We start from the raw sequence: 143,492 nt of genomic DNA, 5'->3' as shown, positions 1-143,492 counted from the left end.
AGATGGAGCACTTTTAGTATTGGTCATGCATATAAAGCTGCAAGAACATATTTTAGAAAGTCATTTCAGAAAATGCTTGCACCACATAAAATTAAGCTCAGTATATTGATATTTATGCCCGTGTAATTCTGTGAACTATTTTGTAGAAAACCATGTATCAGGGTAATTACTTTTGAGAATTTAATTCTAAGAGACACAATGGAGTACATTTTAAAAGGTAAAACAAAAATGAAAGTCTGTTCTTCCTTCATTTCTCATGGTTTTGTTTAAGAAAGCCAGCCAAAGTTAAAAGTTGCTCATGCGTGAAATGCGGGTATATTTTTCTTCTATTTTGGAGAAATACCATTAAAAGAGAAACCACAAATATGTAGGGCTTTATTGGGGGGGGGGGGGGGGGGGGGAGAGATAAAACTCACTTTAGAAAGTGCATTCTTATTAAGATTTTTTTTTCTATTTTATTGACTGCTTTTTCCATTTCATAGCAATAATCACAAATCTGTCAAATGCCAGAGTTTTATTTACAAAGCATTATGGATAGATGTTAGTAAAATGCTTCTCATTTTCTACATCTATTCTTTCCTCAGTGGCAAAGCAGCTTGATGTTTCATGAGACAGAATTGTAACAATTTTTCAGTATTTTGATATAAAGTGAAACAAGGTGCATCACAAACTAAATTTCCTTAAACCATTTAGAAAAGGAGGTGGAAAGCTGGGCAATGTTTCAACTTCAGATTAAAAAAAAACCAGTATTTTCCTCATTTGGAAAGTAACAGTAAAAATGTATGACCGCCATTAGTTCCCAGCATCAGCGCTGACTGTGGGTCAGCTTTTGGTTATGTTTCTTAATGTCCTTACTCTGTATCAAATTGCCTCATTTGAATATTTAGCTCTCCTTCTTTGACTCCCTTCCTCTATTCAGCTCATGTATCTGTCTGCACTTCCTAATGCTGACACGTAACAAGGAATTCTTTACAGAGAACAGGATCTCTTTCAGTTCTTTAGCCACTGTAAGCCTGTTATATAGCGTACAAGTGTCAATAAACTACAACATTGTGATTTATTTCAGTGCATCTAAAGCCATCTTCACAAAATGGAATTTACTTACAAAACTACATTGGTCTATTTTGTAGAATTGCTCGTCTTGGGTACTGCTCTTGTTTTGACAAGTTTGAAGAACAAAACCAAAGCTTAACAAAGTAGTTGTAGCAGTCCCTCCACGTGTTACTATCCTTGTAAAAAAACAGTGGTTCATTTTCTTGCTGTTGTGATTTATCTCCTCCATAGATGTTTCTTCTTGATGCATACCTGCCTCTAAACTCCTCTGATTCTCCATTTTCTCATCACATTCATAGAATCATAGAACCATAGAATCATAGAATAGTTAGGGTTGGAAAGGACCTTAAGATCATCTAGTTCCAACCCCCCTGCCGTGGGCAGGGACACCTCACACTAAACTGTATCACCCAAGGCCTCGTCCAACCTGGCCTTGAACACCACCAGGGATGGAGCATTCACAACCTCCCTGGGCAACCCATTCCAGTGCCTCACCACCCCAACAGTAAAAAATTTCCTTCTTATATCCAATCTAAACTTCCCCTGTTTAAGTTTTAACCCATTACACCTTGTCCTATCACTACAGTCTCTAATGAAGAGTCCCTCCCCAGCATCCCTATAGCCCCCCTTCAGATACTGGAAGGCTGCTATGAGGTCTCCACGCAGCCTTCTCTTCTCCAGGCTGAACAGCCCCAACTTCCTCAGCCTGTCTTCATATGGGAGGTGCTCCAGTCCCCTGATCATCCTCATGGCCCTCCTCTGGACTTGTTCCAACAGCTCCATGTCCTTTGTATGTTGAGGACACTGCACACAATACACTCCAAGTGAGGTCTCATGAGAGCAGAGAGGCAGGATCACCTCCTTTGACCTGCTGGTCACGCTCCTTTTGATGCAGCCCAGGATATGGGGCTTTTTTACAGAATACATTTTTAGATGCTATTTACAATATGCTTAGTGCATTTTAAGATGCAAGATTGTGCCCCTAATCTGTGGGCAGTAAAATGGGATAAACTCATTGCAGATTTGAAAGGTGCCTTGCGGACTAACTCGGTATGGCTGGGGCACGTACAAAGCACACATGCAAGAATGTGATGAGTTGTACAGAAAACCAAATGGAGCAGAAATTAATTTTGGTGTCTTGCTTATTTTCCCTAAGCATGCTGACATCTATCCTTATAATAATGTTGACCCCACCTACAATGGATTGTTGCTAACTATTACTGTCATACAGTGAGCCTTGTATAGCTTATCACAGCTGTTGGATTTCTGAAGTTTCTTGGCATACAGCAAGCTGACAGCTTCATATGGAGCCAGTCACTTCTCAAGCAGCTGCAACCCCGTATTCATAACGTACCTTGAATCAGTCTGAAGGCTACTTGCCTAAAGGGACACTCAGGAAGTCCTTAAATACTCAGCTTTTATCTAGCAAGGAGGTTTTGCTGTTCTTACATAGTACCTTGGCATGTGTATTTCAGGGCCTTTAAGAGGCAAAGACCTTCCTTCCTTTTCTAACACATTTCAAGTTTGCAGCAAAATCTGTATTTCACCAGGCATGCATACACAGTGCACATTCAATCTTTGTCCGACTGTGTGGATGCTGGTAACATTATTTATACATTACCAGACATGGGCTGGAAGCAACAAGATAAAAGCTGTATTTTCTGAGTGCTCCCAGAAGCACTACCCTCAGTTGCATAATCACCTGTGGCAACTGCTGGGGGATGTGTTATGAAACGGTGTGAGCTATTAATCTGCATACACCTATTATTCTGTTTTTCCTCTTTTGTCAACAGGCCATGGCATGCTAGACAGTCTCTTCCTCATCTAGGGGAGGATGTTTACCCTGCTTTCTTCTGAATCGGAGGATCCAATAAGTAGTGTATCTGTTGCAAAAGACAGGAAGCAGATGGAGGGACCCCATGGGTTATAGCTATCTGTGTCTATGAGTGCAAGAGGATGTATATGCATAAGAGAGAGCCTGTGCAGCTACGCTTGCTATGTGTCTGTACGTGAGAGAGAAAGGGAGAAACTGTTTGGCTGTATGCTGCAGGACTCCTGCAGTACTGGGAAGAATTGTACCTATTCAATCAAGCATAGAACTCTAATTAATATCAAGGAAGGGCACCCTGCCTAATTAGGGTTTCCCTGCTGACTCTGCAGGATGTTACTTATGCTCCTCATCAAATCCGCATTCGTTTACTCTACAAAACATCACTCACGCATAACTTTTTTTTTTCTTTTCCTCATGCTTCAGCTGCATTCCTTTATTTTTCCAATACTGCCTTTTCTTGCCTCTCCATAAATATAATGTCAGCCAATACCTATTCCTTCCAATCTTCTAAGGAACGTGTTAGTCCAAACTGGGCACACTTAGTACATACACCCTCATTTTTGCAGTGGACAGAACAAGATTCAGATTAGGAAATGCTTTCTGACAGTGAGGATCCTGAGACAGACTCCTCTGGGTAAGTGGTCTCATTAGGACTGAAGAGCTTTAAGAACAGTTTAGATTATTTTTCACCAAAAATGATATCAGGAGTAGCTGAGCCTGTTTGGGGGCAGAAATGTAAACCTGGTGACCTTTCAGGATGTTTTGCATCATTGGTATTCTTTAATTCTAACACTGTAAATACTTCAGGTTCTGTCACTGCCTGCCACTGTCTCCAGTTAGGAGCTTTTTGTTGTTTCTTTTTTTTTTTTGGGGGGGGGGGGGGGGAAGCATATATATATATTATATATAAAACAGGAATTAACATAGATGGTGAACTTTGTAGTGACACCTGTTGGTACCTCCAGGCAGCAGATAAGGAGCAGCTGTACCTTAGCTCAAGAACCTATCTACCTCTAGAAGCCCTTCAGTGATCAGGGTCCTCCATGTCTGAGATTTTCATGACTTCTGTTAAAGAGCTGTTTCACTAGTGACTTTGCAATGGGATCACCAGAAAGCAGACCACCCTCATACCATCTCATCTGCCATTTAGGTAAAGGACTGAGGTTCCTAGTGCTCCTCCCATGCCCTTCAAATAATTAAGGATTTCAAGTGTGCTAAGTTGTGTTAATTACAAACCAGCCTTCCTGCTGCAGGAATATCTTCACGACAGATAGTACCATCTTCAGGCTCCAGCACCTTAGACTGCTTGCTGTATATGCTGTGTGCAGAAGGCCACTCAGAGCAGATGAACGTTATCATACAGTAAGAAAGTGTGATACACTCCCCATGTCAAATTGCAACTCAGATAATTAAATTCTTTCTACCTACCTTCCCAATCCCATTTCAACTGAGAGTTATATTTCATTACTGTTCTAAAGATTTATGCAGGCTTAAAGGGGAACTATTAAATGTTTCTTGCAGTCCATTCCTTAGCTGACTACAGCTGAGCAGGGAGAGTGTGAGCCATCTGTATCACTTCATTTGAATGGTAAAGTGCTTAGAGATCTTTGGGAGATGAAAAGCATTTCATATCAAATCACACTCTCAAAGTGTTTCATTAACTTCTTTTAAGATAACGTCTGCTCTTAATCTCAGTGAAAGAACTTGGAAATCTCTATTACACACTATAGATCTGAAGCAAGAGAAGATACAGGTAACAAAAAATGAGCCTGGGCCATCAAGCCCAGCACCTGATCAAACACTTGTAGAATACCTGTGCCTCTCCAGGTTCACATTTTTACTTTTCTTTGTTGATGATTAATTTTAATTGGAGTTTTTTTCCTGAGTTTCTTCCAACTCATTTCTAAAACCACTGCACTTATGAGTGAGCATAAAATACTTTTGGCACGTACTTTTCTTTCTCTGTTTCTCTTTTTTTTTTCCTAAGGGCCCAAATATATATAAACGCAGCAGCAGTCAAAATTAAACCTCACATCCAAACAAATTGCAAAGGAGAAAATCTGTAGTATTTTAGTATAAAATAAGGCCTTCAAAATGGTGGTGTGTCATTTGTAAAGCCTTGCTTTATAAAGAAATAAAGCACGTAGTTAAGGGAAGTATATAAGCAGATCTGATTTAGCGGAGAGCAGTTAGCTGGGATGGCAGTAGCTCTGCCCACAGAGACTGCAACAGTTCTGACCTGCCTATGCCTGCAGCCCTTCTGTGCCACTGGCTGTTCTGTGGTTTGGTGTCTGCTTAAAACTCTGCTCAATGCTTCAGTGGTTCCCCAGCTGGTGAGTCTCAGGGCAAGTGCTGGAGCATTTCTGGAGTTGAATCGATAGCTGCTATTGCTGCTTTCTGCCAAGACTTTAACCTTTTTTTCAGCAGTTGTGCACCATGTTAGTGATTCTCTGCAAACAGAGAATCTGTATTAAATTGGCACTGGAGTTTGTGCCCTGGAGTTTGTTCAGACACTAAAAGCAGCTGAAGGGAAATTGAGTTTCATTCTAAAATGTAAAGTTCCTAGAGTTTCCTCTCTTCTTCAGCAGGTGTCACAGCAAGTCATACCTCCTAAATGACCCTGTTAGTTTGAGTTAGAGGCAGTTAGGGTTATGGCTCAGCCTTTACAAGCTGTATCTTGGTAATTCCTACCACACCTTCCCTTGCATTCTGACACCAGCTGATGGACAAAGCGATGGGGATGAATGAAATGTTTAAAGCAGCTATAAGTTCGACAGGAGCTAACCTTTTATCTACCAGGATTGTACAGCTAAACTAGCAGGTCATGTATGCATTCACTGTATTGTACACATGCCTCGCATATATAAACTTGTTATGTTCAGTGTTCTAATCTTTGTGGTATTTGTGAGAACAGGCTCAAGTTACCAAGCAACGTGCTTACTATGATGCTTTCCCTTGAGCATTTTTCATACAAAAGGTTTGTTGTTTAATAAGCACTTACACCTTAATCTTGAATAACATTTCAACTCTTTCTTGCCATGTCATCTGATTATAACTGTTTACTTCACAGCTAGAATATGCAAATACCCACAACATGCCTTTACAATGCAACGATAAGTTACCAGAATTTTATTGCTGTTTTTCTCCTCTGCTCCACCTTAGACAAAATCCACCCTCAAATCATTTCTCTCATCTGATTGGTATCAGCTGAGCTGACAAAGTAAAATCATCGACATCAGCAATAATTCTGAAAGCTTAAGGGAAATCTGAAATGTGCATGCTCTCCGTAAGAAAGACAAAGCACATCTTCCAGATCACTGACACAAGTGAACATATTCCATATAGGTTTTGTTAAAAGATATATTTAAGAAAAAGGACCCTTAATCTTGTCATTTGATGGAAGAATCAGAAGGATTCAAGTCTGAAAGTGGAGCATGAGACAGGGCTGTGGATTATTAAATGCAAACCAATTTAAAAGACTTTGCAGGATGGAAAAACAAAATGTGACAGGCCTGATCCTCTGTTGCCCTCTGCCTTTGAAGACAGTTGTGTGGAAAGGGGAGAACTGGAGTGTGGTAAATTTTTCCAAGAGCAAGGAAGAGGGAGGCATGATTCTTCCAGCCTTGGAGTGGAGGTGGAAGGATCTGCTTCTGTTTCCATGGACCTGTGAGACTTGTTTGGTACTGCCTCTGTGCACACAAGGGTCTGTCTCCTGGGAAGGTGCCAGCTCTTGGCTTTTCCCACCTTTTCTAGCAAGATGAGGGGGAAGGAATGTGATAAACCCGAGAGTAGAGGTGCTGGGAGAGTAGAGACTCCATTGTCAGTGGGGACCAGGACTGCTGAAAACAGAGCCAGCATGCTGGCCAACAACCTTGAGACTTCTTGGGCTACATGCCTGGGACCCATCTAGCAGATGGTTTTCCTCAGCAACTGGCACTTATAGCACACCTTGTAGAGAAGGCAGCAGCCTGGGACAGGGGGCTGGAGAGCCACATCGACCTGCTGATGACTGATATCTGACTGCAGAGGGGACTGCTGGAATGAGCCAGAGCTGTGAGTTCAGCTCCAGGTTCTGTTTGCCATGCTGAGCCTGAGCCGAGTAGCAGCCCTGTCCCGTGTCTTTAGTGAAAGTCCGCATGTGTACCCGCATGGAGGGGTCAGCAGCCTTGCAGTGACACTCTAGCAGGTTTGAGTATTTGCTGAATGTTGTCCACGTCACTGGCTTGGTGAAGAACAAATATTGCTTTATCTCTTCTAAGGACATGGGAGACTTTTGAGTTTGTGGAAACACAGGATCATAAAGCCATCAGTGTAAAACAGGACAGTCTAGTTTTCTGAAATGCAGCTAGATAGGTGGAGAGATTAAACTGTGGTCCATTTATTCTCTCACCACCTAAGCCCTAGTATTTTAAAATACCTGGAAGTGACATAAAAGTGGGCTTAGACTTTCACTGAAATATTAATTTTTTAATTTCATGATGTTTTAAGATATCCAGATCAACAGGTTGGGTTGTGGTTTTATTTGTAGTATACACAGATAAAGTAGAGATTGGATTTGTTACCTAAGACTTGGTCCAAGTAAGAGGATTTGGCAGCGGTCTGTGTCTGAACTTACTTACTTTTCAAAGTGTTTTTTTACTTTGCACTTCCTCTGAGGTTAAGCTGCCAAATAGCACAGCCCAGGCTCTTCCACTGCTTCTGGAGCGCCAGTAAAAACCTTCCACTGAAGAGACCCTTAGAGGTTAGATCTCTTCCCCCGGGTTTTGATTTGCTGAATTCCACTTGTACAGAAAGCAGGTGTTTTACCACACTTGGCAGAAAATGGTATTGCTATTAACAGCTCAAAATAAGCAGTTATCTGATAACACTGATAAACGACTGCCTTCTGGGAAGGGAGCGTGTATTATTTAAGAGGCATTGTCTGAACTGAATTATAAGGTGGGTAGGAACACCCCCTCCTTTTGTGTGAGAGGAACTGAAGGGCACACTGCATTTCAAGTTTGCTGTCTGGGATTTATAGTGCAAAGGACTTCATTATAGTGTGTTCTAATAATCGCAAGAATATTTCCACGCTTCTTGCAAATTGTTGTAAGGGGTACACATTAGAAAGGGGAAAAATGATGCTAATGTTTCTATCACAGGTTTATTGTCTTGTATTCTTAGAAGTATTTTTTAGAAGATCAATAAGAAGGCTGTTTCAAAAGAAATCACAAACAGAACTGCATTTTGGTAATTTCTCAAAACAATCACTATACCAATCCCAGGTTAAGTTTTACTTTGGTGTGATGTTAGCATAGGCTCACATCCAAGTCCAAATGCAGCTTTGGAGCTTCCCCAAATTTTAGAGACAGTTAGATCTGAAATTTCCTTTTCATTGCTCCTCACTATTTACATTGGAGCTACGCTGCCAAGAGACCATGGCTAGTAGAAAGTCAGGACGAACCACTGGTCTGACTCTATACCGTAGCTGAACATAAAGAGCACAGATTTTTGAAGTTAACTCTGAAATTTGTCCTCTCCTGCTGAGAGCAGATGCTGACCAAAACCAAAATTTTAGACTGGTGAAATCCAGATCTCAACCACATGATGGGACAGGCTATGCTATCAGGTTTATACTGCTCTCATATTTGCAGCACATTCTAGAAACATACTTTTGATATGATCATGATTTGGTAACCAGTGCTGACACTCTATATGAGAATGGGATCCAAAGCTTTCTTATTATTTATATGTTTACAAGTTATTCTTCTTCAATAAGATGAAAGGTTCTACATTGCTTCAGGCTTCTCCTATACAGCCATTGAGACCCAGCAGGTTAGTAAAACGGATTATTTAATCTCACGATGACACGTTACATAGTTTTGTGTCTCTGAAGTTGCTGGAGATGATGTATATAATTGGGGTCTGTCAGAACATCAGGCGCTCGCTCTTTTTCCCACTCTAATTCCTTATTTGTATTGCGGGGGTTCTTTTCTGGCTTTGCTAAAGAATTAGTCATCCAGTTGAGAAAGTTCATTTAAAAGCTCAGACCTTCCCAGCAGAGTATTCAGTTTTTCAGATGCACAAAATCCTGCTTATCTTCTGTCATTAAATATCTTGGAGCGTCATCAGCCAGAGTATGATGATGGTCTTTGTGGTCTGGACAAAACCCAGATCTGACATCCAAAATTCCTCACGGAATTCAAACAGCAGAGTTTCTTTTTGTATTCTGCCCTACAGAGTTTTGTTATCAGCAGAGACAAACACAATTCTTGTGCAGTGCTAGACCCTGATTCTGAGAGGGCTTAAGCATATTATTAGATTTCAGTAGAGTGGCTTGTGTATAAATTTAAGCAAGAATTTGTTACAGGACTGGAACTATTGTGAATAAGATGCATGGTACTCCTGAGACCTTTTGATGAAAGGTATTGTTATCTGTATCACTCGTATCAGATATGTTGCTTTTACATGAATGCTGTGGTTGTCAATTCGTTTTCTAACGTTTGGAAAAAAACAGGTAAGAACCCTGGATAGCCGGAAAGAGGATCAACATATCACAGGCACTGCATGTGGATTCTTCCATAGCACAACTGGCTGACAGGTATTTTATGGAGTTAAAGGTCATACACTTTCGTATGTCAAGCTACAGTTTGCACACAGATTACATATCTTTGACATTTGTATTCACACATGCCGCTTAAAAGCGCTGACTGTTGCAGAGCTCAGAATTAGCTGGCTAGCGAGCCCACCACCAATGGCAACTATTAGCTTCTGACAGAATTGTCCAAATGTTGATAAGCAGTGACTGATTTGTGGCCAGGGGAAGAACACTGTGAAGTGGACAGGCTTGAGCAAAGTAGTCTGAATACAAAAGTGTCTGCTGCTTTCCTTGGGATACAGTGCAAAAATAATGATTTGCTCTCTCTTTGTGCATTACAGAGGCGGGAGGGAGAACTGCTTGCAGTGTTTTTCTCTCTGGAACCTTCACATTCATCATCCTTCTAAGAGCCCAAGACTTAGTCCAGTCCTGGGACAACTCATTTGCCTCAGCCTGTGATCCTTTTTACATTCTTTGGTCTGAACATCACAACCAGTAAGCTCATCAAGATGGGCTTAAGCTTCTTAACATTCCTTGAAAATCAACCCAGAGTTCTTTCCTTTATGATAGTTGTTTTAGAAACATGCCATTTCTTTAGCCAAAGGCTGAAGGCCCAGGTCTGCTCAGGATTGCATTTGATTTCAGTTTAATTAAGATTTCACTCAAACTGGTCTCTTTGTACATCATCTTCCCTGCAAATTAACTGAAGTACCCACCACCTGAGTGATGTAAGGTGTGTCTTATTTTTTGGAGCATGTGTTGCATTTGGTACAGATTTGTCTGTTCTCCTCCTCATTCATACTCAGATACCACTTAGTCTCCTTCATACTCGATAGTTTTATATAGGCGTAAAGAGAAACTGTATTGAGCATGAGCTAGAAAGAGCAATGGCTGGCTGCCAACAACCGCTAGGTGATGAAGAACTCAGCTAGAGACTGAGGGTCGGATGCATCTCAGACCTCATGTTCTATGCTCTCGCATAGTCAAGGGATAAAAGTAGTGATTTCTGCAGCATAACATGTCTGTGCTTGTTCAATTTCTACATTAGGAGGGGGTAAATCTAAAAACATTTATTTCTCCCTTGACTAAAAAAGGAGCCATAGTGGCAAACAGGATAAGCAGTGCAAAATCTCATTACCCTACAAACTTACACAATTTTATGGACAGAGGATATATGTAATTGTGTATAAGTAGTTATTACTATACATGTTAATGACCTAGTTTAACTTACCCTCTGTAATATATATATATATAACTGCATATATATAACTGAAACAGTAAATGCTAGGAGCTTCACCTGTGGTTATCGTACAGGTATATTAGAATTTGGTGCTATGAACTTGTTGTAGATCTCAATAAAAGCCAATAAAATATCTGTTGGATCTAAGTATCTCTGTAGTGCAGTGAGCTCTGTCTGTACAAGTGTGCTGGGATAACTTTGACTACAACAATGGGATTTTAAAAACATTTGGAAGTAAAAAGCAACTTCCTACCCCCATGCACTGTATTTTAGGGTCAAATGTGAACTGTGAGAGCAGCAGAAGTCTGCCTTTGTGCTGCACTGCAATTGGTATGTGTCCTCATTAGAAGGAAAAGTGATCCACTCAAAGTAGGATTTCAACTGAACAACCTTCCTCTTCCCCACATACTCTTCTTTGAACAGAGAAGGGTTTTTTTATTGTCAAAAGTCCCTCAGGATCACAGTTTATTTGAAACTTCATGCAAGTTTAAAACCTCTGAGACTTTTCTTGCTGCTGACACTTACACAAGGCAGGTTTCTTCAATTATTTAACCTCCACTTTCTACAGCAATGACTGGCTTTGGCAGGGGCCAGGGGAGGGGGGTAGGCATTCAGCTAGTTGGTTTTGCTGCCCCACTATAAACCCCTGGTAGTGCAGAGTTTTGTTGGGTTTTGGTTACTTTCTGGCTGTCAGCAATTTTAAAAAACAACCTAATTATCAGCTTATCTTCCCCCTCAGACACTGAATGAATAAAAGCAAACTGATCAAGACATTTAATTCTGATACCTAATGGCATGCCAGGACCAGACATACACTATGTATCTGGTAAAGCAACAGCCACAATAGGGTGAAGGGGATGGGTCTCAAGGAATTAAGGCTCTTTTAATGTTTTTGTTGCAGAACATCACAAAACAGTAATAGAGACCAGTAAAGAAACAGTCTCATTTTTATCAGGAAAATTAAAATTGAGGGTTTTTTTAAAAAAGACAGTAAGGTCTAGCCTACTTTTCAATCAAGATGATGAAGAGCCTCAGAAGGACTGATTTACACACCCTCACCAACTGATGCTCTGTAACACAATCCCTCCCCCCCATCTAAAAGCATAAAAAAACTGGAAAAACTCATGACAGTGATGCTCAACTAACTGACTTCAGTCCTGAGCAGCCGTGTCTATGTAAGAAGGGCTTCATGCCAATGAAAAATTATGTTCGAGTCAAGCCTTTTGCTTTTCTGGATTAATAGTGTCTAGCATAGATGTCTCCTAGATGCTTTTACTTCCAGATACAGCATTTTCTAGAAGTATTCAGTATGCACTGAGAGAAGCGTGGGCAATAGCACATTTAGCATCTGCCCTGGAGCTCTAGCTAGTCAGTCTCCTTGCCACAAGCATAAACCAAACAGCTCTGCCATGACCACTGCCACTGCCCCTCTCAAACCATTTCAAGAAGGACTTGGACTTTCCCCTCTCCATGTGATGCAGAAGCAGACTGGTTCTCCTGGTTCCAGGAGGCTTTCTGGGCATCTGTCAGGCTTTCTTACAGGCTCTTTAGCCAACAAAACTTTTGTGTATAAATGTTCTCATCAGGAGCTGCCCAAAGCAACGTATAGCACTGTCTGATCCCTGCTGCTCTGAGGCCACTCAAGCAAAGGACTGTAGCTCCTGAGCCATTGGCTCTTGTCAATGTTAATGGGAGCTGCAGGTCCAATTCTCTTGTGTTCACAGCAGAGGTTGCATTATGCTGCTTGTTATGAGGAGCTCTTTCAGCTCCCTCCTCTTCCAGGATTCCTACCAAATCAGCCCAACCTACCTGTTATATCCTAATAGCAGTTACTCCTCTCAGTGCCGCTCCTGCATCTTCTCAGAATCACAATACTAAATGGCAACATAGAATCATAGAATCATAACATGTTGAATTTAGGTACACTTAAGACCATCGGGAAGGTCACTTTGTAAACTGAAATGCAGAAATGCCCTGGCATTAACTTCATTTCTAGCCTCATACACAGCCTGTCTGAATTTGTCTGTTGGTTGGGTAGCCCTGTGTGTATTAGATGAACACTGAGGGCTGAGCAGGAGTGAGCTCATGACCCCATTCAACTGCCCTTGGGAGGAGAAACCGACCCTCCAAAAGGGATGAGACACGCAACTGGGACAGGCTAACTCTGTCCCAACATTCTTCTGCAGTCCATGGCTAAATAGCATATGTTCTTGTAGAGGAAGGCTGCTTGTAGCAGCTTATGTTCTTGAACAGAGGATAAAACTACTTTTCTTGCCAAAAAAGTTCTCCCAGGTATAAGCCGTGTGACCTCCTGAGGAGGGACAGTGTTCCCTACAGCTGCTGTTTTCATTTGGGAAGTTAAATTCCAAATGAAAGTCAACTACTGAAGGGGAGCAGAGAAGCTGGAGTTTGTCCAGGTAAATACTGGTGTGTAGTAATTGCAAGTGAGCTTGTGTTTCCTTCTCTGGGAATGGTTCACAGATTTCATGTGAAGGCTTCGCCTTACCCACAGCTTAACTGCAGCTGTCCCAGGGGAAATATGGAGGTTATTTAATAGTGCCCAGCAATGACACAAAACAACTTAGGCCAGGAAGAGAAGAAGAGCACCATATTAAATTAAAACTGCACAAAGCAAAATTTAGGGGGACAGAATGTAATTACCCAGCTTGGACTGTGGCCAAGGCACTGCTGCTAACACCTTTATTATTAAAAAACACAGAGGGGGAGAAATGCCAGAAGAGCCTTCACAATCACACATATAAGGAGACCTTGCTTTCAGCCTCTCCTGAAAGATGGCACCTCAGGTAGCACAGTGTCCATTAGCACTATGCCAGGGTACTGATTCAGGGCCTACTAAGAAGGCAGAAGGCCACCTACTACAGAATATGCATAATTAAAGCTAAAAAATGAGCTGCTTTCATTGTGAAATGTGGAGTTCTCATGGCAGTGTTTCCCCATGAATACATCATCAAAAAAAATAATAGTTTGTGCTTCACCTCAAAGGAATTTTGCAAAGGTCAACCACTAGAGCCAGCTGAAAGCATTATTTAGTGACTTGACCATTTTACTACTGAATATTTCATTGCATTTGTTTTTATAATCAGCTATTTCTGTTCATGAAGAATCACCAAATCCACAATTTTCCTGTAGTAGACAGTGAGACAGAGGCAACCATAGGAAGCACGTGTAACTAGTTGTCCTTGATTTTTATCAGCTTGCAGTTTCTTTGGGTTCCTTTGGTAACTTCTGTCCTTGTTTTAGCACAAAGCAAAGCACAGCAGGTTCTGCCAAAGATCTCCAGAGGGGATCGATCAAGCTTTGAACCATCGTCATCCACTCATGCTAGTACGTGCAGTGGCCCCTGCACTACTGAAGCAATACTTTTATGAAGCTCTCATATGAAAAGATGGTGATCTAAACCTGATCTAAAATTGGTATGTAGATTTTTCACATTTGGATTATTTTTTTTTTTACATCAACTTCTGTCACAAAAGTACTCAATGCAAAAATGCGACATTTTATTCAACAGGTACATTATGGAAAAGAAAAGAAATGATGGTTCAGGTATTTTCATACTAAGACTGATTGGGTTGGTTTTAAATGTAATTTTAGCAGCTAATTTTGTGATTCATCTCAAAATATTTTTTCCTATGTATCAAGCTATGCAACAGAAATATTTTAGAATTTATAATTTTTAAATTAGAGATCATCTAGCCTCAATGCCCTTTTTTCTTAGTATGTCTGGGTCTGAAATACCTTTGAACAAAAGCAAAAACCCAGGCTGAAGGATGAGAATGAAGGCAAGAAGTGTTTTATACCGATGATCTTTGAGAAGAGATCAGACAAATCATCTCCCAGTTTCTTGATGAAACATGCCAAAGTCTAACCCTTGGACAACACCTCTGCATCAGAAAACGGGCTACAGTACCATCTCTTTACTATTTACTTATCCTTACCGTTCTCATCACCACTCAGGATTAACAAGGTTACTCCCTACCCAAAAGTCAGCTGAAATCCTCATCCCATAGAGGCAAACACTAGCTTTTATCTGAGGCTTCAGATTTTGCTATTACTATTATTTAATAAATCACATTTTCAGACACTGTGGTGATGATAAAAAAAGTATCAAAAAGTCCAAATGTGATGCAGTATTCAGAGCAGTATTTGATTTTTTTTCAGTTTCTTGTAAGAGAGAGACAGTAAGATAACAGTGCTGACTTCAGCTCAACCTACTGTAATGGGGTGGAGAACTGGACCCAAGTAGCCTTCTCATGGAAGCTGTATCAACTATAGTAAGTACTGCAATATTCACCATAAGAAGAAATCCCCAAATTTGCCCCAAATGAATGATTCTAAAGAAAAACATCGATTTGCTGCTTACTCTTTAACTGGATGCTATTCCCAAGTGCTGTGTAATCATTAAGTGAGCTTTAATTTAACAAGTGTTCTGCTCTTAGCACATTTTTACTTATGTAGTAATAAATTAACTATAACAGATTATTACTGTTCTCCATCATCTAGTAATAAGTGAGACTTCCTATGAATTTAAACTAAACTAAGGTGGTTGCTCACCCCTCATTTATGACCACAGGTGAAACAACACCCATTTCAAAGACAACAAAATTATTTTCCATGCTGAGATTCAAAATTCCAGTTCATTTGCTTTCCCATTACTGGGAAGAAAACTGCACCACCTGAGCTAGGTCTCGCCTGGCCACCTCTGGTAGATGCGCAATGCTTTGATGATGGGGATGGGAACGCTTCAGTGGCCTAAGTGAATTTGCTGGATCAATAAGGCCTTGCTGCATTTTCAAAGTGATTTCCTTCAGTGTCTCACAGTTTCACACATTTCTGTCACAGACTTTGCTTTAGTAGTAATCAGCAGCTGGTTTCTGAATGACTATAATGCTAAGGGCGAAATCACAGAAACGGAGTAACCAAACCCAGAGCCTGGTATTTAGAGGAACTGGTTTTAGCTGCAGCCTGATGAGTTACTCTGTTAACTCAGGCCTCTACGTGTGTGTCTAAAAGAGAGAAACTCCTTCTCAAAGGAGTTACGTGACACTTCTGTCAATATAAATATGGAATGATCATGATTAATTAGAACAGCTACTAAAGTAATTTCTCGAAAACAAGGATGCTATTTACTATTGTTTTCTCCAGAGCTTTACCCCTGATCCTTTAAGACTCTGCACTTCACAAAGATTAAAAAAAAAAACAAAAAAAAACCAAACAAAAAAAAAGGATCTGGCACTCACATTTATGATAGGCTGACATTGCTGGTTTGCTGCCAAAGACACGTATAACAGCAGCAACAGCTGAGGGATCTCAGCCACTGAACCTTGGTGCTAACCTTGTAAGAAATCACTTCAATGGTGACAGAGTACCTCTGTTCATTTTGTCCTTGAAGTTACAGAAATGCCATCCCAAGTTGAGCTGAATCAGAGCTTTCTCATATAGGCAGGTGACCCTCTGGAATCAACTTGATGCCATCAGTTTCATGTTTAAAAGCCTGAAACAAGCTCTTATAGAATTAAAATTTTTGCTATAAAATGCCTGTTCTGGCCTCACCCTCTTATTGCCCACAGAATATCCCAGACCTTTTAATGTAGCCTATCCTTCCTCTGAAGTTTTCTTTTGTTAATTTGGGTGGGCAGATTAAAGGCAAAAATAAACCTGACATGAAAAATAACTGTTATTCTCCTTCCCTCAGTAAAAAGAACTTATGCTTGCATTTTCACATAGTTAAATTTGCATTATTTAACTCTAATGGCCCTTTGTCAGTATTCTCACTCAGAAATGTTCATCTGATTCCTTGGCATCTCTTTCTCACCAAATCGTGACGGTTTGATCTCTAACAGAAACCAGCAGAGAACGAACTACCTAAGACTCCAGTGAAATCTGAGTTGCATAGAAATGTTAATTATGCATAAAGTGTCTACTCCTTTTTTCCAGTAAATCCGTATGTTCTTTTAAATATATAGAATGATGGCATTAGATAGGTAATAACCCTTAATTCCTCTCAGCAGACTCAACTGAACTGTGAGATAAAATTGCTCATCTGGAAGCAAACTGCCTATTTTAGTTTGGCAAAAAGAAATACATTCATCCAGTCAGGCAACTGCAAGAGCAGGACAGAACAGGAATTTGACCAATATTGTCAACAGTACTATTTTTTAAACATTTTGTCAATCCATGTTATTAAGGTTTTTTATTATTTCTGTTCTTACGCTATTTTGAAAACCGAGTGAAGTATTTGTAGTGCACCTCATGTTTTCAAATTTAAAAGTTTTTTTTTATTTGTAAAGAGTTCTCCTTTGAGTCTGCAGAGAAATAGTAAGTCTAACGTGAGTTATCTTATTCCTGAATATCCTTAATCTAATCTTGGTAACAGTTCAGGTGGCATCCCTGTTTATAATCTTGCCCAAGTGTACTAAGCTATGATGAGCCCTTCAGTGTGGAGACCTCAAGGAAAACAGGTACTGGTTGACAGAGACTTAATCCATGTGCATTACATTTATGTGGCTCTGCTTGAAGTTTAAAAATGGCAAGTTCTTTAAGACAGGATAACGTCTATGTTACGGGCAAACTTCCCTCAGTAGTGATGCTTGTTCTACAATATTTTGACAGCGTTTCCTCTCAGTCTTTTTACTGATAGCCACTGATTGTCAAGGAGTGCTGGAAGCAGATAACCAAGAGCAATTACAGGCATCCTGGTGATAGCCTGTGTTATGATTGTAAAAATATCTGAAATTTTCATAGATATGTAACACTAGAAGCATGCCAGGTAAATTACAAAAAGAAAAATAGAAAGTGCTTCTTTAACATCTTAATTGAAAGGAATAAAGTACATGCATCAAAGAAGCCTAAAAAGCAAATGTTTGCTGTTTTTTCATCAAATATTAACTGGATCCTGAGGGGTTTTCATTATCCAGATGAAAATATTTGGCTTATTTATCAGAGTGCAGAGCCTTACATTGAAACGATAGTCTTGTATGCAATCCTCATGGAATGGTATACATCAGAGACACTGAACTGATTGAAGTCTTATGTTTGGCTGAGATCTCTAAAGGCCCTGGTAGCATGCATTCAACCCTTCACACTGTTTCCACAGCACTTCACTGAGAACAGGGCCTTTGACTGTAAACTCATTTTGCCAGCGTCTTTGATTCCTTGTCTGCGCCATATGGCTGCTATCAGTTTACAAATAAAGAAAAATTAAAATTGGTTTATGAACTGTTATTATTATAACTGAGTTCTGCTATTAGCTAGGTCTAAGTGTTTTCATATATTCTACACCTCTGTTGCCCTTTGCAATTTTTGACTGTTTTCTTGTACATTAATAATTAATAATTTCCTTGTGTAATTGTTCCCAAGAGAATGAGCTGAAAGAATTACGAATTAATTTCCATCTTTTAGTGCACTAATAAACTTCCCAAGATGAAAATTTCACTTCATCCAGGTAGAAACCAATCACTTTAAATCAAAGCTCACTGACTATCAGAAGGCTGGTTGTTTTTAGGTTTGTTGTTTTTCTAGGAGTTTCAGGAGAGTAGTGCCCTGCATGTTAAAAATTAATAGAAAGCACAAACAGTGATTTTAGAAAAGCCCCTGGGTCATTTTTTGGTTGCAATATAGAGTTCCTAGGCATTTAGCAAACTTAGCATTTGTTGCATTTAAACAAAATGAATAGCAATTTCTTGGAGTTTGAGAGGTCTCATGGTATAAATGTAGATTTCACCCTTTCCTTGAAAAGTATTTGTAAATTGTTTCAGCTTTATTTTATTGTCTGATGTAGATAAATAATTCATGCGATAGACTCTAAAACGTGGATCAAGAAAAATAAATGTCCTTTTATGTACAGTTTATTCAAATAGAATCTTCAGCAAACAAAATGTGTTCTTTCTTATGTATTCATTTATAACCATACAATGTCAGGTCCTTGTTCACCAAAGCACTCATCCTCATTTATCTCTGAGCGCTTGAGTAACCAAAGCACTACTGCCAAGTAACAAAAGCAACGTTCTGACCACATGCTTTGAGTTAAATACATTAGAGTGCTGTTCCAAGTAGTATCACAGTTACTGACAAGCTTAAGCGATTTACTGAACTGGGCATTTGACATCCAAGTTTATATACCTTCATGTATTTTAACCTTGATTAAATTCAGGAATATAAATGAATACTCTAACCCTCATTTTTCAAATGAGATGTAAAATATGTAATTAATGGAAAATACAAGACTTGATCTCAGACTTTCAGGTTTTGAAGTTTATTTCAGTAGTTGATAGTGTTTTGTATTAACATTTGGAAGGACAAAAAGATTCAATTAAATGGCTACAGACTGCCTTAAGACACAATGAATCTCACAGTAGGTTTTGAAAGAAAATGCTCTTTAGTATCAAAATCCTTCTTAAATATCTGGAAAAAAAAAAAAAGTAAGTGGACTTCTTGTAAAGAAAGTAAAGGGAGGTATTGCAACTGCCTTTAACCAGGAGTTGATCCCATTTTACACCTGGTATGGAGGAGGGAATAGAAGGGGTAAGGGACTGATGAAGGTTAGGGAGAAAGCAAGAATAAAACATAGCAGGCTTGGAAGCAGACCAAAGAGTGTCAGAACTGTGACCACAGGGAAGCCTGGGGCAATATCAGAAGTAGGAAGAAAAGGCCTGGACACTTGCAGTGACCAGGGAAAGACCCAGAGTAAGGAAGGAAATGGCTATGCTAGGTCCAGGAAGGCTATTATGACTGTAGCAAAGGCAGCTCTACCTCCTCCCTAAGGAAGCAGATGCAGATTACACAAGAACTCATCAGGATTACTGGTATGGCCATAGGGAATCCAACCTGCAAAAAAATGTTAAATACAACGTGGGTTGCATTTCCTCTCAGGTAATATAAAAACAAAGTCATTTCTACACAATGGGGCCTAACTATGAGCAATCAGAAAATGGATGCAGGAACTTCTCGGTAGATCTGTCCATTTAGATCCCCCTCCCCTTAACGCCTTCAAAGAATGGAACTTCTTTATCACCACAGCTTGTTAAGATGCTACTTTCTTTAGTATGGAAGGAAGGAAAACGTTTTACTGACTGGAAAATCAAAACAAAAAAACACAACAGAACCTGCTCCTCCCCTAAAGCCACTCAAGATGTGCATTTTTCCATAAGTTCTACTGGAAGACTTTTTCCTTAGTAAATCTGAAGCTTGCAGAGTACACACAGAGCAAACTTCTATGTATACTCACTGAACTATTTTTCATGAAAAGAACTGACGACAAGGCAGAACCCTTCTAGCAAGATGAAAATACATATTTAAAACAAAAGTGTTTTCCAGGCTGTTTCAGAAGTTGCAAACATATATATTTTCTATTCTGAAATTATTTTTTTACACAAATGTATGTATCAATTTGTTTTTAAAAAGGTCTACAGTAACTATACTGGTTTTGCTGTGTTCAAAACACCATTTTTTTAAACACACAAAAATCCAGCCATCTCTTGAACAACCCAGAAGACATTACTAAACCTATGAAATTCCTTATAGCTGATGCTTGTTATGACAGTACACAGGGAATTTCCTTGCAAACACATACAAACTTTTTCTCCAACTCTAGGTGAAATATTACTACATGGAAATTACTTTTGCTCAATGTAAATATACATTCAAGTTCTCAAAATACAGAAGCTGCAGTCCAAATTTAATTACAATGCTTTTTAAAACTAATGAGGTGCGAACTTTGTAACAGAAATGTGTGAAGACACTCACCTCACTGTCAGCACAGTTCAGTATTACTGTAATGAAGCAACTGTCTGAAATGTTTGAGAAGAGGCTGAATAAACCAAGACCCCCAAATTCTCACACCTGTAGAAAATATTGACACTGCTTCACTTCTGGCTTATCCCAGCCTATCACTGCTCAAATTCCTGCATGGAAGGAGCTGTATCTTCCATGGTAAAGTAATATTCTGTTTAACGGCATTCTTTTCTTGACAGGCTTTGAGAAAAACATCAGTACTGTATCCCCAAATTCCCTTTGCGCTGCACTGTTTCATAATACCTAATCTAAAATACAAACATGATGCTTAATGAGTACGTTTGTCACATAAGTAGCAGGAACAGATGAAGTCCAGAAGTTCCCTGTAATCTGCTGGGAGAGATAGCTCAAGTGCTGGAGTCAGCACAGCCAGAAAACCTTCAAAATATTTTTCTTCAACTCTAATTTGCAAAACTGCAATGGCAAAGTTTACTCTAAGGAGAAACTGTGCTAACCACAGATTTATTTATTTTCTGCTGATCAACACAGCTATGTGAACAACTGACAGCGACATCTTTTTCTGCAGGAAGATGCCAGAGCTACGGAGTTAAAGCGAAAGCTTCAAAGTTGACACTGACCATATTTATTAATGCAATAATGAGCTTCTTGTGGTTCATGCAGCTTTCCAGGATTGCACTGGGCTAAACAAGTTTTTTATTGTCCCCTTTCAGGTGGCTGGCAAGGCATAGAGCATGGCTGAAAATACATCACATGGTATCTCCTGGAAGATGACTGCACTGCTCATAATCCTCGCTTTCATGGCAAGACAACAAAATCCCATGAGAAACCATTTATCTCTCAGAACAGACAGACTTTATTGTTTGAAAATGTCTGTTGTTTCTCTCGCAAGACTTGAGGGGGGAGAGCTTAGACTAGCCTCTTTGGGAGTCAGGCAGTCAGATCAGCTTTCTCCCTTGGGCGCAGCTGCCAGAGACCATCATCCCGTATGTACTGGCTGCAGTCGCTTACGGGATATTTCACACCTGGGAACTAGGGAGCCTAGCTTCTGCCCAGCAGACAGACTTGGAGGCCTGCCATGCCAACTTTACACATCCCTCTGGGATACTTATGTCCCTTTGCAATGGTATTTTCTGATACTACAAAATTTCTAATTACACAATAACCCTTTAATATCAAACTGTACTTGATTCTGCCTAGAAAATGATGAATTTCCTGCAAGTGCAAAACACACTGTAGGTTGAAAAATGACCCATTCAAATCGTGGGGAATTTTTGTATCAGTGTAAATTTCCCTGTTTATATTATTTTTTATTTCTGAGAAATTTTTCACCTATTTTCACAAAACAGTATCTCTGTATTTTTTCTTTTTTGGTATTTTTCTTTCTTTGGAAACATCACCGGTTTTTTTACATACCACTTGCAAAAATGTTTATTGTTTTCCAAACAGTTCTTATTGGTGCATATCAGTCCTGAAAAATCACAAGTGCTTCAGATCCGTCAGGAATCATTATGTTAATCCTTCATAGAACTACAGAATAGCTGAAGTCGACTAGGACCTCTGCAGATTATCTAGGCCAATCCCCCTGCACAAGCGGGTTGCTCAGGACGGTGTATGGCTTTTGAAAAAAATTCTTATGTTTAAACAAAATGTCTTCTATTTCAGTTTATGTCTCTTGCCTCTTGTCCTGTCACTGGAAATCACTGAGGAAGAGTCTGGCTCCTACTCCTTTACTCCATGCCATCAGGTATTTATACACATTTGTAAACCCCCCAAGACCTCTTTTCTCTGGATTGAACAGTCCTACTTCTCTCAGACTGTCCTCATGTAAAAGATGTTACCAGTCACTTTGATCACCTCCGTATCCCTTTGCTGGACTCTCTCCAGTCTGCCTGTATCTTTCTTGTACAGAGAAGCCCAACATCGGACACAGTATTCCAGGTGTGGCCTCACCAGCGCTGAGCAGAGCGAAAGGATAGCCTCCTCTGACTTGCTGGCCATGTTCTAACACAGCCCATGATACTGCTGCCTGCCTCTGCCACAAGGGCACGCTGGAGGTTCAACATGCGTCTGCCTTTTCTGCCAGTCTACTTTCACGCTGGTTGGGGCCCCAGTCTATGCTGGTGGATGGGCTGCTCCTCCCCAGGTGCAAGACTTTGAACTCCCTGTTGTTGAACTGCATAAAATTCCTCTTTGCCCAATTCTCAGGCCAACTGATGTCCCTCCCGGTGGAAGCACATCACCCACCCCTCCCAATTTTCTATAATCTGCTGCAAAACTAAGGGCATGCACTCTCCTGTCATCCAGGTCATTAACAAACATGCTAAACAGCACTGGCCTCAGATCCAGTGCATTTGAACACAATTCCATGTAGGAATAGTGCATTGAAGTTAAGAAGCAAATTTTTATGTGTGTATTTGGCAGCCATCTCACCAATGAGCCTGTCACGCTGTTATCCATGTTTCTGTCACCATGAGCATGAACTACTGCAAAAGCATAGCCAGCTGCTTTGAAGCTCTGCAGCAATACCAGGTGGCACAGTGATTGAAGCTATTGCCTTCCCATCTGAGAGAAATAGCCATGTTACACTGGTGCCTGCAGATAGAATCCAACCCTCTGGCTTTAACTGAAAAACTCTTAGATGGTTTGGGACTTGTTTACACAAGAGGCCACTGCTTTCCCACTCATTCACCGATTCGCGAGCTACAGCAGTTACACATGTTGGCCATCCAGCAGAAAAGGAGTATCTTGTAGGCATTGTAGGCAAGTTTCTGTGAAAAAGCTTCAACAGCCGAATTTGCTGCAGTGTGGGCCCTGTGTGGATTTGGGTTGCTTCTGGCAGAACTATCTACTTAAGTAACAATTTGGGGCAGAGATGGATTCAGGATCTTATCTGAGAAGTCCCAGGCAATGTTTTTTTTTACATGATTACATGATGTAGTAAAAGAGATAAGTTTGATTTCTTGCATAAACTATGGCTATTAATAACTGAATTATAAATATTATTGTAATGAACCCTTTAGTACCTAACAGTTACAGAGTGTTACAAACTCTGAAATAAACACTACAAGTCTCAATAAACAACATATTTGTGGCCTGAAATTGGCATTTCTTCTTCCATGTAGGAGACCTCAGGGCAACAGACTTCAAAGTTTTGGGTTTTTCATTCACTCCACAGAAAAGCAAATAACCTTTAGAGTAAGTAAGAATCAGACCCTGAATCCCACTGGATTTGGCCTCATTTGATGGAATTTCCACCTTTCTCTCATCCATTCTTCTGCTTTATTCTTCTCAAATTCTCCTTCAAGATCCTATGTGCTGGTACACTTTCAGACCTCTTCCACATCTAATCTCTCTTCATTTTGCAAACTAGCAGTTCACCATATTTTTCTTATAAATTAAAGCATGCTCCAAGATACACAAAGGCTAATCTCACAATCTCAAAATTGTATCTGAAACTCTCACCTATTTCTGTACCTAATTCTATATTCAACAACTTTTTGTTGTTGTATTTGATTCTGCTCAAAGCTTTCACAGCCTGTTTTTTTTGGCTGTGAGGAACCATGTTCATATATAGCATTCAAGGTGAAAGAAACTACAGAGCCACAGCTAAAGTGGGGCTGGAAAGGGCCTCCCAGAACAAACACAGAGCTGTCAAAAGAGTTTCTTTCTGAAGAATACTCTGTTTCTCAATCATGCTTGACTGGTAGCTCAAACTAGGGTTAGAATTAGCACTAGTATCAAGAGAACAAGGAAGACTAATATGCAGCTGGGATAGGGCTAGAAAAGGGCTGAGAAAAGAGAAGAAGGATTGCCAAAAGTTCTTCTGGTAACGTTGAGGATATAGCCTCAGCCACCTCGTGAGCATTTTAGCCTAGCCTAGGCTTAGGGCTGGTGGAAAGGGAGTTGAGCTGCCAAAGGATACAAAGGGCTGTAAAAGAATATTCCTCTGAGGAATGGGTAGTCCAGGGTGCTGCTGCTCTAGAGTTTACGGTTAAGCTTGGGAAAAAAAATCACCATTTGGAGTGAGGCTGGAGAGAATCTGCCAGTAAAGAGTTAAGTTTACCCAAGGGGGGGGGAAGCTTAGCCCTCTGAGGGTTGAAGGAAGCTGCAAGGTTCAGCAAAGGGCAAGACTGTAAGGTAAGGGCTGGAAAAAAACATTTCTGTAATGGATGTACGCAGTACTGTATTTTGCGCTTATCTGGCATGTGGGCACCTATCTTAAGTTATGCAATATATCCACATGGAAGAAACATGTAACTCCAAGGATAAGTTAATATAGGGGAGATTTATCCCCAAATTTCAGCAGTAGCTTAAGGTGGGCCAGAATGCTGAAGGTCTGCAGCCTGTGTTTCCCTGCCTTCGCCCTGCTTGGGGGCCACTGCAGAGGAGCCACTGTCCCTGCGGCACACCTGGGTGCACTCGCTGCCAAACCTCTCCTCCCTGCCATTTTACAGCCTGCGTCAGCACACCGAGCAGCTGACAAAATGGAGGAGGGGAAAGCGCATAGCACAAGATGGATTGTTATAGTCCTCAGAAGTAAGTTAACTTTGGAGGAGGCCTCGCTCGGGTATTTCCACACAGCTCATGCCACCTGCTGGCAAGCAGAAGCCGCTGCCAGGCAGCCGCAGCCCAGAGGCACGCAGGCCTTGCGGCACAGGCCTGTCGAGCCCCCCTGCCCCGGCCTGCTACGCAGCCAAGCCCGACCCCTCGGGGCCATCTGGACACCACCCTCTCTACATTCGTTAGTATCTCCGGGGAGCTGGGACCTCCAGACCACCCGTCAGCTGCACAGGCCAGGCCAGCCTGCTGCACCCCGCCCCTCGGGAGGGGGAGTGCCGCACTGCGCCTACCCTAGCCTCGCCTCGCCTCCCCTCCCCTCCCCTCCCCTCCCCTCTCCTCTCCTCTCCTCTCCTCTCCTCTCCTCTCCTCTCCTCTCTTCTCTTCGCTGCCGGAGCGAACCCGCCGGCCAGCGACCGACGGAGCCCCGCTCAAAATGGGGTCTCCACGGTGAAACGGCTGCCAGTCAGAGCTGTTCGCCCTTTGCCTCCCGGAGCGCTTGACTGACGGTCTGCAGCAAGCGCGGTTGTGTCAGGCACACACAGCCTGCGGGGCTTCCAGAAACTTCCCTGCCCTCTGCAAAGATGGCTTCTGCGCTAGGCCCGCCGGCCGCACGCGTCACTTCACCCGGCCTCCCCCAGCCAATGGTGCTTGCCTCCTCCGGAGTCACGTGGGGTGAGTGAGCCAGTCGCCGGGAGAGCTTGGCGCAGCCTGGCGTCACCTCCGTTCTCCGGGAGGCGTTGTTGCGGAGCTGTGTGTTCGGTGTCGGGGAAGTGTCGGTCGGGGTGAGAGGGTGAGAAGCGGTCACGTAGGTGAGCAGGGGCGGCGGCGGGGGGGCAGCGGCATGGGGCTCCTTGGGGTGCAGGAGCGGAGCTGCCAGCGGAGGGAACAGGGCCCTGCCGAGAGCCACTGAGGGCCCGCGGCCTGGGCCTGGGCCTAGGCCTAGGCCTAGGCGTGAGGCTGGACGGGTCCCTGTCCCTTTAGTGGAGTCACGCCGCGCTTGCTAGGCGGGAGTGGGTTTCCTTATACTTTGGTGCAGCAGTAGTTTTGCTGGTTTTCCTTACTGCTGTGTTTGCTAGTTAATATGCTGGAATGTGGATGGTGTTTTGTTTTCCTTTTAATTCTGGTGTCGTTCGTCCTTGTTCTTAATTTAATGCTTGAAGTTGTCTTGCATCAGTTACCAGTTTCAAAAAACTATCATCATCACGGAGTTGTCACTGTAAATTCCTGCAAACGCAGTAATCCCCGTGGAAGAGTGGGTTTAGTGGCATAAACTGGATGAGTCTCTGAAACTAATTTCACTTAAAAAAGGAGGATTTCGTAACTGAGTTTAGAAGTGAAGTAATATTTTCTAGCAGCAGGGTAATTTCACCACTTTATCTTGTTTGTCGTTAATGCTAGCTCTCCACTGCTGTGGATGCTCGTTTCTCATGCAGCTTTAAAGTTGCCTTCATTTAGAATACTCTTTATATTTAGGACTGTACATGCAAGCTACAAACAGTTGTGTGAAGGAAAACATATTGGTTGTTGGGGCATCTTGTGAGAGGTGTATAGTCATAATTAAAGTATTTGTACCTACAACAGCTTGGGGACTTTGTGTAATATATGCACTATTTGTGGAAGTAAGCTAGCAGTTTTAATACTGCTGCAGTCTGGAGTCCACTTGCCCAAGAGTGATGTCACCGTTTTCTGGTCACAACTTCACAAGTTGCCCTGGATTTGTGTTCTGGGCTGTGACCTTGACTCAGTACTGTTTCTGTAAAGCTAATTAGCTCTTCAAAGGATAGCTTAATACCTGTCTAAAACTTGTTCTAGCTTATCTATTGTGCTGTTTGCTTATTTGGGTTTATACTTCGCTGAAATTCAAATAGATTCGGATTACTTTTATGAATAGTTTCTGGAGGACAGAGCACTCATGAAGTGTTATGTCTCAAAGTTAGTTGGTAAAGTAACTCATAACTACATGAAGGGTTTTGATGTAATTTATATGCATGACAAATGGTATGTTCTCCTGTTTTCAGGCCAGTTGTGAGAGAAGTCTCTGGAAATGGAAGACAAATAGCGATAGAATTGAACTGTGTATTTAAGAAGGTTCTAGCTTTTATTACATAACTCTAGTCATAATACCATTTCTATTACAGTCTATAGAGTAGTTGAGAGCAAGTAGTAAGTGTACCTTGTTTTCTGAAAACCATGTAACTAAATAGTAAAGCATGTTTTTCTTATGCCTTTGCAGGAACACAGTGTATTAAATTACCTAAGCAACCATGCTGGCTGCAAGGCTAGTATGCCTGAGGGCATTATCATGCCAGACTATCCGCCCCACCATTACTCAGACTTCCCCAGCTTTGAGGAACTCCAGTATAAAAGCATACAGGCTCTGGCAGCCTAACCAGGTAAGGCAGTTCTCTTTCTGATGATTCTGACTGCTGATACCTTAAAGGGTTGAGTGTTTTGCCAAAAGAATTGCTTTACATGGAGTACCTGTTTTGAATGATCATGAGCCTTGTGTTTCTTTGAGGTACACACTCTGATTTACAGAATAACGTTACTCAGTCAAAAACCAGGGTTTTAAGAACAATTGAACTAGTAACTTCTATTTCAATTAAGATTTGCCCATGGAAATTGGAAAAGAAGAATTTAAATGAGGTAATTTAACAACGGACAAGTCTTGTTATGTAAGACCCTTGAGCAAGATCAGCAGAAAGTCTTGTCTGACTTCTTGTCATAGCTCCCTGCTTCCAAGTAAGACTCTTGAACATAATATTAAATATATATACCTTGAGTATAATATTAAAGTAGAAGCTTTCTTTTCAAGGACTTTAGTGTGTTTAAAGCTATAGTCCAGGTTACAGCAACTTCTGAATTACGGCAGGACTATCGTTGGCCTAACCAACAATTTTGAAAACTGGACTGTCGTCATCCTAAGACACTGTTTATTCCTCATTTAGGGAAGATATTTCAGACATGCTTTCTGCTCAGGTGACAACTATTGAAATGCTAGATTTTTATAGATGCAAAACACAACAAAACTGAAATGCTGTGATAAACTTCCTGATTTTTATTGTTCTAATGGCTTTTAGATTTCAGGTTTTAGTGTTAAAACAAACTCACAGTTTTGAGTGAGCTCAGGTGCATGTATAGTAATTTAGAAATTCCTGGGACAGTGGTAAGGAAACTTCAAATGTTGTTCCTGAACTGAAATATGAGTTTATTGTTTGTTGCTCTTGCAGATTGCTAAGACTTTGAGCAGCATGTTTTGTTTATTTGAAGCTTGTCAGCCTTAAAAATCGTTTATAAGCCTTCATTCAGCGTGTGTTCTCTAAATCAAGGCTAGAGTTCAAAGCAGAATTTGTGATGGCTTTCCAAATTTAGTGTCTGTAAAGTGTAAGTATTGTGCAAGAAGAGTGTTTATGTAGAGTGTTTTCGCACAGAAAGTAACATAATTTTTTAATGTAAATAGTATGTTTTTATATTTACAAAAATAAATAAAAATCCTTGTGACCTTGTGGGACCAAAGTAAAAGAAATGCAGACTGGAAATCAGCTTCTGAAATTCTCTGCATTGGTGCTGTACTACTAGAATGTGTGAATGTTACTCACAACAGTTCCTAAACTTTAATGTGCAGTTGTTTTCCTTGAGCAAAATTACTTCATGTGTTTAGGAGGTAAGTAGGAATAATTAAGAGACTATTTTAAATGCAGCATGTAAATTGATAATAAGTATCTTCTATCTTGTTTAATTTAGTCTTTTTTTTATGTTATCTCTGAATCTAACAGTGTTACGCCACGAGAGTAAGAACAGGTGTAAGGCGTGGAAAAATTGGCCAGGAAATTAAAGAAGCAGCATTTGAGCCATCTGCGGAAACTGCACTTAAAGGTAAGGTAGCTGTGCTTTAAATACTGAGAATCTTAGAAGCTTAATTTAAAATTTCCTTGAAGGAATCAAGTTTCCTTTGAATGGTTAAGGAAACTGAGAATATTGTTTCATGTGTAAGTTTGCTTAGGAATCTCTGTCAAACAGCTGGAGACAGTTTCTCTGCTTGTCTTTCTTTGTAGAGTTTAAAACTACAAATGTGTCACAATATAGAGAAATTCCATGTTTCCTCTTTAAGCTGCTGTTGAGAACTGTTCAGTCAAAATGGTTGCCTCTTAATGGAGATTTGGTTGTGGGTATTAAAAAGTATGCAGGCTTGCTTTGTTATATCTACTTTGTACAATGTTTAAAGGAAGGATTTCTGTACAGCATGTAGAGTTTGTAAAAAAGTTTCTGGTGTTACGTGGGCATTGTCTTACAGTGCTTGTTAGTACAGCTAGTGTGTAAGGGATTTTTTTAGGTAGCAGTATCTGACAGAACAGGCTTGTAAATATCCTATAATAGCACTGAGTTGACAAACTATATCTAGATTGGCTAGTGTCTTGATTATAACACATTAGGAAAATGCCTAGACTTGGGGTTACACAACTGAAAGTCTTCAGTCTCAGCAGCTCTTCTACTATAACAGTATTTTATGATTGGTATTTGTGTTAGTAGCAGTAATCTGATACCTAGCACTCAGGCAGTATGCCTAAAAGTCAGACAGCAGAAACTGATGGTAAATCATGTGGTGTTGTTCATGAGCTTTGGAAATCCTTTTATAAACTTATTTGGATCCAATGGCTGCCAAAGAGCCCTGGATGGAGCAAGTATTTAAGGGCAGATGAATGAGAGGAACGAATGCAACATGTAATTTTTCTCCTGTTTTATAGTGAGTTGGATAGTGAAATGGTATATTAAATCAGCTGACAGGTGAACTCTTCTGCTGGAGAGCCTGTTAACTGGTTTTATGTTGGAATTGCTGTCACTAATGAAGGTCGGTAAACCTGGCATGTTGCTAGTTGGTCTCTTATTTCTTACACTATTTTATGAAGTTACATTGTGTTGATAGGATGAATCTAGTTTTTCACGTATAGCTCATTGAGACCTGGTAACTTAAGTGGAACTTTAAGAAGGAAGTCTAACATGGATCAACTATTGCTGATACAACAAAACTCGTGAGGATGTTACTATTCGAGAAAAAGCATTCATAACAGTGTGGATATTTTTTCTTCTTCATACAGCTGATCGCCTGGGGAAATTTATTATTGCTGGAGGGGCTGCTGTTGGCCTGGGGGCCCTTGCTTACTATGGAATGGGCATGTCCAGTGAGATTGGAGCTATTGAAAAAGCTGCGTAAGTAAGATTCACTTTTAAGTGAATCTCCCTCCTCATTGTATGTCTCTTCTTTTGCTGATAACACCCAGCGTACACATAGCTTACGGGTTTTTTTAAGCTCTGAACAGAAAACCCTCACTGCTTTCTGTACAGGATTTTAAAGAATGTAACTGAAAGCAAAATTTAAATTATCCAGGTTTAAGCAGATATTGACTTAAGCGACTTGTTTTGCTAAATTTGAAATTTATTTGTGCAGAGTATATAAATGTGCCTTATGAGGTGTGCCCCTGATAATTTATGAAGTGTAGTCTTTTGTAAAACTTGTTACGACCACTTTGCCTGGTGTTCCTGTGAGACTGTTCATTAAACTTCAATACCGCATGTTGGAAAGAGAGTCTCCTTGGAACACGCTACTTATCTTGGCATAACCTATGCTCTAATAAATACGTTTTACTTAAAACTTTGGCATCTGAGAAACTTTTCATTGATACATATGTCTGTGTTTGGCTTTTTTCTCCAAAAGCTTTGAAGTAATGAGTCAAAAAAGTGAAATGGGAGAAAATGCGTGCATTATGTTTAAGTTTGGTGTTAGCAGGGAAAGCTTCCTGTCCATAGTGTGACCAAATCATACTGCAAGAACTCATTCATAATGTCTAAGTCTGTTGCTATTGTTAGAGCTCTCAAAATGACATTCATGCCTGTGATGTCAGATAATCATGTGGACTGTGACTCAGCAGTCTGTGAGCTGCTTAGCAAGCTGCTTAGCGCTCAGTTCGCATTCTGTAGGCATTTTCCTTAAACCAGTTTGTTATACATACACCATTCTCTGTTTTTCCATAGTTAAAACGTATTTGTTATTCTGTTTCCTCTGTATGCTTTCTTCTTAGAATTGAACTGCAATTATCATTATTTGCAAGTTGCACTGTTTGTAGAGAGTTCTGTTACATTAGACCAGCAAGATTTAAAAGTTCAACTCCTGTTACAAGATGAACTCACGGCAGAAGTTGTTAGATCACACCACTTTTATGAAACCTTATTTGTATCAATAGCTATGAATATATTTAACAGCTTGATTATGTTTCCAGTTAGTCTTTATTCTGATATTGGTAATCATACAGCTGTGCATGACTTAGAAGTTATATGCTTATTTTTCAGTATTTGGCCACAGTATGTGAAAGACAGAATTCAAACTACTTACATGTACTTTGCGGGAAGCATTGGCTTGACAGCACTGTCTGCTGTAGCAGTAAGCAGATCTCCAGCTCTCATGAGTCTTATGACAAAAGGCTCCTGGCTGGTAAGCTTATGTTATAAAAAAAAAAACATTTACTGGGAAATGACCCTAAATGTGATGGTTGATGCAAAAGAATACTAAATGTGGATTACTTGGTGAAAAGTATGTCAAAACTTCACTTACATTGATCTCCTTATCCATTAAGATTATGTAAGTATGCTAATGATATTCTGTGGTTTAAGATTTGATGATTCTAACTACATGCTGGTGTGCACCTTCTGTACTACTTTGTAGTTTGTTAGAGACAAATTATGTAAGAAAAAAGTCCATGCTGTGCTATCCTTACCACCTATATGCAAGAAGAATCTGTTGTAAATAGTCATCTGAGGCTAATGAAGCTGTTTCTGTCACTTTCTAAAATGGAAACCGATGTCCCTGTGCATTCCTGTTCCTCCCTGTGCTTTTTTGTATAGCTCTTTGAGATCTCTCTCCTGTTTGCCAAGACTGAAATGATGCTAGTAGGCAAATCATTGAAGAGTGCTGCTAACAAAATGTGACTGCTTAGTACATACTCTGTGTGTTGAGTGCAGTGATAATAGTTAAATGCCAACATTTACATAATTTATGGAGATTAATTTAATAATGCATCCTTGTTGATAAATCAAAAGTGTACGTTTTTGACCTATGTGCTAGCTGCTGGATAATTCTGCTTGGAACCAGGGGAGGCATTGGGGTTTAAAAATCATTGGTGGCAAAAGTGTGTGAACTGAGTACTAGCTTTGTGTAGAGAAATGTACAAGACAAAAACTAAGGCTAACATTTCAGGTACTGTAATGAGGATTAGAGTAAGGGGCATAACTGTATGTTTTCTTGCTCTTACAATACACAATTAAGAGATTGTTGCCATTTTACCACTAAACTTGGGCTCCTAGAAGCCTAAATAAAATGGGAACTTACTGCAAACTAGGATGAAGAAACCTTTTACTGTGACCTTACAAGAGAAAAATTGACAAACACCCCAGTTATGAATTAGGTTGCTCTTTTCAGATTTACGCTACTGACTTCAGGAAGTGAGAACAGAGACTATGTCCTAATGATAACTTGAGCTCTGTAATGCTTTTTTTACAGGCAATAGGTGCAACTTTTGCAGCTATGATCGGTGCTGGAATGTTGGTCAGGTCCATATCCTATGAAAATAGTCCAGCTGCTAAACATTTGGCTTGGATGATGCATTCAGGTATATGATTTTAATTTTCATTGTAGAGATGTCTGTGCTTCAGTGTGACCAGATTCTTAATTTAAGGGAACTTTGACTTTAAGGCAGATTTCTCTATACTGCTGTGGGAGAGTTAGGGTTTTTTTCAGAGACTTGAATGTCAGGAAGATTCCTTAAGTGCCCATATTTTTTCATAATCTTCTAAAAGTCATGCTCAAGTTAAAATTGAGATATGTGTATGCCACATTGGATAGAATTAGTTGATCTCATAGCTGCTTTGGGTTTGTGATTGCTTTCTGGGACCATAGCTTCTATAAGCACTATACTTCCTGTTCTCCAGCTCTGCAGGGTAAGAAAGTATTTGAAAACTTGGACTAGAAAAACAATTTTTTTTTAGTATTAAACTGCTTTAATACATGTGCCCATCAGGTATGCAAGATGTGACTACAGATCGTTTTCTCACTAATGATGACTACTTCAAATAACAGTGGCTATTACTTTTCAAAACTGTTTTTCCAGAAATAATTCATGGTTCATGAAAAACACATGTATGTTAAGCACTGGAGTTGTATTTTCCTCTCTAGAGCTAACATTTTGACAAAGTTGTGTTTATTTTGGTGATTGCTAAGTTAAAACCTAATGTGATATTAGTAGACTAGATAAGAGGTTTCATACATGATTCTAGCAAAGTGTGTTTGTCTTTTGTCATGTAAGTGGATTAGTTTGAGCCATGTTACCTGGCTGTAAAACAAAATTTTTTGGCACGTGGTGTTTTTACCAGATCTGTTCCGAATATAATGGGTGGTGTTTTGTTTTCCTTTGCTAGGTGTCATGGGTGCAGTGGTGGCTCCTCTAGCCTTCTTGGGTGGTCCCTTGCTCATCAGAGCTGCCTGGTACACTGCTGGAATTGTTGGAGGGCTCTCCACTGTCGCCATGTGTGCTCCAAGTGAAAAATTCCTGAACATGGGAGGACCCCTGGGAATAGGCCTAGGCTTTGTTCTTGCCTCTTCAATTGGTAAAATACTGTTTTAATACTATCAGATAAAGTAGGTTATAAAATTAAACTGCTAGGATGCAACTCCTGTTTAATTGCAGACTGATCTGTCCGATTAAGTTTTGCTGTAAATAGCCCTTGCAGGCCTACCTAGCACAGCAGAAAATACTCTGTTAAATGTGTTCTTGACAGTAAATGTGAAGTTACAGTTCTGGCACGTTAATCTGAAAAATGGCCAGTAGTGGTGGCTTGTATTTTTAGTTACTGCCAGTTGGGTAGGGAAGACAGTAAATGTGACCTTAGTTCTTGGTCTATTTGTTCTTCTCCCTTGTTTCTAGGCATAGTTGTAGTCCTAGGGTCAGAAGCACTTTCACATGAAATACCTGTAATTCCCTAGGTGTTCAGAATTACTAGATCAGGGTGTATATGTGACATCTTCAGCTTGTGTATTAAAGCTCTTGCTATCAAAAAAGCACCACAAATTGAGAATTGAATACTCACTGAAAAAAGTGTGCTACAGTAAGCACCATTTGACCCAGCTCAGAGTAGCAGATACGTATAGTAGCAGTCTTTAATACTGTTGTACATTGTGCATTCCTTTCCAGGGTCCATGTTCTTGCCTCCCACTTCTGCTTTTGGTGCCGGCTTGTATTCGGTAGCTGTTTATGGTGGATTAGTACTCTTTGGCATGTTCCTGCTCTATGATACGCAGCATGTTATTAAGCGTGCAGAAACTATTCCATATTATGGAGTAACAAAATACGACCCAATCAATGCGTAAGTATTACGTGTTAATGCAGCTGATCTCAATGACTGTGTAAGCATTTGCTTCAGGCTATATCAAACTACGCTTTTAAACTATGCCAGACCTTTTATTTACTGTTCAGAAGTGTATTGCTATTAAGTGTGAAGGATCACAGGCTTTAAAGATGTGGTGTGAAAATAGCTAGTGCAGTTAAAATTGAAAGCATCTGCCTGAAATGAGAGAAACGGGTGAATGTGGTGTCACATGCCTTCAGCAGTACTTCCAAAAAGCAGTTTTATTTTCTAAAGCATTGCTTGGAGAATTTATAGCTGTTTTCTACAAATATCTGTCAGTATCATCTGAGACAAAAAATGCTAACTCTTTCATAGTCATTTAATATTCGCTAGCCTTTGTCACTAAATAAAAATCTTCAACAGTGTGACAGATAGGGAAAGATGGATTAATTGATTCTCAGTACATATAACTTCCCTGTAAATGTTGTCTGTCTTATCTTGAGTTGTTTATCTCCTTGATTCTGGTTTTCTATAATTAAAATAGAATAATACTGACCTTCTTCAAAATTCTTGGAGCTAAACAGATCAAAGTACAGCATAAAAGCAGAGAGCTCCTGTACGAGAACAGCATACTACCTGTTAAGGCAGAGATAGTAGAACAAAAATACAGGGGTTTTTTGACATACCAAGCACTGGAGACAATCATAGTTGGGTTTTGTTAGAGATGCTTCGTGAAGGCTTTTAAAAATTAAGTGTAATGGTGCGAAATACAAATAATATTATTTGTATCTGCTCAACAGTAATTCACTTTGATTTCCTGTTTTCTAGGTGTATGGGTATCTACACAGATACACTGAACATCTTCATTCGGGTGGCCACCATGCTTGCAGGTGGTGGAGGTAGCAGGAGGAAGTAAACCCAGACTGTGTGTCTGACAGCCTACCTTAATGCACATACTAAATAAAAAATTATGGTTACAAGAAGTTTTGCTGCAAGTCAGGAATATAAAGCATTTCATCATATTGTTTCAGTGCAGTGTGATTCAGGCTTACTAGTTTTTCTTCAAACATTTTCCAGCTCATTGTTAAAATAGTGTGAACTGCTTCTAATTGTACATTATTTTGAGAAAGTAAATTATTTTTAATATATGAGTAAAATTGTCTGCTTTTTAATGGGTTTGACAGCAATTCAGCTTTTTTTTCTTTTTTTTTTTTTTTTACCTGTTACTGCATAGTAAAGGCCATCATTTCTAAACAGTATCTCTTACACAAGTAGGGACACAAGCTACTTTATGAAATGCTGTTGAGATAATGGCATTTTTTTCAGTGAAGATTGCATAAATGATATTTCAGTGACACCTTATGAACAAATTATGGCACTAAATGCAGTAATGACTTCTGCCTGGGCAGATATTCAGCAAGGTTTAAGCAGCTGTCAGAAACGCATTGGATTTGACCAGTGAGGTGACCAAAAAGTGTAAATGAGGCAAGATGGGGAAACCATGCGGCATTTGTCCCATGGGAACTTCAGTCTTTTTCTGGAGTGCAAATGAGAACTCGGTGCTTTAATGTTGAGTGGGTATAATAGCTATGTTTTTTTGATACTAGATTTACCAAATTACTGAATAGCAATAGGCATGTATCTGTCTTCCAGTGACTAAATCTCAGTATTGTGGATGAAGCTCTGTCTCTTACTGCTTACCTTTGACAAGCTTGTACAGTTGGCACAGAAAGAGGGAATTGAGAATAGACTGCTATAAGCCCAAGTATCGTAAATTTACCGTACTGTTGTGTGCCTGTAACTTTACCCCCAGTTGGTATGTTTAGCTTGGTTTAAAAGGAATGTTCCCTATCAGTGAAATTGATTTAATATTAAGAAACAAATACTTACCAAACTCAGTTCTTTTATGTTGGAATAAAAGGTGAGTTCTGGGGCACAAGAAAGTTTAGAGGTAACGTCAACAACTCTGACTTTGAATTTCTGGTAGATATGCTGTGCTTATGTATTGACTATGAACAATAAAATTCTAGTCTCACAAGCTGACAACTCTCACTGTCCCTGTGTTAATAGAAATTTTAGTGCCTCTGCGCTAATAACTTGAAGAGTATTACAGATACTTTTTTTTTGCTACAGTTTCATTTATAAGAGAGTATGTATTCCTCTGTTCAAGAAATAACAAATTATATCCAGTTTCACTGGTTAGAATCTTTTTGGGGATGTTTCCCAGATGGAAGATGCTGATCTACACTTGGTTCAAGTGGTTCTGTTAGTGCAACCTGTTGGCTACTGACTGCAGCAGCCCTGCTTTCATGTCTGTCATATACCATAGTATTTTTAGACTTGTCAAGCATAAGAAGGAAGCTGGATTGTGAAGAACCTTGTTGCAAATCCTTTGTGCCCAAAGATGATATGGCACAACCTAGTTCCTGGCACTGTTAACAGCTGAAGAAGAATGCTTAGTACTTGAAGAAATCTCTGATCATGCAAAGTGTAAGTAGCCTATTTAGAGGGGTATATCTTTTTAAGCAGTTTTATATGCTTGATCAATTTATTCATACTGTTGCTGTAGGTGAAGAGAACAGTGTGCTTGTCCTCAAATTCTGAAATGTACAGAATGCTGTCTTACAATGAAATCATAAAATTTGTACCTGTAATAAAAAAAGCTGTCAAAACACCTTTTGGATAGACTCTGTGGACAAGGTTTTAGAGGTTGACTGAGCCAAGAGAGGGATTCTGGACTGTTTGAAACAGTAAGGTGGAAAACACAGCACCCTACCTAGGGAAAATTTCTGCAATGATAGTGAGATCACCAGGAAGATCCAGTAACCTTTTAAAAAAAAAAACAGGCCAAATAGTGCTTGAGGAAGCATGAGCACTCTTCTGTGCTCAGTCTTCAGAGGAGATGCAGCTTGACTCATGGTGAGATGATACCTGTAGGAAACACTCAGTGCCTCCCAGTGTGGGTGTCCAAAAGGAAAAACAAGATCAAGAGTTGTTCCTTTACATTTGAAGTCCTAAGTGAAAAATAAAGATTTATCTCAATTAAGACAGCTTTGCTTTGGGGGCAGTTGCAAATCTAAATTGTGATAGTTTGACAGGCACAAAACCAGGTGCCTGCTATTTCAGGGAAAGCATCTGTCTGGCAGTTGGTGCTGGCTTACTGGCAGGCTGCTTTTGGAACGGAAACTGAAAACCTGGAAACTTTCTAGAACTAAAAAGTTGTTTAGATTTATCAGTTGAACGTACCAGGGTGATGTTACTGGAGGCAATCTATTTTGGATTGGGTTTGTTCAGTTTTTTTACCCTCAATTGAAAGGTCTAATTGTAATACTTGTGTCGGGGTTCGTTAAGTGTATCTTGCTCAGCAGCTTTCAGAGCAAATACAGCTGAGGAAGAACTTTTTTTGTCTCCTCATAAACACTGAATACTTTCAGAAGGAAATTAGATGCTTTATATCCTTAAGTTTCAGATCTGTAAAAGCTGATCAGCACTGTGGTTAGACCATCTAATTAATGCCCTGTTTCATGTGCTGTAAACTAAGAAGGGAAAATAGTTATTATAAGAAGGGTATAAACTTGGAAATGAAAAACCAGCTGAGGAATAAAGCATTTTTAATTATTTTTTTGTCTTGAATAATGAATATTACCAGAAGAAGGAAAAGCCTTTAACAAATAAGGTCAAAGAATATCAAAAATAATGAAACAGATGCGTGTCAAGGTTGTGGTTGGACACAGGAGGTTCAATGGAAACAGTGATGCTAACGTGTGACTAGAGTCTGTCAGCTGGAACTGTGAGGCATTTGCATGATGGTCTTCCTTAAGGCACTGATTTTATGAAAGGAGCAGCAACTGCTGTATTGTGTCTTTCAGTTGAAAAAAAGGCTGTAGCTGTTGCCGGGGCGAGTTGGGGGCTGGAAGGGAAATTGAGTGCAGAAGTACATATTTCTGAATAATCCTGGGAAATAAGGGATGTATCCTTAGATTCATGTTACTGATACGTCAAAAATGACAAAGGATGTGTCTGAAAATCTTGGAGGGGGGGGAACCTAGTTTGAGTTCTTATAAAATTAAGGCATGCTCCAGAGTGTCGCATTGCACTGGCCAAAAAGAAGCTAAATAAACTCTTAAAATTGCATCTTCATAGAGTCATTGCTCTTGGGGGTGATATCCCAATATATTATTCATTAATATTTTATTAAAAGCTCATGCCATTCTAAGAAGAATTGATATTTTGTGTGAAAGAATTTGTTCTAACCAGGCTGAAGCAACTGTTTCATAACATAAGGAAATATAAGGAAAATGCATTTTTATGGGATAAACAGAAAATAAAAACATAAGAAAAATAAAATTTTGAGTAAATGGTCTTGTTTAATTTAGGGATAAATGAAACTAACATTTGAGCCATGAGAATGTAGGGAGCATTAACCATGTTCAGGATACAAAGTTAATTTAATTCAATCTGGACTAATGGTCAACCAGCCTAGTTGTCTGGGAGTATGTGCTGGCCTCCGTTATCAAAGGGAAAGTATATGTAGCATATACTGCATAAACTGCAGACTGTAGTTGTATTCACTCCTAGAGACAGTAATGAGCATGTGGGATAGAGTAACTATCAAAGACGACAATGAAGAGCAAGACCTAGCAGTTTATATGAAGTTGATAATCACTTAGGAGACTGTCCTCAAGCAGCGTTTAAAACATCTTTGATAGTTTTTTCAGCAGGTGCCCTGCAAATGAAGCCCCTGCAGAGCTGCCAGCCAGCATGCCTGTGAGTTCTGTGTGTGGTGGTTGTGGTCTCTAAGCTCTGTGTTGACTTGCCTCTTCACAGGTCATTCTTCTGGATAGCCTTGCTCTGTTAAGGTGGAGCTTGTAGCTGTATTTGTTTTATTTGGTTTTAACCTCCTTCCTGCAGGCACTGTGGTGAAAATGGAATAACAGATACATCCCATTTCCCCCTGCTTTGTTAGGTGATTTCTGTTCTCTCCAGCCTTGGAAGACTAGAGATATGATGAGGGCTGTTTTACGTGGTAGCTGTAGACTTCTGAAGAGAGAGCATACCAAAACGAGGCAAAGCTTCAGTCCAGAAGTGTTGACACTGGATGCAGTGCGAAGTGCTCTGTGGGGGGAAACATTTTCTTCTTGTGGCAGTCCAGTCCTCTAGTTCAAGCAAGATGCGATTAAGGAAACTGTTCTTGACAGCTAATCTGCCAGAGCTCACACCTTCATGACAGGGTGATGAGAGGAACTGTGTAACCTTGTTACGGAAGCAGAGCTATTCCCTCTGCATGTCACTTCTTCCCCCCAAAGGAGATTAAAACACAGATGCCTGAACAGGGAGGATTATCTTTCCTGCTGTTTACCGTGGCTCTGAAAGAGTTGTCCTTTCAGCTGCTGCTTGAGAAAGCACTTTTTCTTTGCTTTTCCTTCTTTCAGAAAGGTGATAGAAGAATACATGACATTATGGGTCTTTTGTACAAAATAACTAGTCTGGCTGTCCAATGCTTAGTTCCAGAAAACTTACTATGAGGAAATGAAGTTGTGCAATGATAAATGTCTGGGAAGGCATCTTGCTTCTTTTTCCTGAGTAGATAAGGCATTTAATGAAGCTGGCAAGCCTCCAAAGCAGAAAATACTGTGCAGCTGTCAGCCTTTGGGGCTTTCTGGAAAGGTTTTGTAATTGATCTGCATATTGATCTCTTTCTTAAAAACAGATAAATCCTCTCACTACTGATCTGACAGGAGGTGCTAGCAGGGATAGCAGAGGGAGGTTGTCCTTCTGGGTGGGTATAAATGCCTTTTTTGGCCGCTGTGGCCTCTTCCTTATTCTTCTGTACGTTGTAGACATGCTGATCATTGCACACAAGCGAAGTTCGTAATATGGAGTCCAGAATGTGAACTAACACATCTACACTTCTATAGCAGTATGTTTCAACATTTTCCTGCCAGCTCCAACAGAGGCGCATCTGTCTGAAGAGAATATTCCATCATTTGATTTAGTGTCAGCTACTTGTGTAAGCTTGCATGAGCTAAAATCCCATGATCCAGTTCACTGGGCAAAATTTCAATGCAGCGAGCACAGTCTGTCCCCCAAAGCATTTATGATCACCGCAGTTGTATTTATGTGACTAGGAAGGAGTGGAAGAAAAAACCTGTACTTCATCAACAGTGGTTTTACTTGTAGCTAGAAACTGATGGGACAGGAGAACGCTAATGAAGCTTTTATTAAGAGCCCGAGTTTTGTCTGAATTTGTCTCAAGAGACATAAATGAAAAGAGAGTGAGATTTTTGCATTTCAGTTCAGATTGTATTCTCATTTCCTTGGGGACAAATGTAATTTGCAAAAGTCTGTAATTTTGTTTCCTTACATTGTCTTTGGCGGGGGGAGGAATCTTATCATTTACTCTTGCTCTTACGCATTCTTCAGAAATCCTGAAAGGATGTATTGCTTTCAGAAATTTGTGTCATCATTTACTTATTTATTTATTTATTTATATGTATATTTATTTATTTATTTTTAAAGATGGCAATGGATAAGGATGTATTGTACTGCTTCAGAGGAAAAAGTGAGCTTCATCTCTCAATGGACCATCTCTGCCATTGAGATTAAGGTGAATTGATAGTGATGGTAACATCTGTAACATCCTGCGTCCAGTCTGGGTGGTCATGCTATTCCGCTAAATGAAACTGTGGCAATTAAAAAACAGATTTCCAGTAATTCTTTTTGGTGTTAGGACCACTATGAAGAAGTGGAATACGAGCTTCAGAGCAGCCCTGTGGAGCAGGACCTGGGGGCGTTCGTTGATAAGAAAATGAACATGGGCCAGCAGTGTGTGCTTGCAGCCCAGAAAGCCAACTGTATCCTGGGCTGCATCAAAAGGAGCGTGACCAGCAGGTCGAAGGAGGTGATCCTGCCCCTCTACTCTGTTCTTGTGAGACCTCGCCTGGAGTATTGTGTGCAGTTCTGGTGTCCTCAGCATAAAAAGGACATGGAACTTTTGGAACAAGTGCAGAGAAGGGCCACGAGGACGATCAGGGGACTGGAGCACCTCTGGTATGAAGAAAGGCTGAGGAAGTTGGGGCTGTTCAGCCTGGAGAAGAGAAGGCTGCATGGAGACCTCATAGCAGCCTTCCAGTACCTGAAGGGAGCCTATAGGGATGCTGGGGAGGGACTCTTCATTAGAGACTGTAGTGATAGGACAAGGCGTAACGGGTTAAAACTTAAACGGGGGAAGTTTAGATTGGATATAAAAAGGAAATTCTTTCCTGTTAGGGTGGTGAGGCACTGGAATAGGTTGCCTAGGGAGGTTGTGAATGCTCCATCCCTGGCAGTGTTCAAGATCAGGTTGGACGAGGCCTTGGGTGATATGGTTTAGTGTGACGTGTCCCTGCCCACGGCAGGGGGTTGGAACTAGATGATCTTAAGGTCCTTTCCAGCCCTAACTATTCTATGATTCTATGATTCATACAAAAAAAAAAAGCAAACCCAAAACACCAGAACAAGCAAAAAACCCCAACAGAAAAAAAAAACAAAACAATGCTGTCGGTTTAATCTTAGCTACTGTGTACAAGTTAGTAAAAAGAAATGCCTTCTGTTAGTGCTGAAGATTTGTTCAGAGTCATTAATGATGATGTCTGTAAGAGCTGAACAAACTGTGTCAGAATAGAGCAAAGGAATTAAGAATGATAGCATGTATTTCTGAACCTATTCCCATTCATCACTGGCAAAGGAGAGGTGGTTAGATCTAAAATTAGTTAGTCTGAGACATTTTGCGTATGTGTGAATGAGACCTTTGTGTTTCTAGATTGTCAGTTCTCTGTTAGACTTGTGTTCAGAGGCTATTCTTGCATGGTTAAGTGGGGTGAATTCCGGGTTAATGAGTTGTGCCAGCAGCTTACTTGCTTTTGTAGCAGCTGGCTTTCCAGTGCCAGATTACAGGTCTGAACAGCCATCTCCATTGAGGGCTGCCACAGATTGGTGTACTCTGCTTCCTGTGTTGTAAGAGCCTGTCTCCAGAAAGGTCACAGAGATGGCTGAATGCTGTAATAAAAATCCAGTCCATACTTAAATACTGCATAGAAGAGTTATTTAAATGGATTTTTCTTTTTCTCAAAATGCGTCCATTTCAAAATTTGAGGTAAGCTTATGGCAACTATTTATAAATTCTAAGTTAGCTATAAAATGAAGATATTTATCAAAGAAAATATAAGCTGCCTTACCATTAATTTTCAAATATTGGAGAGTTTAAAAAAATTGTCCTGCTCTTTAATGTCAGCAGAAATAGGGAGAAATCATCTTTGTCTTTTGGAGAGCAATTCAAGCTGTATAAAGACACCAGGCACACAAGTGTTATTGTTTTATAGGTGTACTACTGGAGGTTTCACAAAGGCCAGTACATTCTACCTCATTGCATCCAGCAGTGTTAGAGGTGAGGCAAGTCAGATGAAAATTGCAAATCTACAGTTACATTGAATATTTCCATAAGGTGAGATCTAAATTTCATTTGTATTCTATTGAGGAAACTGAAAATACGTGAATGAGTCAGGTCTGCTTGTACCAGCTGACTGGTAAAGTCTGTAAAGAACTCTTTCTCAGGAAAATAACCTATTTGTATGGTTGTGATAAAAAGTTGAAGTAAATTATTAAACATGCAGCCATTTAGATCATAGTTTAAAGTGCAATTACTTGAAACATTGTAGAAATCCTTAGCAACATTAGCTGTAGTCAATATTTAGGGTCAGATTTTAATTTAATTGCAGGATAAACATATGCCCTGCCTTTAATGTTCTTTGACACATTTAAAAATATAAGGAATTTTTATAAAAGATATTCTTAGCCAAATTCTGTTTATGTATCACTGAGTCATGCCTGGACCTGCAAAAAATCCCATGGAGCTTTATGCCATAATTCAGTGTGCCGGTTGTCCTTTTTATTTACATGTAAGTAACAGCACAGAAGCACTGGCTGTAGCGCTGAAAAGGAAGGAAATAGAAAATTTGCAGGCTTGAGAAATGAGCTGGATGTGCTTTCAGGAACAGCAGTTCTAAGATTAGGTAGTGCGTGTTTGCTAGCCAACTGAGTGTGTGCCCTTTGGGAAAGAAAGGAACAGTCAAGGGCAGAAGGCAGGGGAAAAGCTCTGTCAAAAATGGAGTCAAGAACCCCTCTGCTACCACTATTCTGTCACTTAAGAAGGAGCAGCATGGATAAATACTGGAAGGAAGAAAAATCAGCTCGTAAAGTCAGGCATTTATCCTAGTCTAGGTAATGAATAACCAATACATGCATAGTATCTTAGCAATGGAAGGAGAAAGGAAGGGTAGAGCTGGCGACATCAAAGAATAACTCATCCTGCCACAACAGCAAGGAATTCATGAATGCCAGGGAAATAGGGAGACTATCAGCTGTACAGGCAGGAGCTAAGTGAGCAGAACCTTGCAAAAATCACTAATTAAAACCTTACCTAACTCTCTAGTAGCTGAATTTTTTGTATTAAAATTATGAACACTGAAAGCAGAATGAGCATATACTGAGCTCTGTGGATGTGAAAAGTGTTTGCACTTTCTCCAGGTATGCAAAGGTAGTAGTGCCTTGTAGGTAAAGGCCATATTTTGTAAAAATTGATGTGATGATTACACCACCAACTGTGATGAATCTTTCCTTAGGGAAATAATGAACGTGAAACAGGCTTAAGAGTGGATATTAAAATCTGCTTTTGAAATTCATAATTTTAAACAGATTATTTGAAGCACTTTACGTCAATATCTTCCATAGTGTATGGGAGCATAATACAGTCCATTGTAGCACTAGTCTTTAAGATGCTAATCTAATTATAGGCTTAACTTTTGCCATAGCTGTAATGTTCCTCATATTTGTCATGCTACAGGTTTTAACAGACACCTGCATACCTAGAAAGGTTTTTAAAAAACAATCAACAGAAGCCCCCAACAAACAAGCCAACAAATAAATCAAAACCCATATTAATTTGAGCCACTTTTGGCCTTCCAGCCATAACTAGGCATGTCACTCTGAAGTACATGTATGTATTTGATGGTATATGCAGAACACGAGGCTTTTTGTATAACAAAAAGGGAAGGGAATGGAAAACCAATCATGAGGAGGGACAAGAAAGTAGACTTGACATATATGTATTTTGGGAAGGCATTCTTGGGAATTAGCATGGCTACAGCAAGCTGAATGCTTTGAAGAGTAGGACAGGTAGTAAGGGTGTGCTGCGAACGTGAAAAGAGGGCTGCTGTTGTCAGGGAGGGTGTGGGCTTCCTGGCAGCAGGTGAGAGTGACTTTGGCTTGGTGGGACAGCTGGTGATGGTGAGACAAACTTTGCTGTCTCTCAGCGGAGAGCTCCAACTCCTCACGAGATTTCAAAAGCTAACTCGTCTCAGCTTGGTACGTGCATTAGTGGGTTTCTAGCCCCAGCATATTATGAGAGATTATCCTGAGTGAAAATTTAGCCTAGGTGATGAGCAGAAAATCTTATGCTTGAACTTTCTCTTCCACAAGGAATGCTGGTAGAGCGTAAGCATGTAGATATGATTTGTGACTGGTTAAAAAAAGAGCACTTAGGTTTTCATGCACTTCTGTTTTCTTGAATAGTCAAAATATTTCTGCCAAAAAATAAAGTAGGCTCATGCCTTAGAAAGAAATAGCTGGAATCAGTTAAACAGTTGTAACAAAAAGTGGTGTTCACCTCTTACCGGGTCATAATAAAGGGAAAACGATACTGGGGAAGAACTGCTTGAGAGAAAGGCACGGGGGTGGCAGAAGGGGAGAAAGAAGTATGAAAAGAGAACAGACTCAAGGGCAAAAATGGAGGTGACTGTGAACACCAGGTAAGGGGATATTTTAAAAGCTGACCTGAATGAGTATAATTACTGGCAAATTCATGCTGAGTAGAGGACATAGGCAGCTGGCAACAGCAAAGCAGATTGTGTGAAATAAAGGCTGCGAATCAGAGAGCGTAAGACTAAGGATGGTTTTTCTTATACAAGGTGATGTGTCTTCAGCAGAACAGATGAGAGTATCAAGGCTGCAGATACTGTACACATTGGAGAAGAAGAAAATACAGAAATTGACCATTCTACCACACTCAAGTAGCAGTCACTGATCCTCTCTGGCCTGAGGACCAAAATGACTTTGCAGGTAAGATCTTCAAATTTGCTTAACCAAAGATGTAGAGATACTGGCAGCCTCCTTTGGTAGCAAGCAGACTTGTAGGTTTGTGGGCAATACTTCAGACTCATCTGGCAAAGTCCTTTGTGCTCCTTTTGGCACAATAGCTTTTAACTAAGTTGTTGTTTTGGCTTCTCCAGACTCAGAAATACAAAAGCAGGCTGAAAGGCAGGAGCATAAACCATTTAAAATTTTCCCCTGGGCAGACAAAAGAGCTTCCCACCACCTGCTTAATTGCCCCTCTGTGGGGTATTTGTTCGTGCAGTGATATGTGTGCAGGTTTGCTTCATTTCCCATCACAGTAGCTGGAGGGCTTGGATTGTTGTAACAGAGCAGACTGAGTAGCAGCCTGTCTCTTTCCAGCAGAAAACAAATGGAGCATCGAAGTAGCACATGCTGCTTTCTTGCTTGGGGTGGATGCTATGATCATAATGCAGTTATCTATATTTAAAAAAGAAGTCTTTTGTAAACATGCCTGTTGCCAGTATTCTGTTGTAAATATTTCAGAAGAAAAACGTTTGGTTTTGGTTTTTTGTTTTTTTTTTTTTTGAAGTAGGTGTTGGCAGCAGCTGTAGTGCATGTAACATTCCAACATTTTTTCAGTTTATTTAAATTAACATAGCTGGAAATGTCAGTAGCCTTCATGAGATAAGGTTCTCTTATGCAACTCATCTCCCATCTTACCTGGTTACCTTCCTCTTCTGTATTCACTTTTATTTCTTACTGTGCACACTGAAAGAGAAGGGAATGGTTCTAGTCAATGCTAAAAGGACATGAAAAATTCTTTGGGTATTGTGGGTTACTCCCAGTCAGCAACTGAGCACTAACCAGTCTCTTACTCACTTACCCTCCTGTCTGGACAGGGGAAGAGAACTGGAAGAGCAAAAGGGAGAAAACTCATGGGTTCAGATAAGGCAGTTTAATGGGTAAAGCAGAAGCCACATGCACAAGCAAAGCCAAACAAGGAATTAATTCACTACTTCCCATTGGCAGGCAGGTGTTCAGCCATTCCCAGGACAGCAGGGCTCCATCACACATAACGGCTACTCAGAAGACAAATGTCATCACTCCAAACGTCCCCTCATTAGTCCTTATCCCCCCAGCTTTACATGCTGAGCATGACAGCATGTGGTCTGGGGTACCACTTGGATCAGTTGGGGTCAGCTGTCCCAGCTAAGAATCTAGAAATAAGTTTTTTTGGTGAAAATTGGTAGATAAAGAGATAAACTGATTTGGAAGGCTGCTGATCCAGTGCAAGAAACAAGCCAAATCCACAACTTAAAATACTGTAACTTTGAAATTTGGGGAGGGACAGAAGGGCAATGTTTGCGCACTAGAGTGAAGCCACCTGTCCTGCTGCAGTTCCAAGTCTGAATGGCTTGCAGGTACCACTCCCAGCTTTTAAGGCTAAATAGCTCAGAGCATATTCTGTTTGTTGAACCTTGATACTGTGTTGAATTTGATGGACTTCTTAAAATTGATTGTTAACTGGAATCTCTGTAACAGACTTAATTATCTGATATAAAAGATACTGAGAAGTTAATAATAAACTCAGAAATCTGCTGCTTATCCAGCTGTCCTGTTAATTATGCTAACAACACATTGGCAGTTGCTTTGATTTAAACACTATGGGTTTGGTTTGCCTTTCAGTTCCGGTTCACTTTCCGCACACCTTTATTTCAGGTGTACTTGCTGCCGTTCCAAGTATACAAAGGAGCACACAAGGTCACCTAAGGAGGCTGCTGTGAACCACACACAAACTCTCCCCATCGGAGCATCCCTGAATACTCTAATACTGAAAGCCAGGTGCTCCTTTGTAACTGGAGCCAGCTGTTGCCTAATTTTGAGTAAACTGCTTCTCATAATAGCAATGGCTGTTTCATTTCATCCATTGAAGTGCAATTCAAAGGCCAAATCTCCACCCATTCTGAACACAGCATTCCTTTTGTCGCCCTTATATAAAGGTAAGGTTGCACTGGAGGCAGACTGGAATGCTTGTTCAGCCTCAGTAAAGACGTCTGGTCTCATGATAGTTGGAAAGATGAAGCTTCTGGTACTCTGTGAATTTTTGGTTGTCCTTCTTTTGTTTCTCAATGCCTTTACCGCAGAAGGTACAGTATATCCTTATAACACAATTGTCTCCTATCTTATTCTTTCCTTTTGTGATATAAAAACACTTTAATTAAAAGAAAACAGCTTGACAACTGGAAAGGAGAAAATGAATTTAGGAAAGGAATTAGACTGCAGAATGTGTTTGCATATCAATGCTTTGTTTTGTATGGACAGTAGTGTTTCCTATCTGTTACTTCCTCTTGCATTCCTCAGCATGATTAACTTTTACCTTAATCTGTGTTCTGAAACCTGCTCCTCTGAAAAAAAGTCTATTACTTTTCCAGTAGATAACCATCTGCCAATCTAAAAATTATATATTTTTTCTGAATTGTGAAAAATGCATTAATGGAAAAGGTTTCTACCCTTATGGAACAAGGGAATAGGTAGCATTCAGGTCACCAGAACTGGAGTAAATGAGAAATTCTTTACAGAACAGTGAAACAGGTGGGAGTGGCTCTTCTGACCTTCTATCAGTCTTGACTCATTTTTTAACCACTGGTATTTCACTTTAATTGCAGTATTCCCTTGCGGCACTGAGTTACCATTTTGCAGTATTCCAAATTGTGCAAATTCATTGAGCAGTTTAAATCTTAAAAACAGGGGGTTTTGCATCTATCTGTAGCCACATCTCTAGAGATGTCATTCTGGGTTTGCAGGGGGACAGTTTAGTAGGATTTTTAAATTGAAAGTTGCAACTTTTACAGTTACCTGTTCAGATTTGATGTTTGATGTTGTAAATCTTGGAGAGCTACCATGATTGCTCCATGCGTTTATTTTACACAAGATGTAAAGAATGAATATGAGATAAGGAAAACCAAATAAGCTAAATGTTCAAAGGTCAGGAGCAGCAGATTTGCCATGCTTTGTATTTTCTAGACACCTCATTAGAATCACTTTATTTGTAAATGAGTGTGGAGAGACATGGAAGACAACATGTGATTGTCTTTCAAACTGATCAAGTAAGCTGCCCAGTTTTCTCATTTACTGGAGTCTGTTCTGAGTGGTAGAGCTGTTTGCCAGAGCGGTGATACCTGAAGTTCTTCTGCTCCCTTTGCATTTTCCACTTCTCTATTTATTCAGGGTTCCCAAACCTGTTGATGAAAACGTAAGGAAGAGTGCAAAGGGAGTTGGAGAATTTCTAGATTTGTCTTCAGGAGCATAGTATAAGTCTGTCCAGAAAGGGCAGGAGACAGGAGTACCCTGTAAACCTAAACGAATACACTCAGCATCCTGTAATAATGCTCTCTTTTTATTACTGTGCATCCTAGGAGTTTGGTCCTTCAACGAGTCAGAAGGTGGAGAGAAAGTGTGCAAAGGACATTGTTCCTTATCCATAAACACACTGATGGGAAGGTAGAAGTGCCTGGGTGTGCAAGATGAATGTAAAACCTGTTACAACAGAATGAAACGATGGTGACAAGATACTTCAGACCTCTTAGATGCTACAGCAGCCACAACCACTAGCCTTGGCTGTAGAACTGTGCCACAGGGATTTCCAGAAACATTGAGCACATACGAGATTTTGTTTCTGAGAAATCACCTACCTCTGTCCTTTCTGACCTACCTCAGCTCCAGTGTCAAACTTTCTTCCCCCTTTAACGTGTCCAGCACATAACTTGTCAAGTGCAATCAACAGCACACTTATTTAGGTCTAGTAGGGAGGGAATAGCTAAATGGCTTTGCTCACCCAAAGAAATTTATTCTACGCTCCTGTTCATATGGACACAGAGATATGCTTTCTCCCACTTGGTAATCTTTTATGTTTTCATTAAGTGATGTAACTATAAAAAGAGCGCAGAGTTTTTCTTAGGTTAAAACATCTAGATTTGCTGCTTGTATTGCCAATATGTGACATTTCAAAGGGTAAAAAGTCTTCATGTATCCAGTGTATGTACTCGTAATGATGGAAAAGAACAAATTAATTTCCATTCCATGCTAGGAATGGGAATAAATAAATAAATAAAGCTGTGCACAGGTGTAAACATGAGTCATGATGATGTTTTGTTTCACAGATCTCTCTGTTCAAGGATTTCAATGATAAATATGGTAATTAAAATGTCTGTGGACTGTAATCTATTTAGAATACATATGTAGAGCTATTTGCATTATCTGTCTCCACTGGTAATGTATTCTTCTTCACCCTTAGGTAGGAAGGTTAAAGAAGTCAGTCGCTCAAAACTACCCAAATTCAACAAAAAAGTGCCTAAAGGTAATAAGATTTACAGTTTCATTGCATTAATTAGGTAATCATTATAGATAAATCACAGTATGTAGAGGTTTTTCTGTTTGAAAACTTTGCAGAATTTTCCGTGAAGGTATTATCTTCATCGCACTACTGAAATTGTTCTCTTTTCTCAATTAACTTACTGAATGCTTGGATTAGGAAGAAATAAGAGCAGAAGAGAATCTGTTTAGTGCTCACAGTGTAAAACAATCAAGAGAAATATGATATAGTCTGATCAATGCATAAAGTATTCATATCACTTCCTGCTTCCTAGAAGGTTTTATTCTTGTTTTGAGGACAGAAAGCCATAGCATAGTCCCTCATTAATAAGAATAGTCTACAAAAGTCTTTTCATGCCTTTGCCTTGGTGTATTCCATCATTGCCTATTTGTGGCTGCATCCATCTCCATGTTTTGAGAGATCAACCAAAGTGTAATTCTGTAAATTCCTAAAAATACAGTTTTTGAACCCGCAGCCCCACCAGGAACAAGAATTACCTGAGATGGAATTTGTCCTAAATATGCGTGTCTAAAGACTGCACAAGTAGAAATCCACTTGCATTGAAGTACACGGTAGATTTTTCCAAGCTAAATATGTTCCCTGCTCAGAGCAAGTGGAAGGGGAAGACCACCCTGTGGTTATTTTGAGACCATTTATTCCAAGGGGAAATAGAGAACAGCCACAGCCTTCAAAGCGAAGGCAAAGCACTTTGCTGCTTTTTAAAGTATCCACATTCTAGATGGGAGTTTAAAATGGTAGCTTCCCTTTCAGAAAACCAATCTTCACTGTTTGAGTTTTAGGTTTTGGTTTTGTTTTTTTTTCCTTGTTTTCTGAGTGGCTGGTGTCTCACTCTGAACTGGAGTTCCGATGCAAATACTTCCAGCTACAAGCTCAGTATTCCCTGCCTAGGTACCTCTTTGTTTACTTAAAATGCTCTGTGTACCTGCACAAGGCTGAAACCAGCCTCCTTTGCCTGGCTCTGGAACAAGGTAATGCCAGAATGAGTGAGGCAGCTCAGAGTTACCTTAGCTTCTTGCTCATGTGAGCAATCGGAGAACTAAATCTGAAATTAAATTTCCCATTCTAGTTAGAGCTACTTTTGATAGCAAAATGCAGATTTCCTGTGGAGTCAGTGTTTGCTAAAGTGGTGATTGGAATTTCTGCCATCAAATCAGTGCTTTCACTGTATAAATATGGCAGTTTTATCTCTTAGCAACCTTGTCCACTTTCATATATCCTTATTATGGTGATTTGACACTGTCACTAGTCCAAAAAAGCTCAGTTTACTTCTTTCTGTATGTCCGTTGTATCCCTGGTTTCAGTAAGACCCCAGTAAAAAAGCCTAAACCATGAACAAGTTTAGGATAAAATGATTAGGTATGCTCTTTAGGATAACAGTTTCTAAAGTCATTAAAATGGCTAGGTGATAACTTACATTAAACTCTAAAGATACAGAATTTGATTTAAAATAGTCTATTTCCTATTTACTTATTTACCTTCTAATCTTTTCATCCTAAAATGACTAATTTGGAACTAGATGATCTTAAGGTCCTTTCCAACCTTAACTATTCTATTAGTCTATGATTCTATGACTAATTTGAACTTCCCAGCAAATTCATTCCAGCTGATAAAATACTTTAAATGCTTTGTTCCTTTTTGTATTTAGATAAACCTAGGTTTCCCTTTAGCTGGTGTCTTTCCCTCCAGTCTCCCAGTGCTGAATCATGGGTTTTGTTTTATAGGCAGTGTCTAATTGATACCAGAAACAGTGAACCCATTTCAGAGTTATGCTTGTGGGTCATGATTTTATATCTGTTTGGGGTCTTATTTAATTAGTAAGTGCAGTAGCAACAGAGGATTTCAGCTCTAAATGATCTGCAGCAACAACAGTGGGTTCACAGCTCATCTAAGAGGACTGCAGCATGCAGCTGAATGCACAGATGTGGCTTTTGTTGCTCTTGGCCTGAAAGGGATGCCATGTCTTACCTCGTGAGGCCTATAACCTTTCCAAAGTACTGAGACTTCTTACAATGAGCATGGTTATTACTTCTCATTCTGAGGTATGTTCTGCTATCTGACAAAGTAGGATGTGTTTTAGGGTTTTTTTATGCAACAGGCATGAAAACTCTCTGATAAAATGTGCTTCCAAAGCAAATGTTCCTTTGAAACTGCTCCCTGTGGGTAAAATACAGTAATACTGGTCTCGCAGAGCAATGGAAAGTACTATGTTGAGGGGGAGAAAGAAGTACAAAGGAAGCGCTCCATAAAACCCTGTAAATTCACCACAAGGATCTCTTACAAAAGGAATCTGAAATGTCTTTCTCTGTTGCAGACCTAGCAATACTTGATGATTTTTGCTTGTCCCCATTAGACTCTGCCCTTGCTCTCTTGAGCACTTGGACATGCTTACAGGGACCATCTCCTGCCCCCAGCTGCAGTCAAACCTGGTTTAGGTCAGGGATTGCTGTTTGCTTTCATGCATCGTGCTCCTGTCTGTTGCACATGCCTTCTTGTCTCTGTTACAAACCTGCTTATATGAAAATGCTTGATCTGAATCTGTTTCAACTCTTATTGAGAGGCAGGTGTAAAAGCTTAAGTGTAATGCAGCAACTGCCCAAAGCTAAACACAGTGGATTGCTTCATACACAGTTATGGACTGGAATTGTACAACGTTAGCTTTGTTTTGTGTTGTTCTGAGAGTTCTGGGTGACTTGTGAGTCTGTGGTGCTGTCTGTTCTAGAAGAATGCTACTTGCTTTACACAGTGCTTTTATGAGGGTTACTCTGCACCATTCTTTGTGCTGGGCATGTGCTTAGAGGAAGCTGCAAAGCCACTCAGAGGCTAACTCAGTGTGGCTGAAGGAGGCAGGTAATTTAACCATACTACTTTTAAAGCAAAACCACTGATTTTCTATAACTCTGTTCTTTCATCAGAAACAATTACTGTCCCAGAAAGAGAATATTTCAAGGCAATGTCAGCCTGTGGCTTCTGTCCAGGAAAGATGGTGAATGTGATGATAGTAAGGGGATGATACTGTTGATTGTGGGACTTGAGCTCTGGAGAGACAGTAGCACTGCCCCTGTAACTATGAAGACCTTCATCTGACTGTAGAAACTTCCAGCAGCAGCAATCATGTTTTCAGTGATTATGCACCCTTGGTACCGGGAGAAAAAGCTGCTGTGAATGATTGATCTCCAGGAACCTAATGACAAGGGAAATAAAAAGAAAACTACCATCACATCCATTTTCATTATCCACCCTGATAATTTAAGCCTGCCCATACAAACACAGCTTAGCTTCAGGTATTAAAGTTTTGTGCCATGCTCCACACTCCCAATTAAACAACTCTTTCCATTTTCTCTCCTTTCCATCTTTGTTTTACAGATATGAATTTCAAAATGAGTCTGATGGAAATAAGGAAATACTGCAAGAATTGTCCTCAGAAAGCCCTTAAAAAAGTTCCTGGACCCCTTCCACAGTTAAAATGAGCAGAGTGAGAACAGGATGAAAAACATCTGCCTGCTGGCACATCTCACAGTGCTTTACTTGGTGGAGGGCCCTGCTTGCACAGACAGGACATGAGTGTATCTTATTTTTTTCATTTGGGAAAGGCTTCATTACTGTTTATTCATTCACTCGGGCTCCATCATCTTGATAACATTAGCCTGGCAGCTAAAGAGTCAGGAAAAGCTGTCTGGCTGCCACCAGACTTCATGTCACTTGTATATTCCTCTGCACCAAACAGGGATTTAGGTCCTCAAGTGAGAGGAGAAGGAGAGCTGGTTAAAGACCTAGCTGAATCAGTATATTTAGTGTTTATGGATTGCCTGACAGGTGGTGAAGGACTGATGTTATTGTTTCTAGTTGTTGGTATATGTGCATATTTAACCTTTTCTATGAATTATTAATTTTGTATTGACAAAATGATCGTGTTTGTAGCTAGGCACATGATGATTTTTACTGCAGCCTTTGCTCTCAGTGCTTGAAATTCACTTGAAATTACATTTCTAGCAAGTGAGATAGAGTTCATCATTTAGAAACAGCTGAGAAACTAGATAAGCAGATTGTTAAAAAAGTGGTAAAGGACCAGATTTGAGTACAGTGGTAAGCTTTTGAGTATCATCTCCTCTGAGGGTTTAAATCTGACTTTAAAAGCAAAGAGACCTGTTTAACTTCCTAGAAGAATGTCATCAAGTGGTTATTAAACAGCATAGTGAAAAGTGTTAAAGCTAATCAGATTAAATATCTTCCTCCTGAAGCCAGAAGGCATCTGTTCTTTCAAGACACCTGAGTTGTGTGATCACCCAATAAACAAAAATTGCTGGAACATGAAATTAATGCAAAGAATAATACCAAAGGGCTGAACAACAGAGAAACTGGAGCACACTCTGCTGGTATCATTAGCAGTGATTGGTGTCTTTACTCACGTATCTTTTGTCCTTTCCTCATTGTCCTCTGCATATGTTATTTCTCTGCCTGGAAGCAAGTCCTTAAAACAGAATTATTTGCTTGTTCATAAATTCATTTTTCCTTCTAGTGAATATGAGGAGGAGGAAGATTTCCTGCTCTTGGGGAAATTGCAGATTGGAAATAATATTTTTTCCCTCAGTACTCATAGTACCACTGCTTCTCTTAAAATAATTTTCAGTACAATAGGAATAGTCTCAGTGCCCTTCAGAATTTGGAGGAGTTGAATGGGGGCAGTCAGAGGCCTGTTGTAGCCCACACAGGCAAATGCAATTCCCAAGGGTCACAGATACGGGCAGTTCCATGAAGCCATGCCCTCACTGTCAGTGTTTCTATTGTAATGAGCAATTGAACCTATTTCTGAGTCTCCTGTGTGCTTGTTATCGTTTTATTTTCTTATTAGTTTTGAGATTAGATAGATCTGACTCTTAGCTTCCTATTTTTGAAGAGCTGACCATGTATAGCATTTTTATATTGAGGATGAAGGAGCTGCCAGTTCTCCTCGCAAGATCTTTGAGTCAGGAGGATGGCAAAGCAGTTATGTTTGATTGTTCTGTTGCTGATCACTGGGCCAGCGTATTTTATTTCTATTTTGTCTTTTGTAGAAGGAATCCATAGAATACAAATGACAAATAAATGTGAAGAGAATTTTTGGTATTAAATGTTTGCAGCAGGTTTTTACTCTGTAAGATATAACCATGTGTGTTTTCAGCTCTATATAAAGCATTGTGAACAAGCATGAAGTTTTCTTTTACATCTGAAAAAATGCTGTACGATTTTTCTCTTCACCCCACACTCTCCAGTCCTCTTCAGGCAAAATGTTTTCTCTGATAGCAAAAACATAAGCATCAAAGACCATTAGCACAATTAAAAGAATACTATGGGTCTCTGGAGGGATCCTGGGACACCACTTAATGCGCTCCAGTATTTTTACTCTCTGAGTTTCCCTAACTGGCCTCAACCTAAGGTTAAGGGCTGTTCAAGTTAAAGATGCTACTTGTGTGAGGTCCTAGTCTTTGCTGAACAAAATAAAACAGATATTTTCAAATTATTTCAGCATAGATTGTGACTGCTGCCCAAACATGCTTTTTTGCTTCATCTAGAGGTATCAGGACGTCATATGTCAGCCCTTGAAGGTGATTCCTCAACAGAGTTTGATTTTTATGTACCAGGCTGTTTTCCTCATGTGGTAAAACAGAGCTACCATCTGATGCTGGGTTCACTTACAGGCATCTGTTCTTCCTTTTGTTTTCCTTTCACTTCTACATATATTTGTTTGGTATTACCTGAGGAGTAACATATATTTGCTCTGTGGGTTTTCAAAATGCACAAGCTGTATGCAGAAATAAAGTAGTAAATTTAGCTTGTCCAATCTGACAAATGTTTTGGGTTTGTGTTTTGCTGGTTTTTTTTTTGTATCTTGTGTTTTTGTGTGCATTTGGCTGTCAAACAAGAAAATTGCACAATAGGAACAATAGTTCCTTCAAGTTCCAGGTTCCAGTAAAGGTGTTTTTGAAGTATCTCTATGCCTGTCAGAACAGATTAGATCATGGTCTGACCTTGTGAACTAAATGAGCCAGGTAGCCCCTCACTTTGTTTAGAACTTAATACCACCAGAAAACCTCAAATCAGTCTGTCTTATTTGGCACTATGACTGTGAATTGTCAGGAGCAATGGAGAAATGATCCCTGCTGTCAGGGAGTGTTGGTTGGTGCAGAGGCAGGTTTGGGAATCTCTCCTTTCAAAGTGAGTAATAAAAGAAATTAAATTATGTGGGCTTTATACAGAATGGGATCCCAAAAGGTCTAACGGGTGCTTCTGCTATTGGCCTTTCAGCCCTCTAAACTGTAGCAAACAACTGAGGCAAAGGCCTAGGTATAGTTGAAGACTTTAGGATTTTAGCTCTGGAGAAGTTCTGTTTATCCAAAGTATGGACTAATGGCAACTTCTTGGAATTGTGTTTGCTAAGGAAAACTAAAATTCTGCATGGACATTGTCATCTCAAATAATAAACTCAGGTGAAACATAAGAAAAGAGGGATAAATACTTCCTGTTGTAGATATACATGATACATAAGATATATAAAATAACTCTTGCCAAAACTAAGTGGAAGACTCCTGGTGACTTCAGTATTCATTGGATCAAGTCTGGAGATCTGTTGCCTGATTCTATTTAGTCTGATATTGTAGCTGCACACACACACACGCACACACACCCTGCCATGAATAGCTTTAGGAAAGTATTGTCAGACGGTGAATGCAGATCAGATGTGTATACCCTTTTACTAAAGTTTTTTCTGGGAAGAATTTGGCCAAAGCTTAGGACTGACTTTCTCCTCTTGTAGGTGGAAGGTGAGGAGAAAACTCCCTTACACATCAATCTTCTTTTTGCCTCAGATCAAGCAGTTCTTATTAGATGTGAGCAGTTGTCTTCACCGCGGCTAATTTCTCTGCAAGATTAAGTATTCTTTCAATTGGTGGTGGGAAGCAAGAGAGCTCCTTAGTCCGACATGAAATTGCATGAACTAAGATATTGACTCCAACCTGTTTATGTCTGTTCTTCCTAGTAGCCCTTCAGTATTACAAGACTTAGGGCAGCCACTGGATAACCTATGTTGGTTTTGAACGCTAAAAGGTCTTGTCATGCTTTGCCTTTTAAGCTCAGAGGAGGGGTATTGGCAGAGGAAGCATTCCCAAAAATTGCTTTGGTTTTCAATATTTCAGTGGTGGTGATATCTGCCAGAAAAGTTCAGTGTCTGGACATGGATTTGTTCAAGTTGTCATTCAACCTTTGTGCCAGCATTGGTTAGTGTGTTTCAGATGCACTGACTGTGAGTATCTTCAGATGTAGGGGATTAAATTCCACATTTTCAGGCTGATGCTCTGCAAGGGAGTGGCTAAGGCCAGAGATTTGCTGTAGGATAAGCACCTTATATTCACAATGCCATCTGGTCAGCCTCTTTCAGAGGCTTTCAGCATTATCAGAGAAATCAGGTCACTATGTGCCTGTGAGAGATCCTAAACTGAACATGACTTGTCTGTCTCCTTCAGCCTGACACTATCACAAAAATCTCTGTAGTCACAAGAAGCTGTCATTCCAAGCCCAGTTTCTGTCAGAAACTCAAAACTGCATCAAGAATGATGCATAATGATCCAGTTCAAGAGCTGATTAGTCCCAGCTGGCAGTACAGCACAGATATTCACAGGTGATGATTTAAACCTTATATAGGAGGCATTCAAAAGTTCAGTGCACACAAAAATGCCCGGTCAGTGGATGATTGTGATTAACTGCCCACTAGGCACCTGTACAATCTCTTAACTGTATTAATGTTCACATGCATTTCTGGTAAGTGTAGTGCAGTCAAAGCAACTTCTAGATCCTGGCTAATAGGATCTCCAAGTCCAAAAGATAAAGAGCAGCAGTGTTTCCCTCGTTTGACTGGCAAGATGGCACTTTAGGGCTTAAGTCAGTGAAGAAAAGTGGTTATCTGCTGGGTTCTGTGATTGTTGTTTTGTCATCAGCAATGATCCTAACCTCGGGGGGGGAAAAGACATTCTTGAGGCACTGTTCAGTTAGACTGTAGTCCATACAGTTTGCCTGGTCTATGAAAATCAAATCTCTCTATCCTGCTCTTAAAATCAGCTCCCAAAACTGAAGTGTACTGGAAAATGCTGTCTTTGCAAAGTGAGTTCTAAAGACAAGACTTCCTGTTTGCACTGTTGCAGAGCCCTGTCACACAGTCAGTGCCAGGTGTGTGGTTTTACACACAGCTTTGTGCCAGCAAGGCTAAAACCTGTTTCTACCCTGGAATTTTCCCCAAGAGGTCAGTGTGCCTGGGAAGAAAGATGTTGTCCTACAAAGAGAAGTTTGAAGAAAAAAAGAGAGCATTTACAAATGCTATCAGAGAAGCAGCCAGATGGTTGAAAACAAGATTCTGAATGAGATGAGATAATGCAGCAGTGTTCGCAAGTCCTTCTTTAAAGTGTTCTTTTCAACTCACTGGCTTTCCAGTTGTTAACTTTTCATTATTTGGGAAACAGTAAACGATGACAATTGTCACTGGGCTCTTATCTTGAAATCGTTTGAATGTACCAAGGTTAAACAATTCATCATTATCCTTTACCTTAGTTAAATATCTATCAGTATTGCTGCTTTCTTCTGCAAAAATCTTCAGGTGAGTGGCTGATGAAAAGAGAGATTAAAAAAAAATCTGACCTGAAGTTACGTCTAGCAAAGCACTGTGTGCATGGTTGGCCTTAACCTCATAAGCTCCACCTTCGATGATCTCTGAAAAGAACTCCCCTAGATTTCCATCAATTTAAGTCAAGACTCAAGAGATTTTAAAAGAGATCCTTAAGTCTGAGAAGGGAAGCCAATCTTCTCTTTGTGATGTTATTATAAATGTGCTTTGCACCTTTCCCTGTCTATTGAAAAAAATTTCTCTCTGCTTCCTTCCCCAACTTTTTTTCCATGCTTTCTTCTGTTCCTACACATGTTTTTACAGTTTTTGATGCCAAGCTTTCCTTACTGGCTGTTCTGACTAGAAAAGTCATCTTTTGTCTCAAGCAAGATGGTCCCCCACCCATTCTTTGTCAGATCTATGTGAGATCTTATCTCAGAGATATTATTCTGCTGTCTAAATTTCCTCAAGTTGTTCTCCTTGTGCTGAACTACTTTAACTCCATGAATTTCTGTTCATGAGACTGACTGGAGCGCACATTGTCAAAAAGATGTGGCATAAAATATTTCTGCATTGCATTTGTTGTTTCCAGACATAATTTTTTTTTCAAGGACAGTTTCAGTTACAAGATTTGAGCATCTCTGTTTCAAGGCATCATCTAATCATGTTAAAGTCACAGTGAGTAGGGATTTTTCTGTCACTTCGTTTGTGTTTCAGCCTTCACTGTAGTAATTTTGGATCATGTAATCCCAGTTACCAGATGTGGAAGTCTGTTCCCAGCTAATTTCATTAATTTCTCAAATTAAAATTTGTTTTTGAGATTCTTCTTATATAGTTCTATTGATTAGCTTTATTGAATATTATCATTAAAAAAAACCAACAACCCAAATAAGCACAGTACTTGAAGGCGTGGGAGGAAATGGTAAGAGCAGAGGTAGACATAGGAGACACAGGCAGAGCTGGTAGGTATGAAGAGCTGACATCTGGAGAGGTTAAACTATTTATTTTGAGAACCAACATATGTACAGGACTATTGGCTGTAGAAGTCTCTCCAGGCAAAAGCTAGACAGCTGCTAGAAAAGTGTATGTGGGAATAGAGATAGTCCCACATATTTTTGAGGTAAGGTAAATTGCCTCAAAGTGGAGTATTTAGGCCTTTTGTTATAACTAGAAAACTTGCTGAAATACATCTTGCTTTCTAGGTTAAGGATAAGCACTATTTTTGTCTAAGGCTGCCTAAATGCTCAGGTTTCTCTCTGTTACAGCAATCGAAGGCTGAGATATGCTGTGGGCTGGTTGGACCTCCCAGATCCTAACAAGGTAAGTACCTCAGTACTTAACCCAATTTGAGAATTGCTGAGTTCTGGGATTCCCTTCTGAGAACGTTAAGGCTCACATCTACATTCCAAAGAGGCGTCATAGGAAGACCCATCTGCAGCCAGGGTGTCACACGTATATCTGAGTAAAATCCAGGTAATTCTCCACACCAGCCCCTGTGGCTGAAGTGCTGGTGTTGTCTAGAGTGGATTTCTAGCAAGGGTTCATCTAATGGTATTCATGCCATTCCTGTACTGAACAGCTGAGTTTGGTTATACGTGGCAGTGAAAAGAACATGTTTAGTTTTCATACATCCCCTGGTTCAACAGATCATATTAATGCCATGTAAGCAGGGCATCTTTACGGTGATGCCCATGGTATGCATGCCAGCCAGAAGATTTATGAGAAGAACACAGGCATTTCTTTGCTCTGCCTTGACAAGTCTTGTTATTTTTCTCAGACACACTAAGTAAACTGTAAAACCTTGATTCATTTGTTATTCACACCCCACCTCTGAGTTATATGTACAACTTTTACAGGCAAAACAATGAACAGTACTAGTTCTTCCATAAATAACTTAGACTGTCTGTTGTTAAATGTCATATTTCCGATCTGTGTCATGCTCTGTGGCACCACATCCATCAGAGATTATGCTGCTGGAATGAATGTGGGCCACCTAAATATACCTGGATATTCTACGGACTATTTGTTCTTCTTCTGTCCCTGTCAAAACAAAATGAGGAGAGTGATATGTAGCTTCCAAAGAGGCAAAGTTACTGAATCGTAAACAGATTTTGCAGAGGCCTTTAAAAGCCTCTAAGCTAGTTAAATGGCATAGCAGGAACCTTAATTACCTAGCAGCTGTGGCAAATATTCTCCTTTCCCCAGTTACCTACAGCAGCCTTTTTGCAAACGCTATAAAACGCTCTTGGCAGACTACAACCAGGATGAGCTGTACCTGAGATGAAACAGTGGGAGTGTTACTTCTTTTTCTTAGGTGTTCCTAAACCTTCTCTGCTGCCACCCAGAGTCAAGGACAACAACTCATGATGAATCATGCAGGCAAGTGCCCCGAGGTGTTTGTTTTGCAGACTGTAGTTTCTTTTCTGAGGGGAGGACAGCATTGCCCCTTTACCTATAGGGAAAAAACCCTCACTACAGTTTGGTGGGAAGCACTCTGACATCCTATTAAAAGTCACCGTGGAAATGCTAAAATTGCTAGATGCTTAGCGTCTGCTGTCTCTCTGTTTTCTTCCCATTGTCATTTCTTAATTCCTTTGTAGATAAGGGCATCACATCTGCGGTTCTCTCATGATATTGTTGTACAAAGCTGTAGTATGTCATTAAATATATTGTGGTATGTGAAATAACAGGACTGTCTGACCTCACAGGATAGTGTTATTCATTTTTTAAGACCACTTTGTCTAAAGGAGCCCTGGGTACATCCTGTTCATAGACCATTATCTTACCCTGTTTGCTCTGCTACTTGTGTAACTTTTTTTGGTTCCTGATGTGCTGCAGTGAGTCATTTCTCACAGTTTGTGCCAAGCAGAAACACTATCAGAGGTCCAGTAAACTGGGGTCCACAGAGAATTAAAATTGTATTTATTTAGATTATATATGTGGAGTTTGGCCTTTAAAAATACTCCCCCAGCAAGAGAAGATTCTAGACTGACTCCACTATATAAGACCATTTAAGAAGTTAGGGACAGGAAAATCTGACATTATTCTGTGCCCTATGAAATATTGACCATACATACCTCCATAATTTGGTCTCTGTCTGTGCGTGCTGAAACAATGAAGTATTTCCTCCTTCAAGGTTTGTCTTGTAACCTTACAATAACACTTCACTAGCAGTTACTGGAACAAAACTGCTGACTTCCTTCTAGCTTTTCACGGCAGTGGGAGTGAACACAAGTGAGTGGTTTTAGTGCAGGTAGACCGAGTTTTGGTTCATTTTCTTTAAAAAGCTCTCACCCTCAGCTTTGGTCATGGTTGTAAAGTTCATTTTCACAGGTATGAGATTCTGTATGGATATAATTGTATACCTGCTCTTTTAGAGAGTCTTGCCGTCTATTTGGAAGAGAAGCTTCTTGCTGTACTTACTGCTTTGTATGTCAAGTGTATAGCGGATACACATATGGGACAGCCCAGCTGTGATTACAGCTCTGTTAAACTCAGGGTTGTTAGGGTATCTGTCTTACCTGTGCTGTATGTTGCAGACACGCCCTGCTTGCCTGCCTTTGCTCTTTCAAAGCTAAATAAGAAGTTTCCTATCACATTCAAATTTGCAAGAGTAAGGAGAGTTTTAAGTCAGAAGCAGGCATAAAATCTGAAGACTCCATAGTTAATATAAAGCAAAGCAGGGCAGTGCAAAATAATTTAGTCTCTGTTAGCCTCTAATTTTATTTTTCTTTCTATTCTTAATTGTTAAATTGCAAATACATGTAACCATCTGAAAGCTGATTGAAATGCAGCTCATGGAAACCTCACATTTATATGCCAAACAGTCTTCCTCCAGGTAGGCAGCTCTAATGTGATTGCCCTGAGGTGGAAGGGCCACCCACAATGCGGAAAGAGTAATTTATCTCTGTGCCAGCTCAGACTTTGCCCTCTCTGCTCAGACTGCCAATTCGGGTAGCAGTGAGTGTCTGCAGGGATGATAGTGGCCAAATAGAGGCACCTGCTCGTTGCCAGCTGTAAGCAGGCCTCCTGGGGAGCCCTAAGCTCAGACTGGTGTTGCTGCAGGGGTGAGGGGTTGGGGTCTTGTTGTATTTTATGTGTTCTTTAATGCTGGCATCTGTTGCTAGTTCTAGTTTGGCCTACATTTTCTGTGTGGTATTGAGATTGGGCTCAAGAACAGCTGTCTTGGTGAGGCCCATTATTCCCATATTCAGGGATGTAGAAATAGAAGAAGTGTAGCTCTCAGTACTTGTGGAAGCCCATTTCTTCTCAGCCATACTTGGCTAAGGAAGACTAGTAGTCTCAAACTGGGGTTTAGGGCTAAGAAAAGTAAACATCTTGGTTCCTGGGTTTTTCCAAGATTCTTGAAGGCTCAGAGCAATAAGAGGGAAGAAGCTGGTAGGGACTTGTGTGTGGTCAGTTTTTTGTCTGGCCCCTGTGCCCTGTAAGGATCTGGTTTTGGTTTGGGGTATGGATTTCTTCTGGGGGAAGAGAAGCCTTCAATGGCTCAGGGTATCTCAGTGGGCTTAACAGTGCCCAAACCAGCAGTTGCAACAATGCTGTCCTGGTGCCAGTACACACAAGCTGCAGTCAGAAGGGGTGAAGTCTGCAAAAGTATTCATTGCATTGTTGTAGCATCCTTCAACATTAAAACTTTTATTTTATAAAAATTCAGGTTGTCCAGCAGTCTGCAGTAGATCTTGCTAGTCAGTGACCCAAACCCAGAACTTTTTTCCTGAAACTATTGGATCTTTCCAGATATGTTTTCATACTGAACAGTATATATTATATTTCACAGTAAATATCAATATATTATATGTCATAGCAAACAGAACATCCTGGGAAAACAAATGGTTCAGTTCAAATGTGTATGTTTTGTTCTTCTTTATGGTTCTTGCTACTTGATACACTAAAAATATATGAAACCAAAAGTTTCTTCTACATAGACAGAGCAATCTTTCTATTGCTAAAACTCTTGGGACAGAATATACTGCTCTCCAGAAACCCCCTCCTTCACCTTTTTTTTCACAAAGTGAAAATGTATCAAAATCAGCCTGGATCCATGGACTGTATTAGCTTTGATGAAAGCACATTTTCTGAGAGAAACAAAGTACTGTCAGAGTATTGCTGTGCTAAGTACGTATCTGAGTGTGCATAGACACATACTAGCTAGGTTTTCAAATTCTAAGGGGATTAAGAGCTCAAATTCATTGAAATTCAGAAGTGAGACATTTTGCTTCCTTGGAGATGCAGGCCCTAGAGATTTAGATTCCTGGGGGATGCAACCAGGGGAACAGGCAGCTATTAACTTGAACAAAAACTAGGAAAATAGTATGTAGAAAAAAAGCTTGTTGTTAGTTCTGGACTGAAGAGGCAGGTGAAAGGACATCTGGGTGCTATTTATGTTTCCTTTTGGGCACCATGCAGGTGCATTTCTGTGATTTTATCAGTGGTTTAATATTACTTTTGACAGTGGTGGAATGGTTAAATCTGTAACAGGGACTACATTTGTATCCATCTTCTATATGTGTATCCCCTCCCACACAGTTTTCAGCTTTAGATACCCATATCATGAATTTAAATGTACTAAAAATACATTTGTTTTTCTTGGTTGCCTGCTGCAGGCTCCCCTGAGCTTTGCAGTCACACATTGATTCGACACAGAGCCTTTACAAACACTGCTCTACAAGAATAGTCATACAGTCACACCTAAAGTCTGATCTTTCAGGAGAGGGTTAGAAAAAGATCAAGATGACAAAGAGCCTTCCCTTAGTTTAACTTTCTTGCTTCTGGCAGATGGTGATTTAGTGCCTTACTGAGCCAGGGTTTGCATCCGTATCGCATTTGCTAGTCACCGATGAACCTAATCTTCAATAATTTGTCTAATCAAACAAATTGGAGCCTTTTTAGGCTTTTGCTCTGTGTACCATTCTCTGGCAAGTTCCACAATGGATGATGGATTTTGGCAATATTTTGTCCAAGAGTTCTACCTTTCTGGGAGCCTTATGGTTGATTTGTTCTGCAGGCAGAGGTGTCTTCCCAGCAGCACTGTAGGTCCAGGGAAATCTGAAGGTGCAGAAATGCTCTGTCCACAGCATGGGAGTATCACAGCGCTGTACCTGCAGCAAAGACTTCTCTCCCATGGCCTCCTCCATCAGTCATTCACCCTGCAACTTCAGCAACTGGTGAGTAAGGTACGCTATAAATATGCAGCAGGACCTAACTGGCAGCTCCCTCTGTAGGAAAAATAACATAGAAACTGCCCAAGCCATCCCTCTCCTGTGCATGTGAGGAAAGCTAGCCCAGGAGCGCTGCCCACCTTTAGCAGGCAGGTGTTGACAAGGAAGACGCTGTCTGCAGGGTTAGGTGTAGGAAACACTTGTCTCTCCCAAAATCTTAGCAGGTAATGATAAAACACATGGATGAATGAGGGAGCCAAAAATCTCCACTGTTGGCCAGTCTGGAGCTGCTTCCTGGCTCTGCACTTGCTTTCCGTGTCTCCAGCCTGTTCTGGAGCTAGCAGTGGTTTGCCTGCCCACAGCCTAGCTGGATGCTGCAGGACATGCAGCGTCCCACCGAGTTACATGGGACCCATGCACTGATAACGGCCACGAGGTCCTGCTGTAGCAGGAATGCTCCCCAGCCCTGAGAAGGCCCCGAGGGGCTGACAGCACCGTCAGGTCATCCTGTAGCAAGCTCTGCAGCAGCAGCAACTCTGTGGGAGACCTGAGTGTACCAGATGGGGTACCAGGGCTCTCCTTGCCAGCACCAGCGCCAAGGGGCTCTGCCTGGAAGAAAGTGTAGCTTCTGTCACATTTTAAAGTATTGCAATGAAAAACTCTGTGATTAATTTCTTAGACATTTCTTTCAGGCAGGCTGTTAATTAAACCCCAGAAAACTCCATTAACACATCCTTACAGGGTAAGTGCTTTGCCTTACTCAGGTCAACTTTAAACAGCTAAGCCACTACATAAACATCTCCTTGACTGGAAGCTAAGTAGTACCACTGATGAGGTTTCTTTTAAGCAGCCGAAAGCTTTGTATGTGAATAACTTCCCAGGGTGACTGGTTTTTAACTCTATAATTATTGGATGATATATATTTTACAGCAGCGCAAACACCTTTTATGTGCAGAAAATCAAAGCAAGCAATGAAAAAAAGCTACTTTATTAACTTGGTGGCTAAACACACTTTTTAGTATGTTGGTCAAAAATTACCTCTGAATGTAAAAGGCACTTTCAGAAATTCATGCAGTTTAAGAATTAAATGATCAGGCCAGCTCTTGAAAACAGCATTTTGATTTCTGCATTTTTAGTATGCAATTTTGTGTACTTTTTGCTATCATAAATGTGATTGTTTCCTTTAAATGAGGAACAATCACATTTATTGTTTGTTGCTAATGCTGGATTTTCTTCCTTTGTAGTTTCTTAAGATTATCAAAGCTAAAATAAAGAGGAAACTCTTTTAGTTCTCAAAAATAGAGGACTGGCTTAGAGAGTTAAAGACAGAGTTTAGAATGAAAATGGTTTTTTACTTTACCTTCTCTCTGACTTGTGTGCTTGGACAACACAAATACAGTACTAAAAGCAGAACCTATGAGAGTTCACTGATTCCTCCAAATCTTGTCTCAGAAATGAGTCCCACAGCTCCCTGCAAAGTAATTGGTCTAATTAGGTAGTAGGAAGGAGCTTCTTTAAATTCCTCAGAAATTAAGACTTGTCATCCGCTTAACATCTTAGCATCTGCTACTGCCTCTTGCACATTTCTCTACTACATCAGTCTGAAGGACACTTTCCTGGACCTTTCAGAGAGAAAAACAAAACAAAAAAAACATAAGTTGAAACAGAGAAGAAATTGGCACTTTCTTCAGTGAGATGAAGCATGTAAGGCATTTCACTCCCTCCTTATTTCTCAGTTTGGTGCACGTTTGTCTGGGTGAGTACAATAATCAATTTGTTAAATAAAAATGCAGGAGGATACAAGCAGAACCTTAAATCTTGTATTAATCCTTACTGATGTGGTAATGTTGTCCTGAAATATTTTCCTTGGCAACTGATCCCCGTGCAAATGTTACCCACTGTGTTTATAATTCAGAGTTTGGTTTCAAAGGGGCTGTTTGAAGCTCTAACAGTCAGTCAGTAGAATGACAACTAATTTGTTGTTTCTTTTTTTTTTTTCGTTTTAACTTTGCTGTTGTCTGGCAGGAAGTAAGTAACTATTTAATTCTGGGTAATTGCTCTTGCTGTGGGCATAATTTTAAGACACAATGTGGTTAGAATATTGGGTAAGGTACTGAGGCACTGGGAAAGTTTCAGACTTACATGTGTAGAGTATGTGAGAGGTGTACAGTCGCTGGAAGCTGAAAAGGTTAATTTTGCAATGAAGTTATCTGTGACAGATGTTTTAAAGAAACCCTGCTACTTGGTTTGTTTGGTTTTGGTTCGGGTTTTTTTTCCATATACTCTTCCTCTATTTGATGCTGTGTGAACACTGGCACAGCAACAGGTAGATGTAATATTATTTAAAATACCTGTACCGATATAGTTCTGAAAGTCCATTGCAGCAAATGTGTAAGTTACACACTCATAGTATTTCCCAAACAGCTCATGTTTACTGAAAGTCAGGTAACAAAGCCAAATAACTGCCACCTACAAAATGCTTTTATTTGGCTTCTGTTTTGTTTTAATTGCAGTTCAGGCAAATTATGCCCCCTATTTCTTTGATAACGGAGCCAGAAGCACAAATGGGAACATGGCACTTCTCAGCCTTTCGGAGGACACACCTGTTGGTCAGTATTAAAATTAGTATGTTTAAATTGTGACACTGGACCTTCTTGCTCTTTTGATTAGCAACATGTATTTTGTTGTCGGTTGTTGTTGTCTACTGTGGTCTTATGTGCTTTTCTCTCAAGCTTTTAGTTGGCCCAAATTTAAAATGACATGTTTGAGTTGTGGCTGCAATTTAAAACACAAATTTTAGCTCCCCTTTTCTTGGTCCACCATTTTTTTCACAGCATTAGAGCACAGATATTGCTGGGATCAGAAATAATGGGGGTGAGGGGCTTCTTACCAATCTGTAGATGCTTATGAGAAGAAAGCCTAGTTGTTAGTGATTTTATCAGCCTTGGTAAAAGCAACCTGTACATTGAAAAGTAATAGAGGCATGATTTTCTTTGAACAGTTATCGCATTTTTCATGTTTATGGTACAAATGTTATGGTAGAAAATGTTTCTACTCAGAGTGAAAATTGCTTTGTCCAAATAACTGATGTTTTCCAAAAAGGGTTTGTTTTATTGAAAATTCAAAAGTTGGTACATTTTTCAGCTTTCAGCATTTTGAGGCAGGTCTGTTTATGCTTCTTTTAACTGTAGTTGCATTAAGAAAAATTCAACAGGAACAAAAAGGCCATTTATAATCAATATTTTTCATGGAGAAAGAATAATTTCTGAACACTAAAGAAAAATTTATGCAAAATCTATTACAGTGATGAACACTGCCTTTTCTTCAAACATTGTACTGAGGCTTGGTCTAGGATTTTTTTCCTGTTTGTCTGTAGCTTTTACAGTCTAAATCAGGAGAGTGCTTAGCTATTGCAAACAGTACTATCTGTTACCTGCCTCATGCATAGAGGAGGAAGATGGCTGTGCAGAGGTTGCACAGCAGGGGGGGGGGAAGAAGGATCCAGAGGGCACAGCGCCATCTGGAAGACCAACACTGCTGGCCTTGCCTTCCTAAACATGACCGGGGTCACTCATTGCTTTGGGAAGCAGCAGCTACCTGGCGTTTGCTCAGTCTCCATTCCTGGCCCAGTGGTGTCAGTGTCAGCCAAGATCCACACTGGGCATGCTAAACGATGAGGATAAGGTAACTGGGAAGCAGTGACTTCTTTGCCTGCTCAACCAGAGAAGAGGGGAAGGTGGGACATAGCATAGAGGTGACGCATCTAGCCAAAGAACTTAAAAAGAGCTTGCTTATGATGCAGAAGGGATTTGCTAAAAGCTTGGTCAAGCTTAAGGTGGAAACCTCAGCTGAAGGCCAACAGTAATGTAGTGGCACTTGCAAAAGCCAGAAACAGATCAAGGAGCTGCAGTTTTTGCTGTGCTTCTGTCTGGATTCATGCAGAAACCACACTTGCTCAGCCTTGGTGATCCAGACAGCTCTGCTGCCTGTTGGAGTAAGATTAGCCACTGGAATCACTCACCTACTGGTGTACATAAGGCTTGTAATGCCAGATAGCCACAGAATGGGACCCCGACTCAGTTTGTTTGGGGTGGTGTTTGCCAACTCCACCACTCAAACCGCATGCAGTACAAGTTGCTTATTATCAAACTCCCATCCCCTGGTGTGGTGCTAGACTGCAGACATTTACAGAGCATCAGCCTCTCCCTGCCACTGCTGGGAGCCTCCAGCCACCTGCATGAGGTTGGGGAGCTAAAGATGGCACAGAGCTGCAACATAGTCAGAAATGTCCTTCCTATCAAGAGCACAGCACCACGTGTACTCTTGGATGACAGCCCTCCCTGCAGCAGCAAAGTGCAGTAATTTGCCAGCACTGAGACACAGTGCATCTGCTGTGGGGCTCCAGGTAGAGAAAAATGGACAGCATGCATGCTTCAACAGATAAACAGGAGTGTGAGGGATCAGAGCCCAGGTTACTGTTCTAACTAGCCCAAGGAAGGATTATGACAAATACATGGTGGCTTTTGCATGTGCTTTTGTAACATTAGCAGCCAGATTAGGTACATAGGGGTCCCTGGGGAGTTTATAATTTGGTTGCAGCAGTGAAAAAGCTCAAGCTGCTCCGTCTGCAGTGCTGTTGTGCCTCATGCTTGCTGGCTTCATCCAGAGTGTGTTTACATTGCCTGGCTTGAAATTCTAATTTGCTATATAAATGTGCTTTAAAAGACATGAGAAGAAGCTTCTGAGTTAAAATTCCAAAGGTGCCACCAAAAGCATTTCTCTGAGGTGAAATCTTAGAGAGTGTTGAGCTTAGGCTTTTCCAAAGGGCCTAGAGAAACTCTTGGGAAAGGGAGATAACACCTTACTTTTGAGAACTGCAAATGTGGTAGCTTTGCCATGCAGCTGCCAGTGCTTCTTTGGGCTAATTCCTGGAAGACTGACTAAAATTCTTAAGTATTGCAGGGTCCTCTCTCGTGAAAGCACTTTAGGAAATTCCACTGGAATATGGCTGCTTGCGGTTCGTTCATTGAAAATTGCTGTGGCTACCCCCAACCCGCGTTAGCACACTCACCCCTTGAAGATGCTTTGGCTTTGCTCTCTCAAGGGGAGGGCACAAACACTTCAGTGCTGCAGTGCTGGGTGTTCATTCAGCTTTATGCAGGGTGAAGGGACCAGTGTTCACATCAGACCACAGTCAGAGTTTCGTGCCAGAGCTTAGTGAGGGCTCACACACCGCCTGTGCTAAATGGCTACCAGGCTCACCATTTTCTGTGGCCCCAGTGATGGGTCTCACACCACAGAGGAGGTTGTTACTCTTCATCACTCTGCACCGATCTTCTCCAGAAGGAGGAGGAGACATCTGGTCCCCCAAATCCATGTGCAGTCTCAAGCATCCACACTCCAGCAGTCATCTTTCAGTTTGAGGACGATGATCAGTGGCAAAACGGGGATTAAAACTTACATATGTTTGATTCTGGATGGCTTCACTCAGGTTTAGGTGCTGCAAATTAGGCAGGTTGCCATTAGGTCCTCACTGTGCTTACATAAAATATGGAGTTGTAGGCAGGATGCTTTTCTTGGCAGCAGCAATGCCATGGACAGCAGCTTTAATAAAACTCCAGGAATTTTACAGTCTTTGGCCTCGCTGAGATTACAAGCAGTTGGCAAAATGGTGTGTGCTAGTTATATTCCCAGGCATCTGTAGGCAAGGGACATGGAGCATTCTGAGCACTGAAAGGAGATGATGGATTCTCTTTGTGACTATAGAAAGAGAAATTGCAGGGCTGAGGCTGCATGAATGCATCAAATTCAAGAAAATCACATTATCTTGCTTATATCATTCTTAACTTGACCTTCTTTTCCCTTATGCAATTTTGCTTACTTGCAGATAGTTGTAATCTACCAAGTTACATACACTGTGACAGAAGCTATCACAAAAAGAGCAAATACTATTTCTGTATGAAAGCTTTAAAGTGTCTGCAGATTCCCAGATCCCATTTATTGCTGCAGAGCATGAGACCCCCTGAGGTAAGAAAGGCCAGAACAGCAGTCTTTTCCAGTGCCAGATTTAAGAAGAATGGGAAAAGTTATGAACTGAAGTAGCAGTTGCAGTTTGTGTGGCTGTTAACAGGGTAGGTGGGCGATTAGCACTTTGCAAAGAGTTGCCTGTGTACATACAGAAAGTACATGTGCTTGTCCTAATCAAGGTCTTAAGGCACGTGTGAGATGCTATTTCGGGTTGTTTCTTTCATCTTGCCTCATTAATCCCTGTAAGCCTTCATAGTGAGGACAGAGTGGGACTGAGAAGAGCTGCAAAGCCAAGGGATTGAAGCATACTGTGAGAAGGCCTAAGTTCATTACTCTCTCAAAGCCCAGCCATCATCGATGCCCTGAAGATCTTTGCAATCTCATCCTTGTGGTTTTCCTGTCTTTTTTCCCCATGTGCCCAAGTGTGCTCTCCCCACCATGAAAAGCCAGTTTGCAGTGGTAGTTCTTTGATCAAAGCTACAGCTGCCAGCTACCTACCACGGCCTGAGCATTTCAGGTCACGTCACCCTTCAAGCTTCAGCTGCTGTTCCTACACACTCCTGGTCTCATTCCTTCCCATCGTTCTTAGCTGGCTGTGGAGAGCCCTCTTGTCCCCTCTGGTACCCATCATTTCTATCACCCTGATCCAGCTGATTCTCCCCATACTGGTGAGAATCCCTGTTAAAGTGTTTCCTGGTCCTTCCTTCAGCTCTCAGCAATCCCATCCTGGCACTCAGCCATCTCTCTGTATGTGGTTCTGTATTTCATCCTTCACAGACATAATAGCTGAACCTGTAAGGATTTTTTTTTCTACCCACCGTTTCCAGCCCTCCTTGTCACCAAGAGAATCTGAGTGAAAGAATTGACACACATTTTTTTTATCCTCAAAAATGATAATTCCTTTCTGACTAGAAAGGACACAGACCTGGACGATCTATCCCAAGCTGTGCCTTGAAACCTAGAGACCCACCGACACGTCACATTCAGATGGTTCCAGAAAGGCCAAAATTCTGAAGGTGCGAAAATATTCAGCTTTTTGCAGAAACTAAAGTCTTCCTCCTAGGAAAACTAGAAGCTTCCAGAATAAAACTGTAAACCACAGCCTGCCTTCTGCACCACTGCAGCAGAGCTGATGCTGCACAAAATAGAGCTGCGCTGCAAAGCAGAGCACTACACAGACATGTGCAGGTGACTCACGTGTTACAGCAATCACTTTTGTATTTATTCTTCTAACAGAAACTGCAGATACATCTGAAAATTACCCCCAGATGGGTTGTTCCCAGTTGGTTGCTGTGGGTGCCATGGGGACACGTTGCTGTTGTGGTGGTTTGGGCCTCATGCTGAGCACTTGGTGCCATACTCTCTTGCAGCTGTAGGGCCTGTTTCGCAGCAGGCCCAAAAGCCGTGGCTTTTGGGGTGCCGATCCTGGCTGTGTCTCTGCTTTGAAGGCAGCACAGTGCGCTGGGGTGCAGAACTCGCCTGACTGTGTGCAGGAAGCAGCAGTAGCTGGTAGTGAATGGGAAAGGAGATGTTCTTGGTGTGTGGTCCATGTCCTCCAAGAGCCTGAGCTCCTTTTTCCTGGGGTGAGCTTGGAGTGTAAACCAGCTGTATGTAGGTTTTGTGTTAACTGTCCATCACCTTTCCTGGTGGGGAAATGGGTCTTTGGCTGAGACAGGTGCAGAGCAGGCATAGAGACCTAGGCAAGATGGTATTTGCTGTGACACTGGCAACAGAGGTGCCCTGTCCTGGGAGCACAGCCATGGATGTCCCTCTCAGCCTCTTGTTAACAGATGCAGCTGTAGTGACAAAAGACAGTGGGGAACTTAGCATGAGTCCAAAATGTGCTTGGCTTGTTTGGCTTGGCAGGGAGGGGATTTGATTGCTGAGATGAGATGAGCAGAGATGAGAGCATGTCTTCAGTGAGAGGACAAAACCAGCCCCCAGAGAAAAACGGAGCAAAACCAGCCTGGCTGTGAATAAATATAAGTCAGAAATGAAGTAAAATGGAGCAATGGCATCATGGAACAGCCATTCATCTTCAGTGGCAGGAGCAAAGAGCAAATGATTTTTAAGATGGAATAGGAAAACAGAGTGAAAGCCTGGAATGTCTCCTGGGAAGCAGCTGTAGCAGGGAGCAGCATGCAGCGTGCAGCAACCTGGGGCTTTTCTATCCTAGCCTGCTGTGCCATCCCTCAGATCCTCAGAGCATCCAGCTCTTCTGACCAGGGCCCTTACGCAGCATTTGCTAACTCCTTGGGTAAAGATTCTTCAATTCCCTTATCTTTCTGACAGGGAGAAGCTGTTTACTTGGTCCTCACTGATAAGATTTTAGCTGGTTTTCTCATTTATTTTCTTTTCAGCAAATAGAGACAGCACGCTGAGAGGAGGTTTTTAATTGGCATTAACACTGTGCTGAGAAGTGTTCTCAGGGGTGTTAATGATACAGAGAGTACTGCGCAATTCAGAGAAGAAAAAAAGAATTATAATGAGCTAGAGAAAGAAATTTTGATCCACAATCCAATTTAAAGTGCACACAAATGTTCTGTGTTATGAAAAATGAAGAAGTATCAGTTTTAGCTAGGAAGCAGACAGTCCAGTGTAAATGGATCAATGACATCCTTCATTACTTCCTCAGAAACCTCAGCAATCTGAGTCTGTACTGATATCAATGTTTCTTCTCACATTCAGCAGCAAGAAAATTCCTGTTTTCCTTAATAAGAAAATTCCTAAAAAATGTGGGAGAGAAAATTGTGAGATTGGAAGAAGCAGCCCAGGTTCAAACATACTCACCTAAACTTTCATAGTCTATTCTTCTTTAGCACATGTTCTGTCCATAATACCAGTGTGGGTACTTCAGAGCAGCCCCAGTCACAGCACTAGAGTTTGTGCCTGGTTGTTTCCTGCAGGCTCCAATAGACTCCAGATGTAGGTCGTGATGACCACCCTGTTTCTCCACTGCACATGAGCTAGAAACAGGCAGAACAGCCTGAGGTGTATAAAGTGGAAGGGACAGGAAAAGTGAAGAAAATAAAGGACATAAAAACAGCTAGTAATAAAAACTTCTAGTGGCCAAAAAAAAGCTGAAGAAAAGCACTGTATTGATAATGATGCCAGTGAAGTGCTGGCAGTCAACACCTGAATTCTCCATTTGGCCCCAGTTGTGATATTAAGACAAAACTTTTGAAAAACAAGAATAAATGCAGTCAGTGCTGGTGCTGCAGAACCTTCAACAGGCTTGAAATTGCTGTCTGTTATGTAGACAGCTATATCAGGATGCAGGTGTCCTTTCAGGACACTATATTAGCCTAGCTTATTCTTCTCCTAGCATTTCTTTGTACTTACACAGGTCAGTTCCAATGAGAGGAGTGTCTCATCATACCACCCATTGTCTTTCCCTAATAATCTCAGCGGATCTCAGTTACAGATGAGTTGTTGTTTTCTACTCTGTTTTGGAGGAAAGATTCCAAGAAAAATGTGGAAAGTGTTTTGTAGTTTTGTGAACCTGTTCTGCAGATCTTGGACAGTTGTTGGATGGCTGAGCCAGCTTATAACAGGGTCTGTGATTTGAGCTCCTGTGAGCCCACTGGATTTTGCAATGTGAACATGTTTCTGTACAAAGTCACCCAAATATTGCCCTGGTAATTATCATAAGAAAGGTTACTCATAAGCGAGCACAGATCCCACATGGCTTGCCATAATCTGCTGTTACGCAAAGACGACAACCATGTTTTCTAACTATCACCTCTGAAGCCTGGGTGTTGCACATCTGTTAAGCCCACTGATCTGTTTGCTTCACATTTTGCATGCCAAGGAATAAGGAGATGAGGAATGAAAGGCTGCATTGCAAAACTGAGGAAACATTCAAAAATCTGACCTGTTAGTGCTGTGTGCAGGACCTTAACCAAAGCTTCACAGAATCTTATGGACCAGGTCAGTGAAAAACTCCACTGCTACTGCAGAGAGCAAGAGAAAAAGGTTATGACTTTTGAGTACAAAATTAAAAATCTTGCAAACTCAGGGCCAGAGTAGACTGGAGTCAAAACGGGAGTCCTCTGGGTTCCCTTTAACAGTGTTCTTCCTTCACTTTTTGCTATCTTTCTTATCAGGGATCCTTCCATCATATCTTTGAGTCCCATGCACAAGCAAAACTCACTACTAACCACTGAGTCACTTGGCTACAGTATTTCCAGTGCAGAGAACTTGGATGTAAAACAGAGTTTCTGTTCCAAACCTCTGCAACTTGAATATCTCAGGTAACATACACAAGGCACAGTGCATTGGAAGGAAACAACAACATTGGTTTATAGTTCAGGCTTATTTAACTGATATTTGTAAGGTGCTTGAAGTTCTATTTAGATGAAGATATTCATGCACAGTAAAATGACAGGCATGTAAGTTTAAAAAATATAATACTGATAAACCCTTCCTGTGTTTTGAAACCGTGGGTGTTATAACTCCCCCAGGAAGCAGCGCTTGTGACAAACAAAGTCAGTTTGCTGGAAAAACTGGCACCAACTTCTCAAATGTCAAAAAATAGCAACAGCAATCTCTCTTTCCTCAGCCTGTGAAAGAAATACATTGATGAGTTTGGAGAATTTATTCATTGGCATGAGCATGAGTGGGTGTGTCAAGTAGAGAATTTAATGAGAGGGAGCTAATGAGGGGGAGTGAAGCAGGAAAGAAGTCTCTTGCCTTAATGAGTTCTGAAAGTGGAGAAGTCTTCAAATGTCCTTGCATCTCCTGGGCTTCAGAGCCTAGGTCCACTCCTGTGGGAGTGCTGCTTTCCATTGCCAGATCCTTTGCCTGCTACTTCACTATTTCATTGTTTCCATAGAAAATGGGAATGGGAGGGAGGGCCTCTGGTACTGCTGAAATTGTCACCCAGTCCTATAACAGCACCACTTCTGACTCATCTGGGCTGAGAGTTAGTCAAGAGCTTGTAATCTGTGTAAACACAATGATGTGAACAGTGTTGATCTAGGCACAGAAAGGCCCTGAAGTGAAGGCAACCAGCACAGATAAACTTGGTTTAACCAGTAGCCTAAAAACTGTCAATCAGGAGTATTGAACTGTCTTCTTATCCACATATCCTATCATATATATCATATATATATCCATATATATGAGTAAGTGGGTTTGTTTCAGAAAAGCTTTGCCTGCTGCAATGTAGCTAAGTTCCTAAAGAACAGACCTATGAAATACTGAGTGAAGTAACCACAGCAAAACACTGTTAAATGCAAATTTTTCAGGTACCCATGTGTACACTCTTAATGGAACTGATCCAGAAGGAGATCCCGTGACATACAGCCTGGCCTATGAAGCTGGATCAAGACGCTACTTTTCTGTTGACAAGAACCTTGGAAATGTTACACTGATTGAGGAGCTTGACAGAGAGGTAGAGTGAAATGGCACCACTCCCTGTGTTCATGGAATGTCCTTCGTCTGCAGCAGATGTCCTTGATCTGCAGCTTTGAGGGACACCACCAACTTATTTTTCTCAAAACATGTAATATGCTTGGTAGTTCTGAGACATTATGCTTCACTCATTAAAGTTTTTTTCAGTTGGCTTGTGCCACTGACACTGCTATCAAAATTTTCAGCAGCTGTCTGTCCAGCTTTTTCTGAAAGGGAAGTTTACTGTTTATTCCTATCTTCTCCCAGCTGCCCTCCGTCAAGCACTTAAGGGTGGTTAGAGTCCTCTCATCCTCAGACAGGGCCTCTCCCATCATTAGTGCTCTGCGATACTTCTCTAGTTATACCATAGCCCTTCAGCCCATGTAACCATGTAGGGTAAAGATGATCCCAGCAACAGTGGACTAAAGGCAGCCTTATTCTGGGAACACAGACGGTGAACCCTTCACTTTTCCTTCACAAGGAAGGGTACACAGTTCTTATTATACCCTTCAAAATTCTGTGTACTGAAACAAAATAATTTTGAGCCAGTTGTACCTTTTTATGGAGTATTTCTTGAAAAAGATGACCGATTTTCCCTAGCACTTTATAGGACAACAGGGATTCCCAGCCCAACCAATTCCTGACAGTAGCCACAGAAAGTCCAAGGAGCCTCACAGCTGAAGCCTTTGAGGGGTCTTCCTAGCCTCTGCTGTGATTGCTTTGTGATATTAATTGTTACTTCCACCTGCCTGCTGAGAAACCCTTAAATCTGCAGTCCCTTTTTCAATCATGGCAAACACTATCTCTCTAACAAAGGAATTTTCTTGGATTACAGAAGGAAGATGAGATTGAAGTTATTGTCAGTATTTCAGATGGCCTGAGTACAGTGAGTATTTAATTATGCTGTAGCTTGTAAAACTGTCTGTCTCCATATGCCTCCTCCTATTAAATTGCCTTACAGGGACTATCTCATTTTATCAGAAAACATAATCTCATTAGAGTCTTACCTTCTCTTTCAAGAGCCACTGAACTCCCAATAACTCAAGTCTCACTCCAGCTTCTTGCTCGGATATTTGAGGATAATTACAATGTAGTGTGAGCTGAAAGCATGACTTACTTAGTGTCCTGCAGAATTACAGCAGTTTCCTCTGAAGTTTCACTTTCAGATCAGCAGTATTCGTACCTAAGAAAGATCTTGCAGGCTCTTTGGAGAAATGCATGTCATTATAGGAACTAGCATTGGACACCCAAGAACTGACTGTCCCTTCATCTCCTCAATGTTTCTCTAGCATGACATGAAGAAGATTTGCTTAGACAAAGGTGTGAGGGGGGGTTTCTTGTCTGCTGCTGAATAAAGCTTCGATCACATCTAATCTGAGGATTTATCTGAGGCATTGCACAAACATCCAATCCTATTTCTACTTGGCATTTTCAGTTTATGGACAGATGCTGTTACAGCCAGGATATTAGACCTGATCTTCATCACTAGATGTGCCACAAAAGTAGGATGCTTTTACTATAGATAAGACTGGGTAACTCTAGAGCCCTTCCTCATCTCACACAAAGTAACTGAGATTATTGCAACAAATTTTTGGGATGTGCTGGTGTCCTACAGCCACAACTGCCCTGGCAACCTCTGTAATTAGGAAATAGTGGGATCAAATAGTGGGAAACTAAATGGGATTTCCTGTATCTTTTTTTGTGTACTCAGTTTTGGTAGTGTAGTGCAAAGATATTCTATTACAACATAATTTTTCATTGATTTTGACTTAGTAGGCATATGAACAGGTACATGTTGAAAATCAGCTTGAGTCCTAATATGCTCTTCATATTCTACTCCAGGTATCTGAAAAAGTCAGGATCCTTGTAATGGATGCTAATGATGAGAGCCCAGAGTTCATCAATGCACCTTACATAGTCCAGGTCCCAGAGGTTGGTGAAGTTACTTTGCAAAATGGAAGTATATATCAATATGATGTAAAGAGGAGTTAGTATTTTTTCAGTAAAATAACAAGGTGTGCAGGACTAACTTGCATTCTTTTGGTATAGGGTCTGGGTAGATATTTAATATTCACTTCAAACTTAGGGAATAAGTCTGTATGTACTTGAAAGTGTGCTATTCTGTGGGTAAGCTCTGAGTTGCTGGGAGCTTTTAGACGACTTCAGAGGGAATAAGATGTGTCCTGTCTTAGCTGAAATTTTTTGTCATTTTTATTCCAAAAAGTGTTTCTTCCTTCTTGTTCTTCTCCAGAATCCTCCATTTTTAATCTCTTGCCTCTTTTCCTACTGCTTTTTGGTTCCCTCAATGCATTTATACTTTTCCTACCCAACACTCTCTTTTTCTGCTTCCTTGCATGTTCATTTTTTGCTTCTTCTAACTTACCTTGTTTTCCACTCTTGTGTAACTCTGATAACTCTTTCTGGTCACAGAACACTCCCTCTGGCAGCAGTATTTTAAAGACTGAGGCAGTGGACAAAGACACAGGCTCTGGAGGAAGTATCACCTACTTCTTGCAGGTAAGGTATTACCTGTACCTTCAAAAATCATCTCTCATATACTGAGATCTCAGAAATCATGTTAAAAAAAAAAAAAGATTTTGAGGATTGAGACTGCTACTAGTCCATATAGGGCCAGTTTCGTACTTTTAACGTTTCATTTGTATATTGCAAAATTCACCAAAACACCACTCTATTGACAATAATCTATGCATGCAAACTTCCTGCTTTTGTTTAGGCCAGTAGAAGTTTGAAATTCTAAGGGGCAAAACCTTTTTTCTTTTTCCCTTTCCCCTCATCCTTTTTTCTCTTAAGCCTCCCTACCTCTTTCCATGCAATGGGCTGTGTTAACCAAAGTTTAAGATTGCACAATGAAATACAAAAAGATTAAAAAAATCTACATTGCAGGTAACTAATTTATTCTGAATAATGATAGACTTGTGGTTGGTTCATGAATTGTTCATAAACACACAGAGGTGAAATCCATCAGATACATTATTCACCCAAGCCATATCATTATTCTAGTCTTTTCCCTTAGCAGATGAAATTAAAGATGAGTCCCTTTGGCAATGTTATTTCCATACCTGTAATCTCTCTCTGTTTCTTCATTTGTTTTCTTCTAGAACATCCATGCTAATAAGTTTACAATAGACCGTCACAGTGGTGTTCTGCGCATCAAAACAGGGGTCACCCTGGACTATGAGAAATCACGAACACATTTTATTGTTGTCGTAGCCAAGGTATAAAGCTTTTATCAAACTAGAGGAGGTAGGGGGCTGTATCTGAGTAGGAGTGATTAGTTCAAATACAAGTGTGACTTAAAGGGTTGCTGAAACATGAAGCATAATACTGAGACAGCAGGGTCGCTCCCTCTGTAACATCTGGAGGTGCGCGGGGTAACAGGGAAAAGTGAGGAGGGAAAGATGACTGGCGTGTGCTGCTGAACAACATCTGGAGGCATTTGGCACAGGGTTTCCTACATTTCACTCATGCCCCAGTGCCAGGATAGTGCGCCCCACTGCAGAAAGTCACCTGTGCATTTCGAGATTCACCTAGAAATGAAGGGTTGGTGTATGCAGTCCTAACTCCAAAAGGCATCAGCATTTGGTCAAATGGAGGAGTTCAGGGCTCTGCTATGAGGCCCAAGGCATGGACTTACTTCAACAAGTGCAAACCCCCGGCAGGCAGGTTGTTCAGGTCACAATCATTAGCCACAGTAAGATACAGGACACAGCTAGACCCAGTGCAGCACAAGTCACCGACTTCTCTTCTGGAAACATCTGTGGATGTTTTTTAATTTTACTTCTCTGCTGCCTTATGGCAGGAGCTTATTCAAATCCTGCAAATATTGCTGCACATCCCTTCTTGCCACTGTCATTCTCAGCAGTGCTGTGCCTGTGGCTCAGCTGAGGATTCATAACAGGCATTAAAAGTTTATGGATTCTGTGAGGACCTGTCACACAGACAGACTTGCAGGGGTGAAAAAAAGGATGATTTTGCTTTTACTTATGAGGACTTTGAGTTTCTTATATTTTATGAAAAATGTACAGATCTTTCTATGTATTTATTTAGACAGGATTCTTTTGGGGAGAAGTAACAAAATTTGGCTTAAATACTGCCTTTGAGGCAGGAAGGAAGGGAAAAAAATAGTACATATTTTCAAAAAAATGGAAATTTTAGAAGTGGTACAGCAGACATGCTGAACAAGTCACACTTTTATACAGCAGCATGACTACTGACCTCCAGTTGGTGCTCTGAGACTGAGGGTGTTAAAAGCTTCTGAAATTGCAACTCATCTTTCTAATTGGCTCTGTGTACCAGTAGCACAGCGTTGATTGTAGTCAAGCCCCCAGAGACTGTTTATACACTTTGGCTATCCAACAGTTCTTGGCTGCACAGCTCCTCCATGCTTTCACTTTATCACATAAGAGGCCCTAGGAGACTTTGATCATGTGCACTATTTAATTTCCCTCTAGAAATGCATTAGCTTGCTTCTGTGCATTGTCTTGTGTTTATGACAAGGCTATATGTAGGATGGAAAGGTGTAGACCTTAGCCACTAACTTTTTATATCAGTTTCTAACATTCTTTTTTCTCTGAAAAAAAAAAAAAAACCGACCCTTGATTTTCCTGTCCCCTGTGTTGTTGATAAAAGATCATATATGACTGCATATATTGGCACAACCATTTTTAATATAAGAAATTACTTCTGAGACGCTGCAGGCTGTCTTCCTCATCAGAGAGGGAGCAGAAAAATGGAAAAGGGAAGGGAATAGAGCAGCAGAGATTAATCTGTGTATTGAGAGAGCAAAGGGATTCCTGGCACTGAGCTTCTGAAGGCTCATGAAGTGCATGCAGCTGATTCGCAGACATGTTTCAGCAGAGGGATCTGATGCTGACTTCCCTTCTAGGATGGTGGTGGGAAACTCCGGGGAGACAACAAAATCTTTTCAGCCACAACAACAGTTACTGTCAATGTGGAGGACGTTCAGGATACTCCTCCCATGTTCATTGGGACTCCCTACTATGGATACGTTTATGAGGATACACTCGCAGTAAGTGCTGGGGTTTGCCTGTAAGAGAACAAATGCAATCTGTCACATCTCAGTGATAATGGCCCTATGGTTTCTAGCACAGGCTTTCTTGGAAACTGGGACCTAAACTCTGGCTTGACTCCTAGGTGCAATGAGGTGACCAAATCTCGGACTTGTTCTTATTTATATTCATTGCAAATTTGCCATGAAAGGCTTTCTGTTGCTGTTATGAAAATAAAAAAGAATTCTGCCCATTTATGTTGGTCTAAGCCCAGACAGTGGCTAAGAGCTCTTCCATAGCTGAGACCTTGGCTGAAGGCTTAAATGGATTGCCAGCTACCTCACCCAAACACATCATGCTAGCAGCTTTTGTGTGTTTGTGTGCTGTGTGGTTTCACAGTGCTTTGATTTAATAGTTGATCAGTCCAGTACCAATAGCTGTTTTTGTGCAAGGTGTGGTGAGAATTTGTACCCAAATGCTCTAGACTCTTTCTGTTGTCCCATGGACATAACCTGGGGAGAAGCTATCCTGACACCCCCAAAATGCAGGCTGCTTTCTGCTCAGTGATGGCTAGACAGGCAGAATGGACCAGGAAGTCCTTCCAGGCCTAAAACCCATTCAAGCAAGCAGGGACATACTTAAGAGAACTACTCACAAGCAGGGATGCTGCATCTGTTGTCATGTGTCTGCTGATTAAGATATCACTTTGTATCTGTCACGGACACAGAATCCAAGGAGTACATTGAGATCCTGGTTGTGACATCATGTCAGAAATGCCTAATAGCAGATTTACTTAAAAAAAAAAATCATAGCAAATCATTTATTATATCCACCATGATGCTTTCAGCCACATATTCTCGAAGCTGCAAACTAATGTATTTTCTTTATATCTTAGCAATGGCATGATACTGAGTATGGATCAGCTTTCACCCGATACAGAAGATTTAGTTAAAATTTTCTTCGTACATAGGATGAGAAATGGTATCTACTAATGAAATTACCCAACACTAGACTATTGCTCTCTTTGGCAGTGTGATTGCATATTGTTCAACTAATCTCCCTTTGAGTTAAGGGAAAGATGGTGTCTTTATTTTCTGCCCAGAACTCCGATGTACACTGCAGCCCTCATATGACTGTATATTGCACTTCAGTGCTTAGGCTGTTACATTTCAGCAGGGCAGAGAAGTAATGCTTGTGTATTTTGCAGATGTTTGTAATGAATGATATTATGTATATTGATTTATTCTGCATAGTTAGGTATAGATCCTGAAATAACTATCAGGTGCATACAGGAGTTAGTGTTTACTATGGAAATGGGAGTCAATAAATGTTAATTACATCCAGCTTGAGCTCATAACTTACAACATTATGATATTATAATGACGGAAGCACGAATCAGTCCTTCCAAGTGTGGGTTTTGCTATTAGAATGTAGTCCACAGAGAGAGTGGCACTAGCTGATTTTAGCATTGTTTGCATGTTTGGTGTTAATTTTGTAAACTTGCTTTGTTTCTCCTTGGTGGAGTTGTCAGGATTTATAAGTACTCTGTCACTTTCAAAGGGCCTGCACTGCATTTTGCTCAGTGGGCAGATTTTATTGCAGCTTCCAGCATAAATGGTAAATACAGTTCTGTATTTCCAGTTGCTCTAACAGAGACTCGCTCTTGTTTGAAAAATTCACACAAGAGCTGCCATGAAAATGTTGCCATTTGTGATTAACTGACAGTTACTTTGGCGTTCCCTGATTTTACAGCCCCAAAAAGTAGAACTTCAGTTGAGAGGCCTAAATTACACAGCTCATTGCCACTTGCATTAGCATTTTAATGCTGACAGTCATCATCGCTCTGAACTGATAGGAGTAGTCACATGAGCAAATGGTCTCCAGTACGCAAGTACCTGTGGCCCATGGCCATATTACTTGCACAGAAAGAAAGGCAGTGAAGGCTTAAGGACAGTTAAATCATAATTTTCATCACAATTTTATGCCCTAAATGTTCCGTAGGCCAAGTTGCTTAGTGATCTCTGCTTGCTTTTGCAGACCTTAATTAGTTCAGATGACCCCTCAATAGCTGCCTGTGTCTCAGCACACTGTGCAGGCATGGGTCACACAGCTACACCAGGAGCCTACAACAGCAGCTTCCAGAGGGCATCTTGGTAGTGACCCAAACTAAACCTTGACTCTCAGACTGGTTACGCTAAAGCCTCTGTCCAAATCTGTGGCTCAAAGTATGTGTCCCTGGCCATGGCTTCCAACTGCTCCTGTGCCTAACCAACTCCTGGGGCTGAGGCACTGTGGCCACACAGAGTATGCAGCTTTTTCACACCCATGCCATTGGCACTGCACAGCAGTGAGCTCTGAGCAGCCCATGGGGAGCAGTGCATTGCTCCTGCTGGTCCTCTGGTCCTCACCCAAAGCTGAGTTGGAAAAAAGGACAAGAGGGCTGGGTACTGGGCAAACTGGCACTGGTCTCTTGGAAGGCATATCGGCATGCCCGGAGGCTGCCCAGGCCCTCCTGGGGTTGCTCTGCCACCCCTGTATGCAGTGGCATGGTGCTGGCAGCTGGCTGACAAGGGCAGGCTGCACAGCAGGTCCATAGCAGCAAGCAGGGGCATCCTCACTTTGTCTGGAGGTACAGTGCATGGGTGACATCACTAGAAACAACTAAAACTATTGATATAGGAACAACAGAGTTAGTCCAAGAAGTAGTATTCAGCTCCTGCCCTGCAAAGCCAAGCACTGATTTTTTTGGGTGGTAGTCTATTGTCTTTGCTGTGCTCCCCATACAGCACAAGCAAAAGTACCTAGTCTGCCCCCTACACCTCTTTGCAGAAAGACTTACAGAAGTGTTCAATTTATTATGTGCAGTTGCAATTTCACTGCTCTTTAATCTCATCACGCAGACTGTGATTTCCCATTACTTCCCAGGGCTCTGAAGTCCTTACTGTTGTTGCTCTTGATGGAGACAGAGGAAAACCTAACAGTATTCATTACAGTATTGTGAATGGTGAGTAGACTTGTCTTTTATGAAATCTGAAGGGCAGTCAAAACCAGATCTGACATTAAATTAGAATGGGATATGCTAGAGTTTAATAAAGCTGAGGCAGACTCTCATGAAATAATGTCAGGTACCTCAGACAGCTCCTTCTACCACAGAACAGCCAACGTACAATCCGCTAAATTTTAGTTTTCCACTCCACAGAACTACAGTTGGAGTTGGTAATTCTGGTGATTTGTTAGTCATCAGTAGCCTGCTTGTAATTTCAGAAAGCATAAAGGGAGATGAATTCATTGCTGCTGAGCATCTATAATCTGGGAGGCAAGAGAATGCATTGGGTGATGCAGACTTGGTATCTAGAGGGATATTTTTATAAATATTGTGATTAAAGTAGTTAAATGGTAAAACCTATGAATTCTTGGAAGAAATTATAAGTGAAGAGATACTGTCTGTACACTGCATTGGAAGAAAGTAGATGTTATCTGAAGATTAATGCTGTTCAGTAGCTATTCTAAGGGTGTCTATCACACATCTTTTAATAGCATAAATGTGAGACTCAGCTGAATTGATAATGACTTAGCTGAATTGATGATTTATTAGCTAATGAAGTCAACAACTTAGCTGAACTGAACTCCAGGATACAACTTCTTTATTTTTGTTTTGTTCCCTCTGCTTCCAAAACAAGACTTCCATGGCAATGGGCATCCCAACTCCCAGGTGTGAGAGATCCCAAAATTTCAAAAGAAAAATCTGAGGTTTAGCTGCAGAGCTACGCAGCAAGCTCTTCACTGTCTTACGTGATCTAAAAATCAAGGTCTAGAGAGAATAGAGAGGGTTGCAACTGAGGTTTTGCCTTGATGCGGGATGGGATCCCTGCTGATGTTCCTTCTCCTCAATGCAAGAGAATGAATAAAAGAGTATAGGTAAAAGGAAGGTAGAAACATTGAGAAAAAAAAGATTGAAAATGAGGAAAGATAAAATGAAAGGTGGAGAATGAGGAGTAAAAACAAATAACTGGGATGAAAATATGGTAGACAAGGAAAAAATTGAGTGAGGAGAATAAGCAAAGGCAGAAGAACCAGCAAAAATGTTGAAGGGAAATGGGATTTATGAGGAAAGGTATTAGATTACCAAGGAAAATGGAGAAGGACCAAAAAGGTGGTATGGGATAAAAAAGGTAAATGATTAGGAAAGAGTGGAAAATGAAGATGGAGGCAGATGACAGATAAGTAGCATAAAATATAATGAAGAGCAGTCTTTCCTCATGCACATTAACAGGATTTTGTTAGCATGAAATGGAAGAGAGGGGAAGAGAATATGCTTTTACTGTGTAGAAAGCTGAAGAAATAAAGAACAAAATATGAGAACAGCCAATCTGCCCCTGCTCTTCAGATGCTAGCATTATGTGTGACAAACCATTATCCTAATACCTGCAGGCTGGGTTATCAAAGGACAAGAAAATACTAACAGCAGATAGGAAATTTATTCTTTATAAGCATTTTTTATCTGGGGAGTGTGGGATAATTTTAGAAAATACTCCAATCCTCTGAACATGCTGTATGAAAGAACACAGATAATGCTACACACTTAGAGTTACCAATTTCCTTGTGATAACTAGGCAATGTATGGTGGTTTGAAACCACTATTGACTTAAGCTTCTTCTCAATTAGCCTGTACTTTCTAGGCCAATGTATCTTAATAATTGACCATTGTATAAGTCGGTATCTGTTCAATGTTGTATCTATTGTACTTTAATGAAGTTGCAGTTATTGCAGGTATTAGCAAAATGGTATACTATCAGATGGTTTAAAAATCAGCACTGGAATTGAGTTAGAGGGAAAGAAAAATTACTGGGGTTTCAGGTCATCATCCTTTATGTCTGAAGGCTTGATCTCCTTAATTATACAGGATTTTCTCTCTTACTTCCAGTGGTAAGCTCTTCTACGAAGTGTATGCTGAGACCAATACTATATGTGAGCCAGCATGTACTGGTGTCCATAGCCCCTCAGCAGAGCAGGGCAGAGCCCCCTGAGCTGCTGGCTGGTCCTCTCCCTGGGCCTGATGGAGAGATGGATGCAGATATTGTGATGAGACATGCTGCCTCTCCACAATCTAACATTTGCTTCAGCACAAATTCGCCAGGTCTGAAGGGACTGCAGCCATGTAACTGGTCTTCTCTTCAGATCAGTGGAAGTTAGGTCAGTGGTAGCAATGTCAGCCAGCAGCCTTGTCGTGTCTGTGTTGTATTTTGCCTCATTGCAAAACCACTGGGGTTTGCCCCATATTCTCAAAAATCCCTTTTTGATAGGGCAGCCTTGCAAGAGGCTGAGAGCTTTTTTAACAACTGAATATCTAAAGGCAGAAGATGCTTCTCCAGAAATGCTGTCTGCAGAAAGAGTGACTGTGTCTCTTTCAGACAGATCATCAGACTTTACACCTTAGCTAATATTGAGAAAAATGTTTTTGTTTCTCAGAGACTTAATTATCCATTTGCTAAATACAATGAGGAATGTCTATTTTTGTCTAAACCAGCATATAAAGAAGACAGCATAATAGAAATGAATACCAAATTTGCATGTCTGGAGGCTGAGGCTGGCAGGGAACCTGACCAGGATGGGAAAGAGAGAGGTGAGGGCAGCTTCCCACAGGCCCAGAGATCCACTGAGCTATTCCTAGGGGAGGAAACCCTTTTTGGCCCTTACTTGTATTTTCATCTCACTGTGACTGGGCATAGAAGTGCTTCATTTCTGAAAAGCGGCTTCAAATCTACTAATACAGGTAGATACAGATATTGACAAAGATACGGTGAATTAAATGTATGGTTGGTTGCTAAAGCTTGCTAATGCTTGCTCTTTAAAAGGAAGTGTCACATGTAACTAGAGCATCTTGGTTTTATTGCAGGAAGTGAAGGTTCTTTTGAAATCGACAACACAACTGGAGCCATTTCTGTTGTAAAAAGCCCAAATCAGCTCAAGAAAGAATTGTATGAACTAAAAGTTCAGGTATGTTCTGTAGCCACTTGAAGTCTGTTGGTCTTCAATGCCATGAGTAGGCATGATTTAGCTGACTTTACCTGTTTTAGAAACTACCTCCCATATTTGAGAAGAGTGCTGGATAGTATAAATCCAAGCAAACTGGTTTTGTTCCTTGGAATATTTCATGTCTCAAATTACTTCTTTCAAATGAAGTCATCTTGTCCTAATTTCATCTCTGAGTCTAGAGAAATAAAAACCTTTACAGGAACTGATCCTTCCGTTCAGAAAAATGCCAACTAGGTTTGCCTGTCTGTCCAAAACATATCCAGTTTAAGTTAATCTCACCTAGACAGCAAAACAGAATTGGAAATGACAGACTAAATCTCAAAAAAAAAGTGTGTAATTTTTCTTACTCAAATATTTGCCTGAATACCTCAAGTACAGTTTTCCTCGCAGAGTTTTCAAGGCTGTAGTCCCTGCAGCAATGTGAAAATCGGCTACCTGTGGTACCACAGCAATGTAAAGGTTGTCTTCCTTTTCTATTTTGTCAACACTTTAGGTAAACAGTTACTTTGTCTCTATTAGATTACCTATGTTATCTTTAGAGAACTGTTTTCAACTAGGTGAGTTACTAAGCTCACAAAATGAGGAAGAGAATTTTTTCACTGAGGCTTTATTGGGACTAGTTCATTACTATGATCTTGCTGTAATCATCATAAATTTCAGCATGAACTGAACTGAGATTTCTAGAGAAATATACAGCTGTGAATCTTCATACAAATTAGAGTGTTAAGGTGGTTTGTACATGCAGATAATACCTGAACATGAAAGTGATGAAAGAGAGTACACCACCATTATTCTCTCTCCTGCCTGCTGCAGGCATCAGAAGTCGGTCAGGAAGGTGACATCTCAGCATACACTTTTGCCATGGTGACTATTCGGGTGGTCGACCTCAACAACCATCCACCAACGTTCTACGGAGAAAATGGTCCTCAGAACAAATTTGAACTGACCATGTATGAGCATCCCCCAGAGGGTGAAATCTTGAGAGGATTGAAGATTACAGTGAATGATTCAGATCAGGTAAATGGAAATTATGTGGACTTCTAGTATTCTTGCCCTATTTCCTGAAAGACTAGAAAGAGCTGTCAGATGGGGAAATGTCCTTTTTGGAACTCAACTATTTCACCTGCATTCCCCAAAGCCTAGGACAAACAAAGTAGTTGTAGGGTCCATTACCACAGCGAATTTGGACCCAGAAGTATACTTAACCTGTCATATTACTATTATGTTGAGAAGGGTGGTGCTAAACATGCAGTCCATTTCTTGCAGCAGCTGAAGTTGAGCAGTGTTTATGAACTTTCCCTAACTTCTAGTTGCATTCAGTTGTTATCACTGAAATGTCTGAGAATATAATCCAATCGGCAAGTTACTTAGAGTTTCCAATCATTTTAGTAATTGCACCTCAAGTACAATTTCTGCCTGTATCTTCTAAGCACCTGATGGAAACAATGTAGACCATACTCTTATACTCATCAGAATATGTTATCCTTTGACTTTTACATTACAGCCAGAGTCTGCAGTGCATGCATTGATAAATCATTCCCAATGGAGTGATATTTATAGGTAATCTTATAAATTATGCCAATTGACAAAGACTACATCTAACCAGATAAAGGAAAGAAGACTCCGTCCATCTCAGCCTGGTATTTAACTGACCTGTGATGCCCATAGATACTATGGTGATGGTTGCTATAGGGATTCCTAAGCTAAATACTGTATGAATGGCGTCCATCTGAGTTAGCCAGAGGTTAGGTAATGACAAGAGCAGAGCTTATTACATCTGAGAAATGTATTACTAGTGGAAAGAGTGCTCTTATATAACCGTGCTCAGTATTGTACTGTTTTGACTGTATTGTACTCTATCAAACTCACCAGCTTCTTCCCCCTCCCCGCTGCTGCTCTGCAGCAAGCAGACAAATGACTGTTTTCAAAGCAGTTCTGTGTCTATCTTGCTATTGTCGCAGGGGATGTTGCTGCAGAAGGAAAGAAACAAAACCCATCTTTTCTATTTAGAGACAACATAGATATGTATCATATGTAGGCTGAAAAAAAAAAAAACAAAACATTTAGGCTGCAAGTTAGACTACAAAATAAGCAGAAAGCATCGCTAGATACAATGTATAGATTTATCAAGAAGCTTCCGAGTACTGTATAAGACATCACTGTAGGTTGGGTTGGTTTTCTTTTAAGGCATAGAATGCAAATTTTTCATTTCTGCACAACTGAGCTATATAGAGAAGAAGGTTAAACATAAGTCTGCTTCTGTCACAGCCGTTAGTGACTCTTTCTTCTGGGAGAATGGCTGAAACAGGTGAGGAGGAGGAAGCTGTGGGCAAGGTCTGCTTTAGGCCTACAGCTTGATGAAAATTCTGTCTTTACTTATATTATACAGAATTTTCTTTCTCAGCCCTCTTTACCCAACAGACACAGCTTAGGGGCTCTGTGCTATTGTTCCTTCAGTCATTCCTGTGTCCCATGACTGGCTGCTTGGGGACATGCAGCAACATGGCCTGCTTTGAGAAGATCTGGGTTCAGGGGACTTCACTGTCAGGAATCATTCGGCTGCTGGAGGGAGGCTGTTCTCTTCCTCCCTGCCCCATGCCACTGTCCCTCCAGTCACATACACTCTGAAGGGCAGAGGACTTTGTATTGTCAGACAGAACACTTTCCCTATCAGCACTATTTTCCACAGTCCATCAGCTCTGGCTTTCTGGTTCTTTGCTTTACTACCCAGCAAAAGAAAACCTGTTGTCATTGTAGCTGTGGGGGTTTATATGACCAAGCAACGCAGACCACTGAGTTTGGATCCAAGGTCATTCTGTTTCCCTTGGGTGACTACTGCTGGACACTTCTCCTCTTGACATGAGCTAGGGTTGCAACAAGGACTGTTCATAACAAGCCCTCCAGAGATACAGCTGAAAATAGAGTTATCCTGTTTAAAAGTTATTATTAGAAATTCTTCTTCTCAAGATTTATGCTAGGGAGAGAACATGGTACCAGTCAGGTGATGAATCTGATTGGCTTGTCACAGTGTAAAGATGACATCATTTGAGAAATTGATGTACCCAGAGGGTTGGTAAAGTAGATTCAGCTTATTTTCCCACCTTCCCTGTAAGACAGAAATATAGGAATCACCATTGCATCTTTTCTCTTCCATGCTTCAGTTTGATTTAAGATAATTGGTCTGGCCAACTGGCTCTGGCTCACTCTTCCCAACTCACACTCAACTGGGGGTAACCTTTTAGATACTGCTGCTTTCCATGTCCTCTCTGGCTAGAAAGTTTATCTGAATAATGGGATTTGGATTCTCACTTCACCTGGATCTGTCAAATGCATGTCAGATTTTATTCTGCACAAGTGGAGCCCCTATGTCCAAGTGTATCAGCTTCCAAAAGTTCTAATGGCTGTAATTCTGGGCTAGCTTAACCCAGTCAATGCAAACCATAGCATGCCACTTCTGTTTGGAAATCGCACATCTTTGTGGTTCTTCATCATCATCGCAGGCTGTGAGCTCTTAGCACGCAGGTTGAGTGTTTGAGGTGTTTGTTGTCCTGACAGGCAATCCAGTTGTCTTTCCTTGACAGGAACCAGGAGAAGGCAAGATTTGCCTGCCAATGTGCACATGATGTCAACTCTGTCGCTTGCACTATCTCACAGTGTGAGGCACAAAACCCCAGGCTGCTTGCCACAAGATCCCTCTCTTAGCCAGTCCTGCTGCAGGGTTTTTCCATTCTGACTGAAAGAATAACCATGCTTGTCAATCTATTTTAAGAAAAGCTGTGTCCATTTTGTGACAAGGGCCAGAGGGATTATATAACTAAGCTGCTTAGCAGTCTCTTGCCCAGGGGATGGAGAGCAGAGGGTTCTAAGCAGTAAGACTCATTCTGATATTATACAGTGTGAAGAAACAGAGCCAGTCTAGGCTGTAAGAAATGAATCATTCACTGAAAACAATGCTGTATCTGCTTTTATTCACAGGGAGCCAATGCTAAATTCAACCTCCGTCTTGTTGGACCTGGTGGCATCTTCCGAGTGGTTCCTCAAACAGTCCTGAATGAGGCTCAGGTTACAATAATAGTGGAAAATTCTGCTGCTATTGACTATGAGAAATTCAAGGTGTTAACCTTCAAGGTACTTCCACTTTCCAGGTCCTCTCATCCTGTGTATATCATATGTATATGATGGCTTATGTATCTGATGGTATTTAGCTTCTTAACCCACCCAGAGCTGTCTGATGCATTGTCAGTGACATTATATTCCCTGTAACGGAAACTCATTTCGGCCTCTGGTTCATCAACTTCCAAAGGTTTAATGGATTCATATGTGAACTAATTTAGTCTAGTCAGTGAAAACTGTTGAGTATTCTCTCTCTGTGGAGACTGCACATGTTAGTGGTTCTGAGTAATTCTAGACTGAACTCTAAGGGTGTTATTTCTGCTCTTAAAACGATGAATGCACAGGATGAAATCCTATTTCTTTGGGACCAGAACTTTACCTGCTTGGTCCTAAGTAATTTGGTTCATGATCATGCTTTTAAATATTGGCAGGCTGAAGATCCCAGCTGACTGAAAGACAATTACCAAAAATTGCTGACTTTGTCAGAGTGTATCTGTCTATATGGCATTTTGCACTCTGACCTGAATCTACCTCACCCATGCTCTAACCTAGCCATAGAAGAACCAGCTTTGATCCTAAAGGTGGACATTTGCATTATCACCTTCCCAAATGGATTCCTTGACTCATCAACAATATAATTAAGTAGTCTGGTTTTGTGTCAACTGCCTGTGAACATGAGGATAGATGGCTCAGTTCTGACTGCAAAGAAATCATTAAAACAAAAATGCCCACACTCTCTAGCAGAGTATTAACCTATGCTAGTTTTGACGTTGTACAAAATGGTGGGGTTTGCACAGCCCAGAAGCCAACTTCTTGGATTTTTTTCTCGCCCTTGCTGTATGGTTTGCTTTGTGTCCTTACCAAGTTCCATTGCAGTATGCTTCATGTCTCCTCCTGTAGTGTTCCTTAGTCATTTTGAGCTTCATAGTTTATAGATACTACAAAACTATGAGGCACCATTGTTGGATTAAAATGCAAGATTCTGAAAGGGCTATAAAGTGCTACTGACACTAGTTCCTAATAGTAACTGTACATTTATTCAGGTTAAACTATTGAGAGACCAATAAAGAAGTTATCCATGGCCTCCTCATGGATACTAATAGAAATCAAAGTAGTTAATGTGATTGCCATGAGCACTGAAAGAATTAATTACCAGAAAAAATAATATATATGTATTTTTTTAGCTTACGCAATTATTTACTTTTGCTTTTTTTTTCTTATCTTTGGATGATTTTTTTTTCTGCTGGAGAAAGACCATAAGGCTTTGCTGAAAATGTGGAACCTTTGTCTAGATTCTAAATGAAGAAGGTGCAGCTGTATGACATAGTAGTAATATACGGCAGCAAATAATTTATAAAGACCTCATTGCTGTCTCCATTTCCCTGAAAAGTCCAAATCACTTCCTACCAAGTTTTAGTTGCCAAGTAGTCATTCTGGAATTTTGATGAAATAGATTCTTATTTCTATACAACATGTATCCCACAGCAATTTTGAGAAGCTATTTTCCAGGGGTTTTGTTTGTTATTGAACAGTAAAATGCCAGAGAGGAGTTAAAGTTAATTTGACTGGGAGATGCACTGAAAACCTACCTGAATAAAAGACTAGTAGAGAAAATCTGTCTTCCATTAAGAGCTGCCTCTTAAACATAATTAGTCAGGACCTCCTTCATTTTCAGCTGCCCAAGAGCTAGAGTGGGTTTCTCAAGGCATAGCAGCTGTTGTAATTTGTACCCCTCCAGCTTGGCCTTTCAGATCTCAAGTCCCTATGCCAAAGGGGACATATTGTTGTCCCACCTTGTCAGGGGCTTCCTGCTCTGTGGTGGCTGCTCTTCCCTGCATGAATTAGCTGTGCATTAAGGGACAATATGAGAAACCATATTGCTAACCCAGCACTGCCATCCCTCAGCTGAGGGATGCAATAGGCATGCACTGGTATTAAGTTCTGCTGATGGCCAGCCAGAGCATCCATGCTGCTGTCTTTTCCCCATTCCTGGTATTGCTGTATGTGGTTGCCTCCCTTTTCAGATGAGCAGAGTTATGAGAATATGTTATGCCAGAGTCCTCTATTTGCCCTCAGATACAGTGAGGTAATTCAAAGTCCCTGTGGGTATGTGATAACATCCTAATCAGCATGAGGTAGTGAGGGTACAGTTTCCCAGAAGTCTAGTGGCAGGAGTCCTCACAAACTTTGTGAAATGAGATTCTGCTGTACATGTCTCATTCCTTACTATCCTGCATTTTGGGTTGGGGTACTGCTGCTTCCAAACATCTCAGGGCACCAGTTGTCCCGTCTCTTTACCCTGTTTATTGCCCTGACTTCTTTCCTGACAAAGAATGTAGGCATCCTCTGCAAAGGATAGTCATCCAGTTTAAGTGGTTATTCAAAATCTTTCTGTGCTTATGTTTCCCTAGATTCTAGGGACTGCCCAGGGATGGGCATTTGCTTGTTTCTGTTATGGCTTTTCAGCTATGTTGGTTAGTTACGATCAACCACATCTGTCACATGAAGTCTACTATATATACACAGATTTGATGTCCTTTTTCCACAGCTGATTGCCTATTGCAAGCATGCAGAAATGAGCCTAGGCAGCATACTGATATAGCTCATCATGTCTCCCTGTTTTTGAGCCATCTGGGCTAAAAAGCACCAACATGCCATGGGCAGTGGAAGGAAGCTCCTTTAAGAAATAATATTAGCTGTTTTGTAATAATTCCCTGATTTGCTCTTCCTAGCTTCTTGCAATAGAGGTGAACACACCGGAGAAATTCAGCTCAACAGCTGATGTAGTGATACGCTTGCTGGATACCAATGACAACGTCCCAAAGTTCTCTTCTGACTACTACATTGCCAGGATCCCTGAGAACTCCCCAGGGGGCTCAAATGTAGTTGCTGTTACAGTAAGTTTCATTCATCTCTTAAGAAATTCTGTCTTTTCTAGGTGTCTGTGGAGACAGTACCTTAAAAACAGGGGAGAGACACAAGTAACAAATCTTACCTGTCACTCAGCTTCCAGACCGAACTCCAGATCCTTTCCAGAATCAACAAAAAAACTCCACTCTGAAAAAAATAAACTCTTAGGCAAACATTTTTCAGAACCACAATTTTACTTTGTTTTTTAGTTAAAGGCCATCTGCCTTTAAGGCAAATCACATGGCCTGTGAGTATTAAGAAAGCCCCAGTCAAATCGGTGTCCAGCAGGAAGATTCAGTTATGATTAAGTGGAATTGGATTTACTGGATTTACTTGCTTAAGTATGAGTAAAAAGAAAACAACATGGTTGTTAGTCAGTATTAGTCTTCTAGTGAGAGGAATCTGGCTGCTAAATGCATAATTAGACAGTTAGTGAAGACAAGAATATAACATTAGAACGCTTAGAGAATGGAAAGAAACATCCTCTCACAGTAGGAAAAACAAGCCTATGGATTTTCCAGTATCCCACATTTTCATATAAAGAAAGTCGGGGTATTACATGGATCATATGTGCTGGAGAAGCATTTCCAGCCATTGATGCGAGGTGTATCTCTTTAATGCAGCTGCTAGGACTGGAAACAGACCTCATGCCACAAAGCTGAGAAAGCACCTGGCCATCTGGGGCTCAGTGGGTGATGCAAGTCACCTTGCAGAGGCCTCACGGATGGGTAAGAATGATGGAGGCAGGTTGCCAGAGATCTGCAGCAAATGCTGACTGCAAGTAAGAAAGAAAGAGTCAGAATAATAAAGTACTGAAGGCAAATTTTAGGGATGGCAGAACAAAAGAAGAAGTGAAACATAAACAGTACAGAAAGTTTTATTAGAAAAAAAACAGCTTTCTGTTTTCTGCAGAAAACGTAATCCCAAACATCACTATCTTTGCAGCAAGAGGACTAAGAAATACTAAGAGGTGAACAGCAGAAAAAAAAAAAATAAAATAAGTTTGCAGAACAATGTAATTGCCCATTCTGAGCCAAGGTACGCAGGTCATTGTAGCTGGCAAGTCCATATAAAATTTATTGTCATGTGCTGTCAACGTGTCCTCAGAGCTACCAGAGAAGTAGGAGCTCCTGGAAATAGCTGTTACCAAATCAATAGGTTTCCTAATCCTGAGCTAAGAAAGGAAGCCAGCAAGATATCATCTGGGGTAGTATCTGCATTACTGAAAATCACACAGGCACAAGAGTGATTAAAATATAAAAAAAACTGAAACATTGTGTGTAAATTGAAGCATTTGTTACGCATTAAATTAAATCAATTAAACAAGCAAAGGCTTAAAAAATACTCTATATAAAGCAAATAATTTTGTCTGGAGAATACACGTTAATATTTAACTGATAATTAGGAAGGTTTGAGAGTGGGCAGTTTGGTTGTTGTTGTTTTGTTTTTGGTGGGGTTTTTTTGTCATTAAGATTAACTCCATCCCTATTAAGGGAAGGATGTGTTAAATGTCCATGGATAGAGCCATCTAGTGGCTTTCTCCCTGCTAGAGCCTCTGGGTACCAGACCGGGCAGGAGACAGGCGGCATCTTAACAGCTTCCTGGAAAGACCAGTGATGTTTCCTTGTGTTATATTTTGCACATTTGTTTTATGTGGTTTCCCCCTACAAATGTGATGGCAAAAAGAGTGAAAAGCGCTTGTGTTTTTATATGGCCTGTTTTTAAAAGAAAAACATTTCTCTTCTGCAATTTAGTAGAGGTTGATTCTCTTATTTCCTTTTATTAAGGCTACAGATCCAGACTCAGGGCTTTGGGGAGAAGTCAAGTACTCCATCTATGGAACAGGAGCAGATCTGTAAGTAAAAACAAAAAAAAGAAAAAGAAAACTACATAACCTCCAAGCAGGGCTTTAAAAGATTTCCTTTTTTTTTTTTTTTTTAAGAACAGACTCATTCTTGACCTGCTCATTTCCAAGGACATTTATGCCATGTTCTTTGTGAGTTCTGCGAAAACAACAACAGAAAAACTAGTGTGATCATTAAACATCTGCTTCATGAACTCATGGAATTTTACCCACAAGCCCCCAAAGAGACATAAGGCAGCTAAAGTACCAGTACAGAGGATCTGTTCAATCACCATTTAAAAAACACTTATAAGAGAGAGGTAGAGGAGGTTTTGGTCTATTTGTGAAAAGTCAGTTCTGGAGGACAAAAAAAAAAACAAAAACATGTTGCTCTTTCCTCTTTACTTTCCATTCAGTTGTATAGATGGTTTAGTTTTAACTCTTGTCAGCATAAATCAAAGAAGACTTTCACAAATATAAACTTCAGCTTTGGAGGCCAGCTGCATTGAGTGTTCAGAGCATTTTATGTATTTAAACCTAATAGTCCTGTATCAACGAAGAAAGAAATCTATTGTTTATTTGATTTTGTAATGATGTCTAGCTCCATCTCCCTGTTTTGGGGGGCAGTGATGGGTAAGAACATTCTGAACCTGAAACACTGGTTTCTGCCACACTACCTCTACCCCAGCAGTTGCCCTGGCCCATTTGCTGTCATGGCTAGCATCACTGGCCATCACAGTTATTGCTTCTGGAACTTGCAGCTCCAGGATATGGCTCATCTGCAGAATCTGTTTTTCTCTGTACATTATCCACCTGTAGTTAAAGATGAACTCTTCCTGTTAAGGTGAAAGCCTTTTAGGAGGCACAATCAAAGTCCAAAATACAAGCTGATAAGGGCAAACCTCTTCTGTAGCCAGAAGAATACACATACAGGAACATTTCCTTGATGGGTTGTTTTGAGCTCTTCACTAAGTCCTGAAGCTAGCTGCTAACTGCATAGAGCAAGCAGGCAAAGGTCGTGTCATACAGGCAGACCTTTCAGGTTTAGGATATAGCAGCTGGTGCAAAGAAGCTTATGAAGGTTGTTGACTGAGGATTTAGAAAAAGATGTGAGTGCAACTTTATTCTGATTGGAATTATGGGAATGCTCAGACTCACTGTTCTTCTGTGAAGAAATTAAGAGTGAATACTTTTTTTCTTCCTTCTTAAGTATGATTTTCTTTTCCCTGTGCAAGAATGGCATGTCTCCGTAAAGCTGGATTGACTGCCTAGTCCTGGGACCTCCAGATCTGCTGAACACACAAATTTGGTGCAGATGTGAGAGTTTCAGCTAGACGCATGATTTTTTCTGTCTCAGGGGTTTCATTGGTGGATATGTAGTTGCATTGGCAGAAAGATGAGTTGCATTGGGTGAGAAGAATCATTTTATTGTTGAACATGAAACCATTATGCTCATAATCCTACATCTAAGCTCTCAGTGGGAGTGGGGTACGCTGCTGCAATGCCTTCATATTTCTGTGCTTCTATTCTTCCACTAAAATGTGGGTGATGAGAGTCCTCTCTGCATGGTTAGCCTGGGCTGTGTACTAAGGAGGCACTTGGTATGGGCACTGTCTCCTATCAAAAGTTTGCACAGATCTTTCAACCTCTTGGCTTTCATCAAGACTTGTATTTGTATTTAACAGGGTAATGAAAACAATTGAAGGGTCTGGATTATTAAGTACTGTTTTTACAATTGCTCTCAATTGTGCTCACAGTTGAAATACAGAAAATATTTTGTTATCCTGTACATTAATTTAAGGGTATATAAAACCCTTCATCTGTTAAAAACCCTACCACCTGGAACCTATACTGGCATCCCATTTTAAAATGACACTCTGTTAGTATCTTCTCTATAAATCCAAGATTTTGGCTGACAATTTGACAGTGTCTCAGTAATTACAAATGTGTAGAATCAAACTTGCTACAGATAAATCTGAACACCCACTCCATCCCAGTGCCAGTCTATGGAAAAGTCATTACTTTTGGAGAACATAATTAGCCCCAGTCTTTGGGGGATTTGAGAGAAGCCATTTTTCTTACTCATTTTGAGAAGTGAAGAGCTAAAATATGATATGCAGCATACTTCCTTTAGCTATTAAGGTGATATCAATCAATCTTAATTTATGCAGGATATGATCTAATATACCGTACTTATAAAAGAGGGAAGAAAAAAAAAAGGCAGTTCCTTAGTGTTTTAACACTAAGAAATCATTCTAGGGGAAGACCATCACACTGTGTGTTTACTGAGGACAAAGACTTTAACAGAAAATGCACCTAAAATGGCTAATGCTCAATAGATCAAAAAACACTGGGAACTGATAATTCTCTGGTTTTAAAGCCTCAAGGAACTAGCCAGACAGGAGTTAGATGAAGAGTAACCAGTCTTTTGGCACAACATTTCAATGTTTAAAGCCCACCTTTGCCCCAGGCTGTTAACGCACTAAGTGACCAAAAGAACCAAAAGTCTTTGCATGCTTCTTTTCCAGGTTCCTAATCCATCCATCAACAGGTATAATTTATACCCAGCCCTGGGCTGTATTAGATGCTGAAGTAAACTCAAAGTATAATTTCTATGTGAAGGCAGAGGACACAGATGGGAAATACAGCTTGGCTGAAGTGTTTATCACTGTGCTAGATGTCAATGACCACTCTCCAGAGTTCAATGAAAATATCCAGGAAAAGACGATGATCATTGGGTCACCAGTGAAGATAGAGGTGAGAGGCAACACTGTGTGTCACAAAGCAGAGTGCTTTGGAAAAGCCTGAGCTCTGGTGTTTATTGTTCAGGAAATGTGACGAATGCCTGAAAGCTGGCTTTTCCTGGGGCTTTATTTTTCACATTCATGTATATGTAACAAGTGGATTAAAGCATGGAATGATAGTATTTACAGACTGCTGAGAGGGAGAAATAAATTCTATAAGCAAAAGATACAGTTCTGTTACAGTATTTGAATCACCCACTGGTGGAGGACCCTGGATTATACAGTGATCGTAAGAAGCCCAAATAAGATAAGTGAATGAAAGTACAGGGTTTTGAATACTTAACCTTCCTGCCACATCTTTGTGCCTAACCACACAGCTTCTTTCCCTTTGCTTTGCGGAATTGTATTTGTTGATCCAGTGTGGAAAAGGAGGCTAAAAAATTGCAATAACAATTCACAGGCAAAGGAGCAGAACATCTAGTGTTACGCAGATTTGATTGCATATAGTGAAGATTACACAACACTGAATGTTAGCAGAAAAAATACCACAGCACAAAAATTAGGGCAGCTATAGTTTATAGTGTGGATCTAATGCTATTGTTCCCTACTACTTCACATTTGTCCCCATGCTGTGCAAGAGACTCCCCAGCAGTGGACCATTTGCATTCTACAAATAGGAATAGGTTATGGTTCAGTTTTTCCTCTGATATTGTTTAATCTCAGAAATCGCTTATACAAAAATAACTCTAGTCCTGCTGTTTTTCACTAGAAAATGTAGCATAGCTGATACCAGAAAAAGTGAAATTGTTTCCAAGATGAAAGAAAAACAGCCCAGTCACAGCATGGGTATTATCAGAAATGAATGCTCAGAAACTCTGAGTTTTATCTTCAGGCAAAGATACAAACAATAACATCTCTATTCTTTATGCTTCTCCTACCAGGCTATAGATCAAGATGCAGAAGAACCCAACAACATTGTGGATTATTCCATCATGCAAGCAGATCCAGCCAACGTGTTTGATATAGACCAAAGCACTGGGGAAATCAAACTGAAATCCTATATCCGTTCCCTGGATATCATCCACAATATCACAAAGAACAAAGACTGCATATGGTCAGTGGTGGTGCAGGCCAAAGACAGAGGCTCCCCGTCCTTCAGTACCACAGCAGTCCTGAAGATTGATATCACAGAGGAGGTAAGCAAATGTTATTTTAAAAAATCTTTATGTGAGAGGCACCAAAGAGTAGACACTGTTTGCTTTATTCCTGACAATACTTTAAAAATGCTTCTGGAGTTGCAATCTAGCCAAAATGTTGCCAGCCGTTCCTTCTCCTTCCTTGCTAGCTCTGTTTTGTAGTGTTTCTAGAGCCTTGTGGTGAAGCTGAATTCTACAGTCACAAGCGTAAAAGACATTTTGATCAGAGAAATTATAAAAGTACAAAGGTGGGAGCATATTATGGTTGGGAGATTAATTTCTTGCATCTGATTTTTAGAGATAGATGCAAATAAAAGACTACAGACTCCTGAGAGTAAAGGTAAATCCTGACTGCTAAATTTCTGCACTTTTTAATGTAATTCAACAGAAGAAAAACAATCTTTTTCCCTACAAAAAGTGAGTAGAAAGTAGCTGTGGCCAGAGTGAAATGTATCAGACCAGTTTTGCATGTCAACATAAGTGACAGAGGAAAAGTGAGAAAACTATTATAGGAATGCTTTAAAGTACATAGAATTTTAGATGTAAGTTTAATAGTTGCAGTATTATCAGCAGACAAAACAAGAACACTCTAAAAGATTGCACACCTGGATTGAGAGTTTCCTGTTGGTCCAACTTTTACATCAACAAAACAACAAGCAGCACATGCTTGCATGATTCTTATTTATTGTAACTGTCTTGCCATGCCTTTAAGTAGGTACCAGCAGGGTGGAAATAGTCTTTAAAGTAGATGAGAAACACATTGTTAGCCTGACAATCTCTGGACCACACACATACTGCACAAAGATGCAAATCTCTTCCCACAGACAGCAGCTGGCCTTCTCTTTGGTCAAAGTGCACCTACTGCTCCTTTATCTGTTACAGTCTGTTTTCTCCATACCCTCTTGTTCCATTGATACTCCTTATCAGGTGCATTTATATGATACTTCTTGTACACAGTTCAGAGCCTGATGGAAGTTAAAGCTGTCTTCAGAGAACACTTGTGTGCATTGGCAAAATAAACTTAGCAGCAGAAGAATAACTTTCAGTCTCTGTTGTGGGCACCTGTCCTGTCAGAACTGCCAGGTGACTTCGGTCTGCCCTAGCAGAGGGGGTACCTGGCATGGGGCTGCTTCTTGGGGCTGGCCAGCCCTGCTGCAGGCTCCTTGGAAGCTGCTGTGCAACATTGCTGGGGCTCATTATGGGCAGAGCATGCTGCTTCAAGGCCATGACATGTGGAACGGGGGGACTGCACAGGCTGGGTTTCTGTGATCACTCTAGAGATTTAGCCATTCTTACAGATATAAAGGAAATAAACTGCTTAACACTGTGATTTCCCATGGAAACCAGACGTTTTGGTGGGTTTTATATATCAAATAAGAATTTCTACCTGCAGCCAACAGTGGGAGCTTCAGCCATCCCTGCCTTGCTTCCAGGCTTCTCACAGGGTGCACATTCCAGGAGTGTGTGGTACCAGGTGGCCACAGGCACTGTCCCCAGTCTTGACACCCAGTATTTGGTCTCCAGTTTTCCTTCCTCTTCCGATGAGCTGGTGACTTCTCCATTAGTATGCAGGGCTAAGGCACAGGGTTGAGGGATGTCAAGGGGATGGAGGGTACACTATACCTCCTCTGCTGGGGAAGAAGATCTGTATCTAAACCAGTTGATGAAGGACATCCGGGGAGAAAACAAGAGCAGCTTATTTCCTGGATTTCCTTCTTGTGCTTCAAGCACATCAGCATTTGTCTTTTACAAATTTTCCCCTCTGCCTTTTCTCCCCCTCCAGGGGCACAGATTTGGCACAAAGTGAGGGATAAATTCTAAAGGGGAAGCAGAGAAGGCAGTGAGACATGTATCCCTCTCAGACAATTTTTCTTTCTCTTCCTCCCACGCCCGATGAAAAATCCTGACACAGAGCCTGAGATAGCAACAGTATCTTCTTTCTTCACTTGCATAGGTCTCTTAAGCAGGGTCTGTGCTATTGATCTGATGTTGCATCCTCCATAAGATTTTGTACATTTCTCCAGTAATTCTTCCATTGCTCGCAATGATTTGTGTTGATTTTGTTTTTTTTTTCATCAAAAAGCATCACATCTTGCAAAAACCACTCTCAAATTTCAGCTTGTATGTGAGTGAGATGTAATGCAATATCAGCGTACACAACCTTTGGTCCCTCTCTGTGCCCCAGAGACCGTGCAATCACTGCCAAAGCTTTGTGAAGAAGAGTCTCTCGGTATAGGAACATTGTGTACTCTCCAGTTTTCTCTCTGAGACTGTTAAAAATGTGTATTTCATCCCTCTGTTCTCCAGCTGTAAAAAGTCTCTTTCAGTTAGCTGTTTGGTGGGCATTTATGTATTACTGATTTTGGATAAGGAGGATATTTTTGAATACATCCTCTAGAGGTTTCCTGCAGTGTTAATCACACTAAGTAATTAAACAGGCATATTTTCTGATTAACATTTACCATTGCAATTAGCACAGGGCTGTGCCCTTTGAGATAGATGCCTAGTGGCTAAGTTCAGCAGTATTGCACATCAAGAAGACCTTTTGGTCTTGGAATAATACAGTGATAAAAAAAATCCAGAGGCCTTTTAATTTAACTGAGTCTGGGTTTACGGAAATTGGTATTGAGTGGCGACTGTTAATCTATCCTTTCTCAACAGAATATTAAACATGCTGAAAAAGCCACTGCTTTTTCACCCCTATGTCTCACTCAAAAATCTATTCCTGCTACCTGAGATTTTCATGGAAAGCTGATTCCCACTCGTGAAGGTTGGCCTGATGAGAAGATCCCTCTGTCTCTTTATGACTCCACTGAGATTCTGCAAATATATGGGGGCGTTTATTTACACCTCTTCATGGACTGAAGCTTAAATCCACATTTAGACAGCATAATCTCCAGTCCTTAATAGCTTTGGCCCCTCATTTAGACTTCTAAATGTAGCTGGTGAGTCTCAGTTTTAGATCCTCCTAACTGAAAGGTTCAACAAATGCTATCTGTGAATTAATGTGGAGATCTCCTTGTCCCTCATATTAACTCTGAAACCACAGAAACTGTGGTTGCTGATGGCACTAAATATCCTTTACCACAGCTGCAGAGCAGTTAGCCTCTTCTTTCTGCAGTTACATGGACCTTGAAAACAGTTGTTCAGAGAAGGTTGGTTTGATTTGAGAAGTTTTGCCCCATGATGGTGTTTGTACTGCAAAGTGATGTAAATGCAGCCTTCATACACAGTCATAGCACTGCTCTTTGGGCTAAGCACTGAAGGGGGCAGCTTGCGTTTTACCTCAGATCAGGAGTTACTTCTGAAGCAAATCTCCTTATCAGCCCACATTACTGTGGGATGGCTCATATCTCAGATTGCTCCAAGCACACAAACTGTATTACTTTCAGATGAAAATGTATTTGTAAAGCACACCAACTGTGCTTTGGTGGTAGCAAGCAGTCCGTCCCTGCAACCAGGCTAGAACAAAAGTCCAGAAATGCTTATTATGTAGAAATAGGCTCCACAGAACCAGCTGGGTGTTGCACAAATCCAATTGCTCAAGTCAACACAGCCTGGGTTGTTTATAATCTGTGATAGCTTGGGCTCTTAACAGCTTCACCTACTTAGACTTCTAAATACAGCTGAGGAGCCTTAGCTGCTCTTGTGGTTGAACAGCTCAACCACACACTCCTGGTGTGTCCAACTTCCAGGTACATCAGCCACTTGCTCTGTTCACTGTAACCCATGCATTATGAAAGGCCCTTGAGAAGCTGCCAGGAGATGTGCGTCTCTGCACACTGCAAACTGTTGTGATAGGAAAGAGAAAAGCAAAGGAAATTAGTTACCATTTTGGTAGCAAAGACTGACATGGGCATCCTCTTTGGAAAATATAACAACATAAGAAGGGTGTGAACATGCTAAAACAAGTCCAGAGGAAGGCCACAGAGGTGGTCAGAGGGCTGGAGCACCTTGCCCATGAACACAGGCTGAGAGAGTTGAGGTTGCTCAGCCTGAAGAAGGTTCCAGGGAGACCTTGGAGAAGCTTCCAGTGCCTAAAGGGAGCCTGCAAGAAATCTGGAAAGGGACTTTTTACAAGAGCGTGTAGTGATAGGACAAGGGAAACAGGTTCAAACTGCAAGAGGGGAGATTCAGCTCTTAGGAAGAAATTCTTTACTGTGAGAATGGTGAGGCACTGGAATATGTTGCCCAGAGAAGCTGTGGCTGCCCCATTCCTTGAAGTGTTCAAGCCCAGGTGGGATGGGGCTTTGAGCAACCTGGTCTAGTAGATGGTGTCCCTCTCCATGGCAGGGGATTGGAATTAGATGATCTTTAAGGTCCTTTCCAACCCAAACCTATCGCTACTTAAATAATGGGAAAACTCTTTGCACAGCAAAATGATGAAAATTGCTCGCTACATGTAAAGTTAAATGGTCCATGAATTTCAACAGCATTTCTTCACCCATTTCTCTTTGACAACAGGAAATACTCAGGGTAGAGGAGTGGGCTTGGATAATGTGTTTGAGGTAGGTTATGAAAATACAGAAGTGAAGGCAACGGGGGTATTTATTAATGAATTTACATTCCCCAAGTTTAGCGATGTGATTTAAATAGTGTTCCTGTGTAATATCTGACAAGAGGTGCTCTGAAACATTTTGGGGGGATACTTAGTTGTTTTCCTCCACAGACTGGGGAGGATGGGGAGATGAGCATCCTAGTTTAGACTGATACAGAGAAATCCATGTGATCTCACTTTAACTGACTAAAAGCGAGAAGTTCAAGACCAAGCTAGTCACAAAGCTGTCTTTATACTCACTGCCTTTGAGATCTATATTAGCATGGGGTGACTACTGCTTTGGACATGTCATTTTCTCCCCATTGACTAAAAAGCTGGCAGCTTAGACAACCAACTAAAATGCAGATAACCTGTTATTAGAAATGGAAAGTTTGGGTGATGATTCCCTCCCAAAGTCTAGGACAGAGGATTGGGGCATGATGAGTAGCCCTGTCTCTCCACAGCTGCACATAGCTTTATGACCAGCTATTTGCTAAATGAACCAGAAATGTGCCATTTCTGAAGGATCTCCTGGCCTTCCACAACACTACTCTCTGTCCAGATACAATTGCAGGAGCTTGTATTTATTACGAACTTCTCTTGGAAATGTAGTCCAGGGTGGACTACCGTGCCAGGAATAAAGGTGATCTATGTACCACGCTGCTACCCTCTATTCTCTGATCAACCAGGTGTTTAGAAGTGCCTCCTAACTTCGGTTAGTGCTTCTGGATTCAGTTCAATGTCATTACAACTGTCTCTTCTCCTGTGCCTAGTTCAACACTTAGCTCCCTTTACACTATATGCTCTCTGTCCTGTACGCATTTCACCTTAGTCCCCTAGCTGTACTTATGATAGATATTGCCCTCCTTCAAATATAACTATTTGAGGGCTGACCATTTCTCTTATTTTTGATATTTCCAGATCAAGTCCAGGGTAAGATCCTATATTTTAGGCCTCAAGAAGCGTCCATGGACAATATTTGGAATTTGCATGAGTGGCGTCCTTTCTACCATTTCTGTAACAATGGTGATCTCCACCATCATGTACTGGAAAAGTGTGAAAAGATCCAAGCTCCACCCACAGGGCAAAATCCGCAAAATTATACGGGGACCTCCGAGACGCACAGTGTGCTAAGCTGCAAAGTGAACTGGCCATTCATTTGTCCTTAATATGCCATATGTAGCTTATGTTATTGTTTATTTCTTTTATTTCTAAAAACAAAGCTCTTTCTTTAACTCTACTCATCTCCCCTACCTCAAAGAGTTTTGTTATGTCTGTAAAAGAGTACTTGAAAACAGAATGGAGCACATACCTGCTAACTACTCTTTTGTACACTGTAATTTTATGAAGTGAGGGTTTCTCATAATCTTTTCAATGCCATGCTCAGTAATAGTCCTATAAACTGCACACCATATCACCTGCAATTGTTGTTGAAAGTTCATTTTCTACTCATAAACTTCTATTTGTGTTCAACACTATTATTCCTAGGAAATTAACTCTGAAATGTAATACAACAATACAGCTGCAGATCCTGGAGCCAATTATTTTCTTCCTCAGTTCTTGCAAATTAAACAAACACTATGGTGACATGCAGGAATCCACCCTAATTTGGCAGTAGTACTCCTGTAAGCTTTCACTATTGTAAGCATCTCGGAATGCTGTAATGCTTGCTCAGTGTCCTGCTCCATCTAAAGTCTCCAAACCTGGGCTGGCTCTTCGACTCTCATTTTTTTTTTTTTTAGAGACAACTTCCATTAGTTAGCCCTGCTTGTTACATATTTTGGACAAATGAAATTTCTGGGTCACTGTCTGTCCCATAGAGTAAGTCATGTGTTTTCTCTGTACTCTTTTACAGACTCTTCACAAAGGGCCTATGGCCGCCTTTTTGATGCAAACTAAAGATAACCCCATGAAAGCCTTAGGAGTGCTAGCTGGTGTCATGGGCATAATGGTGCTGATAACTATCATGATCTCTACTGCCATGTTCTGGCGCAACAAGCGGTCCAACAAAATCATGCCGGTAAGACGGATCATAAAAAAGAGACAGACCCCACAGCCCCGGACAGTGAGGATGGAATGGCTGAAATTCAAGAGGCCCAGCAACGCTGCAGAGAAGTTTGTTGTTGAGAATGATGCCAAAGATCTGCACAATGAGAACAGCAACAACAACATCCAGGTTGCCCCTGTGCCGCCGACTGCTCCCTTGCCTCCACCTCCCCCTACCGTGGCTCCCAGGGGTGATGCCTCAGGGTGGCGGGTGCCGACTGTGTCCGGCTCCCTCACTCCCAAGTTTATAAACAAGCAGGTGAAGAAGAGAGGTCATGGCAGTGCCCACAATGCCCTTGTGTCAGAGCTCAAAATGAGGTTTGAGAAGAGGAACGCAGCTATGGGTGAGCCCCACATCTAGGTGCTCTTGGCAGCCCCCAGTGACTGCAGATTGTGGCTGGGCGTGGATATATTTATGTGCTGTGGTTTTCCCTGTGTCTGTCAGCATTCCGTGAACTGAGAGCAGCTTTGTGCTGGAATAGACACCCCTCACCTTCTGCAAGTATTACATGCTACAGAGTCACCCCACCTATAGCATAGCTGCGGTCATTGTCCAGTTGCAGCTGCAGTACCTTTGGCTTGTGTCACAGTGCTGGTCCTTTCCAACAGCTGTCTGAACAGGGTACTGAGTACCTTCATGCCAGCCACAGTTTCCCCAAGTGAACAGGGATTCAGGTTGCCCCCATTTTGGTGACCCCTACCCAGAGTCCAAGTTTTCAAACACAGAATTCTGCAGCCAAGGCACTGGAGGATGCCAGTTCTGACCTGGACTCATAGGTGTGTCTGAGGTGTCCAAAACCCCATCATGCCCAATCCCAGACTCACTTTTGAAGACACTGGCCTGGCTGTAGTGCCAGCACTGACTCAATGTGCAGGTCTCCTACAGCAGTGACAATGCATGCTGCAAGAAGGTATAGTGTAGCTGGTACCTGCTGTCCTCAGGGTGCAACACACTTTGCAACAGCTGGAAGAGCAATGTGCTCATGGCCTGAGTACCTTCATTCCCAAAAGGTAAGCAGACAGACTTGGAAAAGGTCATAATTTTCCTGCAGCTTATGATGGGTTTTGCCAGAGTACATTGACATGATGCTGTGCTTTGCTTCTGCTCTGAACTTGCCTAGTAATCATCCGACAGGAAGGCCACCTCAGCCTTCTCTAGACCAGCTGGGGCAAGATTGGAGCACAGTTCAATAGCAGCACTTGCTCAATACTGCCCTCTTCTGACACCGTGTCCCCCAAGGAGGGGAAGCCCATACGGAGAAGGACGTGATGAAAGCAGCAGGGAATACAAGGGAAAACCAAGATCAAAATGATAAGTGAAAAATACAGACAAGTGCTGGAAAGTTGCATATGTCGGTCAGGGAAGTGTGTGGAAAGATCATTTGATTTTGTACCCTGCTAACAGGAGCTGTTGAGGAATATATTTCACCACCTCTCCTGGCTTGCTCCAGGGACTGGTGAGTGCAAAGGAGGTTTCTGGTTTGTCCTGTCAGTACTTTTGAGTGAATTATGCAACCGTCAGGAGGGGTAATGCAGGGGGTGGGGGGCAGCTGACACTTTTTTTGCCTGTTACATGACAGTAAAAAGGCACCAAAGGCAGAACGCTTTTTCACTGGATCTTTTTTCACTGGATACACAGTTTCACCCTCCTGTTTGTTTCTGAGGGCATGCTTTTCAGCTGGGACTGTTTCCTCACCCTCTGGGAAAAAGCAGTGTGTACCAGGCTGCCTGGGAAATGGCACACTGCACCTCTGCCTGTGCCCTGGCCCTGCAGGGCAGCTGTGCTGTCATGGATTGGCACTGTGAAAGTCAAGATGGGGAGGAAACCCTACAGGACAGAACACTGTTAATTCAAGGGTTTCCTGAGACTCTTCTCCAGCTCCAGCAGACATGGCCTTCAGGGATTCCTCTCCTGACGTCCCATCAGCTGGTCTAATTTCCTTTCTCTGCATCAGCTTGGGGGACAGCTGGTTGAATATAAAGCTCCCTAGATACAGGGAAAATGCTGCATTTTTTAACTTCAGTCTGATACATCCAGAAGTCAGAGGGTGACCATAGCTCATGTCACCTGTGGGCTGAGCGCGGAGCTGTATCCCAGTAGTGCAGCAAGGTCTCAGCAGGGGGGCTATGCCCTCAGTGCTGCTCCCCTGTCATATCTCTCATTTCCATCACTTTTCTTACTTATCCCTCCTCCTGGGGCTTAATGGCATGAGGCCCAGGCTCTGTTGTTGTGTGTGGTCACCTTGTCCTCCGGCTACGGGTGGAGGGAGGGGATGTGCAGCCACTGGGCACACTCCCACTGCCCTGTGCAAGCATGTGTGTTCTGCTGGTTGTGTCTCCACCAGGTTGTGCAGTCTTTCCCAAGGTATCAAAAGTCTGTGGTTTATTACCCATACTACTGTTTTCCCAGTGTTGTGTTGAAGCCAGCATTCAGTGTTTGTTCTCCAATGAGGAAAGCCTATAAAAACCATTCAGTTAACTGAGATTTATTAGGCATTATAGTCTTACAGTCTTAGAGATTGTATTTAAGAGAGAATAAAGATGTTTTATTACTATGTTGTGAGACTTTTCTCCAGTTACTCTGTATTTCAACTTCAGGGTGGGTTTTTTAATAAATAAATAAATTATATAAAAAAAAACAAACAACCTGCAAAAGGTGCTTCTGTGCATGACATCCTTCTGCTGGCAGTGAGGCCTTGCTGTTGCTTGGTATTGACCACATGGGTGCAGGCAACCAGAGGTCTCTCTAGGATAACAAAATGGCCTCTTTTGCAGGCCATGAGTCAGAAGAGGGGCTGTGTAGATTTTGCGCAACACTAGCCTGGAAGGAGAGGAGGTGAGAAGCAGGATGCTGTAAGGCACAGAGGACAGGCAGGGTCACAGATGAGTCCATGGCCGAATGCCCATTGCACTCTGCAGCCCACTGCGGCACAGCCCCAGTGGCAGGAAAGCTCCCTGTGAGACAACAGGTTTGTCTGATGCCAGAGCTCACTGGGTATGCAATTTGTTAAGTGGTGATGGGTTGTTTTGTCTTTCCTTGGCTGTTCCCTCACTGTGATTCAGTGTCTCTCTCTCTGGTCTCCACAGTTTGATGTTGTTCCTCCACGGTGACTTGAGTGGGAGAAGGCCAGTCATTACAGGCACTGGTGTTTTTTTTCACTCACCCCTCGCACATGGGGAGTGATGGACCTCAACCAGTATCATCTCTTGCCTGTCCCTGTATGCACTATGTCCCCAGGGGTTTCTCCAGGACAAGGTCATCTCCCTTGCTTGGCAGGCTGCTGCTGCTCATTCCTCACTGCTCCATACCCCCTGTGATGTGCTGCAACAGCCAGGCTCCCTCCATCCCTGCAGCTGAACCTCAGAGCCCCTTGGCATCCAGGATTTTTACAGTTTGTAACTGTAAAAGGCTAGAAATGAAGCAGAGGACATCTGCATATTCTGAAAATCCATCACATTTATTACTTTGACAACAAAAGACTGACAAGACTAGGAAGTCTCTTGAAGTATAACACTGAGAGTCAGCACTGACAAAACAGGTCTCTGCTCAAAAGCTGCGCAGTAGCTTACAGCAGAAGGAGATGCTGGGGGAGGAAACACAGGGCCTGAGGAGGGTCAGCATGGAAAACACAGCAAAAACCAAACTACATCTAGAAAGCCAAACTGCCATGTAGTGAAGCTCACATTAGGCTTTGTCTCTGCTTACCACTGAGGTTCCTGCTCTATTTCTTATCTTTTTGAGGAGGTCTAAACACATATTTAAAAGTGCTGTGGGTCTGCTGGCCACGTGCTTTTGTTGTGCTGGAAAGCACGAGGCCAAAACCAAAAAATAATAAGTCACACATCCTCAGACCCCCGAGAAATAAAGCATGAGCTGCTCTGTGAGCTGGGGGCTGGTTGCTTTTACATGTGCATCTGGGGTTTTTTGCCTCTAGAAAGGAGTCAAGCTTTGGTTTCAAAGCAGCAGGGTGGGCAGGCAGCACATCTGCATTTGGGGAAGGTGCCTGGCTCCCAGCCCTGGCTCCACCACTGTCTGTGCCCCATGCCAATTGTCCTGCCAGCCCAATCCAAGCCAAGCATCCCCATCACCTCCCATATCACCCTACAGCCACAGCGCCATCTTTTCTCCAAGTAATTAAAATAGCTCCATCATGTTGACTCAGTCTTCCCCCCGCTACTTTTTGTTGCTGGTTATGACCACAGACCTGCCCTGGCTCTCTGTCCCTGTTTCAATGAGGCAGCACCTGGCACAGGGCAGAGCTGCGAATGAATCTCTTCATCCATGCTCCAGCTGGGAAAAATAAAGTGAAGTGAGAGCAAGGGGAGACCTTTGGCATTTTGCCACATGCACTATTATTGGTTTGGTTGGGGTATTTTTGTTAATGCTGTGTTTGTATGTTTTCGTGCATTGCTCCGTGACACTGTTGCAGAGGCAGACCTGGGCTGTGGGCTCACAGCCACACACCCTGAGCACCCCTATTCGCAGCACTTCCCAAGCCTGCTGCAGTTCCAGTGGTTGTGCCCAACCATGCCTTGAGTCCGTGCAGCACGGAGTCTCCTTTGCACGGTCCCTCAAGCAAACCAGCACGTACTGTGGCTTGAGGTCACCTCTAAAAGGTGCCGCTGCAGACAGGCAGGGCGGGCACAGCTGGGCTAGTAGAGGTCAGCGCTGTTCCTGTGGGGTGGCCGGGTCTTGCCAGGCTCATCACGGGCTGGGGGCCGCCGGATGCTGCGGCCACCCTCGGGGAGGCAGAGCCCATCCTCGCTGCCGGCTGGCAGGCTGTCCAGCGTGCTCTCCTTGCTGCCCGCAGCCTGGGCCTGGCCCCCGCGGCGGCGGCGCGGGCACATGCTGGGGCAGCGGGCCAGGCAGCCAGGGCGGGCCTCAGCAGTGCAGGCGTACATGCCAGCGGGCACAGCCAACACCATGGCGCAGACGATGACCACGATGTGGATGAGCTTCTCACGCTGCTCCAGCTGGCTGATGTCGCTGCCCGTGACGAAAACGACGCACTGGCCCTTGCGAGGCGCCTGGTTGCGCACAGCCACGCACACCTCGTACTTGGTGGCAGGCAGCAGGTCAGTCACCGAGTAGGTGTTGATGCCGGGGCCAATGTAGATGGCGTCCTTCTGGGCCGCGTCATAGCGGCCCACCAGGAGGGTGTACCAGGTCTCCCCTGGCTCGCCTGCTGCTGCTGCCACTGCAAACCACTCCAGGGTGATGCCATAGACTGTCTGCTTGGCAATGCGCACTTCTACGTGGGCTCCCGACTCAGCTGGGCCAATGGGAGCCCAGCCTGAGGTGGTAGTGGTTGAGGATGCCCACGGGGACCGCACATGGAGATTGATGGCCACTGAGGTGTTGCCCAAGAAGTTAGCAGCTGTACAGGTGTAGTTGCCAGCATCTGCTCTCCGTGCTGCGGGGATCAGCAGCTCTGAGCGCACCATGTCCTCACTGATGGGCTCCGTGGACACTGCAGGCAAAAGGGAGCTGTGTTAGCACGCAGAAACATCTTGAGGTAGTGCCAGGACCATTCTAATGTGGGATGGGTGCCAGGAGGCCAGGCAGAGCCTGCCCTGCCCCGGGAAAAGAGGATGAGGGGGCAGAGGAGTGTGCCAAACCCCGCAGAGCTTGTCAGCAAAGCATTTTCCAGGCAGAAAGGCAATAAATGCACTTGGACACCTAAGGATGGGAGACAGGGTGTATGGCTACCCCAATGTGAGCCGCTGGGGAGGCTGCTGTGGGCAGAGGCCAAGCCACCTGTATGCCGTCTGCCATCAATGTCCTCAGGTCACGGCAAGCCAGGGAGAGCCACTGAGGTGCAGCAGGCACCACTGCTTTTGGACACAGGCTCCATCCTCCATTTGGATTGAATGTAGAAAAATGTCAGTCTCAAGAGGCTTGGGCCAAAAAGAGGTGTGTGAAACCACGCATTGTTGGTCTGGAAGTGAGACGCAGCTTGAAGAACGGTATGAAACACCCTGTTGCCTACCCAAACAGGGGCACATGGCTGTGCTTGGGGAAAGCTTGTATGTAATTAATTTAACATGTGCTTGCAGAAAGATGCACAAGTGCTACAATGCTGCAATTAAAGCAACTATCAGCCCAGGATTAAGGGCTAATGCTATCTTATTTAGCTAGCTGGCTTATTAGGAACCCACGTGCATTATTAGCTTGTCTGATGAAAATAGCAACTTGCCCTACTGAAGGCTCTTAGTAAGAATAAATGTGAGGGAAGCTTTGTAAGACCCAAGCTGGATAAGGAGGAAAAGGCCTCATATTACAAGGACCTCAGTAAAGAACATAAATAAACAAAGCTTATGGAGAATGACAACGTCTGTTTTGGTTATAGAGCATGAATGAATACAGACAGGCAACAAGTCTGCATGATTTTGTGGTTTATGTGGGTATTTCTTGGGCAAAGATGGGAGTAGCATAGAAACATACAAGTGTAGGTGTGTGCGTGCTCCTACAAACACACATATGTACATACAAATATATACTGTGTGCATATATAATATATCATATATAGCATAAATTAGATTTGTATCTCGATAGCTACAGATTTATTATACATGTGTGACTATATTAATAGTTCTTAATATCATGTGTGGTGATGAAAGAGCCACTGCTAAAAATCCACATGTAGAATCATAGAATGGTTTGGGTTGGAAAGAACCTTAAAGCTCATTCAGTTCCAACCCCCTGCCATGGGCAGGGACACCTCCCACTAGACCAGGCTGATCAAGGCCCTTGAATGTTGCCAGGGATGGGCATCCACAGCTTCTCTGGGCAACCTGTTCCAGTGCCTCACCACCCTCACAGTAAAGAACTTCTTCCTTGTATCTAACCTAAATCTCCCCTGTTTAAGCTTGAACACATTGCCCCTTGTACTATTGCTACAGTCCCTGATGAAAAGTCCCTCCCCAGCATCCTTGTAGGTCCCCCTTCAGATACTGGAAGACTGCTATGAGGTTTCCACACAACCTTCTTTTCTCCAGGCTGATTTACATAAAATAATTGTGTAAAAATGAGGCTCTGCTCCTTTCATCTTTGATTGATATCCTGGGTGAAGCAGCTGTTCTCATGCTGGTCAGGCATGCTTAGACATGCAGTATGATTAAGATTATTTGGATTATTGCCACCACAATAGCTCTGGTGCTCTGAAGGATTGGAGAGATGGTGTGGTCACTGTGGTGGCCTGAAGACCTACGCAAGTAGAATAACAGAACATCATTTTTTAATTAAAAAAAAAAGAACGAAAGAAGAAAAAGCTTTGCTTACCATTAAATGCCCTTAAAAGTTTGAGTGAATAGGTCCACCAGACAGCTGGGGCAGGGCTGGCTTGCACAAAGCAGGTCAGGGTGACGTTCAGCCCCACTGGGACTGTTAGGTTTGTGTCAAGGGCTGAGGTCAGGGGCTTCATGCAGCTGTTGAGCTCCACTTCATAAAAAAACTTCCCTGCCCTGAATTTTGGACTTGAGCAAGTTAAATAGGAATTCATCAGAATAATAGGTGGGCCAACTGACTTGATAAACTGGACAAATCCCCGCAGGCGGCAGTCACAAATCCAGGGGTTGTCATGAAGAGCCAGGACAGCATTGGAAATAGCTTCTATGTGCCCCTCTCCCCTCTGGCTTTTCTGGTAGACCGGCCAGCTGTAGAAGACATCCCTGGATATGACGGTAAGCTGATTTGAGGATAGATCTAAATAGGTCAGGTTAGACAGATAGCGGAGCGCATGCTCTGGAAGGACATCCAGCCGGTTGTGCTTCAGATCCAGGATTTTGAGAGCCGGGGTGTCTTGAAATGCTGTCCATGGCACAGAACTTAATTTGTTCCCTTGCAAGCGCAACTCCTTCAGAGCTGGCAGATATTCCAGGCTCTTGATGTGCATCACTGTGATGTTGTTAAAATTGAGCCAGAGGTACTCCAAGGCACTAACATTCTCAAAAGAACCACGAGGTAATTCTGTTAGGTGAGAATTTTCTATTCTAATTTTCCGGATGTCCTGAGGGATGTTTGCAGGGATCTGCCTCAGCAGTGCAGACATACAAAGCAAACTCCTAAGGAGGAAACCAGAAAATTCTCCAGGTTGTACACCATGTTCATGGCTAACAAACCAGTTCCCTTTATGGGTCTACAAGCACTCGAATAATTAAAAGGTATTGTATACAGGGCATGCATAAGCCATACATCCTTCCTTCTCTGGGTCTTACGTCCATTCTCCCGCAAAGAATACAATTAAGACATAAAAATTGCTATGTATGCAGTTACATATCTCAGGGAAATAAAAGGAATCTCATTCTATGCTCAAGCTAGTACTATTCAAGTATTAGAGGAGGCACATCATAAGGCCATCAGTTTGCTTTTGGTGCTCACATCATCAGCAAATATATATTGGAACTCTCCAAGCTGCTTCACGGGTGCCACAACTAGGGTAACTAGTCTTACCTTCCAAAGCTGTCTTGAGAACAAGAGCATCCTGTGATACAAGATGAAACAGAGAGGTTTATCTCGTGGAAGGCCAGAAGAAGAAGAAAAATATGACAAATGGGGTCCATATTCTCCTTTAAGAAAGCGCTGTGCAGGGTTTGCACCAAACATGCCAACAGCCTCCAAGAAGCAAATCCTATTAGCTGTAATCTTCCTTGACGCAGAAATAAATCCTGGTGGGGACCCATCCCTAAAGAAGACATGTAGTATGGTTCATAGCCTGTGTCAAAGTGCTAAAAATCACCCCCGGGACCACCCCTGGCATTTATTTGTTTATTATGTTGGTAATATGAATATGGAAACAAAACCACTTCTGTTCCCAAGCACTCACAAGTAGTTAACCAGGCCTAGTTACCTTTTTTTTCTTTTCCCTAAGGGGTCTGACTCAATCTCCAATATTTTAATGGCATTTGTTAAGGAAAGAAAAAAAAAAAAAAAACAAACCAAAACACAGTAAAGGCCAGACTTCACAGCTATAATTTGTCAGTGCATAGTGCATGTTTCACATTCCATCAGGCCACAAACTCTGTCCATAACTCTGTGGATGGTGTACTTTTGCACATGATGAGTGCAAAAACTACTCTCCAAATTCAGTTGCTCTGTCATAGAAACATAAGTATGACATTATTTTTCCTGCAAAACAACTTTCCCCCTGAACTATCATCTCCATTCTTACACATTGGTAATGAAAACAGCAATATAGTTTTTGCCACTCTCTGGACTTCTCTGAGAAAGTAATTTCTTGGAAATTAATTTCTATTATATAAACATAAAATTTCAGTGCTATTCTCTGTTTCCCTGTAAGATATGCTGATTGCCTTTTGGTCAGCTTGAAAAACCCAGTCTAAATAATTCTATAAGAAGGGAGTTAAAGTAACCAAGTTTATCATCTTTTAATCCAAATAACAGGGTTTAGTTGCAATTTCCAAGCAGCACTGTGTTCTCCTGGGGCCATCTAGTGTGTATGGGCTTTATTACAGCCTGCAGAAGGCAGCGTGCTGCCAGAAAAGGGCTTAACCTCGCTGCCAGTACGTGTGAAGCTGGGTCACCAATCGAGATTAGTCTGAACCTACTTAACCTCTAACCTATGGGACCAGGATAGAAAAATATTTATAGTGTGACAGCTTATACCTATACATGGCTTTTGGGGGGTGTGCAATAGCAAAGTCTACCAAAGACAAGGATTGATTCTGCAGCTTTTAAATTGACAGGTGTTTTGATTTCAAGGCAAATCAGCAAAATGAACTGCTAGGGAAACAGCTGGGAACTGCTGCAGTGCTTCCCAATTGGCTCCCGTGTACAAGCAGCAGGCCATGAGTAGCATGTGTTGAGCATGTGTGCTCAACATCTAACCATAAGATTATGGGATCTTTTATTTTTTTTTTTTTTTTAATAACTGAAGCGTTGTTTATTTGCTCATGATACAAAAACCTACTTCACTCTCAGGGAAGGTGCCCCCTTTGACACATTCACTTCCCTCCTCCATGGCCTGCAGGGAGGGTCTTAAAATATAAGCTAAAAATCCTAAAAAAAAACCCTTTCAATTATTAACGACAGGTTTGTATATGGAGTAAAAACGACTGGTTAGCTCCTCATTCCCCAATGTACATCTATGGAGACAGTACAGGTGAATTATGCCTAATTTCCTAGGATGCAGTAAATAAAATTTTATCCAGGATTCTCGGTTAGAAATATACTAATTTAAATAAATCTGCTGATTAACAGGGAAAACAGAAGAATCGCAGTTGTTTTCTTTCTCCCACATCAGCTCTCCTCTCAGCTCCACCAGTCTTCCTCAAGACTGAAACATGGCCTTTCAAAGAAAGAGTGGTGTCAGTCAGTACCATGGGCCAATCCTCCAGCTGTCCTCAGGCTGATACTATTTGCTGTTGAGAGGCCATTTCTCTAGACAGTCCCGGACCCCAAGTGTACTTAGAAGATTCAGTAACCTGAGAAACTAATGGTGAATTACACACCAAAATTAGATGAATTAGTAGGTACAGAGGCTACCTACTCTTGGGGGAAAGAGGGAGAAGGAAAGGAAGGAAAAGGGAAAGGCAAGGGGAGAGGCAAGGGGAAAGGCAAGGCAAGGCAAGGCAAGGAAACAAAGTTAAAGTAAGAAAATCCCTCAGACAGTGTTAACCACAGCCATTATGTTTATGTTCCCTAGTGGAGTGTGATTTTGATGCCTTTTTAATTCAGCCCAGTTTACGCCTGCCTGTAAATTTGATGGTGGCTTTTGTGACAACAGATGTCCACTCGGTTCAGCTTCTCTTTAATGTCATGTGGCATCCTGGCCAAAGCCAAAATGCAGAACAAGCTGGTTAAAACCCAAGCTGTCAAAATAAACCTCCATAGTGACATTGCTGCTAATCCATGGGAAGTGGAGTTTAAGAGACTGCACTGATTGCCAAAGGAAATGTTAAAAGTTCGCCTCTTTTGTGCTCCGAGCAATGGTGAGGGAGTTTTGAACTCCATCTTGAAACCACAGTCACATACAGGTCTGTAAGAAATCAAGTCCAGGTGTTAGAAGTCTCTGCTGAGGAGGATATAAGAGTTGAAGGCTTCAGCAGGGTATTTCAGGTATGGCACATGTAACACCAAATAGGAGAGGCTTGAAAAAGCACCTTTGAAAGATAAGAAGGTGACTTGAAAAGAGGTAACTAAGCCTTTTCTTCATGAGCCTTCAACAACAGCAGCTGTACAAACTTGCTAGTCTTTCCACAATGTTTTTTGTGTAACCCAATGCTCCTAGCAGGTTCCCATGGGACACTGCAGCTCCAGCCCCACAGCAACAAGTCCCACAGAGAGCTGAAAAGGAGCACAGCCCACTCTCTTTCACCCTCTGGAGGAAAGGAAAGGCTTCAACTCTCACTCAGGGCAGCAGTAGAGTCCGTATCCCATGCCAAAACCAGGAGCTAAGAGCCCAAAAACTTCTGTGGGGTGTGACTGTGGTCACAGCGGCCCTACATCAGCGCCAGTAGCCCCTGGCTCTTGGGAAACATGGACATCACTCCAGCGCTTGCTGCTGCCTCTGAGAAGCTCCTGGTGCTGCTCGCTGGGGTGTATACTCTTATTTCTGAGTGGCTGGAACTCTTTGCTGGCAATTGTTAAGTTTTTCCTTTTTAATTTTGAGTAACAGGAAAATAAAATGTGGGACGATTCTCTTGCTCTGGTTTGGGAAACAATTTGTATCTTCTGTTCATGAACTTTAAAGCTGGTGAAGCTCTCACTAAGCCACAGTGCTGTAGCACAAACTATTTATTATACACATCCTGAAACTTTTCAGATATTCCCAGAGCATTTCTGACATTGAGAGACCTTGATGTCAGCTTCTTCAGGAGCTTTTTAACTTTTAGATTTTCACTTTACCACTGCAGTACTTTCAAAGTCTTCATTCTTCAATGTCCATTCATTTTTTAAAAAAATGATTTTTTTTAAATATCTTTTATAATGTTTTATTGTCATTCTTTACACATTTGGGTGGTGTTGTTTGGGGGTTTTTATATACATGTTTATGCACATTTTTGTGTCTTTCATTTTTTAAATCATTTAAAGACCTTTTAGTCTATTCTTTCTGGGAACACTGAAATAAGCGTGAAAGTGACCACACTCATGCAATTATAGCCTTCCAGCAAGCTTAACTCATACTGTGCAATTAAGACATTTGTCAGCCTGAACATGATTTTGTGGAATTTTTATGCATATGTGGCATTAAAAATATTTGAAGAGACTTTATAATTCAAAGCAAATATGAGCCTTTGTCTGGATCTAGCCACCAGATAATCTGGAAACTTTTTAGCACATTTTGCAAAACATATTTCAAAGCCTCAACATGTTGTTTTTACATTTCTTCTTGTACTTTGCCTACTTGCAGTACTCCTCTTTAATCATTCTGGGCACATTATCTCATTTATATTCTGCTCAGTTCCCTCATTTTCATAGCTGCTTTTCTCCAGATCTTTTTAATACAGAAAAAAAAAAAAAAATCATAGCAAATTTTCAGTACTGTTCAGAGCTATTTGGATCAAATTTTAAAACACAATTACCTTATTTTTAAAACCTTATCCTTAATTTTGCACTTCTTCACTACTCTGAAGTCCAAAACAAGCATGGAAAGATAATGTGGAAGGAGAAGCTTGTCTTTCTTTGTACCAATAGAGGAGTGGCTCATGCTGCTACAAAGTGCTCAGCCCAGAAGGTCAGTGCAGATCTCCTGCCTAACACAGGTGGGCTGTTACTTTATTCCTAAGTATAACTGAAGCGGTCCAACACTCATGTTCTTTCATGTTTTATATTTTAAAATGAGTTACCATAAAAGTAGGGAGCATTGTACTTGAAGAGGCTTGCTTGACAGTGGCAAAATAATTGAAATAGACACCAAAAAATAACAAATTTGTCAAAAGAGATCAAATTTGACACAAAGAGATCATTAACAGAGGAAGCATTTTGCAAGGAAAGAGAAAGCCAAACAGAACAAAGTGTAAAAACAAACAAACAAGACCCCCGACATTTGAAATGCTACTTATACAGTAATTCCAAAAGATATTTAGATTTTCATTTCAGTTCTTGCAGCACATATCTGTCCAAGGATTGACTTTAACCAAGTAAGAAATTGTTTCCAGGGATGAATATTCTCCTTGCCAGAACTCTGCAGCAGCTTCATTCGCATGGCTTATGAACAGAGAGAGAAGTTTACCTGAGCTAACCGTGACAAAACTAGATGCCTAATTCCCCTTTGGTTAAAACAACAATAGAAATTCCAGTGAGACATTTATTTTTATATGCCTTGTATCACTGAAAATCTGACCCAAAGTCTTGAAGTCACATTCAGCAGAAAATCAGTTTACTTAATGTTTTGAAATTTCACTCTCAGTTTAGCAAGTATAGGGTTTCTTTCCTGACCAATACCAGAGGACTCAGAGCTAATGCAAGTTTCTATCATCTGTCACCTATCTTGTGTGAATCACCAGGGCAGCAGTGAGGCTTGTTTTGGAGCAGCAGCCTTTGAGATGCTATACTGTGATGCCTCATCCATGAGACAGTGAGAATAGCCATAGGAAATAGAGAAGAAAAGATCATGTTTGTTATACTTGGGATAGCTATTTATTCAAAGTGCAAAAAATATCCAATAGTGTGTGAAACTCAACACATCCACAGTGAATGTCACAGGATGACCTCTCCATCCTTCCCTCCTCACAAGCAAAGAGCAACAGTGCTGGCCTGCCTGGTGTCTTTTCCATTGCTGACTCAGGGACTGTGTATCAGAGCTTGCACACATAGAGCAGGTGAGAGATGCTCCTCGGTAGGGCTGGATGTGGCACATTACCCCAGCAGCCAAAAGGTAAGTATCTCTCCTTCCCAGTCAGTGGCTGCAAACCTGACTTCCTGGAAAGTCAGTAAGTCCACTCTGTTCACTTCAGGAGAACTTTAGGACAGCCTTGCTCCATCCAGGGCCACATCAGTCTCGTTTCTGCAGAATCCAGGCTCAGTAATAGCCTGCAGGTAGGCACAAATCAGGCTCAGTAACACAGCAATCCTTGCAACTCATCCCAAAAACTGCTACTAGAAAACTATTTTTGCTCTACTTTGGAGACAAATTCTAAAAATCATCCTGGGAATTGCATCTGTATAAATAAGTATTATTACATACTACATATTTCTAAATTTGTTGTATTAAACTACATAATTTTACAAAATGTTATCTGTAAGCCCACAAATCTATGCAGTCCAGTGATAGAAGTAACATGCTTTGTTTTACACAGAGTTTGACAAATTCTCCCAGTGCAAGAGAAGTTCTTTCCCACTAATGTAAGAAATACAGGGAGTCCTATCAGAAACTATTGTAATGTATTCCCTGTTGCTAATATTTATATTAGGATCAAATGACTGGCTTTTTCTATCAGGCCAAGTAATCTGACATAACTGAAACCCATCTGTACAAGGAGACTGTTCTTAACCCACACTCTACATACTCATCTAGAATATGAGTGAAGACCCAATAAATTTACAAATACACATTTCAAAACAACTCAGCAAGCTTTATCAGTTAACATTTCAACTTGGCTGGATCCCTCCCATTCAACATTTGGCAGAACATACATAATTTTCTTCATTAAGAATACTTATTACAAAGAGAAAAACTTTATATACAGTATTACTACATGAGGGACTGTAGTGGAAAATTATCCAGCTGGGAAGTGCTTTGTGATAAGCACTCAGATCCAGCTTCCAGTGGGGTTGCAGGACTTACATAACTAATTAGCTCACCCTGACTGCGAAAGTATACTTAGATGAATATTAGCTTTTTTCAGGGTTCTTAAACTTGTAAATTGTTTGAAAACCAGAAGTCCTTGCTGAGCCTATGCCATCACTGATGCCATGGTGGAAGTATGGCTGATGTGTGCCGGGGCAATAACCCTCCGCTACCACGTCACATACCCCTGCTCTGCACAGAGCAAGATATTTTCATGACCAACCCACAAGGTACCCGACTGAGCCCTCTGGACTTCACCACCAGTTCTGTCAAGAGAGCCAGCAGCAACGATAGGGCTGGTCTGGGAGATTCTTGCAGAGCTGCCTTACATAGGTTTTTCAGACTGATAACAAAGCGTTATAACACTTCACATAATTTGCAGAGTAGACTATTGTATGACTTTTAACTAGCACAGCTGACATAAAACATACTTTATTAATTACAATACAGCTAGAAAATACTAGTGAGTGATAGTGATAGGAGTGATATTCAAAGATCTCTGCGGAAAGATACTGTATCTTAACAACAGAGTTTAGGGCCAAAATGCTCTTTATTATGTATTCTTAGGAGCGGATTGGGTTTTGTCTCTTGATTTCTATCTCTTTTGCACATTTCCCTGAATGCAGAACAGAGAGCTGCTTTTATGTTAGACATACTAAAAACAGTTGCAGTGCATCTGTCATTACTGATTTATTAAGCATCAAGCTGCATGTTTCATGCAAACATGGGGGATGTAAAAGGTAAGACTCTCAATCTTTACTTTCGCAGATATTTATATTAAAATTACTAAACACTCCCCTGTTTGTCAACCAAAAAATACCAAAAGAACTGAAAATGAAATACATAGCATATTGCAGAACAGGTACTAAAGAACACTGAGTACTCTCAGAAATGTTGCTTAATATGCTTACACTCGGTGTGCACACTTTATCTTATGAATATAAAAGTGGTCCAGGAGAATGAGGCCATTGTCACAGAAGCTTCTGACTGGGTAAAAGCAACAAACCACATGTGGGATGAGCAACGTATTTCTGTAAAACTTGTCCAACCCTCTTGCATCGTCCCCCAGAACATGTCAGAAACACAAGCACTGACAGGGTGGCCTGCAGTGCTGTAGAAGGGAGTTATATATACAGCCATGTGCTTTCCATCTAGTGAGCTGACAGTCAGTCTAGTTACCATCAGCAAAAATATTCATTAGGTTGCCCCTCTATCTTTGGTATTGCTTCTGAATCCACACTGGATCGGGCAGACAACAACCTGTTCGACTCATCAGGGGTATGTCTAGTCAAGTATTCTCCTTCCACACCTTTTGCCTTGGCCCCGGGGGACAGGCTTTCAAAGGTGACATAGGACTCCTGAATTTCCTTGGGTTTCCGCACAAAGCATTTTTTGCAGCGCCTTTTCAGCGCTCCACAGCAGACCACCAGTGTTAGAGGAACAGCAATGACACAGGCCACACTGATGACAACCACATTGATGAGCTTCTGGGTCCCTCCTGCACTGGCGACTTCATCTGTGGAAAATATGATGCATTGCTCTTTCCTGGGGATCAGGCCTTTTACACAGACACACACAATATATTTGGTCTTTGGCAGCAGCCCATAAATGGTGACCTTGGTCTTCCCTGGCTCCACATTGATCCGCCGCATGTCCCTCTCTCCAAAGATTGCATAGAGAACACTGAATACTGTTGTGTTCTTTGCCAGAGGAGCCTTCCAGGCCAGGGTGATACTCTGGTCAGTGTCTCCTATCACCCTGACAGACCTCACCATTCGCTCTGGCTCCTGCTGAGCAGTAGGCGGACTCACCAGCAGGTTTCCGCGGTTGCTATCTTGTGCCACATCTGGGAGGATGTCCTCTCCAGTGCCCAAGGTGGGCACAGTGGAGGTGGTGATAACATACCTTGCCACTAGCTTGTCATTGTAGGCAGCTGCTTCCATCCCACTCACCTTCCCACTCCATGTGCCTTTGGCATTAGAATTGGGGTCGTCTGTGCTTTCTGAGTCTGTGATGATGAGAGATATGAATGCCTCTGTTGCCCCCAGAAAATTCTTTGCTTTACAGATGTACTCTCCAGAGTCCAGATAGGAGACTACAGGCAGGCCCAGAATAGACCAGCTCATCCCATCACTGGAAATCTCTTGGTGAACTGCAAGGAAGGAAAAATGTAACAGGCAATAATTAATAAAATTAATAACATGGTTTCTTAAATACTAAGTTTCAATCAGCCACATGTCTACTAGATATAGTAGAATCATTTGGCCACCAAGAACACTGCAAACTCAAAGTAAATCCAAGAAAAGGACAGTAATACTAAAATTAGATTATGTTGGGATTTACACTGTTTCAGACCACGTATATATGAAGGATTTGATGCCATTTCCTCCAAACTGACAGTTTGAAAACAAAACAGGAAAGGTTCTTTGACTAAAAAAAAAAAAAGGAAGAATAAAGCTTTAAAGCTCTTATGTAGGCACCATACTAAAAGAGCAGAAGAGCGGAAGCAGTAGACAGTAGCACAATCTATCTGAACATTAAATGCAGTCCTCTGAGTCACAGAAAATACAAATAGTGGAGATTTTCTTCTAACAACCATATATGGATTAGTCTAGATTATATAGAGAAAAATATCTGGAAAATAATATCCATTTTATTGCTAAATTCATGCAGGTTTTCATGTTGACCCAAACACAGAGAAGTCTGATCACTTACCACTGAACGATACATACAGAGCTGTGTGTCGATATTCTCACTTGGTTTACCAGGAGCCTAAAACTAGCTCTTTTTTGATTTTTTTTTTATTTGTGCAGAAAAAAAAGGTGGAATCAGGAAAAAGGGCAAAGCACCTTCTTCCTTATTTAACCAGCCTCCTTGGGATGAGTACATACCATCTCTGCCCTTTCCCATTGACAGTTAAAAACCAGGGGAATGTCTGAAAGGCAAAGGTTAAGACACAATGCAAACTTCTCCTAAGCACTTGTGGGGTCAGCATCCAGCCTTGGCAACCAGGACACGTTCCAATGGTAGTAAAATACAATGTCATCAGAGCTTAGTTTTTCAGTTTAATTTTTACTGAATGGGTATATTAAAAAAAACCATAAGGCTACTGATCTTCCTATGGCACTTAGCCATGCATACAGACTGTGGGCTGTTTCTCACTCCTTTCTATTCAGAACACCAGCATTTCAGTCATACTATAACATTGGCACAGAAGCTGCCATTGTTGAGAAATAATTTTCAGCTAGCTTTTTATTGAAAGGTCCTGAAGTCTGATTTAATGGGTCACAAAATACAGCATAGAAGGGTAAGAGGGGACCTTGGTGCACAGAAACAGGGGAGAGAGCATTTTTCTTTCACAGCAGTAGAACCACTTGTAATAAATACCCCTTTTGGGGATCTGCAGAAGTCATTGCTCTGTTGTACATGACGTGCAATACGTAGCAGAGCTGCTTCTCACAGCAACGTTTATCCATTTTGCTGTGAGCATCGCTCCTATACTTGAAAGAGATCCACAACAAAAAATAAAACAGATAATGCTTTCCTGAAAGTGTATGTAGAGTTTACCTTGAGCCTTTTTAGTGACTTAATAACTATCAGACTTAATACAGCCTCTTGCTACAGCTGGACGTATTTCTTCCTCTCCAACAGATTTGCAGAAAACCCCTTACTTGTCTCACTACCACAACTGTTATGAAACAAAGTAAAACCAACCCTTTACATGGCAGCATACATTTATCTGATGATATTTACATCAACATGTAAGTAATTTCATAGTTTATAGAAAAATCACAATGCAATAGTGAATTACAGAAGCTACTATTGTGAATTATAGTGAATATTAATTTTGTACCACTTTCATCTTTCAGGGTCTTTTATCAGTATCTATTGTCATGGAAGCGTCCATTTGCGGAAGAGTCTGTACATGCAGGTCTCCCTCACCCATTCCGTGTGCAGGAGAAAAGCTTAAACCAAACCCACCTGTGCCATTTAGCTGAGCACCATCAGCTCTTCTCCAGCTGAGCTCAGGAATGGGCACCCCCGTTGTTCCGCATCGTAGTAGCACAGTGCTGCCCAGGATGGTCTTTACTTTGGCTACAGACGTATGCACAACAGGGCTTTGACACTTCCTTAGCTCAACTTGGCTGAAGTAGACTCCTGCAAGGCTCCGGGGGGTGAAGCATTTCAGCCTGGGCTCAACGAATGCTATGTTAGGAGACTGGAAATTTAGGAAATGGACCATTTCATACAGACTGCAGTCACATACCCAAGGATTGTCTTGCAAGCCTGTCAAAATAAATCAGAGCACTAAGTCACTCCAACAGCACCTTCTAAGGCTATTGCAGACCATCTTCCCTGGGCTTGGAAAGGGATTTGAAAGTGGGGGACCTTGGTGGGAGAGCACTTCTTATTAATTAATGTATTAAAGTTAAGGGAACTAAGTAAAGAATGGAAGTTCAGCTTGGCTTTGTGGCTTCTGGCATTTTTGCTAGCAGCTTACTTCTGACTTCATGCACAATTTATTGCAGATTCCCTGGCAGACACCCAAGACCCAGTTGATGTTGTGGCACCCCTAAAGCCCTGCCATTTGCTGCCCCGCATGGCAAAATCCTGTGGTTTCATGTGGGTGATCCTCCTGTGCAAAAGCTTGCAGCCTTGGCACAGACTATCAGCCAGCAGGCTACCATTGAAAGTGCTTCCTGAAACAGCCAACAAGCAAGGGATCTAAAAAGGAGTCACAATGATGCACTGTAGCCGAAGGAAGGAACTAGGCTGACTCTTTACTATTCATGGATTTTTTTTATACCTCCATGAGAAGCAGTCATGAGCAGAGTGAAACAGTAACATGCAGCTGTGTTCTCCCATTCTGCTCCTGTGGGGGACATGTGTTTCATATACCTGGTGCCAATGGGTGTCAGCAGGATAGGACCTAGGAGCCGAAGTGTCTGTACATTACAGTGTTAATCTTAGCATTATAGTCATTTGCCTACATTAATTTTTTAGGATCCTGGCACAAGCAACCTGTGCACAGCTGGCTATAAAAAAACTCAGGTTGGCCATGATCATCAAGGCGTGAACTGTTCTTCTTGACAGAATACTCTTCTAATCTATATTTAATGGAATAACATTTTCACATGTAACTTGACTCTAAAGAAAAATAAAGAGTATGATCTAGGCAGTGTCTTGTTATGCCACAAACAAAATGGGCAATCCCAAACTGCCAGCTTCGGCTTAAAGAACTGATACTGCATCTGGCAAAACAAGGTGAAAAAAAATCTGCTCCTCTCTTGATGTTAATGAAACCTTAAACAACATTTGCTACGGAGCAAGCTTTGTAGGTGTCAGTTTGAATCTTCTTAAAGTCTTATGTCTCTTTCCACTGCATCTGGGTTTAAACACTTTTCTTCCTTAAATTTATCCAGAGAACATGGCTGTAGAGGCAGTACACACAGACGCACACAGTACAGAGATCAACCAGTCAGTGGAGCTAGGTCAGCTCATAGCAAGGAGAGACAGCAGATGGCAACTCGTAACCATCATCAGCCTGGCATGGATTTGAACTAGTGCATGACAGCTAAAAGGCTGAGTAGTAATCCCCAGAACTAGTAAATGTGCTCAAAACCTCATGTGAGGATACTGCATCTAGGAGGATTCAAGACAGTCATCTGTAATGTACCCTCAGAGACAAAAGTGAACAATTACCCCAAAGCCATACTTCTGAGGAGCCCAGAACTATCACCAAAAGGTGGATTCTTCTAACTTCACAATATTAAAAACACTTTGTAACAATGTCTTGGTGGCTTTGGGGAGACTAGGGTTTAATTCTGTGTGAACAGATAAAAAAGGCTCTGGAAAGAGACAAACTGGCAGCCCTGACCCAAATTTTGTGCAAAGTGCTGCCTTTATTCCTCTTTAATTTGGACATAAAAAATACCTATCTTTTTATTTAATGCTGCTTAAAATGGATCTATTTCATAGCAATTGTTGTTAGAAAAGAGCACATGAATGATGTGGAGCTCTAATCATTTGTATTTCTGTCAAAAATTAGTGTCAATAAATATAAAGGGCTTGAGCAAGAGTCACCAATTTTATGTTACAAAGATTCAAGTAAGTGATGAAGTTTATGGTGATGGGAATGCCTGAGATGAGTTTGTTAATATGTAAACAAATATGCTCACTTCATATGGGGTATTAAATTATACACAAGAGTGTACTTGCTGTGGTAACCCCAGTGGGTGAAAACGCTGCAATAAGATGCAGAGCTTCTGACATTTGTGCCCCCCTGCAAAATGACAGGCACTTCTCTTACCTAGGATCATCTTGGAGTTATCATTGGGGAAGTAAGGAACGGCCTGGAGACTGGCCCAGGTGGCAATAAGAGCCTGTGGAAGAGTCATCAGCTTATTGCTAGACAGGTCCAGGTATGTGATATTCTTGACATAACGAGCAGCATCTGGAGGGATTGAGGTAAGTTCATTGTTATGTAAATCCAGAAGTCTTAGCTGTGGCATGTCAGCCAGGGTTTCCCAGGGGAATGATATTAAGTCATTCCCATCCAGCCTCAGCTCCTGCAAGCGATGAAGGCCCTTGAAGGTGATCCTGCTGAGGCTGGCCAGGGAGTTATAGGGCATCCAGAGGTACTCAAGGTTGTGGAGTCCATGGAAAGCCTCTCCTGGCACCCTGCGGATGGCTGTCTTTTCTATCCGAAGCTTGGACGTATCTACAGGGATGTTCACGGGAGTGAGGGTCATCTCTGGGTCATTACATAGCACTGTCCTGATGGAGAAACAAACACGGATGTGACTTTCTCACATTTTGAACAGGTTTTGAAACTTTATTGATGTGTAAGACTTTGATCCGTATTTCTTTTTTCCCAAGATTTCTTACTTGCTGCTGATCTCTACTACATCATCACCATAAGTACATCAACTTGCAGTAATTCATATGCACCTTTTGATTGCAGAGATTGCAGTGTTGTGCCTCTGCTGGAGTGGTGCGAGTCTAAGTCTGGCCCATACAGTATTCCTGCTTCTTTTTTACTTTCATTTTTTTAGAGTACTTATGATAGATAGCAGTGACAACATTCACGCACAACACAAGATTCTAGTGCGTGTTAGAATAAAAGGATCCATAAACTGAACTGTGAAAGACATACGAAAAGAAACATTGCTGACTTGTGGAATGGCAATAAGCAATATAGATTAAATATGGTGCAGGATCTTTGATTTGTGAAATGAGGATAAGAAAGATAACCCACTGGAAATACACTTCAGCAAGTCTGCTTTACTATGAAATAGTCTGGAAGGTGTGTACAGTCAGAATTATTGAATGTTTTGGGTTGGAAGGAACCTTAAAGATCATCTAGTTCCAACCTCCCTGGCCATGAGCAGAGACACCTTCCACGAGACCAGGTTGCACAAAGTCCCATCCAACTTGGCCTTGAACACTGCCAGGGATGGGGCAGCCACAGCTTCCCTAGGCAACCTCTTCCAGCCTCACCACCCTCATAGTAGAAACCTTCTTCCCCTACAGTGACTAGCAAGAGCCAATCTTCTACAAAGAAAGAGGCATGTAGAGTTATGAGACTGAAAGTGCAGAAAATTAACTCTCTGGAAAATGCTATACTAGAAACAAGGCAGATTTATGTGTCTTAATCATTCCTTCATATTTCTAGTCTATAAAGGTCAAATCATAAAAACCCTATGCTGTATTTTTACAGCCTTTGTACAAGAAATTTTGACTTTGACTTTGCCAAGATGTAGGATTGTAGATGGCCACGAGGAATGAAGGGAGACAAAATAGGTCTCTCAGACTGCACTTTAATTTGTCTATGAGCAATGAGAGAAAAACAAGTTCTTAACAAAATACAAAGCCACCTTGCAAAAGGTAGCAGGTTAGATAGGCATGTCCCACTCCAAAGGCTAAACAAGATACCTTAAGAAAGGTAGTGTGATCAGTCAAGTAACATTTTCTTATCTTGCTGCCTGACTCATAAACGGAATATTGCAAAGCTGTCAAAACCAGATTGGTTTTGGCTGAAAACAATTACTCCTCTACTATCAGCAAAAAACAAATAACATAGCTGAACTGCTCATGCAAGCTTCCCAGAATTAAATGTTATTTGAGCCTATAGTTAAATTGTTAATTTATAACCAAGCATAGTACATTACTCTAATCCAGCACTTTTATTGTGGCATTAAACCCTGCTTACCCTCAGCTGAAAGTTGAGATGTTGAGAAAGATAAAAATCTATCAAATAAGAAAAATCCAGAAATCCTCTTTCAATAAAACATTGTGAGTATGTGTGTGTGTGCAGGCATGACACAAAATGTTTGATGACAGAGGCACTATGGCAGTAAACCAGTGTGCTTCTCATATTGTCCCTAAACCATGTCAGTGGGCACTAAACATTTAATCTACGGGATAATCTCTTCTACTAGTGAGAATATGAATCATAACATAGAAAAAAAGTCACATTACGCTCCTTAATGGATATTCCCTCTATTACGTGTCTTACCATAATACAGTACAGCTTTTTACAGTCAGTGAGAAGAAATTTCCTTGCTAACTGACATTTATGGAGCAATAATTGGTTCTCCCACTATTGCACTCCCTTTTAACAATTGCAGATTACTAGTGTCTCTATCATGCTTCTTACTGGGAAAGTTTCTGGTATTAAATCTATGGCACCATAAAAGCAGTAAGAAAGTAGATCTATTTCATGAGGATCCAAAATACAGGGGACAGCCTTTCATTTCAGTACCGTGGTCTTGTCTAGGAAAGATTTCTTCCAAAGGATTTTGCAAATATTGTATCTCTGTCACAAAACCTCCTCTACTGTGAGCCACATCTTATAAAAATGTAGCCTGCGTTTCATTTAAGTCAGATCATTACTTTGTGATTACCCTTCAGGAAGACTTTTTAATTACAGTCCTCCAGTGAAATGTCCGTACAAGGGCGTTGTATTCAAAAATAGGTGTCCTTCTGGTCTTGTCTTCTTTTATAACTGAAAGTTTAAAGTTTCAGTATTATATGAATTTACTTTTAGTATTATTATTATCTTTTTGTTGTTGTTCATTCTCATCTAAAATCTCCATCTGAAGGATTTTTCAAGTAAATGGAACTGCAGTTTGTAGTACCACAACATAAGCCAGATCTAGTTACACTTCAGAAACAAACCAACAGAGCAGAATAAAGCTTTTTTTAAACTAGCATTTTCAGCATAAACGTTAAAAAAAAAGAAAGAAAATATTTAAACTTTATTCCATTTTTGTTATTGCACCAGTGGCAATTATGTCACTTCTCACAGACAAGATGCCCAAACGCTTTCTCTGAAATCAGCTTACTGTGTTTTTAGAAGCTAATCCTCTGCAAATAAAGCTAGAGCGCAAAGCAACTGGAAAAATAACGGACAGGGAGTCTGGAAGCAATATTTTCTCCTGCGAGCATCCTTACGGAGGAAAAGAAATAAAACCCCCAACACCCAGAGAAAGAGCAGCAACAACCCCCAGTGAGATATCGGCATACCTGGTTTTCGTCCCTTCGCTGAGGCTGTGGAAGGCGCAGCTGCACTGCGATGGGCACGAGCCACCCGCCCGTGGCAGCCCTCCGAGCGTTACACAGCAGAGCAAACTCACCAGGATCCACATGGCTACCTGTGCATGGGAAGGACACCTGGGAACTAGACAACGTGGAGGGCTTCGCCTATTGTTTTATCCATTGACTGGTCACATCTTGTTAACTCCCTTTTGTTTTCAGCTGCACTGTGATCTTCCAGCTCTCGCTGAGTCCATCAGATAAAAAAGGATAGGCAGGGATTAAGGATGGGGACTTGAGTTATTTTCATGAAGGTGCTTATTACTTCCTGGAACCATACTGACAGTATTTCTTCCCTCAGGGAGCACCATCAAAACAACTTCCTTGGGCAATCTGTGGCTCTTTTGCAAGAAATCAGCAAAGATACTTTTTGGGGACCTTCATCACAAGCAAGATAACTGTTATCTGACTAGGAATTAGCAGTAATTTACTTCCTCACAGGGAACCAGAGTACTTAAAAATAGTTTCTTTTGCTAATGGAATGTAAGCCTCCTATATAAGAATACTAAAAATATAGAGTGACAATATTAAAATGCTTAATTTTCTTTTAAATCTCCTACTTTGATCAAACAAATATTGAACTACTGGCAACATGCCTGATATTGATAAACAATGAAGAACCCAGTAAATACGCTCATATTTCAGTTTATGCCAGGACCAGCACACACCTGAAGGACTGAGCACCATGGTCTATCTTGCTGATACAGCAAAGCTCAGATGAGGGACCATTTTCAGGAATACCACCTGATGCAGGGTGGGGGAACAGCTCTAGGGATGCTAAGAAAATCTCAGATGGGATGTCTTAAGGACATCCCAGGACTGACTGTCAATTTATTTCTGTCTACTCTCCTTGAGGACAGTTGTTTCCATCTATTAGCAGAGGCAGCCATAACTGCAAAGCTGGTGGAGACCACCCATGTTTTCAGCTGTCTTCATCTGACTCCGAAGAACACAATGCTTGAGTAGAGCCCAGATATGCACAAAAATAAAGCTTAAGAAATTGTTACTTAAGATGGGAGGAGAATTTTATTCATACTACCAATGACATCTGTTTATAAAGACTTTTCTGTTCCATGTAAATGTATATGAATCACTCACACCACAAATGTGAAACACTCTTAAAAGTAAAAAGCTTTGGAGAAACTAATAGATTATTACTTTCAACCTGATCAGATTGCTACTCCCCCAGTTCCTAGCTATACTGCTTTATAGCTTTGGCAGAAAAATTGATCTCTGTGCCCGATACAAAACAGAAAACACAAATTAAAAGTTAACAGAAATGAGAAGTAACTGAGTAGTGCTGAACAGCTAGTAATACAGCACCAACCAGAGACTACTTCTACTCCTTCAGAGATGCTTTAGGAAAATATTTCTTTTCCTGTTTTGGAGCTCAGGAAAGCCTCAGTGCCCAGGGGAGAGTCCCAGGTGCCTCATTCAACATAAAACATGAGCAACTCTACTAAAATCCTGGACCCTGTGATTAGAGAATAGGAACTCTGCCATCTGCTTCACCCAAAAAAACTGGGAGTGTGGGATCAAATGTGGCTTGTTGAAGCAGAAACTACCTGCATTCTGCTGGCCCTTCAGCACCTGTCACTTCTCAGCCTCCCTTTTCTTTACATAAAGTCGGAGAAGAAGGGGAAAGGAATTACAACCACAAAGATTCCTCTAAAAGATTAAGTTTCCCTGGATCTTAACCAAAGTCATATTGATAAGGAAAAGTGCGCATCACAGTCTCTTCTCTCAGTGTTTGAAGGTGCTATCGCTTTTTCCTTCCACCTCTTGTAGATAACCATTTAAATTCAGATTTCCTTAGGAGATACAATTCTGCACCTTTTTAAAAGCCTGGTTGTATCTACAGCTGCCTTTCTGCAGAGACACATCGAAGAATCAAATCATATAAGCTGCTGTAAAGCTAAGGAAGAAATATGAACAATCTGGTCCAAAAGATACTTTAGAGTTTAGAAGAAAATATTTTAAAACCCAACCAAAGAAAAACCACAACAGACCATTCAACATGCAAAGCTTCCATGCGAGAGTGCTGTGAGAGACAGACACATTTTGAAGACCTCCTGTGGACGTTACCTCAAATCTCTTCCAATACTTGTGCAGCCATCTCAGGTCCCTAACAAAAGACTAGTCAAAGGTATCTGTCAAGATGGTCAGGATGTTCCAAAATAAGTGTAACATGGGCAACTTGAATTGCCTGCTGACAAAGCTCGTCTCTTTCCCTGTTGGCAACAGTGGTAATTAAGGGAGCCCAGTTCCCCAGCTAAGATGAATGCAGAAGGCTACATGACCTAACTACCCTCACATCTCCGCTGCTTCTCCAATAGCCCCCTCTCTCCTACCTAGGTTGAGGACCTGCCTGTGTGAGGAAGATCCCTACGGGATAAACTGACTGAAGTATCTCCAGCTTGAGTTCATCTTGCACCTCTCCAACACCCCTTCCTATTGCAGACCTGTTGATTTTGCTTTTCCTTTCAAATATATAATGAGAAGTTACCAGTCAGAAGTGCAGCAACAACATACCTACCCCTACATGCAAACCACCTGAAGGGTAATGAGCGTGTTACTGCAACAGTATAAGGCATTATTCCTAAAATTGCTTGCCAGGATTTCTGGCTTATAGCTGTTTTCATGCAGATTCATCCATTCTGTGTTCTTCAGCAGAATGAAATTACAGTGGCAATTTTTCAATACCGTGTAATGAACTCTCAGACTTTCAAGATAATCTAGATGTGGTTTGGAGCTAACTATTAAGCAGACATTCTCTGGTGCCATACTTTCACATAAGCTTGTTCAACAAGTAACTCCAACAATTAATTAAGGCTTGTCAAAATCACGTACTGAGAGGATGGCCCAAAGCATTTTTTTTCCCATGCTATTTTCATGTTTTACATTTATTGCTGCTCAAAGAGAAATTCAAGTATCTCATTATTTATTTCTGAACAGATGAGATCATGACGCACTGCTGCTCATTAAATATCCATTCTTGTTCTCCCATCGACTTCCATTAGGCCTCATTTCTAGATTTAATGATTTCTTAGTGCCCTTAATGGTCTCCAGCTAAGACCAAGCTCATTGGTTTTTTTAGTGCACTCATTGGTCAACTTGCCTTGCCACCCAGACTCTGCCTCAGCTAAATACTCGCAACATTGACCAAAACATCTCTCTCCCGAATGAAGTTAAATTCTACTTGAAAAAGCAATTCAGCATAATTAACCTCTTGGTTCTATTCTTTTTGAATGCATATGATAAAGTGGTGTCCCTCCATTGGGCCTCTGGAACAATAAACTTGTAGAAAGCAGCCAGTAACTGTATGGTAAGATCTGTTTTCACAAACCTCAATTTTGCCTCACAAATGAAACATCTACGTTACAACTAAATGCCAGGAGCAGCAGATGTAAACCTAATTTATAAAAACCAACAGCAATAAATAAAGCATGCCTTAGCGATTGCTAATGCTATGCACTTTGTCTAGAATGCTGCTATTTAGTTAACATGACAGACTCACTTCTGAACAAGAAAGAGAAATACCTCGTGGTAGACTGAGAGATTAATAAAACGAGATAAATAAAAGTGGTTACATTAAGGAGTAAGGCCTTGGTGCACAGGGAGCAGATGTTTTCCCCTGGTGCATAGGCTTCATAGATTTAACAGAAAGGAGCAGGCAGAAGAGGGAGAATTAGTAAAACAAGGGCAATGAAATGACATGCCTACAAACATAAGGATAGATGCCAGTAGTTGCACATCAGGGATTACATGACAGAAACTGCAAGCATGCGTGATGCAGAATCCGTGAGTGGGCTGCAAGGAGATGCTGCGTCTGGTTACACCCATACTCCATCCCTAATTCAGGGACATGGAAGAGACAAAACTGGAAGTGAAATCTAGCTACTCTGTTGAACAGACCATGTACTCAACTTTACACACAATTCTGGTTTGTCCTGAAGCATTTGCTTGCAATGCAACAGCTTTCTAGATCTTCATGGTACTTTTAAGGCGTATTACCTCCTCCCAACTACTGAACAGGTATTCACACATTATGCTACTTCATTTAAAATGAATACTCATTAACTAACTTTCTTGTAGGTGCAGGTGATATTTATGTGAGATTGTTTTGCAGTGCAGAGTAAAAACAGTTTTTTCATGACAGTGAATTTCATTCCATAATGAAACTAGTGGGAGTTAGGACCTTCACTTCCATAGGTACAGTTCTGCACTCTAAATCATAAAAATTGTGCTCCTTGCTGCTTACTTAGGAAGTAAACAATTTCTTCTCTGCATCAAGCTAAAAATATCACATGTAAAAAAAAAAAAAAAAAGAAAACCAAAGACTAAAAAAAAAGCAAAAAACGTAAGCATTTTGTTTGCATTCTTTGAGAATAGCCAGATCCCCTGTTTATTTTTGTGGTGAAAGCAAATGCAAAGCAAATGGGGTCAAAGCCTACTGTTAACAAAGTTCAGTATATGGCAATCTTTTCTTAGTGATATATAAAGTGGAGAAATTGTCTTACTTTGTTTTAATAGGATTAAGTTCACTAGACATTATAGTTTCCATTTTTCATCCCCTATAGACTTTTGAACCCAGAATTGATTTATCAACAGATTCTACCCACAAGCTCAAAACAAAACTTGAGTGATGAACTCAGGCTCTACAAAGTCACTCATTTTTAACATTGCCATTGGACAGAATTTATTTTTACTTCTTTTCCCCATATACTTAAGAGAAATATGGCATAAAGCAAATAAAACAGCGTATTTTAGCATAAATGAAAGCCATAAAATACCTTATTATCATGATTTTGTCTGAGAGGTTTTATTAGCATGCAACACAAGCCAGACACAAAATCAATTCATTAGGCAAATGCATCTCCAAGAACCTTCTGGCAGGGCATATCTTTTAAAGTGGAAAATCCTTCCCACTGATGCAAGTAGAGAGCACGTTAATGCATTGCGTCATTCTAAATTGGATCTTGCACTTAATGCTGTTGAAGGCAGCTCCTCCAGACCTATAGGACTAAAGTCATTAACAGACTTCTGGGCATGCTGAAGAAAAAAAAATAGACCCAAACAGGATTTTTTCATGGAACATTAAAAGTTTATCAGAGGTATTTATTTTTTGACAAAATGCATACATTTACCTTGGTTATTATAACCAGTACAGAACAGCAGAAGTGAGTACAAACCTCTAACCCAAGGGGAAGATAAATGCATACACCTCCCCTGTGCATGCAGCATTTGACCCATTTCTGCCCATGCGGCAGAAGCCGCTTCACAAGGCCACATTGCAGCCAGCAATGCTCAGTGAAGCAAGCCTAGCAGAAGATGGAGGTATGCACCAATCCACCTGGTCTCTCCCTCTCTCCTCCCTCTTGGGCTTGTGCACCTAGGCAGGTCTCATCACGGCTGATGCAAAATTTAAAATGCTGGTGTCCGTGATGCTATGGTACCCAGCACCTCCAGGTCCAATGGGAGATGATCCCCTCAGTAACTAGCAAGGCAAGTTTGGCCCTAGGGTGGAGGAGGTGACACTAAATCTTGCCTCATGTTAAGGGAGGAGTGGGCCAGCCACCGCAGGCATGGCTCTTCTACTCTTCTTCTCCAAAGGCCCCTGTGGGACAGACACACGCCACTGGTGTCATATGCAAAATTTTTTGAGACAAACTCTCTGTAAGCTCCTCTGCAGAAGGAAGACAGCAGAGGAAATGTCTATCTTTATTAAAAGACATCTGCAAACCTGTCTTTGAGGCTATTAGTCTTGAACACTAAGGAGAAAGTGAACTGGTGGTGCCCACTAGATGGAAGCTGAAAGATGCTTCCACCCAAAAACTATAAATGCACAGAAAATATGTGTAATTCCATGTTAGTAAATGCTTTAACTACCACAAAACCATCCACCAAGGTAATATAAAAAAAAACCTACAAATGTGAAAAACACAACTGAGTTGCACAGAGTGAATCTTTTTGCAGGTACTTATGTTTCTGGCTAGTTTTTTTACACACAGAAAAAGACCTTTAAAACTCAAAAACAAATATCATTCATACATGGTACAGACACCTAACAGCTTTCTGCTATGCCAACTCTCTTGACATTACAGCTGTTACTGGGGGGAGGAAGAAAAAGGGAAAAGGGGAAGCATTGAAGCAAATTCTCACTGCTGGTATGTATGCTTTACAACTTGCTTACTATTTCACATTTATACTGAAAAAAATGTGTAGGAGCTCTAGTAGGGCATAAGCAATCTAAAAGGTTTTATCAAAGACTGACACCTGTGTCTGTAATGGAGCACAACCAAAGAAGCCATGACACAACAATTAGAGAAAGAAACATAGAAACAAATCAAGATCTAGTAGATACTGTAGGTATACATATATATAAACATCTAGATTTAAAGCTTAATTTATCATGAACAGAAAAATTAATACATATGCTCTCCAGCCACAAGCTCTTGACTGACTTTGGACGAGAATAAAGCTAAAGGGGATTTTTACAAGTCTTCTAAAGAAGGAAACCAAATACATGGTGAGTAAGACTGGAGAAGTATTTAGGTGTCTGTATACACATGTACACACCCCTAGAGTTACCAAAACATACACCTAGAACAGCATAAGTGTAATGTCTAGTAGCATCATTCTCATGGAAGAAAACACTATTCTCACATGCCACAGCCATATACTGCTCCACTGTAGTCCATTTTGATGACTGGACATACCATAATCTTATCTGACATAGGAATTTTAAATGGATAAAACTTCTTTTAGGTTTATACTCCTGGCCCTTCTTCTTTATTGTATCTTCATTTCCCGAAGTCCAGTAAGGTTCCTACAATTTAACAAAATCAGCTAACTTTGGGCTTAGCATCCTCAGCTGTATGACAGAGGGGGTCATACAGAAATATTGCTGATTGCAACAACCTTTTCTGATTTGGACCTTAATAGTATTAGTCTAAGCCCTGCAGAGTCACCTTTGCTCAGGAAACAATGCCTGTTTTGTTTTGCTTCCTCAGGCATACAAGAAAAATTAAACTTCAGGCACTGTTTATCTGGTTGCTGAATGCAGGTAGAGCATAGTTTTTTACACAGCAACCCTCTTCCCTCTTTCCAGTCTGATAATTATGGGCTTTCCTATTCTGATTCAGCTGCCTACAGCCTCGAGATTTTGCAGGCTAGGTACATGTGGCAGTTTTAGTAAACCTCTGGGAACCTGCAAGTCTTAGACACAGGGACCAAAAAATCTAGGGGGAAAAGAAAAAGAAGAAAACAAAAGAAGGGAGAAAAGGTAGGAAAAAAGGAAAAAGGAAAGCCTTTGCCCTGGTGCATTCTATTTTCTTAACATTATTCTCAGAGCAATAAATTCCTCTCAATATATTCTCTTCAGTGATGCAATGTATATGTATATATATATATATATGCATGTGGTGGGGTCATAATAGGAGAATTGTGTTGCCTACGTCATTATTCTATTTTAATTCTGATTATTAACGGACTAAATGCTTCATGATATATATTTTTTTCAAATATAATTACTTGCGAAATAAGAATGGGGGAGTGTGGGGAGGCAATAGCAGAGGATCAGGCATGCTTCGGGTAGCTTCTCACGCCTGCAACTGTCATACTGAGACACAGAAGGGCAAAAAGGAAAAGTACCACACTTCAGTCCTTCTGATTTGCTTAACGGCTCATCTTTCATTTGTTCAACCCTTAAAGATAAATAACTGGCCTAATTTTGACAACCTATCTTTACCAAGATAAGAGTGAAAAACAAACCTGGAAAGATGAGGGAAGTCTATGATGGTCAGGAGCTTCCTCTAAGCGCTGACTTCCCTGTTCCATCTGCCTTCAGACACAGTCATATTAAGCCCATGAATACTCGTCTTCAGAGAAACTCAATTTACTTCAGAGGATCTTTGCTAGGGCAAAAAAAGTCCTACAGTCCCACTCAGACCAGAAGAAACATAAGGAAGGCTGATGCTCCAAGGGCAACAGGCAGCACATGGGCTGCAGGCTGCAAGAAATGTATAATGAGGTGAAGTTTTCCCTAAGGAATTCCCACAGAAGCACAGGACTGTGCAAGGTCCTTGGAAGGTCCTGTCATCTGGGGAGAGTTTAATCATCTATCATAATGGGCATCAAGATTTTAACTAATATATTGGATAAAACACCAAGCTTATCTTGGTTTTTTGACAGTTTATTCTTCATTGCCTGTATTTTAACCTCAACAATTCTAGGCATTTCTACATTATTTAAGTAAATGCACCCATTAAGGTTTTAAAATTAGCATTTATATTTGCTTCAATGTCTCATGTAAAGTGTTTGGTAGATTATTTCACTGAAGTAACATAAGCAAAACCACTTTTTTCCTGGATATTCTCTTTTATTCCAAACTGGTAGATTACCTGTAAAATACCCATGTAACATGCCATACATATATTTTGTCTGTCTGAAAAGTAATTTTTAATCAAGACTTCCACTTTATGGGGAGATTTGACTTACCAGAGAGTCTGTTCAGGAGCTGATTGGGGTTTTTTTTTAAGAAGAAAAAAAATTACCAGGACAAAAGTAACTGAAAGCTGAATGGGAAAGCCTGGAACTATCATTATGAAAACTCCTCCTTCATTAGCTAGCTACAAAACAAACAATAATTCAGCAGCATTTTCACATTAAAGGTGACAACAAAAGCACAACCGAAGGCTTTGCCTTCATCATAATTAGTTTTGTTTTGTAAGATAACATAACATAGTTTTTGCAAGTCTCATTCCACTCCATTATAAAAGGCAACTCAGCCAGAAGAAATTGCTTATTACACTGAACTCAAACGGTTGGATGACAGAAGCTGAAACAATTAGAAAGTATTAAAAAAAGCAGTAACACTTACTTTATGGAAATGGTGGGGGGGGGGAGTCCTGGTTAATTCACAGGTGTAATTTATAAATAATTCTGTTGATTGTCCTTAATGTGCACTGGAAAGTGCACTTGGATGTGCAAGATAATTAGCACATTTGGTTTTTATATGAAAAGTTTAGAGGTGATGAATCAATCTCAATGTAACCACAGATCTTTTACTAAAGTCAAGGAAAGCTATGGAGAATTCAGGCTTAAGTAATGTTTGTGAGGGAAGTATCAGCAGAAAAAATGGGGAAATCCATACAGAGACACACTGGTAGAAGACTGCTAAGACAAGCAAGATACATAATATCACAGAGTGATGGGAAAAATTAGGTTCTTTTGTCATACATGGTCTAGAAGTTTGTTTACATACATGGTCAGTAGGATAGACTCATTGAGGAACGGTTCAAAGACAGTCACGTTTCTTCTTTATGAGAGGAGCAGTAAATACAAGGAGAGCTGAGGAGCAAATCCTCTCTTAATACAATTAATGTCCCTCTTGACAGCAGAGCTTCTTTTGAGAACTGGGTACTGGTCTTCGAACTATAACTCCTGGAAGAATTATTATTCTGTATGCTGTGGGAAGTCCTCAACCCCAGTGTTAGGTATATCCTATACTCTGTAGGACTGCCTTCTCCTTCGAAGTCCTATTCAGCAGAGAGAAATAGCATATTTAAGCATATTGTGAACATGTTTATGACCCTCAAAACTGTAGGATAACTGAAAGCAAAACATTATTTATAGGTGTCTAAAATGTAATTTGAGAGATAGGCAACAGATCAAGCCAACAATTATGCATATTTGATAATGATTGTGATTGGTGTATCCAGCAAAGGCTAAGAAGTTATGCAATTAATGTTCTAGTAACTTTATTAATTTTCTAGCTTGGGTGGATATCCATATACTTATCAAATATGTATTCAATTTACTATGAATTAAGCTACCTCTCTCTAGAGGGGTAACTCGAGCGGTAGAAAGGACTGGGAGGCCAGGCAGTGCAGAGACGAGGCCACAGCACAAGTGTGAACAACTGTCTGGACCCAGGCAGCACTGCATCCTTATGTTAGCCAAGCACAGGGTTAATGCATGACATCTGGGAAGGAAATAAGGGATATGCATCCTTTTCTGAAGGAATTTGCATGGAGCACCACTCTAGCTCCGACTCCGAAGATGTCCCTCTTGCTTTCCTAATTCACTCTGAATTTACAGCTCCTTCACCTTGGCTCAATATGGCTGAGGAGCTTTTGCTGGCCATTATCTCTGATCTTGTCTGCACTTGCAGCGAGCCCTTCTGTCTATCTTCCTCTGCACAGGCAGCTCCTCCCACCCCCATCCTGTCTACAGAGAGCACAAACCTTACTCTGGAGCCCTTTGCATCCTCCCCACTGGACCTGGGTCTGATGCACTAACTCCCCAAAAGCACAGCCACTGGCTCCTGCCTCCACCCCAAGCCTCCTTGGCCATCCCAGACCTTCACCACTAGCTCTTCCTCCAAACACCTCTGGAGGCAGCTGCAGAGAAAATCAGATTGAGGAGCATGTCAGACTGCCAGACTGTTGAGAGAACAACTATTATATGGCTGCAGGCTTGTCCAAAGGGCTGAAGCCTGTCCACATGCTGTTCTGCATCATCCTCTACATTGTCCTCCTGTGGCCAGCGCCAGGCATCTATTTAGAATCTGGGGTGTATTCCCAACCACTGCTTCCAAATCAAAACAAATTTACACAACTGCAACTAGAAGGCCTCCAGACAGCATGTTTTTGTGCTTTCCTTTCCTTGAATAGAAAGAAGCCTTTCCTATGGGAACCAGGACTACCACTCATTTCTCTGATACCAGACTGAAGTCCCATGTGGCTGTATTCCCAGACTGTTTCTGCTGAAATGCTGCAGTTTGTCATTGGAAAGTGTTTTCAATATAAAAAGTCAAAGACAATTTGACTAAATGTGAATCAGAAGAAAAGATTGGGAAAGCAGAGGAATAATAATACATCAATTTAGCAAAGTTCTTGCTGTGAATATCAAAAAGTATGTCACTAATCTGCGCTGATTGCTTGGAGAAAATTCAGAGTGCATGAGTGCTCTGTTATCTTTGCACTGCACCTTTTTTTTTGCTGTTGCGCTTGTACCAGTGCATATCTTACAAAGATTAATATGCTCCTACCAAATCCATACAGCCTTATAAAATCCATGGGGACATCTGGCAAGAATTTATCAGATCTTTTTTCTGCATGTTCCTTGCAAACAGATTAGTACCTAGTGAAGTATTCTTAAGTGAGAGGGTAGAATGAAATGGGTGTTTTATTGATGCAGAGAGGAGATCAGTGGGAATTCAAAATCTGAAGTTGCAAGATAAGATCAGGTTGAGTGAAAGACCTTTTCCTCTGAATTTGGAAACAGCAAGTAGCTATCAAAAGAGTGCACAAAGTAGAAAGGGATCACAGAAAACTCCATCATTTAAGGAGTTAATAAATGTCTTTGACAAACCTTTCATGCATGTTTTCACTGGCTTCACAAGAATACACAATGTGAAGTTGTGTCTTACATAAACAGAGAAGGAAACGAATGCAGCTTTGCTTTACCAACTGGAAAAAGAAATACTATTAGTAGATTCTATCAAATTCAATAATTTATTCCCTCTTTACACTGCTTCTTTCCTTGAATCAGTTATTTGCCCTGATAGGTGGCAGGACTGTCACCTTCTTTATCACCAAGATGTGTAGATGAGTGAAAGACAAACATATCAATGGATTTATGTGGTGGAATGTAATTTTGCTCTGCTTAAACCAAACATCTGTATAGACTAACAAATATCAAATCCTCCTGAATCCTACTTCAAAATGCAAGAGCGTATCTATCAACGCAATTACCTACATCACAAACAGCTGCAAATTGAATGCCAGAGATCAAACACCACAGCAAGTTTTCACAACAACCTTGAAGTTCCAATCAGTTCTCTTGGGCATCACAGCATATAAGCACAGATTTCAGGAAAACCACAAAAAATCTACCACTGTCTTCAGCCAAGAGTGCTGACTGTATATGCACCTCTGCCGTGTAGTTGGGAGAACCATGAAAACACTCTGGCCGCATCTGGAGCAGATTCACTCTGCCTGACATCTCAGTCAGTGACTATTGTGTTAGTAGCACCTTTTTGTTGAGGCAGTGACTGGGTCTGTATAAAATTAATACAGAAAAAGAAGTGAAAAAAAGGAAACAAGCATACCAAAAAGGTGGAATAAATTACCATAAAAAGATAACAACCCTGTCTAGTAAGCTACTCTAAATGTAGGTTAAAAAATGAGAACTATAGTCTAAGTTGCTCACTTTTAACAGACAGGCATTGAAAATTGCATAAATAACAGTTGTATAACTAAAAAAGTACCATTTGTTTCACTTGGACTCTGAAAGCTGCTGCCTTCCATTCTGCAGGATCCAGGCTGTCAAATTCCCAGAGTTAGATAATCGATCAGTAGTACAAGAAATTAAAGGGAAATGTTTGACCCTGCTGGGAATTGACAAGGGCTCATAGACATCTTAGACCCCTCGTGTGGTTTGCTCATGGCCAAAGTCAGCCAGCAGGTAAGGGACAAAAAAAAAAGCTGCACG

The 143,492-nt window shown here is 41.1% G+C and overlaps 4 protein-coding genes and 1 long non-coding RNA gene across 13 annotated transcripts; 3 read left to right on the top strand and 2 right to left on the bottom strand.

The window, feature by feature from the left end:
* The first annotated feature begins 25,696 nt into the window (after positions 1-25,696).
* Positions 25,697-36,471, top strand: GHITM (growth hormone inducible transmembrane protein). Of its 3 annotated transcripts, none has more exons than XM_061449962.1 (9): positions 25,697-25,814; positions 27,266-27,425; positions 28,809-28,908; positions 30,129-30,240; positions 31,378-31,519; positions 32,585-32,693; positions 33,499-33,687; positions 34,272-34,443; positions 35,254-36,471. In XM_061449962.1, the coding sequence occupies exons 2-9, from the start codon at positions 27,297-27,299 to the stop codon at positions 35,339-35,341; spliced, it is 1,041 nt and encodes a 346-aa protein (XP_061305946.1). In that variant the 5' UTR covers positions 25,697-25,814; positions 27,266-27,296; the 3' UTR covers positions 35,342-36,471. The 3 variants fall into 3 exon arrangements, with proteins under 3 accessions (XP_061305946.1, XP_061305925.1, XP_061305935.1); XM_061449941.1 differs by having other exon boundaries at positions 25,713-25,837; XM_061449951.1 differs by having other exon boundaries at positions 25,719-25,841.
* An 11,109-nt stretch (positions 36,472-47,580) lies between these two features.
* On the top strand, positions 47,581-55,463 carry LOC133267561 (uncharacterized). Its single transcript, XR_009742802.1, has 3 exons — positions 47,581-47,720; positions 49,868-49,930; positions 53,330-55,463. It is a non-coding gene; the product is annotated as an uncharacterized LOC133267561 (long non-coding RNA).
* A 2,476-nt stretch (positions 55,464-57,939) lies between these two features.
* Positions 57,940-108,596, top strand: CDHR1 (cadherin related family member 1). Of its 7 annotated transcripts, XM_061449858.1 has the most exons (19): positions 57,940-59,912; positions 64,503-64,786; positions 66,332-66,527; positions 67,285-67,380; positions 76,048-76,193; positions 77,028-77,078; positions 78,035-78,124; positions 78,623-78,709; positions 79,312-79,428; positions 81,099-81,242; positions 84,148-84,226; positions 87,119-87,219; positions 88,072-88,275; positions 91,234-91,386; positions 94,104-94,268; positions 96,069-96,136; positions 98,653-98,881; positions 99,810-100,064; positions 106,457-108,596. In XM_061449858.1, the coding sequence occupies exons 3-19, from the start codon at positions 66,467-66,469 to the stop codon at positions 107,006-107,008; spliced, it is 2,598 nt and encodes an 865-aa protein (XP_061305842.1). In that variant the 5' UTR covers positions 57,940-59,912; positions 64,503-64,786; positions 66,332-66,466; the 3' UTR covers positions 107,009-108,596. The 7 variants fall into 7 exon arrangements, with proteins under 7 accessions (XP_061305842.1, XP_061305886.1, XP_061305850.1 ...); XM_061449902.1 differs by lacking the exon at positions 106,457-108,596 and adding an exon at positions 105,523-106,448 and having other exon boundaries at positions 64,503-66,527; XM_061449866.1 differs by lacking the exon at positions 78,623-78,709 and having other exon boundaries at positions 64,503-66,527.
* Positions 108,597-111,021: 2,425 nt separating this feature from the next.
* On the bottom strand, positions 111,022-115,209 carry LRIT2 (leucine rich repeat, Ig-like and transmembrane domains 2). Its single transcript, XM_061445961.1, has 3 exons — positions 115,100-115,209; positions 113,930-114,711; positions 111,022-112,118 (listed from the first exon to the last, which is right to left on the bottom strand). Exons 1-3 carry the CDS (start codon positions 115,207-115,209, stop codon positions 111,301-111,303), a joined length of 1,710 nt encoding a protein of 569 aa, XP_061301945.1. The 3' UTR covers positions 111,022-111,300.
* Positions 115,210-120,592: 5,383 nt separating this feature from the next.
* LRIT1 (leucine rich repeat, Ig-like and transmembrane domains 1) lies at positions 120,593-131,532 on the bottom strand. Its single transcript, XM_061449838.1, has 4 exons — positions 130,926-131,532; positions 127,708-128,174; positions 125,379-125,684; positions 120,593-123,549 (listed from the first exon to the last, which is right to left on the bottom strand). The coding sequence occupies exons 1-4, from the start codon at positions 131,045-131,047 to the stop codon at positions 122,579-122,581; spliced, it is 1,866 nt and encodes a 621-aa protein (XP_061305822.1). The 5' UTR covers positions 131,048-131,532; the 3' UTR covers positions 120,593-122,578.
* Positions 131,533-143,492: the final 11,960 nt, after the last annotated feature.

This window comes from Pezoporus flaviventris, unplaced genomic scaffold (assembly GCF_033815535.1).
Source record: "Pezoporus flaviventris isolate CSIRO_AGI_PZ_B2104156 unplaced genomic scaffold, CSIRO_AGI_Pfla_v1 ptg000001l, whole genome shotgun sequence".
NCBI lineage: Eukaryota > Metazoa > Chordata > Aves > Psittaciformes > Psittacidae > Pezoporus > Pezoporus flaviventris.
The sequence above is the reverse complement of the archived record's forward strand: the minus strand, read 5'-3'. Positions and strand labels throughout refer to the sequence as shown.

Coding starts and splice junctions, on each gene's coding strand:
- GHITM (XM_061449962.1), top strand. CDS start 27,297: ATGCTGGCTGCAAGGCTAGTATGCCTGAGGGCATTATCATGCCAGACT. Junction 28,909..30,128: donor TGCGGAAACTGCACTTAAAG/GTAAGGTAGCTG, acceptor TTCTTCATACAG/CTGATCGCCTGGGGAAATTT. Junction 30,241..31,377: donor GGAGCTATTGAAAAAGCTGC/GTAAGTAAGATT, acceptor CTTATTTTTCAG/TATTTGGCCACAGTATGTGA.
- CDHR1 (XM_061449858.1), top strand. CDS start 66,467: ATGAAGCATGTAAGGCATTTCACTCCCTCCTTATTTCTCAGTTTGGTG. Junction 67,381..76,047: donor TTCGGAGGACACACCTGTTG/GTCAGTATTAAA, acceptor CAAATTTTTCAG/GTACCCATGTGTACACTCTT. Junction 87,220..88,071: donor TGTATGAACTAAAAGTTCAG/GTATGTTCTGTA, acceptor TGCCTGCTGCAG/GCATCAGAAGTCGGTCAGGA.
- LRIT2 (XM_061445961.1), bottom strand. CDS start 115,209: ATGGACCCCATTTGTCATATTTTTCTTCTTCTTCTGGCCTTCCACGAG. Junction 114,712..115,099: donor TCTCAAGACAGCTTTGGAAG/GTAAGACTAGTT, acceptor TTTCCTCCTTAG/GAGTTTGCTTTGTATGTCTG. Junction 112,119..113,929: donor ACTTTTAAGGGCATTTAATG/GTAAGCAAAGCT, acceptor TTTTGCCTGCAG/TGTCCACGGAGCCCATCAGT.
- LRIT1 (XM_061449838.1), bottom strand. CDS start 131,047: ATGTGGATCCTGGTGAGTTTGCTCTGCTGTGTAACGCTCGGAGGGCTG. Junction 128,175..130,925: donor AGCGAAGGGACGAAAACCAG/GTATGCCGATAT, acceptor TTTCTCCATCAG/GACAGTGCTATGTAATGACC. Junction 123,550..125,378: donor TGCTCAGCTAAATGGCACAG/GTGGGTTTGGTT, acceptor CCTTCCTTGCAG/TTCACCAAGAGATTTCCAGT.